This window comes from Trichoderma gamsii (assembly GCF_001481775.2).
Source record: "Trichoderma gamsii strain T6085 chromosome Unknown Scaffold_70.2, whole genome shotgun sequence".
Classification (NCBI taxonomy): Eukaryota; Fungi; Ascomycota; class Sordariomycetes; order Hypocreales; family Hypocreaceae; genus Trichoderma; species Trichoderma gamsii.
Window position 1 is genome coordinate 1 of NW_020171407.1, and position 107,249 is coordinate 107,249.

General features: G+C 49.2%; 40 protein-coding genes across 40 annotated transcripts; 20 read left to right on the forward strand and 20 right to left on the reverse strand.

The window, feature by feature from the left end:
• Window positions 1-211, reverse strand: TGAM01_v210698 (hypothetical protein; the record flags this gene model as incomplete). Its single annotated transcript, XM_024550852.1, has 1 exon — window positions 1-211. A coding segment is annotated over one exon (211 nt), but the record flags the coding sequence as incomplete, so codon positions are not given.
• A 1,085-nt stretch (window positions 212-1,296) lies between these two features.
• On the forward strand, window positions 1,297-1,974 carry TGAM01_v210699 (hypothetical protein; the record flags this gene model as incomplete). Its single annotated transcript, XM_018807318.1, has 2 exons — window positions 1,297-1,458; window positions 1,528-1,974. The coding sequence occupies 2 exons, from the start codon at window positions 1,297-1,299 to the stop codon at window positions 1,972-1,974; spliced, it is 609 nt and encodes a 202-aa protein (XP_018659484.1).
• A 582-nt stretch (window positions 1,975-2,556) lies between these two features.
• TGAM01_v210700 (hypothetical protein) lies at window positions 2,557-3,309 on the reverse strand (the record flags this gene model as incomplete). Its single annotated transcript, XM_024550853.1, has 1 exon — window positions 2,557-3,309. One exon carries the CDS (start codon window positions 3,307-3,309, stop codon window positions 2,557-2,559), a length of 753 nt encoding a protein of 250 aa, XP_024404398.1.
• Window positions 3,310-4,329: 1,020 nt separating this feature from the next.
• Window positions 4,330-5,120, reverse strand: TGAM01_v210701 (hypothetical protein; the record flags this gene model as incomplete). The annotated part of the gene is made up of 3 exons (XM_018807320.1): window positions 4,330-4,488; window positions 4,572-4,900; window positions 4,970-5,120. The coding sequence occupies 3 exons, from the start codon at window positions 5,118-5,120 to the stop codon at window positions 4,330-4,332; spliced, it is 639 nt and encodes a 212-aa protein (XP_018659486.1).
• A 3,058-nt stretch (window positions 5,121-8,178) lies between these two features.
• Window positions 8,179-8,322, forward strand: TGAM01_v210702 (hypothetical protein; the record flags this gene model as incomplete). The annotated part of the gene is made up of 1 exon (XM_024550854.1): window positions 8,179-8,322. A coding segment is annotated over one exon (144 nt), but the record flags the coding sequence as incomplete, so codon positions are not given.
• A 1,809-nt stretch (window positions 8,323-10,131) lies between these two features.
• TGAM01_v210703 (hypothetical protein) lies at window positions 10,132-10,660 on the reverse strand (the record flags this gene model as incomplete). Its single annotated transcript, XM_018807321.1, has 2 exons — window positions 10,132-10,583; window positions 10,639-10,660. The coding sequence occupies 2 exons, from the start codon at window positions 10,658-10,660 to the stop codon at window positions 10,132-10,134; spliced, it is 474 nt and encodes a 157-aa protein (XP_018659487.1).
• A 2,929-nt stretch (window positions 10,661-13,589) lies between these two features.
• Window positions 13,590-15,551, forward strand: TGAM01_v210704 (mitochondrial chaperone BCS1; the record flags this gene model as incomplete). Its single annotated transcript, XM_018807322.1, has 1 exon — window positions 13,590-15,551. One exon carries the CDS (start codon window positions 13,590-13,592, stop codon window positions 15,549-15,551), a length of 1,962 nt encoding a protein of 653 aa, XP_018659488.1.
• A 2,836-nt stretch (window positions 15,552-18,387) lies between these two features.
• TGAM01_v210705 (hydroxymethylglutaryl-CoA synthase) lies at window positions 18,388-19,923 on the forward strand (the record flags this gene model as incomplete). Its single annotated transcript, XM_018807323.2, has 3 exons — window positions 18,388-18,447; window positions 18,519-18,621; window positions 18,725-19,923. 3 exons carry the CDS (start codon window positions 18,388-18,390, stop codon window positions 19,921-19,923), a joined length of 1,362 nt encoding a protein of 453 aa, XP_018659489.2.
• Window positions 19,924-20,601: 678 nt separating this feature from the next.
• On the reverse strand, window positions 20,602-22,134 carry TGAM01_v210706 (delta24-sterol reductase; the record flags this gene model as incomplete). Its single annotated transcript, XM_024550855.1, has 1 exon — window positions 20,602-22,134. The coding sequence occupies one exon, from the start codon at window positions 22,132-22,134 to the stop codon at window positions 20,602-20,604; it is 1,533 nt and encodes a 510-aa protein (XP_024404400.1).
• Window positions 22,135-22,467: 333 nt separating this feature from the next.
• Window positions 22,468-24,057, reverse strand: TGAM01_v210707 (hypothetical protein; the record flags this gene model as incomplete). The annotated part of the gene is made up of 2 exons (XM_018807325.1): window positions 22,468-23,182; window positions 23,267-24,057. The coding sequence occupies 2 exons, from the start codon at window positions 24,055-24,057 to the stop codon at window positions 22,468-22,470; spliced, it is 1,506 nt and encodes a 501-aa protein (XP_018659491.1).
• Window positions 24,058-24,766: 709 nt separating this feature from the next.
• On the reverse strand, window positions 24,767-26,027 carry TGAM01_v210708 (hypothetical protein; the record flags this gene model as incomplete). The annotated part of the gene is made up of 3 exons (XM_024550856.1): window positions 24,767-25,471; window positions 25,528-25,761; window positions 25,995-26,027. 3 exons carry the CDS (start codon window positions 26,025-26,027, stop codon window positions 24,767-24,769), a joined length of 972 nt encoding a protein of 323 aa, XP_024404401.1.
• Window positions 26,028-26,582: 555 nt separating this feature from the next.
• TGAM01_v210709 (kinetochore protein NDC80) lies at window positions 26,583-28,918 on the forward strand (the record flags this gene model as incomplete). The annotated part of the gene is made up of 3 exons (XM_018807327.1): window positions 26,583-26,627; window positions 26,713-28,655; window positions 28,711-28,918. 3 exons carry the CDS (start codon window positions 26,583-26,585, stop codon window positions 28,916-28,918), a joined length of 2,196 nt encoding a protein of 731 aa, XP_018659493.1.
• Window positions 28,919-29,542: 624 nt separating this feature from the next.
• On the forward strand, window positions 29,543-30,833 carry TGAM01_v210710 (hypothetical protein; the record flags this gene model as incomplete). The annotated part of the gene is made up of 2 exons (XM_018807328.1): window positions 29,543-29,573; window positions 30,079-30,833. 2 exons carry the CDS (start codon window positions 29,543-29,545, stop codon window positions 30,831-30,833), a joined length of 786 nt encoding a protein of 261 aa, XP_018659494.1.
• An 829-nt stretch (window positions 30,834-31,662) lies between these two features.
• Window positions 31,663-32,207, forward strand: TGAM01_v210711 (13 kDa ribonucleoprotein-associated protein; the record flags this gene model as incomplete). Its single annotated transcript, XM_018807329.1, has 3 exons — window positions 31,663-31,684; window positions 31,793-31,888; window positions 31,945-32,207. The coding sequence occupies 3 exons, from the start codon at window positions 31,663-31,665 to the stop codon at window positions 32,205-32,207; spliced, it is 381 nt and encodes a 126-aa protein (XP_018659495.1).
• A 1,134-nt stretch (window positions 32,208-33,341) lies between these two features.
• Window positions 33,342-34,697, forward strand: TGAM01_v210713 (hypothetical protein; the record flags this gene model as incomplete). The annotated part of the gene is made up of 1 exon (XM_018807330.1): window positions 33,342-34,697. One exon carries the CDS (start codon window positions 33,342-33,344, stop codon window positions 34,695-34,697), a length of 1,356 nt encoding a protein of 451 aa, XP_018659496.1.
• A 286-nt stretch (window positions 34,698-34,983) lies between these two features.
• On the reverse strand, window positions 34,984-36,735 carry TGAM01_v210712 (glycosyl hydrolase family 47; the record flags this gene model as incomplete). The annotated part of the gene is made up of 4 exons (XM_018807331.1): window positions 34,984-35,543; window positions 35,615-36,202; window positions 36,277-36,458; window positions 36,524-36,735. The coding sequence occupies 4 exons, from the start codon at window positions 36,733-36,735 to the stop codon at window positions 34,984-34,986; spliced, it is 1,542 nt and encodes a 513-aa protein (XP_018659497.1).
• Window positions 36,736-42,475: 5,740 nt separating this feature from the next.
• Window positions 42,476-43,751, reverse strand: TGAM01_v210714 (hypothetical protein; the record flags this gene model as incomplete). The annotated part of the gene is made up of 3 exons (XM_018807333.1): window positions 42,476-42,995; window positions 43,059-43,420; window positions 43,479-43,751. 3 exons carry the CDS (start codon window positions 43,749-43,751, stop codon window positions 42,476-42,478), a joined length of 1,155 nt encoding a protein of 384 aa, XP_018659499.1.
• A 3,200-nt stretch (window positions 43,752-46,951) lies between these two features.
• On the forward strand, window positions 46,952-48,382 carry TGAM01_v210715 (hypothetical protein; the record flags this gene model as incomplete). The annotated part of the gene is made up of 2 exons (XM_018807334.1): window positions 46,952-47,107; window positions 47,186-48,382. The coding sequence occupies 2 exons, from the start codon at window positions 46,952-46,954 to the stop codon at window positions 48,380-48,382; spliced, it is 1,353 nt and encodes a 450-aa protein (XP_018659500.1).
• A 760-nt stretch (window positions 48,383-49,142) lies between these two features.
• TGAM01_v210716 (GPI mannosyltransferase 2) lies at window positions 49,143-50,521 on the forward strand (the record flags this gene model as incomplete). Its single annotated transcript, XM_018807335.1, has 2 exons — window positions 49,143-50,047; window positions 50,125-50,521. The coding sequence occupies 2 exons, from the start codon at window positions 49,143-49,145 to the stop codon at window positions 50,519-50,521; spliced, it is 1,302 nt and encodes a 433-aa protein (XP_018659501.1).
• A 940-nt stretch (window positions 50,522-51,461) lies between these two features.
• Window positions 51,462-52,958, forward strand: TGAM01_v210717 (hypothetical protein; the record flags this gene model as incomplete). The annotated part of the gene is made up of 4 exons (XM_018807336.1): window positions 51,462-52,122; window positions 52,181-52,242; window positions 52,315-52,428; window positions 52,497-52,958. 4 exons carry the CDS (start codon window positions 51,462-51,464, stop codon window positions 52,956-52,958), a joined length of 1,299 nt encoding a protein of 432 aa, XP_018659502.1.
• Window positions 52,959-53,465: 507 nt separating this feature from the next.
• On the reverse strand, window positions 53,466-57,336 carry TGAM01_v210718 (hypothetical protein; the record flags this gene model as incomplete). The annotated part of the gene is made up of 2 exons (XM_018807337.1): window positions 53,466-57,017; window positions 57,076-57,336. 2 exons carry the CDS (start codon window positions 57,334-57,336, stop codon window positions 53,466-53,468), a joined length of 3,813 nt encoding a protein of 1,270 aa, XP_018659503.1.
• Window positions 57,337-57,913: 577 nt separating this feature from the next.
• On the reverse strand, window positions 57,914-59,182 carry TGAM01_v210719 (hypothetical protein; the record flags this gene model as incomplete). Its single annotated transcript, XM_018807338.1, has 1 exon — window positions 57,914-59,182. The coding sequence occupies one exon, from the start codon at window positions 59,180-59,182 to the stop codon at window positions 57,914-57,916; it is 1,269 nt and encodes a 422-aa protein (XP_018659504.1).
• Window positions 59,183-59,835: 653 nt separating this feature from the next.
• On the forward strand, window positions 59,836-60,763 carry TGAM01_v210721 (AoPex11B; the record flags this gene model as incomplete). Its single annotated transcript, XM_018807339.1, has 2 exons — window positions 59,836-59,878; window positions 59,946-60,763. 2 exons carry the CDS (start codon window positions 59,836-59,838, stop codon window positions 60,761-60,763), a joined length of 861 nt encoding a protein of 286 aa, XP_018659505.1.
• A 48-nt stretch (window positions 60,764-60,811) lies between these two features.
• Window positions 60,812-62,118, reverse strand: TGAM01_v210720 (hypothetical protein; the record flags this gene model as incomplete). Its single annotated transcript, XM_018807340.1, has 2 exons — window positions 60,812-61,198; window positions 61,276-62,118. 2 exons carry the CDS (start codon window positions 62,116-62,118, stop codon window positions 60,812-60,814), a joined length of 1,230 nt encoding a protein of 409 aa, XP_018659506.1.
• A 1,063-nt stretch (window positions 62,119-63,181) lies between these two features.
• On the forward strand, window positions 63,182-64,864 carry TGAM01_v210722 (hypothetical protein; the record flags this gene model as incomplete). Its single annotated transcript, XM_018807341.1, has 4 exons — window positions 63,182-63,211; window positions 63,270-63,655; window positions 63,738-64,375; window positions 64,437-64,864. The coding sequence occupies 4 exons, from the start codon at window positions 63,182-63,184 to the stop codon at window positions 64,862-64,864; spliced, it is 1,482 nt and encodes a 493-aa protein (XP_018659507.1).
• Window positions 64,865-65,088: 224 nt separating this feature from the next.
• Window positions 65,089-65,523, reverse strand: TGAM01_v210723 (hypothetical protein; the record flags this gene model as incomplete). Its single annotated transcript, XM_018807342.2, has 1 exon — window positions 65,089-65,523. One exon carries the CDS (start codon window positions 65,521-65,523, stop codon window positions 65,089-65,091), a length of 435 nt encoding a protein of 144 aa, XP_018659508.2.
• A 478-nt stretch (window positions 65,524-66,001) lies between these two features.
• On the reverse strand, window positions 66,002-67,424 carry TGAM01_v210724 (2-oxoisovalerate dehydrogenase E1 component, alpha subunit; the record flags this gene model as incomplete). Its single annotated transcript, XM_018807343.1, has 2 exons — window positions 66,002-66,778; window positions 66,840-67,424. The coding sequence occupies 2 exons, from the start codon at window positions 67,422-67,424 to the stop codon at window positions 66,002-66,004; spliced, it is 1,362 nt and encodes a 453-aa protein (XP_018659509.1).
• A 1,248-nt stretch (window positions 67,425-68,672) lies between these two features.
• Window positions 68,673-69,679, forward strand: TGAM01_v210725 (ubiquinone biosynthesis methyltransferase; the record flags this gene model as incomplete). Its single annotated transcript, XM_018807344.1, has 2 exons — window positions 68,673-68,938; window positions 69,022-69,679. The coding sequence occupies 2 exons, from the start codon at window positions 68,673-68,675 to the stop codon at window positions 69,677-69,679; spliced, it is 924 nt and encodes a 307-aa protein (XP_018659510.1).
• A 502-nt stretch (window positions 69,680-70,181) lies between these two features.
• Window positions 70,182-72,531, reverse strand: TGAM01_v210726 (hypothetical protein; the record flags this gene model as incomplete). Its single annotated transcript, XM_018807345.1, has 3 exons — window positions 70,182-72,046; window positions 72,099-72,237; window positions 72,523-72,531. 3 exons carry the CDS (start codon window positions 72,529-72,531, stop codon window positions 70,182-70,184), a joined length of 2,013 nt encoding a protein of 670 aa, XP_018659511.1.
• A 1,334-nt stretch (window positions 72,532-73,865) lies between these two features.
• Window positions 73,866-74,457, forward strand: TGAM01_v210727 (ribosomal RNA methyltransferase MRM2; the record flags this gene model as incomplete). The annotated part of the gene is made up of 3 exons (XM_024550857.1): window positions 73,866-74,093; window positions 74,155-74,316; window positions 74,383-74,457. 3 exons carry the CDS (start codon window positions 73,866-73,868, stop codon window positions 74,455-74,457), a joined length of 465 nt encoding a protein of 154 aa, XP_024404402.1.
• Window positions 74,458-74,651: 194 nt separating this feature from the next.
• TGAM01_v210728 (OST3/OST6 family protein) lies at window positions 74,652-77,421 on the reverse strand (the record flags this gene model as incomplete). The annotated part of the gene is made up of 8 exons (XM_018807346.1): window positions 74,652-74,729; window positions 74,783-75,150; window positions 75,243-75,347; window positions 75,499-75,641; window positions 76,260-76,440; window positions 76,491-76,846; window positions 76,907-77,007; window positions 77,083-77,421. The coding sequence occupies 8 exons, from the start codon at window positions 77,419-77,421 to the stop codon at window positions 74,652-74,654; spliced, it is 1,671 nt and encodes a 556-aa protein (XP_018659512.1).
• A 347-nt stretch (window positions 77,422-77,768) lies between these two features.
• On the forward strand, window positions 77,769-79,600 carry TGAM01_v210729 (hypothetical protein; the record flags this gene model as incomplete). The annotated part of the gene is made up of 4 exons (XM_024550858.1): window positions 77,769-77,822; window positions 77,891-77,947; window positions 78,013-78,285; window positions 78,341-79,600. 4 exons carry the CDS (start codon window positions 77,769-77,771, stop codon window positions 79,598-79,600), a joined length of 1,644 nt encoding a protein of 547 aa, XP_024404403.1.
• A 928-nt stretch (window positions 79,601-80,528) lies between these two features.
• On the forward strand, window positions 80,529-81,904 carry TGAM01_v210730 (hypothetical protein; the record flags this gene model as incomplete). The annotated part of the gene is made up of 5 exons (XM_018807348.2): window positions 80,529-80,570; window positions 80,637-80,674; window positions 80,735-80,861; window positions 80,936-81,253; window positions 81,479-81,904. 5 exons carry the CDS (start codon window positions 80,529-80,531, stop codon window positions 81,902-81,904), a joined length of 951 nt encoding a protein of 316 aa, XP_018659514.2.
• A 479-nt stretch (window positions 81,905-82,383) lies between these two features.
• Window positions 82,384-83,404, reverse strand: TGAM01_v210731 (hypothetical protein; the record flags this gene model as incomplete). The annotated part of the gene is made up of 2 exons (XM_018807349.1): window positions 82,384-83,030; window positions 83,095-83,404. The coding sequence occupies 2 exons, from the start codon at window positions 83,402-83,404 to the stop codon at window positions 82,384-82,386; spliced, it is 957 nt and encodes a 318-aa protein (XP_018659515.1).
• A 1,093-nt stretch (window positions 83,405-84,497) lies between these two features.
• TGAM01_v210732 (hypothetical protein) lies at window positions 84,498-85,767 on the forward strand (the record flags this gene model as incomplete). Its single annotated transcript, XM_018807350.1, has 5 exons — window positions 84,498-84,506; window positions 84,570-84,902; window positions 84,976-85,251; window positions 85,322-85,458; window positions 85,527-85,767. 5 exons carry the CDS (start codon window positions 84,498-84,500, stop codon window positions 85,765-85,767), a joined length of 996 nt encoding a protein of 331 aa, XP_018659516.1.
• A 929-nt stretch (window positions 85,768-86,696) lies between these two features.
• TGAM01_v210734 (hypothetical protein) lies at window positions 86,697-88,472 on the forward strand (the record flags this gene model as incomplete). The annotated part of the gene is made up of 1 exon (XM_018807351.1): window positions 86,697-88,472. One exon carries the CDS (start codon window positions 86,697-86,699, stop codon window positions 88,470-88,472), a length of 1,776 nt encoding a protein of 591 aa, XP_018659517.1.
• Window positions 88,473-89,017: 545 nt separating this feature from the next.
• Window positions 89,018-94,949, reverse strand: TGAM01_v210733 (E3 ubiquitin-protein ligase TRIP12; the record flags this gene model as incomplete). Its single annotated transcript, XM_018807352.2, has 4 exons — window positions 89,018-89,214; window positions 89,271-89,420; window positions 89,480-94,411; window positions 94,478-94,949. The coding sequence occupies 4 exons, from the start codon at window positions 94,947-94,949 to the stop codon at window positions 89,018-89,020; spliced, it is 5,751 nt and encodes a 1,916-aa protein (XP_018659518.2).
• A 2,031-nt stretch (window positions 94,950-96,980) lies between these two features.
• On the forward strand, window positions 96,981-100,586 carry TGAM01_v210735 (hypothetical protein; the record flags this gene model as incomplete). The annotated part of the gene is made up of 4 exons (XM_024550859.1): window positions 96,981-100,145; window positions 100,204-100,314; window positions 100,404-100,474; window positions 100,547-100,586. The coding sequence occupies 4 exons, from the start codon at window positions 96,981-96,983 to the stop codon at window positions 100,584-100,586; spliced, it is 3,387 nt and encodes a 1,128-aa protein (XP_024404404.1).
• A 99-nt stretch (window positions 100,587-100,685) lies between these two features.
• TGAM01_v210736 (fimbrin) lies at window positions 100,686-104,709 on the reverse strand (the record flags this gene model as incomplete). Its single annotated transcript, XM_018807354.1, has 10 exons — window positions 100,686-100,717; window positions 100,789-101,774; window positions 101,831-102,513; window positions 102,561-102,771; window positions 102,831-102,947; window positions 103,533-103,575; window positions 103,638-103,717; window positions 103,778-103,992; window positions 104,041-104,140; window positions 104,627-104,709. 10 exons carry the CDS (start codon window positions 104,707-104,709, stop codon window positions 100,686-100,688), a joined length of 2,550 nt encoding a protein of 849 aa, XP_018659520.1.
• A 415-nt stretch (window positions 104,710-105,124) lies between these two features.
• On the reverse strand, window positions 105,125-106,920 carry TGAM01_v210737 (hypothetical protein; the record flags this gene model as incomplete). Its single annotated transcript, XM_018807355.1, has 3 exons — window positions 105,125-106,056; window positions 106,121-106,754; window positions 106,879-106,920. 3 exons carry the CDS (start codon window positions 106,918-106,920, stop codon window positions 105,125-105,127), a joined length of 1,608 nt encoding a protein of 535 aa, XP_018659521.1.
• Window positions 106,921-107,249: the final 329 nt, after the last annotated feature.

Genomic DNA, 107,249 nt, shown 5'->3' on the forward strand with positions numbered 1-107,249 from the left:
AGTAGTAGTAGTAGTAGTAGTAGTAGTAGTAGTAGTAGTAGTAGTAGTAGTAGTAGTAGTAGTAGTAGTAGTAGTAGTAGTAGTAGTAGTAGTAGTAGTAGTAGTAGTAGTAGTAGTAGTAGTAGTAGCAGTAATAGCAATACCTAGCAGCAGTAACGGCGATAGCAGCGTTCATCAAGCATTTCACCAGGAAAGCCTTAGTCCAAAGCATCTTGACCCCAACCTTGACCAAATGCAATCAACAGCACAATGGAATCCACCACCCGAGCATTGCGCTCAAGACACTCCCAAACACCTGAGATCCTCCTCGTTGACGAAGCGCCACATGTGAATACTCGCGGTCTGGTCACTGCACTCGAGGAACCTACACTGCTCAAGGATTGAAAATGCGAAAGCCTACAGACAAGCAAGCGCTTTACTGTCCGTATATCATGAGCAGCCACCAGACTTTCATCATGACTACGTCAAGCATCTTGGTCGAAACAGCGTTGCTCTAGGCCTACGGTTGAAATTAGACCCCGATGAGGATCGAGCACCGAAAGAGTGCTTTCGGTGAAATTCCTCATTCGCGAAGAAAATACGGCATTCGAGTTTGCCTTTCTCAGTATCAACATGTCAAAGGTGGAAGAAGCTGCTGATAAGCAGGTTTTCTACCACAGACTTTGACGCAGTCGATCGTCTTATCAGCACAGCCACCACCTCATTTGCAACTGCTTCAGTCATCGTGAAAGTGAAATACGTGGCCGTTGGGCACTCTGCTCCGTGCTGGGACCATCTCTCAACCTTCCCCGAGTCACTCCAAGCCGTTGCCCGCAACGTCAGACACATACAGCAGAGTTAACGAACTCATTCAGTCGTCAGCTGGTTCTTCGTCTACTCCGCGATAGAAGGATGAGAGAGGTGATGAGACTACTTCAAAATCCCCAGACATCAGAAGCAGCCCCTACCAAGAACTCACGTGAGGATGCCGCGGAGGCAAAACCGATGACAGGATACAGCAAGCAGAAGCGTTAGCTTGGGGAAAAGTTTACTGAGATTCCTACGCGGAACTACCTCTCGGCCTCTGGTTCGTCCGGACCATTGACAACTCGCCCAGTCAGCAAACAGAAATCGTAACCTGTGACCTGATACGGTTTATGAAACCAAGCTTTCTGGTAGAAGACGAACGACTAGCAGTCATGACCACGCGAGCGCAGGCCTTGACTATCTTGGTCGGCAAAGGGACAGCCCTGACGGGTCACAAGTCTCGCACACTGCCACCACTACCTTGTATCGCGAGACTCAATCGTTAAGCTCATGGGACGGGACAAGGTGTATGCCTTCTGCCACTTGCCTGGACATGAGCAAGCAAACTGCCAGACGGAGATCAGATGTGGCTTTTACAGCGGCAAACACTCCGGTAAAAGATGCCCTGAGACCGCCAACAAGCCCGCGATAAGCCTCAAATTCTTCGAGAATGTATGTAACTCCTATAGACAACATCGACCGGCACGCCTTCTCTCAGTCAAGTGCAGTAAACTGCCGTAGTCGGTCAAGAAATTTAGGGAGATCCGAGAGGGGAATTATGGAACAGCGAAGCCGGATGCCTACACCGCACATATTAGGCTCGCGAAAGACCAATACCGGCAGTACGTTGAGGAAGGGAATGACTCTAAGGTCCCTGACGACTCTGTTATCGGCCTCACAAACGCGGACGGTACCATTCCGACTTCCTTGCAAATTCATGACGCTTCTACTGTAGCACCATCCGCCACGGCTTACCAAGAACAGATCACCACCGGCAAGCCTAAGCGAAAGGCCAGACGAAGTTGTAGAAAGAAGAACAGCGCTCGCGCGGCCAGCGCAGCCCAAAACCGACCTCTGAACAGCGCTGCGATCCCCGATCACAGCAACGCCAAAATTGGCTACAAGGAAAGACAAACTGAGAATGATGCTACAAGGACTGGAAAAAAGAATGACGCTAAGAAAGGATAAGTTTTGGCTGGAAAGGGGATGAAGGAACTGGGGGAATTGAGACCATGCAAGGTCTTCGAAGAATAAAACGGATGGAACTCTTTAAAAATCAGCACACATATCCTAACTTCACACACCACAATAACGCTAGTATCTACTATGCCAATGATCAAGGGAACCTGCATATAGGCAACGCAGTTGTATTATCTTGCACTCTAGGTATAGCTTAGGCTGCTGCTACTGCTGCTACTGTTGTTGTTCTTAATTTCTGTGTGCATTTTCATTTTGCAGTCCCTATTTTACGTTACGCCCCTTCCTACTTAACCTGTTGAAAACAGATGAGTCACTATAATCACTAGGTACTTGTAGCCACAGCTAGAAACAATAAACGTGTATTGGCTATATCTTAACCCTACTTTCTCAATTAATTATCATTAGTATTCTTTTTTTCTCTTCATATAACCCCTGACTTATCAGAGATTGGTATAAAGAACATGGAGTATACTTGTGTCAAAAAGAGCTGAGAAGACGTAGGGAAGATGAGGCTTTATTCTCACATTTCCTGTGAGAGGTTGGAGCATCTTGATTCGACTGGCCTTGGCATCAGTAAAACCTGAATCTGGGCCTCTGAAAAAGGCTAAAGCTCCATGATCTTGGAACTGGAGCGCTGTCCCTCAAAGTTACTCTCAGCGCTGGTTGCTTGGGTGGATTGGCGGATATATCGAAAGTAACGAACTTTTTCGAATCCTTTCCAGGTAAGCCCTTCCCACAAAAAGCTTGCTCATGCGCGTCTTGCTCACGTACATCCTCCTCTTGTGCGTCCTCCTCGTGTATGTCTTCGTTTGTGTCTTCGTGTGTGTCCTCGTGTGTGTCAACCTCGTGAGTATCTTCCTCGTGTGTAGCTATGTCGCCAGTTCCCGCCAGTAAAACCTCAGCTTCAAGGGGATCCCTGCCCCTTCTGCGCTTCTTACGGCATTGATGCCGGACTACCCAAGAGTACTGCGTTGCTTGTTTGGAAGGTGCGCAATTGACGGTGCTTTTTCGGTGTTTCGTCGCCTTGCTCGTCACTTTTCTGACTTCCGAGGGGAGCGTGCCACCAGAGGCGTATACCATGAATCTGAAGAGTAGAGTTGTCTCTTGAAGTTCTTTGGGCTCCTGAGGGCCTTGAGGGAGTTTTAGATACTCCACCTTCTTTGAGTGATTCTCAAGGCTAATTTTGGAAGTTTTGCTTCCAGAGGAACTGTTTTCAGACGAGGTGGTCGGCTCTTCGGAGGGTGGCGAGGGCGTCTGTGGTGGACGCGAGGACCATGAAGGGGGCGAAGAAAAATAGGAAAAAAGTGAGTTGATCGTCTCCATCGCTGACATAAAGGCACAGACTATTCATTGAAATATATCTGCGATAGGAGTCGTTGTTTTCCGATAGACAATGTTTTGCACGAGGGCTTCTTCTGTATCGAAGCTGGAATATTGGTCTGGGTTGAACGGACGAAAATATCCAATTAGAATTGTTAACTATCCTTGGAGCTTTCTAAGACCAAACCTATCAGTTCAATCAATAACTTTACACTAAAAAGGTTGAGAGCGTAGCCGCTCCGTTTATCTGCCACTGGTTTGCTCATCTCATGAACCTGTTTGCCGTGTAAGGTTTGTATGAGAAAGTCAAGAGACTTCAAGCGAATGAGTGCAAACCACTTGATTTCGGCACGATGACAGAGCTTTTGAAGCTGTTTGAGTATGCTTCACGTCAAAAACAAAATATAACGGCCGACGAGATGAGTATCCTGTTTGCGCTGGAATAACAGAAGCTTCAGGGACGTGGACTATCTTATCAATAACCATTTTCGCTCTCTCACAGCCGTAATAGTAATAATGGCGGGTATCAACCCCTGCAATAGAAGAGATGAATCATTCTTCTGAAACATGCAGTATATTGTTACACAACACAGGTATGGCACACCTCACGTCAATAGCTCAAGATGTAGTGTGAGTGAAGCCATTGCAACGGGTAGCACAGACATCCGAGACAAACAGACAATATGGCATTCAAGAGCCACTTAAATGAAAGTTCAAAAACAATAGTCATTCATTTGAGAATGGAAGTATATACAGTGACTAGATAAATAAAACAAAAAAGGTAAAACCGGCAACCTTTGCGCTCTAAAGTACAGTGAATAATGTTATTCGTAATATTGGCTTCTGGGTCCGTTGTCGATGACCTCGCATCATCTGCCTTTGGGTATCATCATCCCTTTTCATCCCTAGGGTTCTCTATCATTCCTCATCGTGGTTTTTGAATCTCGAGCGTCCGGTTTACAAATCAAGTCTCCAACTTCAGTCCATTGTAGTGGCATAGACGGTCTGGATCGTCATCATCACTCACATCTTCAGCTCGCCAAGATCGCCAAGATCCACGCCCGTGGAGATGGTGGCGAGATGAATGTCTGAATATCCAATGTCGGAAGAGTTGAAGCAGTTGGTGCCGTTGACCGGCGGGATCCGTTTGTCGCCCGGCTCGACAAAGGTGATGTCGACGCACTGTTAAATCTCCGCATCAGCCTCACATTCAATGTTCCAAACGATACTACGTCAAAGCGTTTTCCACAATCATGGGCACTTACCGAGAACAGCGCGGCGCCGTGCTGTGCTGACATGACAATCTGGATCGTGGCATTGACTCCCGCCTTGACGCCGATATCAGTCGGCACCGTCACATGGTCCAAACAGATGGTGCCCGGGAAGGGGTTGTTGCTGGGGCCGAGAATGCCAAACTTGGGCACAATCTGGTGCTCCATGTGCAGCGGTCCGCCATCGGGGCCGTCACTGCCCATGCCCAGGTTGACCTGCAGCATCGCCGTCGCATGGCCCACGAACCAGCCGGGCTGGAACGATATGGGCGCTCCCGTCGTGGGCCAGAAGGTGCGGTTTGTTGTCGCAGGGTGACCACCGCCTGGATGAATTGTTAGCAACCCGCTACGAAGAGAATGATGGTAGGCATCGCATTGAGAGAAAGTCTTACAGGGATACATCCACTGCATGCCGTATGGGAACGTCGCGTTGGTGATTAGATTGTCGCCGCGCCAGCCGGGATACACGATAACGACATGTGCCCATGAGAGAAGAGGCAGAGCCAAAAGCCATACGGCCATCAGTAAACTTCTCGCAGCCATTATCGAGGCAGATGGTGATGATATCGGTCTCGGATTGATCGCTTTATTCTTTTGTGCGCTTCGCCTTTATAAAGAGAATTTGTAACGGGGAATTCCTTGTTTGGGAGAGCTGCTGTTGGTTCTGCTGTCGAAATGTCGATGAATGTAACCCAATAAGTGGGAAGATGCAATCAATCTCGGAAGATTTAAAAACAGCGGTCGCCAGGTAAGGGCCACTCTGACTCCTCAAAAGATGATGATGATGATGCTATATGGTCACAGGAAAATACAGAGATACGCACAGAAGGCCGACGAGTTGTTTTTGCAAGAAGCAAAAGAAAAAGGCGAGATGCCGCCTGGAATTATGTACAAAAGCCCGCTTCCTCCACGCGCCCACCCCGGAAAAGGTTCCCGCAGCCGCTCAGCAAGAGGCGAAAAAGCCGGCTGGGCCAATCGCTGGATTTCTTTCACTGATCCTGGAAGCGCTGCACCAATCAGTCTCACGAAGCGAGCCCTCCGCTAAGCCAATGTCCGACTAGGCGCTTAACATGCAATGCAACCCCTCTGGGAGCTATTTTTAGAGGCGGACTCGGTATCCTTGCAGAAGTTTGGCATGGCAAAATGCGACTCACCTCTTTTATTTTGCTCAGCTTCTTCTTCTTTGGTGACAGCTTGTTGAAGTTTGTGGATTTAAGGGCCAAGCTGAGCACATTTGTCTGAACAAGATGGCTTACGACGCACATGGCCATAACCTTTCGGCGTCCGGATCCCAGCAAGAGTTAATTATCCCGCCCCTCTTTTGTCTGTATACGTCTTACACTGGAGACTGCTACTGGCTGGTCTAGTATCCAGAATCTTTAGCTCCGGCGGCAACTAGCTCTCTAGCTACAGCTACTGGTGAGTTCGGCCGTTGGAGCGATCCACTCGAGTCCAATAACGCCAATTGGCGACGAACCGATCTAATGCCCCAGTTGCGTTGAAAGCGTCTTGTCTGTTTGAAGAAAGAAGAATTATACAATAGAAAACCCTCATTCAGGTAAAGGGTAAAAAATTTGAGTTCATTTTGTAGGATAATGGCTATTCACGAAGCAGGCATGATACATGCATCCATCCACACAGCTCATGATGCCGAGGTCTGGGACAAGCATATGTATATATGTACACGAACAAAGCTCCAACTACCTCTTAACTGTAGCTAGGCAACGATAACTTCCAAATTGTAAAGATATCCGCCAAGATGCATTATTAAGAGAAAAGTGGAGTGGACTGCGTCTTCCCATTGTCTTCAGCAAGATCGAGAGGCCCCAGATGAGACCTCTTAATCTCCGCCATCCATGGGCATGCATGCATTATCACCTTGCATATTGGACAAGATCAGGCTCTAAAAATAGTATGCCACTAACATGTAAAAGTAAATGATATTGAACAACTGGGCAAGTGGTGGCTGCATCATAACGCTACTCTGCTGCACTAACATGCAGTTACTTACCGGGAGCAAGCAGAATCTAGTCCTTTAACGGTACAAAATCCGAGCAGAATGGCTTCGCTCTGCGTATCAACCATGGCTTTCTCTGATCTACAAATTCCAACTACGGAAGAAATGACTCTTTACTTGCTTTACTCCACACGGTACGCCGGGTGATATCCGAGCATGTATTACAAACTCGAGTCACATGTGTACCAGCGAACAGATTCGAGGAGACATTCAATTTAAGCGGACAGAATGACTAAACTCATGAGTTTGGACAACAAAAGGGCGCATTGTGGCAAGATAAACCCCGCATTGTGGGCATCGATAAGTGGTCTCGAGACGTCGTTTATAACGAATTGTGGTGGCACACTAGGGATAGATAGAATCGTGGAACTTGTGCCAAGGACCCAGAAACTGTTCAGCACCGATGGTTAACTCGGTACAATCCAGCTATTGGGTCGCTTACTGTGATGAAAGTGATGAACATGCATCGGATGAGGACGACGCCACAAAAGGTCTTGGGCGGTGGCATGGCGGCAGTGCTCGCATTCTGTTGGGGACGTTGCAATTTTTGGACATAGACTTGGGTACATGTAGTAGACATACAGTAGCAGCAGTAGTAGTAGTAGCAGTAATAGCAGTAGTAGATATGGTAAATATAGCATATACTTATAACTTAAGGCAAAAGTAGAGGCAGCGTTGTTAACAGAGTTCTGACAATTATTAGTTTAGAATGATTAATACATTTCAACAGCTTGTATCATTCACAGCTCTCCGTTGGCCTTTAGAATGAAAATTGGTGAGGCCATTATACACGATTTTCCACTCTGGTAAAGCGTGATTAATGGCCGTTAAGATAATTTTCAATATACTAGTAGCTGTCGATTCTAGTGCTTCCTTTCTGGTAACATCAAAAGGAAGCAGAGCTCCATTCGTTGGTACTCAGTACATAACTACAGCTAGATTTCTGACAGCGGTACAGGTACTCTACATTAAGCAGATTTTCGGTATGGCAGGCACGTAGCGCTGCTTCCGACCAAACGACCGCTACTGCCTCATCCAGAGAAAGTAGCGGTCGAGCAGACATTTCCCACACCTAAAGAAAAATGTTAAACTCAATGGATTCCCTTCAATTTATGCGTACGCAATTGTCGTCTGCCAACCAGCCATTGATCGCAACCGCAGGCTGCCAAAACGATCATCTCGATGCAAAAGCAATAAAGGACATGGAACACATAGTTAGGACGCCTTTGGTATCTCAGGTGCCAAAACATCGTCGCAGCTCTCGTCTCAATCTAACAGACATTGAGCCAATTGGGGATGCAGCCGCCAAGTCTTCTGCTTCTCCGCCGCCAAAACGCTATTGCACCACTTGATTGAGCCCACTGTGCCCTGAGAGCGTTGTTGATGACACAATTGATGTGCCTTTGTCTCTCTGGTCAATGAACTTGGCCACAGCTCCAGCGACAAAGTTTCAGTTGAAACAGAGTTTTGGTCTCCTTGTCTCCAGATCATGATGGCAGTCTTCTTTTGACGCCAATTTCTGTCCCAGGTTCGCAAGACTCGGACTACGAAGAGGAACTTGAACCAACTTAGTCGTCGGATGAATCAAACCTCATTGATGGCAAGAACGGCGCTGTCGTCACTACGCCTATAGTCACTACGCCTATAGTCTTGAGCCCTCTAGTACAGGCGGGGCTGATCAGACAAGGTTTCGACCCGGAAATCTTCACCACACCGAACGTTGACTAGTTGGAGGCCATGATGAAACATTTTCGTATGGCCCTGGTACAGTCGAGGGTATACGTCGGCTCATCACGCAGTAAGCTGGTCTGTCTCTGCGGTCTTTGATAGCGTGCTAATGGCAACAGCATTCGTCAGACTACCTATGCACAATCATCGGTAGACCCCATAACGTTTGCGGCCGACAACGAACGGAGTAACTGGGACTGTGACGACCCTGGTATGACTGCCGTTTGGGAATTTCTTGTTGCCGAAGCGAAGGAAAAGATCCTGCTCGTAAGCCCGTCGTACAGTTTTGGCTCTATGACAGTACCATCAGGCGCCTTGGGACCAATTTTCCATATTATATGGTATGTTCATTTCTGTCTCTGTCCATGGCAAGTTACTACATTGAAAGCCACTTTTTCATCTGGCAAACATGAGACCAATCTGTTTAGGCACGTGGTATGTTCGTCTTTTAGTGGTTCTGAGCATATACAGTCTTGCTGATCCTCCTTGAGAATAGGATCCAAAAGAATCCAAGTCTGCGCCAGCAAATCAAGAAAATCGGAAATCCCATGAACGTGTCGACTTCCGACATGTTGCCATTCCGCAGCACCGCCACAAAGCCTCAATAGGAAAAAGATTTTGGAGCAGTTATCTGGCAGCAGTTGGTTCATCTAAGTGTAGGCTTCAACTACCTTATGATGAAAACCAGTCCTATTATCCTTCTTGTCGGAAAGTAATCCCGGCAGAAATGCATTCTAATTAGCAATCAGTATCTACTTTACCTTAATCACGCGGATATTCCTTATTGTATATAGCTCTTATAACTATTAATTAGAAAGGAATAAGTTATGTCTTAGGGGCTTAGGGGTATACAGTATATAACGTACGATTTCATTCTAATGGAACTTATTTCGTCTTCACAAAGAGAAAATGAATTCTCCTAGGACAGAGACACGAAGGCCACTTTCCTTATTTTACTGATGAGATATGAAGTTAAATGCATTAGGGCTAATCTCTTTGCTTCTAGAAGCAGGCTCGCTTCGACCCAACTACCTGAACCCAATGCATACAATTACCCGCATGGGTTATTAAGGGAATCGAGGAACATTAAAAGTTATCCTGCATCCCGGTTCTATCATCCAGCATCCTAGTTATAGCAGCGGTAATAGTAGTAAATGAAAGCAGTATAAGTAATAGAAGTGAATAACAGCAGTAGCAGTAGTAAAACTAATAGCAGCAATAAAACTAGTAGCAGTAGTAAAAGTAATAAAAGCAGTAATAGCAGTAGCAGCTTTGAGCCCTTTTTGCCTCGCGTTTCTCATTCTATGAGGCATTGCTTGAATCTTCTTCCAAATGTGCTTTTCCGGCCGTTGAAGATCGACTTTCCACAATGGCAGGGTCATCTGTATATGAGATTACCATCTGTAGCTTATCGTCCCACCTGAAATCCTTGAAGTATAGTTGCGAAACAAAAAGTATTGCGGTTTTGATGATGGCCACATTTTTCGCACAGTTTCTCGGCGGTTCAGATAATGCTTCTAGATCCTTGCTGAGATACGCCGCTATTTGAAGTGAGTCCTTTTTCTTGATATAACGTTGTAACTCAGCGGCGTTGCGATTATTAACATAAGCGCCTATGGCTCTTGCAACATCCAGCGTGTCCTGCTTTGTGAGCATAGCAACCATTTGCAGCAGCCTCACTAAGGGCACGTTTCTGCTTGCAATTGGGTCGTCCGGACATTGCTTGCCGGTGATGAATACACTTTCGTCCAATAGACGTTCATAGATTGCTGACCATGATTCGCGCAAAAAGAATTGCCATGCTTCATTCTATATGGCGTGAGGCGCAGGCTTGAGATCATCGGTGGGCTTAAGGCCATCATATGCGGGCTTGAGTTCGTCAGGACCAGAGTCGGGCTCGTTATAAGTAGACTTGGAGCTGCTGATCTCATAGTCGCTGTTCTTTTTGAGGTCTCTCGCCGTTTTTCTCATGTGGCTTGTGTATATAGCTAAATAATCGCTGTATCGAAGATGGAATTGCACCTCCAGCAGCTCTTCCAGTTTTCTAAACGCAGGTTCGTAGGCTTTGTCGGTCTTTATTCGATCATGCATCTCCGATACCTTTGTTGTCATCTCGCGAGCGAACTTGGTCTGCTTTCGGAAATCAGGATTTTCAATGTGATCATCCATACGGTGAATAAGGTCCAGTACAATCTTTTCGGACCTAGGGCTAATAACCCGATGGCCTTCTTCTTCGATTTGAAGCAGCTCGTAGTTGAGCCCTGCACTGTTTAATTGTTGCTCTCGCCGCGTGGCTTGGGCAATGTTGTCTTTTACGGACGCTCAACTTGGAAGTCATGGCGGTGTTGGGCAGTAGGAGCAGCGGCAAATATAACCCAAATAGTATTGAGAGAAGAGGTGAGTAAAAGTAGCGATTTGGTGTTAAGAAGATAGTTGAAGTAGAAATGAGGGCGAGAGTGCGGGTTATTATATAGGTCGGAGCTTCCTTATCTTTGACTCATTTGCTGCCCCAGCGGTATTAAGTTGTTGGCATTGAACTTTATTTCAGCGGGGAACTGTACCTCAAATCCTTTTGTGAAGCAGTCTAGGTAAACGACCAAGCTTTACTTAATCTTATTATGGCCAAACGAGTTGAACTTTATACTCTCTGTAGATGAGAGCTTAACCGCATGGAAACTTAAGTCTTCTATAAGCCTACCTCTGCTACCTCTGCTACCTCTGCTACTCCTGCTACTCCTGCTACTCCTGCTACTCCTGCTACTCCTGCTACTCCTGCTACTCCTGCTACTCCTGCTACTCCTGCTACTCCTGCTACTCCTGCTACTCCTGCTACTCCTGCTTAATCCTTAAGTGTATATATAATTAAATAACCCATGGGTTAATGTATACAGTCTGGCTTTGATGGGAGCTAATTTCACCAGTACTACTAGTGTAGATAATGTGACACGAACGGCCACTGTTTTAACCCAAAAAAAGCGCAGTCTTATCGAGAAACCAGCCAAGTGGAATTCAGCATTGACTACATGTTTTACCCCCTCTGCAAGCTACCGAGTGCACACGACGCACATGAATAGCCACGAAGCCGAATGCATATTGCGGATATGAAAACGGCGATGAAAAGGGGGCATGTCAGATACGTGGAAGCATTGCATTTCGAATGAGTGCAGCGAAAGCCACCGCCACCTCAGAACCAGTCACTAATATGCTGTTCGTCGATGTCAACAACAGCGAGCAGAGAATGCAAAATGCATCGTATGTGAAGAAGCGAACGCCCGCTTCCTTCCACAGCTGGTCTCGAGACTTGCAACATTTACTGACAAAGATAGTGTATGATTGCTTCCAGATTCAAATTAACAACATCTTATACTCATGCTATACTTTGCTTCTTAATTATACGAAGCTTCCTAGCGGGGCTCTGGAGTGGCTTTTTAAGCTTGCAAATGTGCCACGCAACCTACACTCGGCTCTATTCCGCATCTTTACTCAATTTTGACTCAGCCCTCTTCCATTTACACAGGAACATGATCTTGGGAAATTCTACGGCTGGATAGGCTTGAGGTCATTGCCTCTACGTGATAATGAAATGTGCGTCAGCTGGAGCAATGAGACATGTTTCACTAATCAGTTAATTGGTAATTAAATCCTCCCGGATAGGAATTAAGCGTATGTCGACTCGAGATGCTCAGACTCTGTTACCACTTACGAGTTTGGTCTTAACCATACTATCCAAATCCTTCAAGATGGAGGTAAGATCAGTGGTGTACACCAATATCCTATTTCTGTGGAGAGCGAGTTGGGTAACTCTAAGATAACCTGGGGCTCCGTGATCCATAATTCGGGTGACCATAGCAGATCGTGACCGAGTCTGGGGTCCCTAGACATGGAATTCGATTTCTTATATCTCGTTGACAGTGCGCAAGACAGTATCATACTCACTATGCACTGTATGCCAACACATTTTGTTTCCCTTGAAGAATCCAGCATCTTGAACCATATGACAGTGACTTTCCTGTCCAGCATCCGTTAGGATAGCCCGTCGCATCTCATATGCTCGGACAACATCCGTTAGGTTTCTACAGTTTCTAGTGGCACAGTTTTGGGCCATTCACGCCTGTCCTGCAGTGTCAAAGAGGCGGTGCTATTCCCCTCCACTTTTAAGAACCACTATGCTTAACACCAGCTCTACGGATACTTGCAGTGCAGATGCACAGTGAATTTGCACAGTCTAGCGTGCAGCGTTTGGCCCAACTGGGGTTCGCGCTGATGGGGCCGTTTTCTCTTGTCCAGGCAGCCTTACAAGGCACCTGCTGAACATCGAAGTGAGAGGAGGCTCTTAGGAGGCTGTGAGGCTTAGCTGCCAGCTGGAGCACTGCGGCTCATTATGATTTCTCGCCAGTGACTCAATCGGCGGTCAGATCCTTGTTTAACTCGTTTGGCGATTTTTTACTGTTTTCGTGTACGGCCCTTTCCTAGAGCGCTTATGGTCGGAATGGAGGCCATGGGGAGAGAGAGATGATTGCAGCTGGGGGAGCACTTTATTTAACATGCAGGGAGGGGGATGGGTGACACAGCATAAAATTTCGGAGCACGCGACGAAGAGCCAGTGAGAATTGCCTTGTGCCACGCTGCCGCCAGGCGTTGTGAAGCTGTCAATTGAATTACATGAATGTATAGAAAACAGACACTTGATGCTCAATCATGATTGGGAAACTACCAAGACAACACTTCAATGCTGTTTGTTGAAAAGCACTGAAAAGCGCTGAAAAGCACATGCCACAAGCAGATCAAATCCGGTGGCGGCTCCAAAGAGGGGCCTCCCATCAAGCTCCGGCGCAATCAGGCAGTCAGTTCTCCACTCGGACGGGAGTCATCCAACGAGATCTGCCGGCAATGCTGGCGCTGGCCATTCACATCGCCTGGCCTCGTCTCCACCGCCCAGGCCGCAGCTCAGCTGTCAAACACCATCCTTGGGCTGGCTTGGCTCCCGTCCAGGCTTGATCTGCCTGGAGCAAGGCCTGCATGTATATATAAGGAGAGGACGCTCGTCTTATGGCTGCATGTAAGACACGACACTCTCACTCCTCTTCTCTCTCTCAGAGCAGCGTTGGGACTCTTTCATCTGGGACTTTTCTGGGAGGCGAGGCTCGCTCACAGCTCAGTTCACCGCACATACATTGGATTGAGTGGCGCCTTCTGCTGGGACCGTCCTTTACAAAACAATATCCCAAATCTTGCGTCTCTCAAAGCCTGGGTCACAAGCAGCAGCCATGGATCCCTTCATCAACATGTCTTCTCTCCCAGGCGGCGGAATCGTCCCCAATCCGCAATTCGCCCTGCTCAACTACTTCTTCCCCGGCTTCTCCATGTTCTCATCCGCCTTGCACACCTACCTCGGCATCGACCTCAACTTCTACATCCCCCTCATCGTCGCCATCTTCGGCCTCAACTTCGTGTGGGGCTACATCAGCACTTCTCTGTGGGCATGGATCGACGAGTACCTCATGTCGTCCTTCAGGGTCCGCACCGATGACGAGATTTACAACATGCTCATGCTTTGGATCTCGCGCCAAAAGTTTTCGCAAAACTCGCGCCGCTTCCTGGTCAATACCGACCTCTACTCTCGCAGCAGCTACGTCTGGGGAGGAAACTCGGATGACGACAGCGACGATGAGGGCGACGAGGACGTGCCTGTTGTCGATTTCATGGGGCCAAAGCAGAACCTCCATTACACCCCGTCCTTTGGCTCTCATCTGTTCTGGTACAAGAGCCGCCCATTCTTTTTTGAGCGCCACCAGAACCAGCAGCAGATCAACTTCCAGAGCGCCAGCGAGCGAGAGGAGCTCTCCATCTCATGCTTTGGCCGGAACCCTCGCCTTCTAAAGGAGCTCCTTGCCGATGCTCGCCAGATGTACCTCAAGAAGGACGAACGCAAGACTCTCATCTACAGAAGCTCCAGCGGCTCTGCTTACGGCGGAGAGCCATACTGGCAGCGCAGCTTGTCTCGTCCTAACCGCCCCTTCTCGACCGTCATCCTGGATGAGAAGCTGAAGGAGGATCTGATTGCCGACACCGCTGACTACCTCAACCCTGCTACTCGTCGGTGGTATGCCAACCGTGGAATTCCCTATCGACGCGGCTACCTCTTGTATGGCCCTCCAGGTACCGGAAAGAGCTCGCTCAGCTTGGCCCTGGCTGGATACTTCCGTATGAAGATTTACATCGTCAGCCTCAGCTCCATCAACGCTACCGAAGAGGGCCTCACTTCTCTCTTCGGCAGCCTCCCCACCCGTTGTCTCGTCCTTCTCGAAGATATCGACACTGCTGGCTTGACTCACACGCGAGAAGAGCCAGACGCTGCGCCTAATCCCGCCCCAAGCACGGATCCTTCAGCTCCTCCTCCTCCTCCTTCGTCCTCTTCTTCATCCTCTGGATCCACTGGTCGCCTTTCACTCTCTGGCCTCCTCAACATCCTTGATGGCGTTGCCTCGCAAGAGGGACGTCTGCTCATCATGACCACCAACCACATCGAGAAGTTGGACAAGGCGCTTATCCGACCCGGCCGTGTGGATATGATTGTTCCCTTCTCTCTTGCCGACAAGACCATGTCCGAGTCCATCTTCCGTGCCATCTACGCTCCCTTTGAGAGCGAGTTTGCTTCAACCGAGCTTGCCATGAAGGCCAAGGACGGTTCCAGTACTCCTAAGCGTGCTGAGCCCTCCGAGGAGGCAAAGGAGAGATGGGCCCGCCAGCACGCCGAAATCTCTGAGCGTATTGAAAACCTATCCACGCACTTTTCCGCCAAGATCCCCGAGCACGAGTTCAGCCCCGCTGAGATTCAAGGACTGCTTCTTAGGCACAAGCGTTCTCCTGAGGAGGCCATTGAGGCTGCTGACGCTTGGGTGATTCAGACTCGCAAGGATAAGAAGGAAAAGGAGATTCAGGAGGCTGAGAAGCGCCGCAAGGAGCGAGAGGAGGAGGAGAAGAATAAGCTCAAGGCTGAAGAGGAGAAGAAGAAGAGTGAGGAGGCCGAGAAGAAGACCGATGAGGCTTCGGATAAGAAGGAGAGCACTGAGACTAAGAGTGCCGACGATACTCCTAAGCAGCCTCTGTCCGCTGGAGAGGCTGGGAAGGAAGAAGTGAAGTCCGAGACTGTAGAGACGGCCGAGGCGGGAACTGTGAAGGAGGAAAAGAAGAGCACGACTTCGGATTCCGAGTATGAGCGTGTATGATTGTGGCAAGAGTGTCACATAACGGATCGCATAGCGTGGCGTTTTCTTTTTTTGTTTTTGGAACTTGTACTTTGTATTTTGACCTACATCAATAGAGTACATGAAATAAGAAAATACCTAGGAGAACACTCAATTTAAATAACATGATATCTCATATTGATCGCAAGTTCTCCAATGTCCATGCTTATTGGTTTCTCGTTTTTCTTCTTAGTACAGCTACCCGGTATCATTACTACTTCATATTGTCAAGACAAGTTCTTATCGTTGCATCATGCGTTATAGCCTAATGCATCTAATTTGATTCAAAATTATTACATTTTGCTTGTCGACTGGTATACACTTTTATCACGCACCAGAGGGAACGCCGCACTGAGGCCTAGACAATCGTTATGATCGCACTACTATAACCGTGTCCTCTGTAGCATCTATCCTTTAGATACGAAGGAGTGTAATATCGGCGTGTCTTAGATTCTTGTAATGTTGTTTACTGCCTTGTGTCTTTTATTTACTCAAAATATTGCATTTCGTCATTTTCTAATCTCCTTCTGGTGGCTATTGTCGATTACGAGGTTGCCGTTATTGGATCTCTATCTACTGAGACGCTCTCTCTCGCGTATGCATGCGGAGCTCTGTATCGATAAGACGCGGCTGGGATTCTGCAAATCTCAAGATCACGACATAAGCGCTGGGAGATGCCGCTTCCCCGCAATAAACCAACGTGGTGTTGCGATTTCACGCATTGACATTGTGGTCTCTCAATCTGTTGGCGATCATGTACAGAACTGACGGTACGAGTACGCAGGTCGCTGGCCAATGAGATTAGGTTATTGCGGGTCTAATACATGTTAATTACCGCACAAGACGTATTCGCGATATGCAAGGTACTAGTGCAATGTTCGTATTCGCATCCTATCTTTGGATTGATCAGTGGTTGTTTCATGCACGGCAATCTAGAGCTGGCTGTAATTCATCGAAATGCGACACATCACCGATGGTGAATCTTATCAACCTGCCAAGATGGTGTGATGCAGCTTTTGCCGTTTGTCTTGGGCACCTTCCTTGGATTCTCGCGAAGCTGGGTCGCGACTTCTCGATCCGAGTTACGAGGCCGGTAGTGGGGCCGTCCCGGAATCCGAGCGGACGTCGTGAACGAAGCCATGCCTGCGCGGTTGCGGAGTGACGATGGCATCTACATGATGAGGGATTACCTTGGGTAGCTTCTGCTTCTGGCAACAGATTGCGGACGATTTACGCTTTGTAGCCTTGGAGTTTATACCACGCAAGCCTCAAGCCTGTCAGGAAAGGGGCTTTTGATGTTGCTGGCGTTCTAAGGCTGTAAAGTTTACTACAAAGTACCTGCTTGTACTTTAGCAAAAGACAATGGAGAGGATAAAGACACGTCTTAGGACGAGGTGGTACAAAGATTTCCAGGCAGCGTCTGTCCTTATGGATCAACTGTCGGTGAATGCAAGCCAAAAATATCGGTCTCACCGTGTTCAGTCTGACTTTGCATGTCCGCCGTTGGCCATACAGATATGGCTTTCGGAGCAAGCTCACGGAGAGAAGGGTAGAATAGGTAGTCGGCGACATTAGATTCGGCGCATTAGAGTCCGTGATGGAACTAGCCGCAATGTGCCCGGCCCGGCTGAGATTGGTCCTAGAACTGTGCAACTCTTGCCTAAGCCAGGGTCAATGATGCAACTGGCAGCGCTGGAGAGTGCCATTTACATAAATGGCTGAAAGGAGATGATGCTGGCGTTGGTCCCCATGTAAGTGAAGCCTAAGCTGAAGAGGGAATGGTGGGACGAAGAGGATTGTAGCGATGTAGGAAGCGGAAGAGAAAAAGGTGGTGGGGCGATTGACAACGCAGCATGGTAAGACTTTGGACAATGCGCTGCGATCTGGGCGATGGGAATAGAGGCAGCGAGTGAGCTGGCACTTTGCAGGAGAGAATATGGGACGACACGCGGCCCGACTGAACGGCCACACACAGAGTGCTAATAGCAAGCTGATGGCTACGAAATATGGAGCGAATTGGGCGCGAGGGGATGGAGGACACGGTAGCAATGGCACGAGAGCATTTGGGAGTGATAGAGATGCTGCTGCTACAAGAAATTTCTGGGGCGAGTAAGGAGAGCCCACTTGATGATGAAGGCTGGATTTTCCTTTCCCCCACAAACTTACTCGCTTGTGAGCAATCAGAGATAACGCTCGCATGGGGGCCTCTCAGGGAGGAACAGATCAGACAATCTGAAGGCGAAGAAGATCCGGATTCGAGTGTCCTGCTGCATGTATCTAGATCTAGATATTCATTCCCTGCTGCGTTCTCACACACACTTGCTCGTATCTCTGTGCTCAGGTACGGCACGGTATTCGCGTGCTCCGTACTCGTAGTCGCGATCCGCTAAGATAGCAAAGCTCGCACTACCGGCAATCTACTCAGCCATGCAATTTCCAAGGCCAGATTGATGCGATCAAAAAGCGCCAAAAGGAAAAAAAAAGCAACGGCCGATCCCCACCTGGCCAGCATCTGGATCCCCCCCCCCCTGTGGATGCACCTCTGCCTGCTAAACCATAGCGGGAGTGTCCACTGGTAGCGCAACCCCTGGCAGAAGCGCTGCCGCTATGCAGTCCCCTGCGACTAAGGCGCTACAGCGACCGCCTGCCACCAGGGCGGTGAAAACCTTTAAATGGACTTGCAGCCCGCCACGTCCCAGCCAGAAAGTCGACGGTATCCCCTCCTGAGCTGGCAGCTTTCCTCTCCTTCACTCTTTACTCTCTCAACTCACTTGAACAGCTCTCTCAAGCTTCATTACACCCAGCTCTACCTTTCAGAATGGCCGCCCGACCTCAGAACATTGGCATCAAGGCCATTGAGATCTACTTCCCCAGCCAGGTTCGTCAATTGCCCCTCCATCCACCGCAATTCCTCAAAATCATGCCGCTGACAGTGATTTCTCCCAACAGTATGTTGAGCAGACCGAGCTCGAGAAGTTCGATGGTGCTGCCGCTGGCAAGTACACCATTGGTCTAGGCCAGACCAAGATGGCCTTCTGTGACGACCGAGAGGGTGAGTTTGGCATTTCTCTATTCTCCCCGCGCATTTGCTACACTTTTTTTTTTCTCTGCCTATACCCCTGAATTCTTGAGCCCACGACTAACATTGACTCTAGATATCTACTCCATGTCTCTCACCGTCACCTCAAGACTCATTAAGAACTACAACATCGACGTCAACGAGATCGGCCGTCTCGAGGTTGGCACCGAGACCATCCTCGACAAGTCCAAGTCCGTCAAGTCTGTCCTGATGCAACTGTTTGGTGAAAACACCAACATTGAGGGTGTCGACACCCTCAACGCCTGCTACGGCGGCACCAACGCCTTCATCAACAGCGTCAACTGGGTCGAGTCCTCAGGCTGGGACGGCCGCGACGCCATTGTGGTCGCTGGTGACATTGCCCTCTATGCCAAGGGTGCAGCCCGACCAACCGGTGGCGCTGGCGCCGTGGCCATTCTTGTTGGCCCTAACGCCCCTCTCGTTGTTGAGCCCGGTCTGCGCGGCACCTTTATGCAGCACGCCTACGACTTCTACAAGCCTGACCTGACCAGCGAGTACCCCGTTGTCGACGGCCACTTCTCCCTCACTTGCTACACCAAGGCTCTTGATGCTGCCTACCGGGACTACTGCAAGAAGGAGGCCAAGTTTGCCAACGGCACCACCAACGGTGTCGACTCCAGCAAGACCCCTCTCGACCGCTTCGACTACCTTGCTTTCCATGCCCCCACCTGCAAGCTGGTCCAGAAGTCATACGCCAGACTGCTGTACCACGACTTCCTGAACAACGCTGATGCCGCTGCCTTCGCCGAGGTCGCCCCTGAGCTGCGTGACATGGATTATGAAAAGTCCCTGACCGACAAGGCTCTGGAGAAGACTTTCATGGGTCTCACCAAGAAGCGCTTCCAGGAGCGCGTCAACCCCGCCATCCAGGTTGCCACCCTCTGCGGCAACATGTACTGCGCCAGCGTCTGGGGTGGTCTGGCCAGTCTGCTGTCCTTCAACGACGCCAAGGCTCTCGAGAACAAGCGAATTGGTCTCTTCAGCTACGGCTCCGGCCTCGCCGCCACCTTCCTGTCTCTCCGCGTCGTCGGCAACGTCGAGACCATGCACAAGATCCTGGACATCCCCGCTCGTCTGGAGGCCCGCCGTGCCGTCCCTCCTGAGACCTACGATGAGATGTGCAATCTCCGAAAGCAGGCCCATCTCCAGAAGAACTACACCCCCAAGGGTGATGCCTCTACCATTGCTCCTGGCACCTACTACCTGGAGAACATTGACGACATGTTCAAGCGCGAATACAAGGTCAAGGCTTAAATTGGCCTAGACGGTCAATCTTCTTCTTTCACCACCTTTTTCATTGAACATAAAGAAAACTTAATTTTTTTTTCTGTTTGAATAATTTGTGCGGCATGGAGCACACGGCGTCCTATTTTTGAAAAAACCACTATTGGGCGATTGTTATGGGAATACTACCTACGCTATCTAGTGGCACGACGAAAGCACAGCGATAGACTCATCTGCTTGAGGGAAACGCAGATGATAAACTTGGAATTTGTTGCGATGATTTTTTCTTTTTTTTTTTCTGAATATAGACGGCAAAAGTTGGGCATGTTTAAGACCCGTAATGAGAAGCCGTGAAGAATAAAATACGAGGATGGAGAGAAATACATGATGCACATGAGTTGTGCCGGGTATCATGAGTGTAAAGTATTTAGAGATGAGCTTTGCTCTCAGGAGCTTGAGCCTTCAAAATATAGACATGATATGATGTGCGAATTGAAGTTGCTCTATAAGATTATGTGATGATATGTTGTGAGCTTATATGCTCAGGGTATCCATTGGTTTCTATTGTTTTACATGGCCATCCTGGCCCATCGCATTGCATGTCTAACAGTAAGCTGCAGAGCAAGCCTTCTTTTGGTCTAATCTAATCTCTGTCATGTTCACATCAAGCTCCTTTTTCTCTTCCTCATCTTATATCATACATATACATCACTCATCCCCCTTGTATTTCCACTCCGCATGCCTATGCAAATTATAGTCCCTCGTAAGAATACTCCTCCAAATTCCATACAGCCCACCCACAGGCCACTTGCTCTTGAGCGACTTCTTCCACAGCTGCCTCTCTCTCCTGCTCGCTTCAATGTCAATCTTGACCTTGTCGTACACCGAGGGCAGCGTCGTGGCGCTGTATTTCTCCCTCAGGGCTTGGTACCACGGCTTATCGTAGACCTGCCAGAACTCGTCCTCGGAGTAGTACGTGTGGGCGTAGAGCCACTTGCGGCCGCCTAGCTGGACGAGCTTGTCCTCGAGCGCGCGGTTTTTTGTGATGAAGTCGTCGTGGCTCTCGGGGCCCCAGCCCCAGACGCCAATGTTGAGCATGGGCTTGGGGATGACCTTGTTGCCGTTCTCTGAAACCTCCGTTTCGCACGTCGGGTGAAATGTCGGGTTGGGCGTCTCCTTGAGAGGGCACAGCCAGAGCGGCCAGATGCCGAACTCGTCGGTGGTGTAGTCGACAAACTCGGCGGCCTTGTCGTAGGGGACGGCCAGGTCCTGGACGACGAAGCGCGCCGACTCGCCGCTGGCGTGCAGGGCGCGGTAGAGCATGCGCGTGTGCATGAAGTCGTCAAGGAACCAGCGCCAGAAGCTGGTGAAGGGCACGTACTTGAAGTAGGTGAAGCCCTGGGCGCCGACCCAGAAGCCCGCGCGGTCGTAGCGGAAGAGATACTCGGCCAGCGGGATGTAGTCGGTGACGGCGTCGAGCGGCGTTTCGGCCGAGCTATGTCGAGTCTTGTCCTCGACGTGGAGGTAGTACCACGGGTCCTGGGCGTGGCTGAACGTCTGGACCTTGCGGTCGTCGGGCTTGTCGTCCGTCAAGCGGCCGGTGATGACAACGCCGTGGTCCTTGGAGAAGAGGATGCCGTCGACGTAGTCGTTCTTGGGGTCCTGCGTCTCGGCGCGCACACGGGCAGCGGCCTCGGCCACGCTGTGGGTGCGGTGATACGTCGTCTGGACAAATTTGCGCGCCTCAATGAGGTTCAGCTCCATGAGCGTCGTGACGCCCAGCGTTCCCACAGCGCCCGCCGCGCCGCGGAACAGATCCGAGCGCTCGGTGGGCGACGCCTGCACGACCTCGCCGTTGCCCAGCACCATCTCGACGTAGTTGATCGTCTCGTCAAAGAAGCCGTGGCGGAACGAGCTGCTCTCGCCGGCGGTGCCCGCGTAGCCGCCGCCGGCCGTGATGCCGGGGAACTCCATCACAACGGGCGGCACCAGGCCGTGGCGCAGCGTCGCCTCGACCAGACGGTCCATGGGCACATTGGGCTCGACGAGGGCCGTCCGCGCGCCGCGATCGACTGCCAGGACGTTGCTGAGGGCGCTGATGTCGACGGCGCGGTGGCCTGGACCCGGACGAGGGCGAGTGCTGTTTGTCGAGCCGTGGAAGATGCGGTACGCCTCGCCGCGCTCAAAGTAGCCCCGGACGGCGGCGGCAATCTTGGTCACGGCCTGCTTGTGGCGCTCCATTGTCGGTCAACGGCCTAGGCGCCCAATTGGCCTGTTCTGGGTGAGGGAAAGGCGAGGGTTGTTGAGAGAGATGAGAAGAAAGAGGTGGTTTGGAGTTTCTTCATGTCACCAAATGCATATGCAAATCGCATAGCTGCGCCAATTGGTTTTAGCGCTGCGGTGCCGCAGCGGAGCCGATTGGCTTTGAGCTTAAGCTTGACACGCATCGATCCGAAAGATTGTGAACCAGTAATTAAATAGGTCAAGTTAAAATGGAAGAGCCATTTTCTTAATCATATATGTGCAATTCATCATAGTGTATCTATATCCCATATAATACCTGGTATCCTATATTTACAACTTTGCTGTAATCTCCGGATGCTCTCCCTCGCCAACCTTACTTATAACCGCAGCCTGTATCTCTTCAAGAGATTCATCTAGAAGCTCATCAAATTTCAAAGGGACTTCTTCCAGCGTCCGGGCTTTGATAGTAGTTGCGCGCGACTCAATAGATACCGGACTTTCGACCGCCCTGCTAATGAAACTTGTCCAGCTCTCGAGGCAACGCTGAGAAGCAGGCAGGCGCTCCAGGAATAGCGCGAAGCAGTGCGACATGGCTTCGTATTCTTCGAATATCAACGGTACGCCGTCGGCGGCGAGCTTCATTGCCAAGGCCTTGTCTTCGTAGGCGAGCAGCTCCCAACCCGTGCACATCCACATGGGCGGCGACCCCTCCCATGAGCGGTTCATGATGAGCGTTACCAGCGGGTGCGTGGCCAGATCGTCGTCCACATAGAAACGCTTCCGCGGGGGACTTGCTGGCCAGATCGAACAAGGAGGTATCTTGGCCTCGAATTCGGGGCGTGGCTTGGGCAGATAGTCAAAGGGGTGGGGATCTTGGCCCTGCCATGGAGGCGTACTGTGCGTGATATCAATCCAAGGGGAGACACAAGCAACGCCCGCTGGTAAAAGAACCTCGCGCTGCTCGCCGTACCACTGAATTCGAGGGTTCGTGCGACGCAGCTGGAGAAGCAGCTGCAGTAGCGCAAGAGCGAGATTTCCACCGGCGCTGTTGTACGAAATCGATGCGTTAGCTAAAATGACAGTTCAAGTGGCACGGCATGTGGTGATGTATATGTCCGAGAAGTCATACCTGTCTCCCGCAAAAACAATGTGCTCTGGTTTCACAGCCTCATGAAAGGCATCCGGGGGCGGATAAAGCAGCGTAAAGTAGGACACAAGAGCATCCAGCAGCGCGCTTGGGAATGGATTCTGTGGCGCCAGTCGATATCGCACTGAATAGCATCTTCCTTTGGTCAACTCGGCCAGTTTTGTTACCGTATTACGGTGCGTAGCAGGATCGCAAAGGTAATGGGCGCCGCCATGGAAATAGAGCACTGTCGTGGGCTTTTGGCATTCTTTCATCATTTCATGAAACTTGGCCACCTCCGAGATTTTAGGCAAATGTTCCCTTTTCGAGGCTGATGCTCTATAGCCTGTCCATTCCGCCTCTACGTGAGAGAAGGGGGGGATCCTGACGTTGCCCTCTTTCACGTTTTCGTCTCTCATGCTCTCCACGACTTGTATCAGTGAGTCTCTGATGTCGGTCTCGGGCGGAGGAGGAGAGGCATATGAGCTGACCCATATTTTGCCCTTGATCTCAACGTTGCGCGTGGTGAATTTCTGGACAGAGGACACTGGCCGTGGAGTTGAAGGCGTCAACACTGCGCGTATTAGAGACACTACCAAATTAGATTTCAGGTCGAGGTATTTTGATGGCTCTGAGAGCTGCAGAACATGTAAAATGGCAACTTGGGTTAATAGGGGAATTTTCGACAGAAGCATAAACAGGAGTCTGAGGCCAGAAGTGAGCTGCGCAGTGTGAGATGGTGACGAGGGAGAGACAATGGTGGCCTCGACGGTTGGGGACGGAGGCCCGTCCATTATGTTGAGAAGAAAACAAAATAGATGTGATCTTGCTTAGGTTTGGTAGAACGGAATAATGAAAATTAGGGAATAAAAAATTAGAGGAAGAAGGGAGGGAAAATGTCTTATAAAATAAAAGGCGTCATAGAAGTCATTTCAATTTTAGGGGCGGGAAAGTTGGACGGTGTAAGGGAAAACAGCCTAGAGTTGAGTGGAGAGGTCCATCATCAGGTACAGAATCGAGGCGTTTGCACTATCATCCGCGGGGCTTGATTGAGATGCGAGGCTGTGGATACCTGTCAGTTTCCCTGGCTTCTCTATAGAAAAACAATTACTTTTGGTAAAGTTTGCGAGCATCGTAGTGGGCTGCCATTTCTAGACTGCAGTTAGGGGCGCATTAGGAATCTGATGCTCGGTGACGGACAAGAAGCCGAGCCTCGGCCCGTCTTTCAGCACCCTAATATGACGGCCACTGGAGCTTAATTCAAGATATTATAGAAGCTTGTCTTGGCTTATTGAATGCTTATTGAATGACATTCATATCCTCTAGCAACTAACAATGAAAGAAAAAAGTATGGTCCATTTGATATTAAATACATAGAAATTGCAACCAACGCTCCAGCCGTTATCCAATTGATGTCTGCATTTCTTTATCCGTAGCGCAACAGTAACCGCAATTTAGAGCAAAAACCGTACAATGCATGGCGAACTTCAACTAATGAATGATTTACGAGCTGCCTGCCGCGGCATCTGCGGTGGTCTTCTCAGCTTCTTTGCCGGAAGAACCAGCAGATCCGGCATTCTGGCCGGCCATGGCCATCTGCCATGCCGGGATGGACGCCTTACCCGCGGAGCCAGAGGTTCTGCTGAATCTGTTCTGAGACGCACTCTTAGGGGCCTCGGGCTTCGTTTCCGTAGAGGTCTCGGCAGAAGGAGAAGCTACTGCCGCCGGGGGTGATGTTGTTCCACTGGTTGCGCTGGCGCCGTTAACACCGCTGGATCCATTGGTGCCTCGGAAATAGCCACTTGAAGCAGACACATTGGAGTTGGCATTCATCCTTTGCGACACAAGGGTCTTGAGGCTGGTCAGCTCGGTGTTGATTTCGACGAGTCGGTTATCGGTTTGCTCCTTCTGGTTGTTCATGGCTCGCGGAATTGCGTCCTTGAGGCCCTGTACTTCGTCGCGAATGCGCTGCGCGTCATCTTCCCGGCGCCTATTTGCCGCCTTGAGTTCCGTCATGATGGTCTCGATGTCTGCGAGTGTGATATCCAGCTTCTCTGTCCGCTGCTTCTCGGCATCTTTCAGCGCCTCTGTATCCTTTGATAGCTGTTCAACCAGGGCAAATGCCTTGTCAAACTGCTCTTCAATCGACTTCTTATCCTGCTCCAGCTTTTCAGGGGTAGGTGGCGCTACGAGAGGGTATACATAACGCTATCGTTCTCTCGTTAGTCCAGCTGTGATAAAACGCGTGTATTTGTTGCTCCTACCTTGCCCAAGGAGAACAGCCCGTAGCTGACTCCGCCCACCACAGTAGCCATGATGAACCAATCTCTCCAATCCCTTTTCGGCGCGGCCGCAGGTGGTTGCCATGCAGCATACTGAGGATAAGGCTGATAATATTGTTGAGATGGACCCTGTGGTGGCGGCGCGCTTGGATAGGGGGCCGCCGCAGCTACCGCGCTGTTGCCCCCGGCTCTGGCGAGAGCAGCATCAATCTCCTCCTGCGTTAGGTTCTTGGTTCGAAGAAACGAAATCTTGTTATCGATGGATGACGTTGCAACGCTAGGGTCTTGTAAAACTGTGCCATTGTCAATATCGTGTCTCGTGAGAGTGTCATGCAATTAAACAGGTCGAGAATGGGGAACTAACATTGCGCCTAGAAGAGTATTTGTCAGTAAGAGTTGAACCCGCGAATGTTTACCTTGAGGGGGTTGGATTGTATAAAGCGACTTACTGCAGACGCCACGATTTCCTCGCGTATCGCCATGATGATAGACAAAGATGCTCAGACCGAGCCTCCAGCACCACCAGAGTAGACGGAAATCTTGGCTGTAAATTGAGAAGCTGATGATGAACAAGGCACGAAGCACGAGATGCCCTTGATGCGACAGGCATATGCTGGGCTCGGTAATTGTGGACCAGCTGGATGGCTGAGCGCTGTCTCCGGAAAAGCGCCCAAAAGCCTGGACCGAGGCAACGGGCTCAATTAAAATCACAGGTACGTACCTTTTCTGGGCTTGTTGCCGGCTCTTCAAAGATCACGTGCAGCATCGTCTCACGTCTCTTGTTCTCCCCATCGCGCTAGGATGCCGCTACCCAATAAGCGATTTGTTTACTTTCTCACCGAGCAACCCAGGATACCTTATCTTTTTTCCCCCCAAGTCCAACTGCCCCACGACGCCTATCACCCAACCCGCTTCGTTGAGCATAGCGAAGTTCTGATTTTTGTTTCTGATTTCTATCCGCCAACATTGCAGGCTTAACTCTCTGGTAATCTGAATCGTGTCGCAAAGCCAACAGCCCCGCGGGAAGGCTATTCATCATGTCTCAAGATACGAACCTATGGAGCGTCCGCAGGAAAAGAGAGGTAAGTCGTTTCTGTCGCAGAATCGGAAAACTGGGACAATCGTCGCTTGCGGCGCGCAATCAATAACCGCTGACCGGCACCACAGACGTTGGCGGGCATCAGTACGAATAGCGGAATACCAGCTCCGGGCAGCTTGAAGCGCCCGAATCCGAGCTCCAGCTACGGCAGCGCTCACGGACGCTCAGTATCGGGATCTAGGCACTCCTTGGCTGTAACGCGACCGAATCCGCCAATGTTCCCGCGCGCATCATCAGGCGCCAACCTGGCTGACCTCGGATTATCTTCTGTCAAGCGAACCTCCTTTCAACAGTCCAGAGCGACTTATACTCCTTCAGCATTCACTCCCGGCCTGGCGAGACCGTCGATGGAAAGCGACAGGCGCAGCAGCGTATACCGACCGCGACCATCAACAGCCGGCCCTGTAAGCCACCAGAGCTTTTTCCAAACAACGCCCCAGGCGGCGGGAGTTCCACGCGACCCGCGGCCCTTGAGAGATCGATCATTCCAAGCCCGAATCGCCCAGGAGCTGATGGATTTCATGGTCCAACACAATTTTGAGATGGAAATGAAGCATTCGCTGTCGCAAAACATTCTCAAATCTCCGACTCAAAAGGATTTCAATTTCATGTTCCAGTGGCTTTACCACCGGATTGACCCTAGCCATCGGTTCCAGAAAAATATTGATCAAGAAGTGCCACCCATTCTGAAGCAGCTTCGATATCCCTTTGAGCGTAGCATCACAAAAAGCCAGATTGCCGCGGTGGGCGGACAGAATTGGAGCACCTTTCTTGGTCTTTTGCACTGGATGATGCAGCTGTCGCAAATGCTGGATGGCTATGCCAACAACCATTATATGGAAGCTTGTCTCGACGCGGGCGTCGATGTAAGTGGCGATCAGATCATCTTTGGCTTTCTTAGTAGTGCATACAGAGACTGGCTCGCTATGGATGACGATATGGGCGACGAGGATGCAGAACGACTACTAGCTCCGCACGTTGAGGCAATGGCTAGGGCGTTTGAACAGTCCAACTCTAAATATACAGCGGAACTCGAAATGCTAGAGGCCGAAAACGAGAGACTTTTGAAGGAAATCGAAGACCTTGAAAAATCGACTCCAGATCCTGCTGTTTTGGATAATCACTTTAAAATCATGGAGGAGGATCGCATCAAATTTGAGGACTACAACGAGCTCGCGGTTCAACGCTCAGAAAAATATGAAGCCAGAATTCTAGTCTTACAAGCGGAGCTGGATAAGTTAAGGGAGGAATTGAAAGAGGTTGAAGAAGAGCGACGAGGACTTCAAAAGGCTGTTGACGACCAGGGCATCAGCATGCAGGATATCGACCGCATGACTTCGGAACGTGAACGCCTGCAAAAAGGTATTGAGTCGGCCGGACAGCGGCTCGATGAAATCAAGAAAAAGGTGATGGAGAAGGAAGCTGAAGCTAGCCGAAAGCTCGATGAGCTCGAGCGCGTGGTGGACAAGTACAACACAATAGCCTATCAGATTGCGCTCATTCCGGCTACGGCGGTCAACGCCAAAGGCAGAGAGTACGAGCTGCAGGTAACTCTTAACGAGAATAGCATGGGCTCGTCAAATTGGAAGAGCTCCAGCACAACACACACTCCTGCGACAGATCGATTGCTTGTGGACGCTGTAACGGGCTATCAACCGGGGCATGTGCTCAACCTGGACCTTCGAGGACAAATCCGAAACAGCTTTATATCTTTGCGGAAAGAAATTGCAGACCGACGCGGGGCTGTCATGGACGATATGATGAAGGATCACGATCTCTTGGACGGCATTAAGGAAGCCATCGAAGACAAACGGAACGAGGTCGAGGCTTTGAATCACCGAGTCAGGGCGGCAGAAGAGGAATATGAAAAGACCAAAGAAGTTGCTACGGCGCAGAAGATGGCATCTGATGCGCAAATTGAAAAGATGGAAAAGGAGCTGTCCAGAATGCGCGCTGGTTTGACAGAATCGGTACAATTACTGGAACAGCGCGAGATTAATACCACCATAGAGTACGTCTGACCCTCCCTTACTAAGCAAATCAGAATAGCTAACTGTGTTGATCAGGTATGAACAGCTGGTATTGCGAGCCAATTCGCTACGAGAAGAGCTTCACACGGAGATTGATCGTATGCTAAACGATGTAATCAAGTTCAAGATTCACGTTCAAAAGAGCCTGGACGACTACGAGGGCTTTGTAGCAGACGAGCTAGAAAAGGAGCTAGGGGGTGACGAGATGATGCTGGATGAAACCCGAACACTACCGGACATCTAAACAGTTGGCGGCTACTCGATTTACGTGCTTTGAACGATATTTTTATGATTGGAACAGCGTTTGATGATGGGCGGAGTTGCTGGTGTTGGTTGGTAAAAGGGCTTGTGTGCCGGTTTCGTTTTGTGCATAGATTTTTGAAGATACCACTAGCAGCTATTTTGCTGATTAAATGAATGATGACTTGGGAGAATATGAACTACACTACCTTAGGTACTTACTCATCCACTTCTTTTCTTCTCTTCTCTCTTTTTTTCTCTGGACGTGCGCTACCTGATGGCAGGTCATTGTGATAGACTTGCGCCGTATCAATGAGGCCGATGCCTATTTCTGAGTGTATTTCAACGCGATGGACTTGGTAGAAGGGGGGGATGAGTCGTTGATTCGATTCCTTGAGGCCGCGCTCTGGCCTCGTTTGCTTTCTTTCCCTTTCTCTTCAGTCGCCTATGTAACCAGATACTAGTCATCTTCATCACAAATAATAATTGTCCTAGACAAATGGTGCACAACAACACACCTCCTGACGCCGAACATAATACCTTTCTTCCTTGCTGTAGCCGATTGATACTGCTCCTTATCTCTCTTCCTAGACCACTCTTGCCAATACGTTTTATCAATTTACCGCCCATGCAAAACAATCACTCCACTGTGGCTTTGGGTATGTGAAATAACCCAGCCGTATGACATAAGAAGTTGACATGTTTTCAAGACATTATTACTATCTGTTAACTCTCACGCGTAATGCATGTTCATCGGGTAGTGTGCTGTAATAACTTTAATGTTTATATCCTGCATGTACGCATTTGACCCACTATCATACTTATATTACTATAAACTGTATCTCGACTTACTCACATTTAACGACAAGAGAACAATACACTGACTGGCATCCAAAGAATATACGAATACTCCAATTTCCCGCCAGGTTTCAAGCAGAATTACCTTTCAGCATCTACGCACCTATATTCTATTACTATTATTAAAGCCTCTCCACGCTCAACCATTCTATATTTCTGTCAATACCATTTCTGTCTAGTTACATGTCGGCCAATCAAATCCAAACCGCTGCTCAGCCTTCTCTCATTCAAAAAGCACATCTATTAACGGAGTAAACCCCGCCGCGTTTGTTAGGGTGAATGACATTGCTGAATTTCCTCTGACAGACAACAAACCTGTCGGCGGGGTGAAAGCCGGAAAGGCCTTTTTCAGTCGCAAAGGCAACAAATTGATCAAGTCAATCAAGTTTTGGTCCGCTGAGGATCACCTGGTGGCTGTTGAGATTGGCTGGCACGAAGACGACTTGACCGAGATCCATGGAGATACCTCGGAGGCGACCGCATTGAAGTCACTCAGCCTTCAAGGGGGCGAAAAAGTAAAGCATGCCTCTCTCTGGAAAACAAAAGGAGGGGACGCAGTTGCGTATATTGAACTGGAAACAGATTGTATTCAGTACTTTGCGGCGGGAACGAAACCGGCAGACGTGAATCCTGTCAAGGAAGATGTCGGCAATGGATATCTAGCCGCCCTGACTGGCACTGTCGGCAAGGAATTAAGCTCCCTGGGGCTTTTATTCCAGTCGAGTGAAGTAAAGACAGGGCAGAGGATACTGATCACGGGATTTTCGGAGCATCCATCGGTAGACGATATCCGCTCCGTCATGTCGTTTACGGAAACGTATAACAATTTGACAGACGGGCCCGTCGACTGGAACTTTACCAAGACCAAGCAATATACCTCCACCCAAGAGAGTGGAGGAAAAGCCACAGCGAACAATTTGGGGTTGTTGCCTCTGTCACTGGAGGCTTTCTTGGAATCTCGTTTGGCGGCGGTGCTTCTTGGTCTGTTTCAGACACTGAAGAGCACGGAAGGTCCTGGTCTGACTCGTCTACTTTCAACTGGGGAACTAGCAGGACCTTGAAGCCAGGTCAAAAAATCCAGGTCACTTCTTACACGGTATCGGGACAGACTACTTTGAACTTTGGCTATCGAGAGTGGTGGGAAATCTGTATCGGAGGTCTTTGTAGTGGCGGTTGGGGCCTTGGTCTAGTAGGAGGGCCCTTTAAAGGAGGGCTCTATGCAAAGGGAGAGATTACGATCGAGAACGTGTGATTAGGTGTAGTTACAGCCCAGTCGCGGGTATATAGAAGGGGGACATGCCAACGCCAAAACTTGCGCGGGTGCATCATTCTGGCATTAAGGTACCTTTCTATTGTTCGGATTGAGTTTCTTCTCACTCGCCTTGACGATGTATTTAAAAGGCCCTTTTTTTTTTCTTGAACAGGGCTGTACAGATTGGATGAGCAAGAATCGACTCTTTGTCCCTATCCCTTTTGATGTTCTTGGAGAGGTGCCTTGGCCCACATGTCGAGTGCCGCCTGTTGGCCTTTTCTGGACCAGAGCTGCCACCGCCCTAGAATCATTGAGAAAGAATTAATAGACACCAGTTCCGTCTTGCACAGGTAGATGGCTTGTTTCTTTCCATCACTACTAGTATAATCAAGGTATTGATTGTCATTGTTTCAACGCCGTCTCGATGATGGTAGCACGTGATCAGCGGAAAACTATTTTTCCGCGCCGCGATTAGCCCCAATGAGCCGATAAGCTTTTCACCATAGCTATCGCCAAACTTTTTTTTTTCCTCGAAAGACGCATTTTGTCAACCATTCACCAACTTTCCTAACCGCCTCTCAAAACACATCCGGCCGTGAGCCTCATTCGGGCGAGCCCCTTATTACCGTATTTCGAAAATGTCTACCGCCAATGAAGCTGGTAAGTCATCTCTGAAGACTCCGAAGACTCTGGACGCTCTGGAGACACTGAAGACAGTTATCCGTACAATTGCTTGATCTTGCCTGCTAACATTTTTTTTTCCCACAGCTTGGCCCTTGGCCGATGCCGCCCTGACCCAGGAGATTCTGGATCTCCTCCAGTCGGCCATGCACATCCGTCAGGCCAAGAAGGGTGCCAACGAGGGTATGTTAGCCAGCTCTTTTTAAAATTGCGATTGTGACTGACCTTGTGGTTTGCAGTCACCAAGTCCATCAACCGTGGTACTTGCGAGCTTGCCGTCCTGGCTGCCGACACCGAGCCCCTCGCCATCATCCTCCACATCCCCCTCATCTGCGAAGACAAGGGCGTCCCGTACGTCTACGTTCCCAGCAAGACCCTGCTTGGACGTGCTTGCGGTGTGAGCCGTGCCGTTATTGCCGCCAGCATCAGCTCCAACGAGCTGTCTGAGCTTTCCGGCCAGATCAAGGCTCTGCAGCAGAAGGTTGAGAGACTTGCCATTTAGATTTGGCATCTGCTGAGCCTTGCGGTTGGATTGGGAGGGAATTGTGTTGACGCATGTATCCTTTCGCACATTTGTAGTATGTGTGAAGGAGATGCGGTTGCAGCACAGTAGTTTAGTAGGATAGATTGTCCTGATGGGCCAATGACATTTTCACTTGGGTAAAACCTTGTGTTTTGAACTAAGCTTACATAACTTGCCTCTTCTGATTGTCCGTGAAATTGTGATCTTGTAACGATGCCTCTGTTCTCTATGCCAAGATTCCCAGCAGAGAGCGTAAACCTGAAGTTGGCAATAATTGACTGCTATCTTAGTACCTGAAGGATATTGTAGTCTACTGTCTCATCATTTTCATTTACAGCATCTACCGATCTTCGTCTAGCGCAGGGATAGTCTAGATGCGGCAGTCAGCACTTAGTCTACACTCTGCATTTTCCGCAAAAAAGCGGCCAAGGCACGCTTATTCGCCAGCGCAAAGTAGTAAGCGGAGTTAAAAACCACGGCCTTAGTGAAGCGGGCCGCAGGTCGGAAAATGCCTAGTAAAGCGAACAGATGGAAATTGCCTAATGCGGAAGGCAAGCTGTAACGAGCGAGGATGCAAGAGACAATATGCAGCATCAGTAATCATAAAAGCGATATACTTATAAAGTTTCTTATTGTATGCTTGAACGGCGATTATGGTGACACGTCTTAAAGTCGTACTACAAGCATCCTGCTGCATTGTCATCAGGTTTCTACCTAGTCTGGGCAAATGCCGCCAATGGCTTTTATCGGATTCCGAAGTCCGCACAGAAAAGCCCTAAATCCTTCAGCCCAAACCACTTGCATATACCAGTGCCATCTCGGACAAGGAGAATCCAGGAGGGGCGTTCGGTTCTCGCATTCGCTTGTTTTAACTCCGTCGTCTAACAGATGGCTCGATAGATAGTCAGATAGTCAGATTGTCAGATACAGGAGGATGGACAACTACGTGGACACGTACGCAGGCCCCTGCTCCATCTCAGCCTTACTGGTCCACGTTTCTTTCTCTAGAGGTGGCTTATTTTCATTGCATTTATGAGTATCATCATGGGTCTTAATTAAACACGTCTTCAGGTGAACTTATATCCCCTTCTCCCCCCTCTGTCTCCTGTCCTCATGTCGCAGTCCCGTCAACGGCTTTTCCCAAAGCTGTGGCAGTTCTACTACACCCGCGTCCAAGCCAAAAACATCACCAAACCTGCTCAAACGCAGCGAATCCCTCTCCTCCTCTTCATCACAGCCGCTGCCGCAACAGCCACCACCGCCGCAGCCATGACGCGCAAATCAACCTCCTCCACCATCTCATCTCAGCATCTCTCTTCCACGTCCGTCACTAAAATCCCCGGCCGCGACAACTTCCCGGAAGAGGCCGCCTCCAACCCGCACCACATCGTCAAGAAGAGCGGCGCCATCTCCGGCTTCCAGAATCCGTACCCGTCATGGTCCAATCCGCCCAACTTTTTGTCCATCCTCGGCAAGGTCGTCTGGCCGACCATCACGGGCGAGATCAAGATGCCGGACACGAAGCCGCCGACGGTGACTGTCGTGACGCCCGAGTGGCTGCCTGCGCGCGATGCGTCGGACAAGATCAGGGCGACGTGGCTGGGCCATGCGTGCTACTATGTCGAGTTTCCGTCGGGATTGCGCGTGCTGTTTGATCCCGTGTTTGAGGACCGGTGCTCGCCGTTTAGCTTCATGGGGCCGAAGCGGTATACGCCAAAGCCCTGTGATCTCAAGGACATTCCCGTCGTCGATGCCGTCGTCATTAGCCACAGCCACTACGACCATCTCTCCCACGGCTCGGTGCTGGAGATCCAGAAACACCACCCAGACGTGCAGTTCTTCGTCGGGCTGGGCCTGGAGTCGTGGTTCCGCTCCAGCGGCCTGAAAAACGTCACCGAGCTGGACTGGTGGGAAGACGCCGAGCTGACCGTCAAGGTGCCCGTCGGCGGCGAGAAGCAGTCCATCTCGGCCCGGATATCGTGTCTGCCGTGCCAGCACACCTCGGCCAGGACGGCCTTTGACAAGGACACCACGCTGTGGTGCTCGTGGGGCGTCCGCTCCGGCGAAAAGAGCGTTTGGTTCGGCGGCGACACGGGCTACCGCGCCGTTCCGTATCTCCCGGCCGATATTGACGACTACGCCGCCGAGTACGATTCGTTCCCCAGATGTCCGCAGTTCAAGCAGATTGGCGAGCATCGCGGGCCGTTTGACCTTGGCCTGATCCCCATTGGCGCCTATGCCCCTCGTGCGGCCTTCTCGGCCATGCACGCCAATCCGTATGACTCGGTTGAAATCTTCCAGGACACGAAATGCAAAAAGGCCATGGGCATCCACTGGGGAACGTGGGCGTTGACGATGGAGGAAGTGCTTGAGCCGCCGCGAAAGCTGAAAGAGGCGCTGAAGCGTAAAGGCATTCCCGAAGAGGGCGTGTTTGATGTTTGCGACATTGGCCAAAGCCGAGAGTTTTGATTGGATAGACGCTCTCAATAATATATTGCTGATCAAGGAAAGGAAGTGGTAGCTCGGAGTTTACTTAAGTTTGATAACGAAAGACAGCGTTCGTTAAACTGGCAGTTGCTTTGCTTACGCCAAGCTAAGTTGCTTATTTTGTATTACTAGATCTTATTCACCATGGAATGTTCCATATTTATCACTTTCAATTGCGGGTCATGTCATTGTTTATATCATGGATAGTCTATTTCTAGCGGCTCATGTTTGATATTTTTCTAAGTTTAGAATACCCCAACTCACTCAATTACTGGCGGATTCTGAAGGGGTGTGCCTCTGTGTTGAAGACAAACTTGTTGCCGCTCTTCTGCAGCTGAACATCCGACTCTTCAGCAAAGATCAGGTAAGCGTACTTGAGGACCTCGGCAAACCAGAAGCTTTCCATATCGTCAGAGGCTCCTCCGCCATTGGCCTGAGTCACATCGTTGAGAGACGAGTATGCGCTGCCGGCGCGGGTTTTGCTGAGGATGGCACTGATGGCATCCCATGCGATGTCCTGGTACTTGGAGTCGCCTGTAATTCGGTACGAGTAGTAGATGCTCTCCAAGGTCTCTGGCCTCAAGATGTAATACGGAGCCGTCACCCAGAATCCTGCCGTGGAGTAGAATCCTGCGGCGGACGAGGGAGGCTGGCTGCTGCTGCTGTTTGCGCTGTCCACCCATTGGAAGCCTTCGGGGCCGATTCCAGAAGCAGTCGAGTTGTAGGTATCAAAGTACGAATTGGTGAGCTCGATGCCAAAGTCAATGTACTTTTGCTCGCCCAGGAGGATGCCTCCCAAGATGAAGTTGCCACCAGCAAAGCTGGCCACTAAGGGTGAAAAGCAGTCATTAGCGTCATGTTCCTTACTTTTAAAGCTTCCCCATGTTTAAATAACTTACAATGTCCTGATTGCGGCGATGTAGTTTGTCCAGAGTATTGGGACAAGAAAGTTAGATCCTTGCGCGAGGTCGGGTGAGAGGCAAGGTGCGCAATAGTCGAATCGGCAGCAAGAACCCAGCGGTCTTTGTACTCTCCAAACGTGTCAGGGTCATACAGATACATCTTGATCAGATACTCGTAGAAGCTGTCTGAGAGAGCGGACCAGCTGCCATTGCTATCCTGGAACTGGCCATTGCTTGTGCTGACATATGTTCCTACAAGACCCGGCCATGCCTCTGGGCTTCCTGTTGGGTTGAGGAGATATGATTGACCCTTTTGGGCAAGCTGACCATACAGAGGATTGCCAGTGAGATCGCTGAGGTGCGTCCACTCAAGAACCAGTGTTCCAATCTCTGCAACATTGTTGTTTCCTGTGCCACTGTTCCTGTAGGTGGGGTTAAAGTAAACGGTCGGGTCCGGGACACCACTTGTGGTGTTGAATGAAACCTTGAGGCCGTTTGCGAGTGATTCAGCCTGAGTCAACAGGTTGTCTACTAACGTGTGGTTCTTCACAACAGATTTGAATGGCCCTTTCAACAGATCGTAACCTACAACATTCCCAATCAGTACGGCTACTTCGAACAAAACAATACATACACCACAGGGATGAATCAAGACTTACTGGCTAGCATGCCACCAATATATCGGATGTTGGTCTCAAATACAGAGATGCCCTCATTGGCATTCGCAGTAGTAGTAAAGTCAATTTGAGGCACACGCTTGAGAATCGTGTTGACTATGTCAGAGTCTCTCATGAGAATGGCCGTGTCTAGGCCATCAATGGCTGATGAGCCCCAGCCATTTCTAAGATAAAGTTAGCCACCACAGCGGGCATCCAATCTAGCGGGCGCTCAGAACCAGTAGCTTACCTCTCATCATCATAGGTATTGCTGATCGGGTGAAGATCGTCGTGGGGAAAAGCATATTGGTGGTACGCGTTCCATGACGTTTGGAATGCGGCTTTGACCGCTGCCGCCCTCGTAGGATTGGGTGAACCGCGCTTCACACCGGCCGGGCGTGGGAATGCCAACGCAGGGGCAACGAGCCCAAGGGCAACAACAGAGCCACTGATGAATCTCATACTGTCTAGAGTATTCGTGCCTTTCGGAGAAGATGGCCGGCAAGATGGGAAGAGAAGAGGCCCAAACTCAGCAGAAAACAGGGTTGCGGATCTCAGCCCGGGAGGCGGGAAAGCTCTGCAATTTAATCATTTCTGATTCCTTGATCCTCCCTTTTCTGCAAAGCCAGAGAATGCGGGGCCCTGGTCAACAGGTACCATGATTGTTTATGCGAGCGTGAGGCCGAGATTACGCTTTTGCCCTATTTCAAGACATGGCGCCGCCTAGGGATGCGGGCACGGCATCCCGGCATGCTGTTTTTTCGAACAAAACGGCCGGCATCGTGCATTTTGGCGCGTCTCGTTGCCTCAGAGCGGACGAAGCTTGCCGGTGGAAAAGGCCACAGCAGGCAGGTGACACCAGGAACTAACAGCAGCTTGCATATAGCCTCTGTCCATGACGGAATCTTTGGTTACCCCAACAAGCTGGACAAGATGAAGTTCCCGTATGGGTCTCGAGGATCTTATGACATATTGCTTCGTGAACCATGATTGGCCCTGTTATAGGTATGCTGGGCACGCTTGCAAGGGGTCGTGAGGGGAAGTTGAAGATCACACCCTATTCTGAGGTATCATTGTGATCCAAATCTAGCATAAGAAGCATGTGTGGTAGTGTGTGTGGTGAGGCCAAAAGTCCGGACAGCCCCGAAAAGTCAGATCCCGGGAATTGCCAGAGCTTACTACATGTTCGTTAACGCCAATATAATAAGATGAAAACTGTCTGATCCAAAAGACCATTGAAGGCTGTAAAAGCACGACACCGCATCTTGTAAGATTTTTTGAGTCTCTCGTATGCATAATTACTTAGTATACAACGTAGTATGCCAGGATGCGAAGCTAGCTTGCCTGGGTAACACGGCCAACAAGATAGTATAATCGATGCCTAGCAAGCCTAGCAAAAGTCGACATGCTTGTGAATCCGGGCATCCTCAACCTGCTGTTTACCGCTTAGCGCTTCGAGCACCTCCGAGTATTTAAGCGGCGGTATGATATCAGAAGAGCTGGCTTCTCCACAGATTGGCGACGGCACTTCAGGAACCGGGGCTTTGGCTGGGCCCCGCTCTTCAACCCCAGGCACAAGCTTGCTTAAGATGCCCAACGATGGTTGGACGGAGCTCCGAGGTGCGGAGGTGAACCGTCCTGATGCGGCCGCCAGAGCCAAGACTCGATCGTTGGAGCGCGCGATCTCTTGCCGTTAGTCACCACCATTTCATGCCATAGTGCTGCTCCAATACAGACTCGATAATGCAATGCATGTTTCCATACGTCCGACGGGTGTCTTGGTTGTACGCAAGGGCAAGGCCAGTCTCGTAATGTACTTGGCAGCCTTTCTTTGCCCAAAGGTCGTCCTTTGTAATCCATCCGCGGCTGTGAACGGTATAAAAGAGATAGTCTCATTGTGCGGAGTACGAGGTGTTACCGTTACGCATTTTCATGCGTTAATGAGCCGCGCATCGACTACTAATGCTAGCCCCCCTCTTTTCGGCAGTTCTGCGGCGCTTGGCCGCGAACCGACATGTCGTGGATGCAGGATTCTGTGGGGGAACATGTGATATCATGCGAGAGAGAGTTAACGTCTTCACCCATTTTGTCGTAGCCTTGCCAGTGCTGCTGCCACGCCCTCACTTAGCTGGCCACTTTCCTTACTGGGCTGTGGTGCTGTAGGCTGAGGAACCTGCTTTTCTTCTCGATTAATCATCTCAAATGCATCTTCGTCATCATCGCTATCTTCGTCGAGGAAGCGAAACTGCGCGGGAGGTTGGGTGCTCCCAGACTGACGGTCTGAGGCGTTCCCAGCCGGTGAATTAAAGTTGGAGGAACTGTGCGATGTTGCCTTTGTTGGAGGAGCCCGAGACTTGGGGTTTTCTGTCTCTGACGGACCGCTGGCATCATTTGCGCTCGCTGTTCTTGAACTACGCACGGCAGTAGCTGTCGACGATGATTGAAAGCCTCTTTTGGCCGCCTTCTTTGCTCGGAATGGCTCCTCGACCGCGGCAGTCCATCTCTTCACTTTCACTCCGCCCCACCCGCCCATCATACTCAATTGCTCGGGCTCTGCATTGATCGCATTCTTCAGGCTGCCAAAATTAGCAACCAGGGCCACCGCATCTGACTTATTCAAACTCCTCGGCACCGTAACGAATTCCACCAGCTTGTCCGCATAATTGGTGGATTGTTGTCCGCGAATGGCCGAGAAATTGGCGTTCTCGTACGACTTGTAGAGCTCGAGGTATCGGGCGGCTTCAGCTGCGGACCAGCAAAGTATAACAGTAACGTTGTTTACCACCGAAGTTTTTGATAGTTCACGTATTGAGTCCTCGTGATTCGGAATATCGACAAGGGTGAGAAGAATACGCAGATTGTATTTGCCTTGCAGATTGCGAATGCGCGTGTAGATGTACTCGGGATGTAGACGGTGATACTTGAGACTGTATAAGGGCACTCGAGGTTGGAATCAATGGACTGGGATCTAGTAACCGTAAATGATATTTCCTCACCTCAAGAACAGCACACAAGTGGTCAACCCAACGACATAGTCGGCTGGTATGTCACTGTATTCCCATGGAATCGACCGGATAGATGTCAGCACCGGGTTGCCTCGTTGGCGCGGGGATACAAGAATCGTCGACCCGAGGTTCTTTTGTTGAATTATCTGCGGTTTTGGCTGCACTATGGGATTTGATGGGCCGCTGCTTTGACTGCCACTGCTGGCTGCTGGCTTGTTGAGCATCTGGGGCGTGGGCTGCTTGATAGCAGATGCCGAGGGAACCGAGTCCACGGCGGCCATGGCCTCTAGCAAGGCATCATCTGCGCCGTAGTCATCGTCGTCCATGATTGTCTAGAATACACAACAATTGAGCGTGAACTAGGCGGTTGAAGCCAGCGATGGCGGTGGTGAATTCTGTGGATGGTGGGAAGCTGAGCTTGAGAATTAACGGTATCTAAAGTGGGGCATATTACCACATGCCTGCTGTAGATCCAGCGCCTACAGCAGCCGTTCAACAGTCAAGCCATTGCACGAATACTTGTACTCTCCAATTCTGTATTTGATTAAGAGGCTCTGGAACATTCTCAAGGATTATGATATCATGATACTTTCGTAAGTCATTGGGTCTACCCACTATTCTTCTAACAGTGAGACTTTGACGTGCTTTCTCTGAGTAACGAACAAAACATCTGCGCTAAAGCCAGCTTGGACATCGACAGTTGACATATGAGTTCGTGCTTCAGGCTCTAGGGTCGGCTTTATAAGTTGTTATATGTACATCTCCCGTCTCACAATACTTCAAAGCAATAAATATGGAATTGTCAATCTTGAACTAGCCAAAAAAAATTTAATACCGAGCAGTGAACATACTAGCAGGTTAATTCTTAGAACTGAAATCGCGACACAGAGTTACCATTGCAAAACGACAGCATACATAGGTACTTTATTATGCGGAAACTTCAAGTTGTTTAATGCATCGAGTTACCTTGATCCAAAATTTGATTTTCTTGACGGGTATTTTTTTTCTTGCCTGTCGCCGTGGGCACATTTTCCTAGGTACACTGTATCCAAACCCCCTTTCCCCCAAGAACTTTTATCGCTTCTGGTTTTCTTCTCCTCGTATACAGGGTTCTCGTGCTGATGGGCGTCAAGTAAACGCCTGTTGTCATTACGTGTCTTATGCGCCTTGATCCAGACAATGAGGTTTTGGAGACGAGGAAATGCGCGATGACAACGGCACATTGGTTGGAGTCTGTTTTATAGAGAGACACCCGATGTCCCTCTCGGACAGATTACTACACCTAGTAGCTATTGAGTGAGTGGCTGTCAGCGAACACGGGCTGTTGTGATTTTTTTTTCGCTCCTGTATATGGTTCTTTGGTGATTGTCTATGTAAAAAGGCTCAGCAATTGAACCAGCACATACGGTCATTAGGTATGTAATCGAAAATTCGGGGTCCCGTTTAGCGCTTCTCTTAAGTGTAATGTGTAGGTTCCATTTTTGGCATCCCACAACTCTAAATCTGGAGTTACAGGGTCCCGTTTCTAGTGATTTAACTACTAATCCTGCGCTAAATGGCAGTAGCCATGAAACCCCTGCCTACAATCACATCGGAGCTAACGCCACCGTTTTATATCATGCACACGCTGTATGGTGCCAGTGTTCTATCACAGTGATGTTCTGGTTGACTACCTCATGTATAGGGACGCGCGTCTAGATTTACTTTTCTTTCTTTTTCCAAAGCGAGACGATGGTGACGAAATACATACGAAGATTGCCCCCACCGAAAATTAACATGTGACCGGCCAGCCACGCTGAGCATTTATTCCCTTTCTTCTATTTAACTCTCGCCTTCCCTCACCAACGTCTAAAAATGTACAGTCAGCCACCGCGGTTAGTAGGTACGGTTTTGTAGCAGACAGAAGGCATGGTAGCATATTACGATGCAAGCCAGTGTCAAGCTAGACGATTGCTGGGATTCGGGCGATGATGATTCACGTCTAAGCCCACAGGCGCATTGTGGGATACTGGGGGGAACATCACTTGAGGAATTCAAGCTCAAAAATGTACAGTCAGTGATTGGCGTTAGTTATTTCCAAAATTTGCTAGCAGACAGAAGGCATGGTAGCATATGACGATGCAAGCCAGTGTCAAGCTAGACGGACTGCTGGGATTTGATCTGGCCCTTGGTGAAAGTACAAGAACTGACCAGCTTGACTGTAGACCTTGGGCCAAACTGGAGACAGTGATGACCATCATTTATCGGGCGGTGGACCTCCCGAAGGACCCAAGGAGGTCCCCAATGACTGCTGAGTCTCCAGAGAATGGCATCCCCCGGAGCGAACCAGGAAGCAGAAAAAGAGGCAGAGTGGCTAGTGGCCAAAGAACAACAAGATGACTGCCATTAATGCGGTAGTGTTGTGTTGTGGTGGGAATGAAAAGACAGAGAGAGAAATGGTGGGCGATGTTCATTTTAAATACTGCGGTTGGACGTCGTTCCTTCCATCAATACAAGTTCCTTCTATCTCTACACACTCCTTCCGTCTTTACAAGTTCCTTCCATCTCTCTAAATACTCGGACTTTCTCTATCTGATGATCGACAATCTACTGACTATGGAGTCTCTTTCTCTGGGCGGAATCAGAAAGGAAGAAGATCCGCGCTTTACCATAACTTCGGCTAAAGATCAGCAGGCTGATAGCAGTTTTGGTATTACTGCAATCGTTTCTACTATAATCTCCGGTGTTATCACTCCAGATGCTACTTCAGGCCCCAGCACGATATATAGCCAGTATTAGACAGTTTTCAGCGCGTACGTCTGCCTTGATGCTCCTGGAGAAAGAGTGTGTTCTCTGCTCTACAGCCAAATTAAATGTGGGTGGCTATTAAGTTAACAAACCGACAACCTGGAGTTGCCCCTGTAAGTGCTTGATGGTGGATGAAAGGGATTCTGTAGCCATGCAAGTGTACGATGAATGATAGCTCCGTATTACAATTCCTGTATTGTGCGAAAATGATATATATATATATATACACATATAATCTATGTGTGCTATGTAGAGTCGCTTCCTCCTTAGGTATATATAAATACAATTAAATATGTGGTATACAAATGTTATATGCAGATGTTATATGCAAAAATGTTGTGTTCATCAACGCTCTATTTTGAGCATCATTAAGCTTCTCATACAGCCGTCATTAGTCTCTCTATAACGCTCTAAGCGCCATTCTGAACGAGCAAGTTGACAGTGCTCTCAGGTACGCCTTTGATAGCACCCTTGAGAGCGGAAGAAGAAATAGTACCACAAAGGCCGCCAATCTTCTGGCCCAGGCCGAGAAGATAGGCACCCAGACCAGCTACGTGCGGAGAGGCCATTGAGGTACCAGACATGACCTTGGTGAGGTTTCCAGGCCATGCTGAAGTGATGTTTGTGCCGGGAGCAAGGATATCGACAGCTGAGCCTCGGTTGGAGTAGAGAGCAAAGGTATCGTTCCTGTCGGTGGCGCCAACCGTGCAAACCGCAGGCACGCAGGCAGGCGAAAAATCAGCTGCGTCAAGAGCATCGTTGCCGGCAGCCGCGGCAAGGAAGAGCCCGGCATTTGTGATAGCAAGAGCGGCCTGGTTGACGGCATCGGTCTTGATGCCGCCCAGAGACATGTTGACAACAGTTCCTTTGGGGCAATGCTGGCTAGATGCGTTCTTGGCGACGTAGTCCATGCCGGCAATGATAACGGAGCTATTGTGAGATGTCTTGTTAGCACATATAACATAAAAGTCTAGAGAAATCCAAGATACTTACTTGTTACCCTGGCCATTGGCATCAAGGACCTTGACGGCGAAGAGACTGGCCTTCTTGGCGACTCCGAATGTCTTGCCCGCAATGATTCCGGAGACGTGAGTTCCATGGCCAAACAAGTCTGTGTCTGAGCCATCACCAACAAAGTTCTCTAGAAACTTTGCTCGGCCTTCGAATTCAGGGTGGTGAACGTCGATTCCAGTGTCGATCACAAACGCACAGGTGCCTTGTCCGGCACTAGAGTCATAAGAATACCTGGTGGTATCCGGCTTTTTGTTGGAAATACGAGACAGGCCCCAGTCGGCACTGCTCTCAGTAACGATGGCCTTGGTGCTGACAGTAGCATCTTGTTCAATGAAATCGACCTGAGAAACTCATTAATATTCACTCTCATATTACGTCATGTTAAAAGGGAGAGCTCACATTAGGATCGTTCGTCAGAATCTCAAGCTCCCCAGGCGTCAAAGAAGCAGCAAAGCCAGAGAAGCTGTGGGAATATCGGTGGGAAGCGCCAGCGCTGATCCCAGAAATAGCAGATTCAACTGCTGAAGTCTGAGCTTCTGTCTTCATCTTGACGATGTATCTGCCCTCCAGGACCTGAGCACCGCGGGGAACCATTACTGGCGCCGGGCTGGCTCGCCTTGAGGGAGCGGCCATTGCCAGGGGCAGGAAGGCTAGAAGAGAAGAGACTCGCATATTTTGTGAGTGATTCTGCTATTGTAGACAAAGACTAAACATAAATGAAGCATGAAATAGCAGGTTTTGCATGAGGGGATGATGTCCGTCCTTTATTCCCAAAGATTCTCTAGCAAAAGTGGTGAGGAAGATTGAATCGGAAACAGGTCCACTGCGCTACACCTCGGAATAGTCAGTTCTATCGCCTTCCAAGCCATTGTACCCATGTATCCATATATGGTCCACTGCCCATCAGCTTTTGAAACTGCGTTGCCCAGTTTCGACCCATCGACAGTATCAAACAGGCCAATTAGCAAACCCAGGAACTGAACTGAAGCCAGCCGATCTTTCAGGTGGTGGCAAAGGCCGGATGTTCGCCAACAGGTACAGATCTCAGGTCCGCTACCTAGTGGTACGATAATATTGGCGCCTCAGAAGCAGCCATAAAGTCAAATCGTCCTATCCAGCGAGTTATTGGACTGTGAGGTGCGCACAGTGGGGGGGGGTGGCCTTTGTCGAGATGCTAAGATTTTAGAGAGGCGTACAGAGTTTTAACTGAGTCAATGGTGGCGTTAGCAATCCGAGGCGCAAACCACTTTTTGGCTTCTCCATCTGCTCCATATAAGCAGGCGAGTGCTCGGTTGATCCGCAATTGAGAGGTTTTAACAGCTCGTAAGACCCGTTATGATGAAACAGAGCGAATTTTGGCATCTTGTTTGTTATTTTGACGTTGACGTTGGCGTTGACGTTTGACATGTTTGTGGGCTTGTTTCAGTGTAAGCGCAGCGAAATCGCAATGTGCAGAGATCAAGACGATCTTTTACTGCTTATAGTATTAGTCCAACCACTTTTCAGCACCTGCAGTAGCAAGGAACAGGTGGACTAGCTTCAACTCAATTCTCTGCGAATCCTTGCAACGGCCATGTGATGTGGCTTCGCAGCTGGTCCCGCCACCTCATCGACTTGCCAAGACGGGATGATTGATGAATCGTTTCGAGTGATCATCTCAGAGCTACACTAGCTCATCTACGGATGTTCACCGGGATGTCGCAGCTTGTCAAAGCGGATGCTGTGCAGCGAATGTGAAGAGAAACGCTCCTCAAAAAGGCATGTGACTGCAACGCTTGGGAGAAGCTTAACCCCTAAGGCGGGGTTATGTGCGGAGATGAATGGTTAGTCCTTGGGAGCAAGATAGTGGTCTCCTCATTAGAGAGATGGAATATATTCTCCGGGCAGTAGCGGGGAATTTTTACACGATGACGACGAGGTAAGAAGGTATTCCAAATGAGTCGGGCATTGTGGACCAATGCCCATAGTATCCGCAACTGAATATAGGTGTACGTAGGAAAAAAGTTGAAAATACAGATTTAATGTACATCTAATAGACATCGTTCTTCGCTAACACTCATCCACGTAAAGACTGCTTGTCTTAGGAGTCTTGTTCCGAAATAGAGATCAAGAAACGTATAAGTAGAAGCATTGTACATATTCTTCTACTTCTTGGGATGACAGTTTATCCAGCGCTGTTTCAAGAACCTCATTATATTGTAAACTTTTGGTCTCGACCAGCAATTACATTCGTAAGCATGGCACGACACAAGGCTAGCTAGTCAAACAAAGCAATATGAGACAGAATAGCAGATAGGTGTCTAAGTGGAAAGCAATGAACAACAAAGGATGTTTATAGTGTCAATCGGCTTTCAGATTACGCACATCATACTGAGACTTTAAACCGTACTAGTAATTCACAGCTTTCTAGAGTTGCTATTACATATGTCGTTCTGCTATTACTATCACATCTCTTTCTTCTACTGCCCACAACTAGCACTTCAGATACTTTTCTGTAGCCAATAATTCATTGCATCTAGCATTTTGCCGCATTTATTCCTTTACAACTGCTTGTATTGCTTTAAATACTTATCGATCTGCTGCGCAGGAGTACCTTGACATATAATAGATTTTTTACTCCATTTACCATATTTGATATAACAGAACAGAACTCTTTGATAGTTTCTGTGCTCTTATTACAACTTGTGTGTTTGAGGTTTCGACTTGTAGTCCCTATTTTTGTTGCTCTCGCCTTGCCGTCCTATTGTTCCCAACTCTTCACAGTTCGCGGCCAGAAAAGCCGTCGGAAAAATACAAATACACTTTCCCCGTTTTCAGTTACGGTGGAGTGAGCCTTTGCTAAGTTTGAACGCCATAAGCCACCCAAGCCCGACGGTTTAATAACACCAGAAGCAAAAGAAAAATTCTGTGAGCAGTTGCAGAGAAAATAATGAGGCTCAAAAATCTTTTCATCACTAACATAGTAGTGTGCATCTGCTCCCCTGGCTATGAAAAGCCACTCATCAATCAGGCACGAACAGTATGCATGGCTCCTCTTCCATACACATGAGCAATCATCATGTTAAGCAAAAGCTCTCGGGCTTCTATGCCGAGCCAACCACGAAAAGCTCCATCGCTCGCGATGCGGGGGCGGGGATGAGGGGCTTCTCCGATAGAATGCCGAACCCCTCCATATCGGATATTGAGGCTGTATACCTACCATGAGAGCAAGTGCAGTATACATGTACCTATATTTCGTAGCAGTATTTCGCAAACGAGTGAATGAAGATGATTACTTCTATTGCCCAAATTGAGTGATCAATCGATTGCTGAAATAAATAACTCAACCATGGCAAGCATAAAGTGAATCCATATCAAGGTCAGTTGCTTGTCGAGGACTCCCATTCAACAAGACGCGCGCGAATCAAATCTCCCCAAAACTCAGCCCCTCAGGAACTATGTCATGAGGTTCCAGTCTTTTTTTCACGATTTGCTTCAGCGGTTCCACACCTCAGCCAATTGTCGCTCGGTCTATAATACAGCGAGGTGCATGGCCCGTTGAAAACCGCTGAAGAAGACGTCGGTTGTTTGAATTCCACCAATTACCGATCAAAAAGAGCCGGCGAGGCGTACGGTAAACCAGTTTCGGCCACGTATTCTCCGTCGCGTATATCCACGATGATGCTGCTCGTGGGGGGGACTCATTAATAGAGGCACCATTTGAGTCCTTAAGACGTCCGCGACAGCGAAGTCGGCTTTGTAGTAGAGCAGCAGATAGAGCAATAAATACCGTTGGCGATCACGACGTGGGCGAGGTTATTCATCATACCTTTGACAAAATCTATAGTCTCTTTTCCAGCTATTACTTTTAACCACACATCATATTCCGCAAGATGTCGGAAGTTACCATCACCGGCTTCAAGAGTCGCGATGTGCGATTCCCAACATCGCTCGACAAGACAGGCTCAGATGCAATGAATGCTGCTGGAGACTATTCAGCCGCGTACTGCATTCTCGAGACTGATTCAAAACACAGCGGCCATGGCATGGTTAGTACTGCTTTGAGCTGTTCTTAGATCACGTCAGCCATGCGCTCTGTGATAGCTAACAGCTCGCCTTTTAAATAGACATTCACCATTGGGCGCGGAAACGACATCGTCTGCGCCGCCATCCTCCACGTTGCCGATCGCCTCAAGGGCAAGACACTCTCATCACTCGTAGCCGACTGGGGAAAGACATGGCGTTATCTCGTCAACGACAGCCAGCTGCGGTGGATTGGCCCCGAAAAGGGCGTCATCCACCTTGCGCTCGGCGCCGTCGTCAACGCAGTATGGGATCTGTGGGCAAAGACGCTCAACAAGCCCGTCTGGCGCATCGTCGCCGACATGACGCCAGAGGAATACGTCCGATGCATTGATTTCCGCTACATCACCGACGCCATCACCCCGGAGGAGGCCATTGAGATGCTGCGCGAGCAGGAGCCCGGCAAGGCCAAGCGCATTGAAGAGGCGCTTCAGAACCGAGCTGTGCCTGCTTATACAACGAGTGCGGGTTGGCTGGGATATGGAGAAGAGAAGATGAAGCAGCTTCTGAGAGACACCCTTGCCGAGGGATACAGGCACTTCAAGGTCAAGGTTGGTGGAAACGTCGAGGAGGACAAGAGACGCCTGAGAATCGCACGAGAAATCCTCGGCTTCGACAAGGGCAACGTCCTCATGGTCGATGCCAACCAGGTCTGGTCCGTCCCTGAGGCAATCGACTATATGAAGGAGCTCAGCGAGTTCAAGCCCTGGTTCATCGAAGAGCCAACCTCTCCAGACGACGTCATGGGCCACAAGGCCGTTCGAGAAGCTCTCAAGCCGTACGGAATTGGCGTCGCCACGGGCGAAATGTGCCAGAACCGTGTCATGTTCAAGCAGCTGCTCATGACCGGTGCCATTGACATCTGCCAGATCGATGCCTGCCGCCTGGGTGGTGTGAATGAGGCTCTGGCTGTTATGCTCATGGCCAAGAAGTTCAAGGTGCCCATTGTACCTCACTCTGGCGGTGTCGGCCTTCCCGAATACACTCAACACTTGAGCACAATCGACTACGTAGTCGTCAGCGGCAAGCTTTCTGTCTTGGAGTTTGTTGACCACCTCCACGAGCACTTCCTGCATCCCTCCGTTATCAAGGACGGATACTACCAGACGCCGACTGAAGCTGGATACAGTGTTGAGATGAAGCCAGAAAGCATGGACCGATACTCGTATCCTGGTGAGAAGGGAGTGAGTTGGTGGACGACTGATGAGGCCCTACCTATCTTGACGGGCGAGAAATATTAATATGAGGGAAGAAATGACGAAGACATGAGACGAAATATTTTGTACTAATACCTTTTTTATCTGCTCCCCTGAAAGATGCAAGCTCGCATTTATACCTACCTAGAGCAGATAGGCCACGCAGGGCAGGAATTCACCATAGATGATTAAACAGCCAGCGGGTGATGTGCCAAAAAAAAAAAATCAAATAATATGCACCCCTTATATACAAGATCAAATCTCAAGAGTCTACATGTACTTTTTCCAGTGCCAATGTGATTTCATGTGATGCTGCGCGCGCTTCTAGCAGCTCATCTAGAATGTTGGTACTGGTGTGAATTGAAAGAGCTACCAGAATGATGTATCCGTCTAACAGTTTCACTAGGGGCTAAAGTACCTTGAAAGCGCAGCGCCGCAGAATCTCCATATAATACCACTAGAGGTACCAAAATGGAGCACTCAGACATGCAACAGGTACATAATCTTCGCTAAGCCAGCCCATTAACTGGTGAACTTCAACTGCAGTCGCGTATTCAGAAACAACGTGTAGCTCACCTTCAATGCTTGCCATCCACTTCAAGCTAGGCTTTCAAGTTCTCTACCATCTCTCCGCTTTGTTTTTAACTTGTTCTAATATGCTCGTCTAAGGCCATTTCTGGGACCACCCAAAGCTAACTGAAATACACGCACTCAGTTGATGCGAATCCACTCAAGCAAATGATCTAAAGCATCAAGTCCAAAAAGCCACCCATCATCCAGCGCTCATCCCTCCACGACAGCGAACATGGGCCTGGTATCTCATGAAACCTCGCCCACTTATTCTTTATTTGCCGTCTTTGCCACTTGGAAGGCTTTCTTGCTCTCCATTGCCCTCGGAACCTCCATCAGCCGTGACTATGACACGTCAACGTCGCTCTTCTTCGAGCACTTGTACGGCGCTGGCGTCAACGCATCAACCCTCGCAACCAAACTGACGCGATGGGATGCGCTGTACTTCATGCAGGCTGCGCATGAAGGTTACACTTACGAGCAGCAATGGGCGTTTGGGGCGGCGCTGCCCGTTGCCGTCGATGGCATCCTCCGGCCGCTCAGGGGGCTGCATCTGGTTGGCGATGGCGCCCTCGAGCCCATTGTGGCCATTATTTTCACCAACTTGGCGCATCTAGCCGCCGTGCTGGCTCTACACAGGCTCACCCTCGTCCTCTTCAACAGCAACAGACTGGCCTACGTGGCGGCCGTCTTGCACATCCTCTCGCCCGCCGGCCTCTTCCTCTCTGCCCCGTACGCGGAGAGCCCCTTTGCCTGCTTGTCCTTCACCGGCAACTTGCTTTTTGCAATGGGTCTGCGGTCCAGCACTGCTACTTGGAAACGGATGCTGGCTTTTCTTAGCGCCGGAGTCTCCTTTGGACTGTCCACTGCCTTTAGGAGCAACGGCCTGGTCAGCGGTCTCCTATTCGCGGTGCAAGCAGTCCAAAGTCTGCTCGATTTTTTCCGCCACCCGAGCGTTTCCAGACTGACGCTTCTCGCGTCTTTGGTCATTGGTGGCCTCTTCATCGCGGCGGGGAGTGCGGTTCCGCAGACGGTGGCGTGGTACAGATACTGCAAGGTTGGCTCCATTGACGCCGAGCCAAGGCCGTGGTGCCAGCGTCTGGTACCGAGTATCTTTACCTTTGTGCAAGCACACTACTGGTAAGATGATGATGTTTATTGTACTTGTACAACCACAGACGCGTCCGGAGTTTTCATGGCTTACACTAGTTCGTTAGGAATAATGGGTTTTTGAAGTATTGGACCCCAAACCAGCTGCCACTCTTCTTGCTAGCCAGCCCCATGCTCGCAATTCTGCTCAAGTCGGGGCTCGATTTTAGTTTGAACTTGGCCCACGGCCTTGGGAGAACTCTGCCGGTGCCATCGGAGACGCATCGCACGTTTGTGATTACATTGGCCGCGATCCAAACGCTGATTGCGACTTTGGCCATTACCAACTTCCACGTGCAGATTATTAGTCGGCTGTCATCTGGCTATCCTATATGGTATTGGTGGATAGCGAGCAGCCTGAGCAGCGACAAGTCTCAAAAGCTCGCGTCACGGATTGTTGTATTCATGATTATGTATGCCAGTATCCAGGGCGGCTTGTTTGCATCCTTTCTTCCGCCCGCATAGAGACCTGGATTGGTCTACCTTTTCCTATACAGCTTTTTCTCTCCACATCCGTGCAACAATCTCCCGACCAACAGCCTAGATACATAGTAGTCATGCAAGCGACCATAATTCAGCGTCTGGCTGTTTCTCCTTGTCTTTTCCGCTCTTTTCTTTATTCTTCGAAATCGAGCTCATATACTAGCTACCAGCCTACCTATTGAGCACATGTACAGAAGTGCCTTTTCTTAAAAATGAACACCTACTGAACACTCACAACGTGGACCGTGAATAACAGTTACTGGGTTATCATCAATCACTTACGCTTACAAACAGCTGCCTCGCGCGTTGACACCGGATGCCTGCATTTACTGTTGTGATTCGGGGCCAATTATCAGCAGCCTATTCCGCACCCATCACTCCTTGGCCACAAAACGGACAGTCCATCTTTCCATTGTTATTTTTCATCATGCTAGTAAACTCATACACCGCCAAGTTTATTACCGCTTATACATTTAATCTCCAACGAAGTCGTTCAACTCTTAGCCAGTGCACGTATATAAGAGGCCACGGTGCTCTCAGGCTTCTTTGTTTCATGTTCCAAGCTCATGTAATACTTCTTTAAGAATAAAAGACTAAGTAATCCCCCGGCCGTAAGTTGCCGCCAGTCTTTGTAACAAAAGCACGGGTAAGCTTTGTTCATTGTCAACCCAAGCTTGCAACGTGCACCCCAGAACTTTGGCCATTTCTGGGCTTGAACAAAGCATAATGTCATTTGGTTCTCTGCGTATATTCTAACAATGAAAAAATGAAAAAATTTCGAGTACTAATACCTGGTCCTTATATGTGTTCATCAGCCCACGCGAACATCTTATTACAGCCATCATCAACCTTCCCATAGAGAGAAGGTATCTTCCAAAATCTTGCAGAATCGCATCTCAAAACAAAAAAAAAATACCCCCCCATGACAGCCAACAGCAATCTTGAAGCTTCACTTGCAGAGGCCATGGAAAACATACTGCGGGAGAAGACAGTCCTGGACACGCCCGATGCCCCCAGCGTCGATCTTGCGACTGAAAGCGATGTGAAGCTCTGGCTCCAGCATACCGGATTCTTCGATGTCGACCATCGCCAAAAGGTGCTGGGTGCTCTGCGACAGCTGAAAGCCCTGGATGAACAGCGTCAGAAGATCATCTCGGAGATTCACCACGCCACGCCTTATGCTGTGCCTCCATCGACTCCCGTCTTCTCCCAGAGCCAGAGCGTCTACTCGCCATCTCCATACTCGGCTCTCGCGAGATATCATGCTACGGGCGTCCAAAGCGCTGGAGAGCTCTGTGGCTCTGAGCCCTCTGTGGTTGATAAAGGAGCCGACTCAGAGTCTGCGTATTCGACGTTTGAGAAAGAATCGTTGTCTAGTCAACAACACGATATACCTGCTCCCGACTCCTCTGTCAAACACGCGCAAGAAAATGATGAGGTTGTCACTTCGCCTGACAATGTTGATGATGCTGGTTTGGAGAACCAAAAAGAGCAGTCACTGGCAAAGAAGCTCAAGGCCGTCAAAGCCAGCGACACCAACGCATGGCCGGACGAGGGTGTTCGGCCCTCGACACCTACACAAGGTATTTCAACATTCATGCCAAAACATGCTAAAGCAGCCCTCGTTGACAAAATCAATAGAAGCACGGTTCTTCTTGGTCAAGTCTTTCAACTCGATGAACGTTGAAATGGCCCAGCGAGACGTAAGCAACTACATATCACGCTCGCTCCCACAAGTCCGTCTATGAGTGTTCACATAACTAAGATTTCATCAGGGACTATGGATCACAAAAGCTGAAAACGGCCCCATGCTAAGCTTCGCCTTCAAACAATGCAAAACCGTCTATCTCATCTTCTCCATCAACAAGTCAAAGGCATTCCAAGGCTATGTAAGTCCAGTCCTCCACAAAAGCTTATTCATCAAAGCCCAATCATGAATATTAAACGCAGTCCGCAGGCTCGCATGACCACAGCCCCTGATCTCAACATCGCCCCAGCCAAGTGGATGAGCAACATCAGCTGGAAAGCCAGCTACCCCTTCCGCATTGAGTGGCTCAACACCCGCCGCACCGCCTTCTGGACGCTGGGAGACCTCAAAAACGCCTTCAATGACGACGCCCCTGTCTTTGTCGGTAGAGACGGCCAGGAATATCCCGAGGACTGTGGGCACAAGATTCTTGAGGTATTGGATCAAAGTCCGGAAGAGAGCAGTAAGAGTGGCGGTGATTCTCCCAAGGCAGCTCCGGTTTCACCTTGGGCAACTCTAGCTAGCCCCCGTTCACATGCAAAGTCTGGCAAAACGGATGCTCTGAGTTGGCGACGCCAAGAATCGTCCGGCTGGAGCTGGGATGAAGCGGCCCCTCCTCATACGGGTTCTGAGGCGGCGGATGACTTGCCCTTGATAGAGCTAGAGTACTAACATTCCATACGTATTGTGAGATACTTGATACAGATAGGCATACAGATAGACGTATGGATTCGGTTTGCAGCTGGTCAAAATTATGATCTGTACGTGAACTCCTACATAGACAAGTAAATAACCAGGGTTGCAGAACAGTTTGCACGAATAGTATTTCTATAAAACCCCATTTATAACGCACAATACCTAGTGCCATTTATTTAAAGCCAAACATGAAATCCAATCATCAAGACGGGCAAAAAGAAAAGAAAAACCAGGATTTAAAAACAATCTCAATTATGCAAACTGCGAATACATTCCAATTCATCCTGTTATGCTCCGTGTATGCTCCCATTATTACATCCTAGCAAATTATCGCAAGACTTCCAGCGCACCATACTCCAGTTAATTTGATAAAATGTTTCTTCTTTCAGGCGAAAATCAGGTTTTTCTTCACCATAGATAGGACGGAGAAGCACCGTCATCTGAGATTTGTTCAACATCGACGATATCGGCACAACGTTTGGACTAATAGTCATCTTCGGAGTCGCTGTTATCGTGGATCCTGATTGCCCGCCAGCGTCTATCAGTCAAATCCTGAGCAGCAGTGCCCTCGCTCTCGGGATCGACATAGCCTTCACCTCCACCAATGCTCAACGCGACAGGCAGGAACACAAGAGCGTGAAGAGCAGCAAAGACGACAAGCGCCAACCAAACTCGGAAGTAGTAGATTTCGAAAATCTTTGACCTTGTGAACGCAAGAACCCCAACGCCCAAGAACTTTGTAACCGTGATACCCGAGAATACCGATCCACCAACGTTTACCAATGCTGTCCAAGCACGGGCATCTCGTCCATTAACATTAAAGCTGTTCTCCATGACCGTCCGTGAGGGGAACATGAAGGCTCGGGCAATGTGCGCACAAAACTCCACCGAAATTCCAACGCAGATAATGAGATTCACTAGGGAAACGGCATTCAAGGAGACGTTGAACACCACCATTGCGCCCATGATATCCACAACACTCATTATGACTGTTAAGGTCACAATAGCTGATGTCCGTACGGAACCCAGCAGGAACGACGCAATGACGAAGATAACGCCAACGGCAGCACCCAGAAGGCCTCCTGTCAGCGGGATGATGCTGAGGTATTGATCAAAGAAGATATAGAAAACGCTGTAGGGGAAAACGTCTGCTCCAGTTGCTTTTGTAATGTCTGAGGCGATGCGGCGTGCTGAAGAGTAGGCCTTGATAAAGTCTTCCTGGCTGCGAAGGCGAGTATGAGCGGTTCTGAAATGACTGGCTTTAACATGTGCCGCTTCGCTGTCCAAGACTACTGCGTCTCCATAGGAAGCTTGACCACCCAATGGGCACACGTCATCTGTCTTCGCTGCGAGGAATTTTTGAAGATAATGAATAAACTCGCCGTCCTCAGGCATTCCGTAGAGTGAAGTATTCCACGCCGGCTGGCGGTCTGCAAAGCAAGTCGAACCGTGTTCAATGCAGCATTGATCATAGATAGGGTTCAGCCAGAGGAAGTAGTCATCAATCCAACTTGCTGCCGGCGACATGATGTACGAAATGTCAGATCGCTGCCTTTCGAGCTCCAAAGTATTTGTCAACGAGAATGGCTGGCAAGTGGTGAACCTTGAGCACATCGCTTGCTGTTCTTGGCGTTGGGACGCGTCGACTCCACGGGTAACAAAATAAACCGGAGGCCCAATTTCAAGGTAGTCATAGAGGTCGTTGAAATATGGAATCAGATAAGATCCATCAGGAATAGCCACACGCTGATCCAGTCCGAGCTGGATACCTGGCAGCAAAGCAATGGCAGCCGCTAGAAGACCGAGGAAGACAGCAACAACGGCGACCTTGGTCTGCTTGCGTAAGAGGCTGGGAGCATAAGTGTTTCGAATGAATATTTGCAGGTAGCTTTCTTCATCGGCATCAGACGCTCTACCGGTTGATGGATAGCCGTTGGTGCCATTGAGATTGATCCTAGCTTTCTTGACCTGCCACCACGGCCAAAGTTCGCATCGGTGATCTTCTACCCTCATCTGGTTCAAGGCCAAGAAAGATACAAACATGGTCATTTGAAGAACAGCATTGATAAGAACCGCGCCGGCGGCATAAGCGGCAAAGTTTCGGACAGCAGGCATGCCAACCGCAGAGCCGAGAGCAAACGCAAACGTTTCGGTCAAGGCGGAGAAAAGGATAGAAGGTCCCATACGGCCCAGGGCTCGAGACACTCTCTCTTCCACCATCTGGTCAGGGAAATTAATGTTGACTCTTTCCAGCTCGTGAACAATGAGAAAGATGTTGTCAACGCCGACAGCCAAGACGATAAACGGAATTACTTCGACAATAATGAGTGTGGCCTTCAAGCCAACCCACGAAAAGAAGCCAATGGAAGCAGAAATAGACATAAGGACAATCACAATGCCAGCAAGGCCCAAAGTGACCTTTGATTCAACCAACAACAGGGCCGGATTTCCAAACAGGTGCTTCAAAGGCGTGCCGAGCGCCAAGCATGCATAAATGAACATGACAATGTAGCTCACGACGACAATCTTGGCATCCGTATTTGTAGACTTGTTGAGCTCCTGTTCCAAGCTGATTTCCGTTGTGAATGATAATCGGAGCCCTCGGCTTTTAGCCTCCTCCTGGGCTTGGAGGAGTCGATCGCGGAGTGCATTCTCCCAGTCAATAGCGCGAAGAAGCGTATCAGAGTTCTCAGCAGCATTGTTGACGACCCATGTGACTGTCATTGCCTGAGAGTCAACGACATCGTCATCGTAGCCACCAAGGATCATAGTGGGCTCAATAGGCTGTCCAAATGCAGGTCGGCAGTCTACAGGCGATTTTGCGCAGCTGCGAAGGTCGTCCTTCCAATACTTGGAGTCAATGCCACCTTTTGAGTACCAATACTGCGTAACGGATTGTATAACGCAAGCATCGCCGGTAGGCTTGAAACAAACATCGTCAAGTGTACTGCTATACACGGAGCCCTGAAGGGCTTCAACGCTCTTTTCGACATCCGCCCACCACTTCAACGTCTCATAGCTAAGAACGGGGCTAGGACCAGATGACTTGGTGTCGTTGACCAAGAAAATCTTTTCAGCTCGGAAAAAGGGGCCAAAATTGGAGTCGAAGTATGCCTTCTCTTGAGCAGCTTCCGAGGTCGGGCTGACCCAGAGTCGAGCAGGATCTTGCTCTATATCGAAGCGGAACCAGCCAGCACTCAAGATAGCAACAACCACCAAGCTAACACCTATGGTGAGGCTGGGGAACCTTGCAGACATGTTTCCTAGCTGGCGGAAAGCCTTGTCGCATTTATCGTTGAGCCAATAGCGTTTAGTTGGCTGGTCGCGCATAGCATCGGTAAGGATAGGTCCGCCCTCGTCTTCGTCATCGCTGTGCGACGACTCGTGGAGTAGCCGAGTTCTTTCGACACGACGTTTCTGATATTTAGCCCAGAAGATGTGGCCAAAGACGGCAACGAAAAGTGCCAGTAGCAAGACACCATATGTAAAGATGGATGCAAAAGAGAGACAGGGCAGCTTTCCCACTCGGCAAGACCCAGCTTCCTTTACGTCAGGCAATGTAGGACATACTTCCGGGCAGTCGACACAAACACATCTATAAGCCGGGTCCTCATCATTGCATTTCTTGGGCTTCGTTTGCAATGGCGCCATCCCAGGCTGGTCGTACTTTTCCGGATAATTGATCTGGATGGGCGAACCAACAAGCGGCTTCTTGTCGCCAAGAAACTTGAGCATATCGTGATAGTTCTTGGCTCCGCCACCGATCAAGTCCATTGCTCTGCTGTTTGCGCCTCCGAATTTGACCTCTTTACAGCTATCATAGAGCCCCGAGCCGTATTCCTCCGAAATCAATTGGTCAAGCTCAGTGACGAGCAGCTTGTTGCCCTTTTTCGCGACATCTGTGACATTTATAAAGGTCGATTGATCAGGAGAACACGTAAATTTACAAAACATATTGAAGAAGTTCTCTTTGCAGGCAGGGCAGGAGCCAATGAGAGTCCTCGGAGTGCCCATTTCGGATTTCAAAGCTTTAACCTTTAGATGGATATCAGTATCAAATCAACGGCTTCCTACACGACAATTCAAGGCTTACTTGATCCAGGTTGCAGCAAACAGGCCCCTCGCTCCACTGGGAGCCGCAGAGCTCAACAAGCTCCTTTCGAAGATCATCGTCCGGGTCTTCTGCGAGGCCGTTGTCGACACATGGGAGCTCCTTGCCGAAAAAGCTCTGCTTTCCGCACTGCCCTCGAAACGCGCATCGGCCCAGCTCGTGCTTTGGTGTGTGTGATTCTGCAGAGACGCTCGCCCCGAAGAGCAGGGCGGCAAGGCCAGACTGCAGCAGAGCCGAACGCATGGCGCCGACCTAGCCGATCGGCTATCAAGAAGCTTGCTGAGACGAGCTTTCCAGCGCGTCGGTGGTGTGAAGCTGAGCGACAGTAATCAGTCGTCTGGACGGAAAAGTGGCGAGCTGGTTGCGATGCTTCAGAGGTGTATGATTGCGTCACGATCTGGAGAGCAACGGGCGTAGCGGTAAGTGGGTAGATATAGTGCTTGGCACAGGTGCCAGTTCGGGTGCCTGAAACGGTACGTATTCGCCTGGTTTAGGCAAGGTTCCGGGCACTTTGGGGGCATGCTTAGCGCCGGGGTAATATGGGTAATATCCATTAGGTCATGGGCAGAAAAGCAAAGGGAGCTCTCGCGGAGCTGGCTGCATGTGCTTTGTGCCATCTTAAGAGATAAGGTAGAAGCATGTTATGTACTTATGCCAAGCACCAATTGCATTCCGCAATATCGCTGTTATAAAAGTCAATAAAGATCATTAGCTTGAAACTGCATTTTCGCGAAGCTTGGTACACCGGCATTGCGCGCTCACTGACGTTAGCAGCCCGAGTAATTTATGCCAAATACTTGGCTTATGCTACGTAGTATTGTTATTTCAAGTGTATAGTTCTAAGATTCTCATCCAACCAATTCAAAACAGCTTTCTGGCCGATCTCATTCAGCTCCAGGTCCTCCCTTTCTGGTCCTACCTCGACAACCCGAATTCTACGTTTCGGCTCTTCTGCCAAATAATGCGCGTCCTCTTCCCATCTCGCTTTCTCCTTAAGCTCAATCCTGGCCAAACTGCGCCTCATTAAACTAGCAATTTCTTCTGTTTGATTCTTAAATGTGTTCCTCTGGTCTCCGTCGCTACTGCCTTTGAGTCCCTTTTTTGTTCTTGGTTGTCGTGTTGGTGGTCCAGACGGCGCGTCATGTAAGAGGATGGTTTCAGGTATCTTCATCGTTGAGTCTCTAGGAGGGAACTTAAGATACGAGTTGCGGGGCAAGACATTTCCCTTGGACTCGTCGCTCACCTGCCCTTTCATATTGCGAATAATGCTGGCGAGCTGTGTAGATGTGTAAAATGATTCGGGTATGGATAGCCCTGGGTTGTGGAAGAAGAGGCTTGGGCTTGCGAAGGGGTCAAAGAGACTGGCTGGCGTTTGAAACAGGGATACCAACTTTTGTTGCAGGGTATCAAGTCGAAGGTTGCCGTTTGTACGCCGCGAAAGACTTGCAACGTCCATCATGGACCTAATCATGTTGATTCTGTGGCCTGGCAGAAACATGGTCCAGTTGTAGATGCCATTGTAGGCCGCGATGCCACGCACGCAAAACTTTTCATTTGGACGTGACTCGGTCAATGAGAGAGACATGGCTATGCCAGCCCCGAGATGAGATCCATAGACGTAAATGCCTCCTCGGCCATTGTTTGGAGGCATCAGAGCTCTAGTTATCCACTGGTAAGCAAAAGCGACATCATGTATCGGCGTAGGCCAATCTAAAGAGCCAGCAAAGTCGTGCTCTTCGCTGGCGGCATCTTGAATTGCGAGATCGCGACGTTCTGTCTCCCATCGGTAGTTGATGCTTGCCACAGGCCAATCATACAAGAATTCCGGCAGCTGCTTTGCGCTGTAGGCGTTCCCCGGTGATGGAGACAAATGAAGAACCAGGAACTTTGTAGGTGAAAATTCGTCAACGTTATACAAACTGCTGTAGGCGTTAGCGCTGAAGTCGCATTCATAGTAGGATTTTGTAATCACGGACTCGATATCTACAAAGCCTCCAGAGCCACACGCTACAGACACGCTCTTTCGAATATGAGGCCATCGTAGCACGCTGTAGTACTGGCGGCGAATAGTGGCCAGCGGTGAAAACATGGCAAAAGTCTAAGGACTTGCCATACGTTGATGATGCGCCAGCAGCTGTGGATGTCCATCAGGCCTCGCTTCTGCCATGCTTTAGCTGGTCGCTACCCTGCACCGTGCAGAAGAATCGAAGGTACTTGGCAGCATTTACAGCACCACTTTAGGTTTACAATACAGCGCTCCTAGCTGTTCCAGATATTACTTGGAACTATCTTTGTCTCCGGAGCATTTGATAGGTAGACCAATGAGAATGGAGGAATAGACTTCGAGGTGGTGGTATTGGGAAAAGATTAGGTTTGCACGCAGGCCTCTAAGCCGGCACACCAAACCAACTGTGTGGATATTATTCACTTGGTGCCTGACAAGATGGAGAACAAAAACGGGTTGAAGTCTCATTTTTAGCTTGCAGAAGCCCCTAAATAGTGAACTGTAGTTGTATTCCATACTACTAAGATATATTAACCCGTCATCACATCATTATACCGGTACTCCTCCTCAATTACCACCCAAACACTGAGTAGCCGCCTACCCTGCCTGTATCTTCATCAGAGTCTATCGCCTTTTTTTTTATTAGTTTTTTCTTCATTTTATTTTTGATACGGCATCTTCGCTTTCGCCTTAGTCGCAGCGCACGTAATTGCTGCGTCAATATTAGTGCCGTGAACATGGCACTCCTGCGCCAATTTATTGCCTTCGGGACAGATAATGGTGTGTTGCATCCCCAGGCCACTTAGCGTGGAAAATCAGCACATTGGGAAGGAAATCGTATAAACAGGTCTCCAAACAAATGCTGACGCCTGCCAAGCCGGAATCGAGCGATCATTACGCTTTGTCCAGGCTTTAGCCTCTCTCTTCGCCACATATCGCTTCTCTGCAGCAGCCGCATTGCTGCCTCTAACGTCAACCAAGTTCCCACCGTCAACGTCATTTCTGAAACTGCGGGCCAAGATCAACGTAACCAGGCGTCTCCTGCGACTTTTTCGCTTCCTTGAGCAATTTCAACTGGGATGGGACTTGTACTCGTCCCGGGTATTGGACTTCGACACATTACTCGATGTGCTCGGCAAAACATGCCTGGGGCTGTATGGCATGCTCGAATCCGTGACCCTGCTCGACCTGCTAGAAGTTGACCATCTGGAGATATTCGGTGCAGAGCAGACTAATAATCTGAATTATCAAGCTCAGGTCTTTTGGCTCATCGCTTTATGCATCTCGCTGTTCCGCTCTAGTATCGCACTGCTGCGCTGTCTTGGCAAACAGCCGACCCCGCATGCATCATCCAACCACAGCTCCAAAGAGAACATCTCAAGTGAGAAGAGTGAACGTCAGAAGGGAGATGGGTCATTGAGCGAGAATGGCGACGGATCTGGGAATCAAATGGCGGCGCAGAGCGGAGCGGCAGAATCCAAGGAGACTGTCACTTCGCTGATACTGAAGCTTGTAGCAACCACCATGGATATTCTCCTTCCAGCCACTGCTGTTGGCTTGATTGAAACTCATCCTGCAGTGATCCCGCTGGCCATGATTATTAGCACGGCAATCACGGCCAATGATGTATGGGTTAGGTGCGGCAAAGAGATGCAAAGTCGCTAAAGGAAAACAAACTTCATGTGTAAAGATAAACAAGCTTGGTAAATACAGTTAAACCGCCGCTAAAGGGATATTGTTTGTTGCAGTCTCATGTTTCTCAGTAGGGTATTTCTGTTCCCACTCCACTCTCTCGCGGACCATATCTCGCTTGCACCAGATGACTGTAATCCAGCCCCAGACCGCACACCATATGAATGGCACGGCCCAGCATACTCCGTACGCAACAGTTGCTGGAACTTCATGTACGACGGCAATAACGGTGAGGGCGCCAGCCAACAGAAGCGCAGGCACGGACCAGAATACAGATTGCTTGAACAGCATTTGCCGGAAGCGGGGGCTGGCATTATAACGGGCCGCAAAAGCTTCTCTGTATGGTCTACCGGCTCCGGCGTTGACGGCAACGACATCTTCAATGAAATAGTACACTCCCGGCAGGACCTATTTGAAGAAAAAAAGATAGTTAGCATAAGACGCCGAGTACTAAAAAGGCAAAGGAAAGAGCCATTGCATCGTACCTTTTCGCCTTTCCCAGTGGAACTGAGGCGGAACGGGGCACGCCAGTTCATATAGTTGAATAGCGTGATGAGGCCGAGGACGCCGCCAAGGCAGTACAGAATGGCTGGTGCTGGCATGCAGAGAACTCTCAGCCAAACTATATGCGGCGCGCTGCCCACGATGAAGAGCGCCGTAACGGCGGTGATGGTAAGCACCGATGCCCAGTTCAGTGTATCGAAGCACCAGCGGCTATTCGTGCCCAGTGGACGGAAGAACCTCTCCTTCTTCATGAGCCGCCAGGTTCTGATGCCAAATTCGACGTATGTTGGGCCGCCCCAAATACTCGTGACCACAGCGAAGATGATCCAGCCCTGAACATGGCCAGCATATCTCAATGCATAGTACAGCACGATGGGTACTAGAGAACCATCGATGAATACTAGAATCGCAAAAATAAAGAGTCTCCAGCGCTTCCATCCATGATGCCACGTAAAAGGCAGCTGCGGCAAGAGCTGAGGATTGTTTCCATAGTAGTCTTGTAGCGTTCGGTCCCGTCGTTTCCATTCATCGCGTGTTGCCGCTCGCGAGTCGTAGTAAACATTTGCTTCCGGTCGCAGGGCGTATGAAAGGCTTCGCCGGCCCCCATCTGCTGTTCGAGGGGACTCTGGGCCAAGTGCACGCTGGCTTGTTCTGCTTCCAAAGCTATCCGCATGCGTAAAGGTTACAATATTCGGTAGCGAGGCGGTTCCCTGTGCAGACCCCAAAGGGCTGTTCGGAAGGGCTCTGGCGGTTCTCCCAGAGGCATCATTTGGTGTATCGGACAAAGACCGGCTAACGGTGTTGTCTTGACCTATGCCCGGCATCGTTCAACCTATCGCGATGCGTAAAAGAAATACAGATCAAGTCTAAAGAGCAAAAGGGAAGAAAAAGTTAATTGTTGATAAACATTGTCTCACTTGGGTGCCGTGGGAGCCATTTTTTAATATATCACGGAAGCAGGGTGGTCAAGCAAGGTCGGGCAACCTGCTTAACGGGCGATGACGTTGTTCCCTCAGATGTCAACAGCACCTGCTGAGATCATCCGGCTGAGCCGATGGCATAACAAATCCTCCGTACGGGGCAACCAAGAGTCTTCAAACCAGTAGTATTTAAAGCAGCAATTTTTGGGCGCTAAACCCCTTTCTGCAGCCAAAATTGATTAAAACTGAAAATTCTAATTTTTAATGCTAAAATTAGACGAACCCATCATTGTTGAAAGAAGATCTCTAAAACGTCGCTGTGGAAGTTCTAGGGCTCCGTCGAACACTTAAGGACCTCGGTGCCCCCAAAGCCCCGTGTACCGCGATTGTTAAAAAATGGGACTCCTAACTTTAAACGGCACAGAGCAAGAACTTCGCCAAAACAAGCCTAAAGTGCTTAAACTGTGCGCTTTGCAAGCGTCTACCCGCGTTCGGGGTAGGATCCGCTACCCCATATGCGCATCTCCATTATCACCACCTCGTTATTGCATTACTTGATGCACAGCAAAGCTGTCAGCTTTTGCACGAGGAAGAACATTGTTCCTCTGAATCCTTCGTAAGCACGAAATCGGGGGTTCGGGATAGTCAGATTGATCCCAGTCAATTCAATTGGGTCCTCATTGGGCACCTAGGGAACTTTGTAGAAATATGTATATTAAGACCAGATTGCTCGTTAGCTGCTCCGTGTGGCATCTCCCGCTACTTTCGTGACTCGAGTCAAGCAAGTGCCTCCTCCAACTCTTGGTAGCCGACGTTGATGAATATCGGCGCCTAGCTCTTGGCTACTAGGCAATAGCCGCGGTTATTGCTATTTAACCTGTCCCTTCACATCGGCACTCAACTTCAACCCCGCAAACTCTCAAGTTATCATCATCACTGCCGAGAATACGAAAGAGAACGAAGAATCATGTCTGCTACTGTTAGAGTTGTGCCAAATGTATGCTTGTTTCGCCAATTGATGCTTGACTTTATATATATACTAAGCGCAACTACAGGCCGCCAAGCGGGCTTCGAGTCTCCTCCGGACAATTCAGTATACTCATCCTCCATCATGTCCGTGCCACTCAAACCCGGGCTATCACCAGCGTACCCCGCCCAAGCTCTCACAGAGCCTGGGAGGTCGACGCTACGCCACGCCTTCGAATGCCAATTTGAAGGAGTATGCCTTTGAAATGGCAGCGTCATCTATTCGCTTTGGCGCCGGTGTGACCCAGGAAGTTGGCATGGACCTGAAGAACCTTGGGTCGCAAAGAGTATGCGTTGTTACTGACAAGACCGTGGACCAATTGGAAGCAATGAAACAAGTGCGAGAGGCCCTTACTCGCGAAGGCGTCAACTTCAAAGTCTTCTCCGACGTGAGGATAGAACCAAAAGATAGCTCGTAAGTGCCCTGCTATTTAGCCTTTATTGATCTCTATTGGCCGCATTGTTTACTTTACTAACATGTCTTGGGGGTGAAATAGTATCAAGGAGGCAATTGCATGGGCAAGGCCTTATGCGCCAGACGCATTTCTTGCAGTGGGTGGAGGGTCTGTCATAGACACGGCCAAGCTGATGAACCTGTACACCTCCTACCCGGATGCTGATTTCCTCGACTTTGTAAATGCGCCATTGGGAAGGGGGCTTCCAATTGACAAGCCTCTTAAGCCGCTCATCGCAGTCCCAACTACAGCGGGTACCGGCAGCGAAACTACGGGAACAGCCATCTTCGACCTCGTCTCAAAAAAGGCAAAGACTGGTGTCGCTCACCGAAATCTCAAGCCAACGCTGGGAATATGTGACCCACTCAACACACGCACCATGCCTTCTGCTGTCAAGGCTGCCTCTGGTCTGGACGTCTTGTGCCATTCCCTTGAGTCCTGGACAGCCATCCCCTACACCGAGCGAACACCGCGACCAACGAACCCAATTTTGCGGCCAGCGTACCAGGGAGCCAATCCGATTTCGGATGTCTTCTCCTTCCACGCACTCAAGGCCACTGTGAAGTATCTCCCTCGTTCTGTAAAAGACCCCGAGGATTTTGAAGCTCAGAGCGAGATGCTTTTGGCAGCGACCCTGGCGGGGGTTGGCTTTGGAAACGCTGGAGTTCATTTGTGCCATGGTATGTAACCCCGTGTATCATTTATATGCGTGTGATTTGCTAAGAAATGATTGTTTTATAGGCATGTCGTATCCCATCTCTGGCCAGAATCCAGGCTACACGCACGCTGGTTATGAGATTCCAAACCCTCTCATTCCCCACGGTGTTTCAGTAGCAGTCTCTGCCCCTGCTGTCTTTAGATTCACTGGTGCTTCCAACCCGGAAAGGCATCTCCTCGCCGCCGAGGCGTTTGGCGTTGACATCTCCAACGTAAAGAAGGAGAGTGCTGGAGAAGTCTTGGCCGAGGCACTGACCAAGTTCCTTGAGGACTTGGGCGATCAGCCAAAGGGCCTCAAGGCGCTGGGCTTCGGAAGCGAGCATATCGATGGACTCGTTGAAGGCACTATTCCTCAAGCTCGTGTGCTGATGCTTGCCCCCGGCCTTGCCTCGGAACTGCAAGCTGAAAAAGACCAGCTACGCGCGCTGTTTGAAGACGCCATGACTCATTAATCTAGCGTGGAATTGGATGGTCTATCGGAATTTGTCTGGGTTACTTGGGATCATCTTTCTGAGCATAGCAATCTGTTTGACGATGCTAAGCTTTCGAAGCTCTGGGGTTCCGCGTTTATCGGTTCGCCATGTACCATTTGAATAGACGACCGTGTTGTCAGGTAGCACATCGCCATTAGCAATAATAGATAAGTGTGATATCGTGCAGTTCTATTTCTCCTGTATTAGCTTCTCCGTGTAAGAAACAAGTAACTCTCAGCCCTTACTTTGCCAATCTTCGCACCGCTTCCGATTTTGCTTCCCACTTGAATGATGCTGCCCTCGCCGATTTCCGTGCCTCCAGCCTCGATAACTGAGCCCGCTTCGATGAGCACGTAGTCCCCAAGGCTGACACCACCTGTGCCCTTATCTATATTTCCCGAAGCAGCTCCGAGGTGCACGCGTTCCTGGATGATACATCGTCGCCCAACAAGAACGCTGCCAACGCTTGACTCGATGCGCGATCGGGGGTGCACTACCGTCTCTGCCTGCATCGTGATCGAGTGTGTGCCCTGGAGAACGGCATTATCGGAAATGGTAAGCGACGTAGAGAAGTTGACAGGCGGTTTCGGACCGCTGCGGTCAACGGCCGGGAGGACGGAGTGCCTCTTGGACGACATGATGGTAGAGCTGGGAGGAAGAGATACAGAAATGTCAACAAGTGACAATTGGTGGAGAGCTTAGGACGCTCGGAACTCCAGAGGCGGATCTAGTGCCGTTTCGTACTAGCTTACAGGTACCAGGCACTGGAGCTGGTGGCGCTATGCCGAATCAAGAGGTCTGGCGGCTGAGTAATTTATTTAGAGTCAGTTCTCGTCATCTCACATCTGGGCATAGAAATGGCCAAATTTCATGCGAGTGCGGTTGTACTTCGCCTATAAAGATATTGCCATCTATTCGTTAACACGGTATTTACACAAAAACAAGTGTAAGTCTTTATTGAAATGTACTTTGTTTTACATCTAATTAGACGGTACTGCCTCCGTTGGTTAGGTAGCTAACAACACAATCTCATTACAGCCAGCGAATGAGATAGCGCAACGGATGGAATAATTCGAGGTATACTTGAGAATTGATGTCTATTACCAATTTGTTGCCTTATTTAGCCTTCAGGCTGTCTATACCTCCATCGAAAGATCCAACCTCATACTCTTCTGGATACTTTTCTAGCATTGTCCTTAGTTGCTCCTTTTGCTCCTTGAGGTCCTCCGTCAGCTCCTCATAAATGTCCTCGAACATAGTGGCAATCGGTGGCTTCTTTTCCCTCTCTGCTTCGCCAAAAGCCTTCAAGATCTCCTTTCTCAGGTCGGTTCTGGCATCCTTCTCCTTCGTCTCATCCCAGCATCCCTTAGCCTCCATCCATTTCCTCAGCCGAGTTAGGGGGTTATCTCGTCGCTTCCAATCCTCAACTTCAACGCGAGCTCGGTATGCAAAGGAGTCGTCGGAAGTGCTGTGATGAGAGACACGATAGGTCATGGCTTCGATGAGAACTGGCTTGCCACCGCCCTCAAGAGCCATTGCTCGCGCCTTCTTTGTGGCCTCTCTGACGGCCCAGATGTCATTTCCATCCACTCGGATTGTGTCAATACCGTATCCAATTCCTCTGCTTGCAATGCCATCTCCTCGGTATTGGTCAAGAGTGGGTGTGGAGATGGCAAACCCGTTGTTACGGCAGATGAAAACGATGGGACATGAGCGCGTGGCGGCAATATTCAGCGCTGCATGGAAATCGCCCTCACTGGCAGCTCCCTCACCGAAAAATACTACCGCTACTCGCGGCTTTGAGCTGGGATCTTGAAGCTTCTGTAACTTTAACGCATATGCTGCTCCCGAGGCCTGCGGAAGCTGTGTTGCTAATGGTGAAGACACGGTGTGCTTTTGCCGCGAGCGTTAGCCAATAGGTTTCGACATTGCGCGCTCAAGGTTGGTTACTCACGATATTCAATTCCTTAGATCCGTAGTGAACCGGCATGTTTCTCCCCCGACCAGAGTCTTTCTTATTGGCGAACAGTTGTGACATGAATTGCTCAGTGGTAAAACCCCTCTCCTTGAAAAAGCCCTGCTCTCGATACTGGCAGAAAACGACATCTTCTTTGTCTAGTACGCTAGAGCTTCCCACGCTCACGGCTTCCTCGCCTGCGCTGACCATATAAAAGCTCAAACGACCTTGTCTCTGGGCATCGAACATGATGAGATCCATGATGGAGATGAACAACATGTCCTTGTAGAGCTTAATGACTGTCTCATCGGAAATGTCAGGGCTGAAGGAGGGGTCGACTATCTGGCCATCCTGATCCACGACTCGATAGGTCTGAAGGGCTGTGTATGAATCGGGAGTCTCAAATTTGAGAGAACTGGTGAAAGAGCTCTTCAAGGCTCCTGGAAATGAGACGAAATTAGAATTGGGCCGCTGAGAAAGGCTCCCAGCACTCCGAATGGACTTGGAGATGACAGAGACGCATGGCTTCGTGCTGGCTGCCAGCCTCCGTATGGAGGCCCTTGGAATGACGCGAGAGCTCATCTGAGTCACAGTTGAAAGTAGACAATGGGGTTGAGGCTTTTGCAGAAATGCTGATTGTTTGGCTCACGTCGAGATGCAGCAGGCACTATCACTTTTAAGATGGGAAATCCGGGGAAGGCAGCTTGATCTCGGGACAAGGAGCCAGGATGCCGATAGAGAGCGGTCGCAATTGAGCCGACAGAATCCGCCAGCGCTAACACCACTAAGCCGCAGCACGCCCTGGCCCTGGGGAAGATGCTGCTGCTAGTAGTACCGATTTGCAGAGTGCTGATGAAATCAAATCGCATCAAATAAAATCAATTGTAATTGACGCCTTTGAACAATTGGGAGGTAATGCTGATAATAAACGTTGGAAAGGCGGTTCATGGTGTAAGGGGTAATGCGACTGCCCAATTGCCTGGTCACACAGTACGTACCACATTACCGAAAGCTGCCTCAACAAGGATAGTCTCAGCCAATGATCTTGAATCATTCTTCAGTCCTTATTCTTTCATCTCTCATCATCATCTCTTTATAGTATTTGTTCAATTGCATTGTGCATGTTATATATTCTGCCTCCTGTACTAAAGGAAGCCCTATAATCGCACGATACGATGGCTGAGTGGCGGCCAGGTGGCAGCAGGCCTGACAGATTCGGTTGACGGCGAAGAACAAACTCGACAGGCATGAATTAACGAACCTTCCAATTCAACCTTGTTCTTCCTATAAATCCAATCAATTTTCTACAAACACTTATTCCACATCGTCTGAAATGGCCCCTCCGGCAGCTAATCTGGTGATACTCATTCTCAGCATCTTTGGTGTCATCGCGCTGATTGGCTGGTTCTTCCAGCAAAGTATCCACAAATTTATCCAGGCACTTCTCGCGTATCGCCGTCCAGAAGCGCAGCCTCAATCTAGCCTTCAGGACGTTGAAGGAGCAGAAAGTCTATAGAGCCGAGTCTTGTTGCCCTGCAGCTGACTTCAATTTCTCAAATTATTTTCAGCTTCCTTCGTTTACGATCTTTCCATTGGCAATTGGCGGAGAATTACTTTGTTCCAGTGGCAAGATAAGCCGCCGTATCTGCCGCTTGCCGAAAGAGAAATTTAACCCATCAACCGGATATTCATATAAATTCTTGTTTCAGAGAGACAAGCAAGAAAACACACTCTGGATCCGTCTCTACACTTTAACCGCATTGTCATTAAGGCAGTCAGTTAATTACTGCCAACGTTCTTTTCCAAAAGGCCAACAGAAAAAAATTACACATGTCTGCTTCGTCAGTGGTGAGAAGCCGTGCCAGGCTATTCCGGCCTGCTTCATGCATTTCTCGCACAGCTCACTTCTTCTCTACCAGCCGCCAGCTTCGTGAATCAAAATCAACCCCTACCGCAGACCGCTCCACTCACTTTGGATATGAGACGGTTACCGAGTCTGTGAAGCAGGAGCGAGTTGCCGAAGTCTTCACCAGCGTGGCAGAATCATACGATAAGATGAACGACTTGATGTCGATGGGTGTTCACCGTCTGTGGAAGTGAGTTTTTTTTTTTTAAAAAAAAAATCCTTCAATACGTTCCTGGAACACATCACCAGATCAGTAGCTAACGACGCTTTTAGAGATCATTTCGTTTCCTCGCTGAACCCAGGGGCCACAAACCCTACAGGCATGCCACAGCGCATCCTTGATGTCGCCGGAGGAACTGGCGATATCGCCTTTCGCATGCTGCAGCACGCCCATGCCAACAACGGCAACCCAAATGTGCACGTTACGATATCAGACATCAACCCAGCAATGCTCAGCGTTGGCAAACAGCGCTCCCTATCTCTTCCAGCCTCTCACCAGTCTTCCCTTTCCTTCTTAGAGGCAAACGCTGAAGTTCTGCCATCATCACTCAAGGACAATTCTCTTGACCTATACACAGTTGCCTTTGGCATACGCAACTTCTCTAATATGCCCGCAGCCCTGAGAGAGGCATATCGAGTCCTCAAACCTGGCGGCATCTTTGCTTGTATGGAGTTTTCCAAAGTGGACAAGTATCCCATCTTCAACGCAATTTACAAGCAGTGGTCCTTCAGCGCGATCCCATTGATTGGCCAGCTGGTTGCAGGAGACCGTGACAGCTATCAATATCTCGTTGAGAGCATTGAACGGTTCCCATCCCAAGAGGAATTCCGAGACATGATTGCTGGCGCAGGGTTTGCCATTGTGGGAAAAGGCTATGAGGATCTGACTGGTGGCGTCGCGGCTATCCATAAAGGCATCAAACCCCTGTGAAGACTCTTAGACTTATATGTCTAGTTTGTATAGTATTTAGTACAGACGCCTACAAGGGTTACTTTAATTAGAAATCAAATGATATTACAATCAATGACTCGCTTTCATCAATACAATTCACTCTTTGTTTCACATGGCGTGACACCAGTATGGCCACCATCTACCTATATATAAATAGCTGGCACTTTAATCAAAAGCTGTTGCATTTTTTTTTCTGTAACCGAACTAATCGAGGAACCAATGAAAGACGAAGGCTAATAATACTCTCAAGCCGACACCGAAACCTCCTGGAAGCTCATGAAATACGTATGTACACATGAAATTTTCTGGACCTTGCTCTCAAACCTTCCAGAGCCTAACGCCAGTTTGCCCCAAAAGGAAAACCACGCGGAATGAGATAGAGTTCTCAAGGCTGTGCGCGCCCGAAATAAAACAAGAAGAATGCCATTACAGTGGCTTAAGATAATCAGAGAACATGATGTTTGATGTTTGATGGCTGAGTTTAATCAGCACTAGGGGTAGAAGGTGCTGCTGCGGGAGATACACCAGCATCTCCCTTTATGCCTCCTCGTCCGCGGGAACCACGTCCTCGCTCACCACCTCGAGCTCCTCGACCCCCACGGCCACCTCGTCGGTTGCTTTCCGAGTCGCTCGTCCCGCCAGCGCTGCGATAACCGCTGGTGGTAGATCCGCCTCGTCCGCTGCCTCCCCAAGTTCCAGCATTGCCGCGGGTGTTGAATGGCTTGCTTTCTCGATGATGAAAGATCTTGACAAGCGGCTTTGATCGGTCTTCCTGAGTTCGTGTCTTGACCGCTTCTGGCAGCCTTCCCATAGCCCCATCGCGGTCTTCAAGTGTTTTGAATTGAACAACCTTGTTTGAGCCACCCCATTTCTCAATCTTGAGAATTTTAGACTTGTCAACCTCATCAAAGAGATCGCGGCACTGATCTTCCGTGTTGACATTCATGATAAACAGACCAATGATATCAGATGCCGAGGTCTTTGGGGCTGGCGAGGAGGCCGGTTCAGGGACATTTGCCGATCCATTTGTCGGAGCGGCTGTCTTCTCCGCCTCTCTGTTAGCGGCGGCGTTGCCTGCGGTGGGCTGTGGGGTTGATCGGCTCGGTATCGTGGGAATAGGGGCAGCTGGGGTAGCCTTTGGCTGTTGAGTTGGTGGAGATTGTTTGGCAGCCGGGGGTGCAGTAGGAGTAGCTGAAGAGGCTGCGCTTGGAGGAGGAATGGCGGCAGCCGCGGCAGTTCCCGACGGGGGAGCCGCAGACGACTGCTGTTTAGCTCCTCGGTGGGAGAAATTAAATCCCTGGGCGCGCATCTCAGTTCCAATTCTTCCATCTTGGATTTCCAGTACCAAATAGCCAAAAGCAGCGTCAGCAAGGTTAAAATTCCACATATTCTTAAAAGCACTTTCGTCAACTGCACCAAGACCACCCGAGCCCGCCACTGGGCCCCCAAAAGGATTTCCGCCAGCAGCCGTCGAGGGCATCTTTTCCACAATTTGCAGAGCGTTCTTCAGAAGATTTTGTTGCGCCTCATTCTGCTGGATGGCAGGTTCAACTTCTCCCCTGACAGTTTCCCAGACGTCATTGAAGGAAGCCTTTGAGGCAGCAAGCTTGCCACGGTAATGATCTAGCGTAGGGTTGACACTGAATTCGTTGTAGGAACTTCCATATCTGAAGTGGAGTCCGGCTGAGATGGAAAAGTCGGCTTTCAAGGTAACAGAGAGCTGGTTCAATATACCCTCGCGAGCCGGAGAGGCGTGCGTGATAAAGACTCGAGTCTCAGTGGGATCATAGACACGATGAGCAGTGTCAACTAGCTCTCCCATTTGTAATAGAGTTGTCCACATCGTACCCTGTCCTCCCGCTATGGTGGTACGGCCCTCTCCGTTATCAAACAGTTTGTGCATTACCACAGCGCCACCTAGACCCAGGAGTCTCAGTTTTACACCACCAACTTCGAGTAACATGGAACGAGCTTCGTCGATGATGTGAAGGTTGTGGACTTTGTACTCGGATGATCTGAACTTTTCAAGAACGCGGACATCTTCACAGGCGCCCCAGACGGTGTATACTGGCACATCCAGTTTCAGCTCTCCATTAAGGAGCAGAGGAAGTTCGGAGAGGGGGAGCTCGCTCGGAGAGAATCTGGATTTCACGGGGCCAGGTCCGCCCTGCTGAATAGCCTTCTTGACCGGTTCAGAAATCAGGGGCGAATACTGTGCCACATGCTTCAGCGTCTTCTCCACAATTCGTTCCAGGGACGTATGGTCGTAGAATCCAAAGTCGCCAGTGTGGATGATGTGGTCAGCCCGGGCCTGTTTTGCAAGTTCGTTGAGCGATCGCAGGTTTCCTGTGTGGGTTGTTAGCACGTGCCGCGGACAGCTGAGATGCTCGCAGCATACCTCGAACGTCAGCAACGCAAAGAATCCGTATGGGTCCCGTCTGGATGATACGGCCTTGGTTGGGCAGGAGGGGCGCTGCGCCAGGCGATGGGAGGCTCGTTGCACCATTTTGTATGTAGCCAGGGGCATATGCTCGGGGCTGCACTCGTTAGCTAAACCGCACGTCACAGATGGAATCCGGCTGCGGAACCCAGCAGGCATCAGAGGAGGGGTCAAGCGGTGGTCAAGACCAGAATACGCCTCGAACCCCCAATGCCAAGATTGCAGGGCCTGCGAGCAGATAAAACAAATGGCAATGAAGAAGAAGGCAAGGCCGGATGCTTCTGTAGTGTACAAACAAGGAGACATCGCGAACGGGCAGCTCCCCAAACTGCCACGAGAGCCAGGGTTGACGAAGGGCCAGCAAGAGGACATGTGCACTTACGACAGCCATCCTATCAGCCAGTAGAGTATATTAAATTCGTAATCGGAAACAGGTCGCTCGGTGTGATGGGTTCGTCCGACAGAGAATTCGCTCGGAGAAAAGGATGGCGGCTATCAAATGAGATGGTAGACGGACGGCGAGCCGCAAGTGAAGGTGAATTTGGCTGCTCAACGAGCAAGAGCACGGTTGTTCCACAAAGTTGGGTAGTAGTGGCCACCCGCTGCGCTGATTGGTAGCCTTGCTTGAGAGGTTGTTTTAAGCTAGGCCATTATGAGGTGGGGACCTCTAGGCAAAATTTTACAATGAATTCATAAGGTAACTGACTTTATTATACTTAATATATTGGAGAATATATTTATAGCTTTTGAACAGAATATTATGTAAAGATCAATAATCATTAATTGATTTCACAGTCAAATGTCCATTATAAGTGATTGCAATTCCTCTTTGTATTGAGGGTGTCCCAGTAGAGCTCCACCAACTTTCCTCTACTACTAGATGGCCTCCACTCAAAGCTCTTTGATAGCTACCTTTTCACACTTCCACAAATGGAATCATGTCACATCAATGGACAGGCTGGACACGAAGCCTTCTACAATCAGCGCCGCACTCGGCCTTTGTGCCGCGTCCTAATTGTCTCTTCAACGTTCCCAGACTGACGAGGCTTGCTTCCTCTGGAACTCAATGGAAGCAACGCCAAGGCCGCGACCATTTTGTCCGTCATGCCAAAGTCCAAGGACTAAAAAGCAGGGCAGCATTTAAGTTGTTGGAGGCAAGATTCGCCCATCGTTAGCTACTTAAGACCTTTTCGTGATAATAACTCCTCCAAAGATAGACGCAAAATACAAGCTCTTCAAAAAGAACCAAACTGTAGTTGATCTGGTAAGTTAGCCCAAGCATACCTAAATCAAATCCTGGTATAGACGGCACATCTCTAAGGGTCTAACCTTTTCACCAGGGATATGCGCCGGGCAGCTGGTCTCAAGTACGTTGTATCCATACTGGCATTCAGCAAAGCTTCTTAGACTTTGGATATTCATATGCCTGAGTAGGTTGCTGTTGAGCGCACTAAGCCTCACGGTCAAGTCATCGGTATCGACCTCATACCGGCTCAACCTCCCAAAGGCGTCGCAACATTCCAGGGAGATTTTCTGTCTCCCGTAGTCCAACAACTTTTGAAAGAGTTTATAGCTCAAGCACACCATGATCGACTGTCCAGGGCAGCAAAATTTGATAATAATGGCGAGGATGACTTGAATTCAGACCGCACTCTTATAGAACAGCCAAGCTACATTGACTTGGAGAGACACTCAACAGAGGGCTCTAAATCACCTTCCGGTAGCATGCCAACAAAGTCGACGTCGAAAAATCTTGTGGATGTTCGTCAGATAGCACCCGCTACAATCAACACTGAGATTCTGGTCATGCTAACATCGATACAGATTGTGTTAAGTGATATGTCAGCACCATGGGAACAAACTTCTGGATTTAGTTCCAAGACTTTGAGTAACCCTTATGACAGGCTCATGAATACGAGTGGAATTGCGTCTCGAGATCATGCTGGCAGCATGGTAAGGATAAAACCCTAGCTTTAGTCTGGCAAGGATAAAAGGTGACCATAATGGCTACTAGGACCTTTGCGAAGCTGCGCTGCAGTTCGCCAGCGACACACTCAAACCTGGCGGTCATCTTGTATGCAAATTCTATATGGGAGCAAGGGATAAAGAACTGGAGAAACAACTCAGGCTACTTTTCGCAGAGGTGCACAGAGAGAAGCCAGAATCTTCAAGATCAGTAAGTTTCGACAATATATGTCATGAGGTCACTATTACCAACCACCTACTGATCTACCTGTAACAGGAAAGCAGAGAGGCGTTCTTCGTCGCACTACGAAGGAAATCTAATGCAACTGTTAGCATAGATGATCACAATTAACAAGGGCGCATTTAATCATCACGTTTAGTGCTACGAAAGATTGGTCAAGCTGGTCGTCAATTGGCCATTTGTAGGCACGAAATTTTTTAACTTTGAATGATATCAAGTCACGCCATCCCTTTAGGTCCCATAAATAAAACGAAATTGGAGATAAAAACTCCATCCCGATGCTCGCCCAATTTTCCCAGCATAATTTAGACCTTGAAACCACGTGAGCGTCTGCGACCACGAGCGCGTTCGAACTTGCGTCCCTTGGACTGGACGAAGGGTTTCTGTAACATGGATTAGCATCACTGGGCCACCGTGGGATCTTTTCGTAACTAACCTTGTGCTTGTGTGGGCCCATGCCGAAGTGCTTGACGGCCTCACGGCTGTTCTTGGGTCCACGGAGGATCAGGGTGTTGCTTCCGGTAGGAGCACGGAGAGCGAGCTGATCCAGGGTGATGGCCTCACCACCGGCAGCGGCAATTCGGGCACGAGCGGTGGCGGTGAATCGCAGAGCGGCGATGGTGGCCTTGGGGAAAGACAGAAGTCTGTTGTCATCGGTGACGGTGCCGACAATGACGACGGTGCGCTTCTCGCCCTCCTTGTTGATGTTTGAAACAATTCGGGACAGAGAAACGGGAGGGCGGTTGATCTTGGACATGAAGAGTCGTCGAAGGATAACCTTGTTAAAGGCGGCATCGGTTCGGCCTAGGGCACATTTGTTAGTCGTTCAACCCAAACACCGCGAAATCGCCAATTTCATTTTTTTTTTCTTTTTTCGAAGAAAGATATGAACTTACGGGCCAGGAAGCGGTAAAGCTTGACCAAGAGCTTCAAGTAGACATTGTCGCTCTTGGGGGCCTTGCGGTGAGTGCCCTTGACGTGGTGGCGGTCGAGATCGATACCTGGAAAATGGAAACCGTATCAGCCAGATGGTTCATGCTCAAATGTGGCTGCTCATCTTCACGGAAGAGAGCATCCAGATCGCAGAGACGATACACAAGGTATCATCACCACTCGCATACGCAGGCTATGCATATCAGTTCTTTCACGTACCCATGGCGACGACTGGTGCTGAAAAGCTTGATGATGGGCTTGAAAGTCGAAGTCGAAAATGTCTGGGAATACAGCCGAACTTTCCAACCAGAAATTTCAGGGCTTTCGATCTCGATTGGTGCTCTGATTGGCCAGCAGTTGGACTAGTGGCAGAGCGGTCAGTCGAGGCAATTAGGGTATGCTCCGCTGACTCAGCCACCCCACTATGGAACTGCCGCTAAATTCCCGCTAGTATCAGTTAGGTCAAGCTTAGTTGGCAGTTTGCAACATTGAAGTACGACAGAGCGCTTCGCTGAGAGCTGCATGCGATGATATGGCGCTAAACTGTTTACGTGACAATGCGCCAACTGGACAGCGATCAAGTTGCATGTGAAGCAGATGCGACATGCATTTGGACCCACGGGTCGATCGCACTCGCATATTGGTTGGTATTGCTGGACAAAGTTTTTTGTTTCTCTTTACGATTGCGGCGTCTCGACGAGAAAGACCTCATCTCAACTTGTTTATATTTACAACGACACCGGCCATAGACTACTTCCACTACATCAGTAGAGCTAGATTGCGATTGTCCATCGTAGCTTATACTGCCAGTAGCTATACCCAATGCATCGCCCTCATCTACTAACTAGTAGTTGCCATGATATCGACGATCCATCCTCTCAGACATTGGCATCTGCACAGCAAGCGCAGCAATTTATCAATTAGGCCCTAGCTAATCGTATAAATTTTCGCCTTGCTATGTCTTGTTACACCCCACTTACATGAAAGGAGGCAAGGAGAATGGGTAGCCAGAGTTCTTGACGCGGAAGACGCTTAGGAGAAAGCTGTATACCAGGAATAGTATAACGCTCCAAACGACAACCGCGACCTGCTGAGTTTTGGCATCGGCCATGCGAGGAACCTTGACAGCCAAGGTAATGGCACAGAATGAGAGGACACCGTCTGTCAAATGCGTTAGTTTCATTTATTGGCGTGAAAGAACTTTGTCTTACATATAGCAGCCACGATCTGGGTTTCCAATCCAAGCTGGTTCTGGAAGCCTCCTGCGATATAGCTGACGCCGCCATGGCCATCTCCAACAATGTATGGAACTTTCCGAATGTGGTTGAACATATGACCACTAATAAAGAGGAGAATGGCAATCAGGCTGATGGAAGCCCAAATGTTGCGGTTTTGAATGACAGGCAGCACATAAGCAGACGCACTGGCCAACGCAGTGCCGACGCCGAGGACAATGGTCACGGTGGAGGCCCATCGAAGCCAGTTGAAGGGTCGTTGCACAGGTGGGTGTGGTCTATTGGGAAGCTGCCGAGAGATCCAGGAATGAACTTGCTCAGCTGCGGAAGGCCTGGAATTGGTCAATATCGAATGCACTACTAATAACGGAGAGATTCGCATCATGACTTACCCTGCCGTGAAATCGTATCGAACAGGCTCCGGAGAGGCAGCAGCATGGGGTCCAATAGTCGGGTTGAAGAGGAGGAGCACCGGGGCGGTTTGGAGGCCAAGCTGTTAGATGGATTGATGCATTAGCTTTCCCATGGAACAATTACTCTTGTCTGGATCGAGATACTCTCCACGTACCGAGATAAAGGTCTCTCGACCATCAGCGAAATCCAGCGTACCAAAGATGAGTCGCGACTCGCCGGCTTTGTCGCCTCGAGTCCAACTTCGTCCGAGAACCTCCCATTCAGGCGCAAATTCTTGGCAAAGCTGGCAGCCGAACCTGGTTTCCAAAGCCGTGAGGAGGACAGCCACACTATGATTTCTTGGAGCAGCTGTTAAAGAAGAATAGGTGGCATCATTCAGCTTCAAAGGCGAAGAGCGCTGGGATAGCTGACGAAATTCATCGTATGAGTCTTTCTTCGCGAAGCCCCCAGCGAACAGCAGGCACAGAGGAAGAATTGATTGGAAAATACGCATCTTCGCGGTAGTTTGTAGCTGTCCGTATAGACGCAGCTGATGTTGCTACAACTAGCCCAAGCCGCCAACTAAGCTGCCAGGTGTTCCTGTGCTGTCATCAAGGTGTTCTCGTTTTCGCGATTACCTAATTCGAGCTACGAGGCATGGCGCGGGGCTTGACTACAAAGGGCTAGCGCAGCATTTCCAAGTTGATTCAACTGCCTGTCAAGCTACTCCGAAGTTGGCGCATCGATCGTAGAATCTAGCTGCCTTTTAAGTACTCAATACCTCCCAGATCTCGCTCGAGCGCATGTTAGCACGCTAGGCGCTAAAAGTTCTAGTCCAACATCGACTTATCAACACTTTCTATGTCAGACGCCTTGGGCAAATACCTAGAACATCGAGCACCATACCATCTAGAAGTACGCAATAATCGACAGATTTACTCCGTAGCTTTTTTCTCTATTAACATCGTTTTTTCCCCGTATAGCCTCAGTTCCATAAGCGCTTGGATGATACGACAGCCATGAGTGACCTCTCAATTGAGGTAGCCATCCCCTTCTAAGCCAGCGCTATCTTGTCTTTGACATTGTGCTTATGTTATGCATCTAGCGGACGACGCGTCTCCATGAGCTTGATCTCCAATATCAAAAAAGCCGTCACGAAACCGACCTCATTACCCGAGACGAAGAATCTCGCCGGTTACAGCTTCGAATATTCCTGCTTCAAGATGAAAACACCCAGCTGCAGGATAGATGCGCCGCCAAGGATGACGAAATAAAAATTCTGTCAAGGAGGAACGATAGACTACGCGTCAAGCTTGACGAGGTCAAATCGCAGAATACATCCGAAGATGAGCAGATGAAGGAGAATCCAATTGAGGCCGTAGGTTATTTCCAACTCCAAGAAATACCACAATACATCTACTAAGAGGTCAAAGACGAGGACAGAACCGAGTGCAGTGACTACAGAAAGCTCCAGCACGACTGCAGAAGAGAATGATGCACTTACAACAGAGCTTCGAGAATTGCGATCAGAAGTAAAGCTTCTGCGGCTAGGGGTGGCGGATGACGAGAAATCGGAATCGAAACCGCATCAGCAAGAACAGTTGACACAAGAGCCTGCGAGTAAAGCACAGTCAAACTCGAACAACTCAGACGACACAAAGGAAGAAGTGGTTAGGCTGCAATCGATGCTAGATAAATCAACCGAACGACTAACGGAGGAAGAACGGCATCGCGAAAGGATGAAATTGAACCATCAGAAGCAACTTTACGAATCCGAGCGCCAAAACAATAAGCTGGAGGGAAAAATATCGACACTAGAGAAGAAATTGAAAGACGCACAAACAGAGCTACGAGAGCTACGGCTGGCTTCACATTCTGGCTTGAAAGATAGATCAGGCGATGGTCTTGATTCTACCCAAGATGTCACAACAAAATCTCATGATAAAGACCAATCTCCACCTGTTGAAAAAGAGAAGATGCCCCGCAAGAGAGTGACCAGGAAGCGTACAACAGAGCAAGCGAAGATTGGAGAAAAATCAACATTTTCAATCACACCACTACTCAATAAGATAAAGGGTACTGGTGGAACTACTGGGCGCCCCAGTTTAACATTTGACGACATACTTTTACAAGAGGGTGACGACCCATCACCACTCCGGGCAACAAAGAAAACTGAGGCTCGATCCAAGGCAGCACCGGCTACAGGACTGGTAGCTTCTACGCCTTTAAGACCTCGGGAAAAATTGGGATCCAAGCCTTCTGAAACGCAATCCCAGCCAAAGGCAACAGAAGCAACATCAGTCGAAGTACCCACAGCCAAGCCCGCAGCTCCCAGTCAGGACACGGGAGACGAAAAACCCGAAGAAACAAAGGGCGAAGGAACATCGAAAGCAGCCGACTCTAAAGAAACATCTCTCCACAAACGAATCAAGCTTCATGAGTCTACTACCACTACTGACCGTGGCGTAGACCTTGAGCAAAAGAAGAGGAGGAGAAAGCTGATAAACAAGGCTAATACCATAATAGAAGAAGATGAAACCGGTGAGGTAGCCCAGCCCACAGAGGCACAACCTGGCCGGGCCAGGAAACTAAAGTCAGCCGCGGGAAGTGCCTTCAACTCGGGAAGCGGCTCCAAACCATTTTCGCCTCTTAAGCGACATAAGCGAGGGATGAACGCAAGCTTTTTGGTTTAAGTACCCTGTTATGTATCCAGAAGGCAAGTGATTCGTACCACCTATGAAGAAATTCACATCAGGAACTGCGTGAGTGAGATAGTCACCAAAAAGTCCAATGACGGCCGACAGCATTCTTTCTTCTTTCTCATTATATCATATATTAAACCATGTTCAGATAGATCACAAAGTCAACCGGCGTCGGAGAGTTTCTTATACTAGATAAACGCCAGTAGAGTTATGCATTTGGTAGCTAGATGCCAGCGTCTAGTATCCAACAAGGCTACGTTCTGTATCAATAAATACCTTGTGTAGCATCAAGCAATCTTGAAGAGGTTCTGAGGCCTCTCCTGAGCTCTGATATTATGATGAAGTCTAAGGCAGCGGGCGGTCCTTGCTGTCATAGTCAATCTTTGATCGTCGATGCTCTTATATGGGAAAGCGAAATCTGAGAAAGAGTTGGCTGTACTCAGTAGAGATTAGATTTCACGAAATCGATTGCCTCCATGTGTCAACTACAGACAGAAAGCAAGAGCCAAGGGAGAAGACAGAAGAGCTTAAACTCAAAACAAAGTCAGTGGCTGTCTACATATGTCCAAACAGGGCATCTGCACTCAGGCACTCTCCTTAGGATGTCCATCTTTTCACTCTTACTCACCCCACTATGCCGATGCTCGTAACTTTTTTGGAGCCCGCCCATGCTAGCCCAAAGTGCTAGTTTGATAACGAACTGATTGCCAAATTCTGATCTTAGTCATCGGTATTGGCCAATCGCATCGCTCGGCCCTAATTTTTCGCCCACACAAAAAATTCACAATTTCGTTCAGCCCCAACTTGGAGAGCTTAACATCCGGTGCTGACCTTTTGCAGAAGCGAAGTGGTCTTCTCAGCTAAATTTCTCTCCTCTCACCCATCTCTCTGATATCTTTGCGGGCGAGGCTGTACCAAAATGGCTGAACAACTGATCCTGAAGGGTACCCTCGAGGGCCACGTACGATTACTCCTCCCCATCGCTGCCCTCTCTCATGGTTCGGAGTGAGACTGACATTTGATACAGAATGGCTGGGTTACCAGCTTGGCCACTTCAATGGAGAAGTATGCTGGGATTTTACCTATCGCGAACGCAATCGACCTTGAAAACTAACAAGGAAACAGCCCCAACATGCTCCTGTCTTCCAGCCGAGACAAGACCCTGATCATCTGGAACCTCACCCGCGACGAGACCCAGTACGGCTACCCCAAGCGATCTCTCCACGGTCACTCCCACATTGTGTCCGACTGTGTACGTCCACTCGAATTCCGTTGATTATACCACGAAGAAAGAGTTCTCGGGGCTGATTGCAGTTGATTGGTTAGGTTATCTCCTCTGACGGTGCTTACGCCCTGTCTGCTTCTTGGGACAAGACCCTCCGTCTGTGGGAGCTCGCCACCGGCACCACCACCCGAAGATTCGTCGGCCACACCAACGACGTTCTCTCCGTCTCCTTCTCCGCCGACAACCGACAGATCGTCTCTGGCTCTCGTGACCGCACTATCAAGCTGTGGAACACCCTCGGTGACTGCAAGTACACCATCACCGACAAGGGCCACACTGAGTGGGCTTCTTGCGTCCGATTCAGCCCCAACCCTCAGAACCCCGTCATTGTCTCCTCTGGTTGGGACAAGCTGGTCAAGGTACGAATTCCTCTCAATTTTGCCCTATATCTCTTCTTTTTACGATGCGCACCACTTTATGATGTATTGCAACTTTCAAGTATTTGCTACTTCAGAGCCAGAAATGGCAATGAGACAAACATAACCTATTGCCCTGAATTTGGTTTTCCTTTTTTTTGTTATTCAACATGCCCCCTGATGCTGTTTGCAACTTTACATGGAGTTTGGGTTTTAACAAAATTCCAGGTTTGGGAGCTCTCTACCTGCAAGCTGCAGACCGACCACATCGGCCACACCGGTTACATCAACACCGTCACCATCTCTCCTGATGGCTCTCTTTGCGCCTCTGGTGGCAAGGACGGTACCACCATGCTCTGGGACCTGAACGAATCCAAGCACCTGTACTCCCTCAACGCCAACGACGAGATCCACGCCCTCGTCTTCTCTCCTAACCGATACTGGCTGTGCGCCGCCACCGCCAGCAGCATCATCATCTTCGACCTTGAGAAGAAGAGCAAGGTTGATGAGCTGAAGCCTGAGTTCACCTCCGTTGGCAAGAAGAGCCGGGAGCCCGAGTGTATCAGCTTGGCCTGGTCCGCTGACGGCCAGACCCTGTTCGCTGGTTACACTGACAACATCATCCGTGCTTGGGGCGTCATGTCCCGAGCATAAATGTTGCCGGGATAGGTAGGGAGAGATGGGGAAGCTTGGCTGGGACGTGGTGGAATATAGGGCATCACATAGTTAGCTTCTTCCTCAAACTGTAACTGAGATTAGGGCAACAGTGTGTGTGACAGAAATACTAAAAAAAGGTACTGGACACAAAATTCGCTTCTAATATAGAAGATGGTTCTTAACTGCTGTTTCTACTAAGTACTAAGGGAAAAAGGAATACTACAATTTCATACTGTTCAAGCCACGTTGTTGATTAATGAATGTATCGTGAAACAACTTTCCCCCTTGTATTTGTATCCATTCTCTATCCATATCTTTTTGATTTTTGCCATGTGAAGCTAAGCTGGAATGACGCTTCGGGTATAAGTATAATGATGGGTGCTAAAACTAGCGATGCGCAAACATGAAAAGTCATCCATTGGTTGATCAGTGGATAGAGAGAGATAGTGGCTTAGCCGCTGACATTGGAATATGTGTTATAATGCATTGGACTTCTTGCCTAGGCGAGATAGCTCTCTTCGCGAGAATTTGGCATCAGCATTGACAAGCATGCTGTGGTCTGCAATTTCCACCTTATCAGCGTGCTCTCTGAACCGGTCGCCCCCCATGAATCGTTTCATTGTTGACTCCCATAATCGGAAGCGCTCCTTGCCCTGGCTATCGCGCTCGACCAACGACTTGACTTCTTTTTGTTTGCGCATTTTCGAAGCCCGAACCAACCTGCGCAATGCATCTTCGCCGAGCTGCGCGCTCTTGGCCGCGTCTTCTCTGATCTGCTTAGAATCGCGCGTCCTTCTATCTTCTTGCGGGGTAAATCTGTAGGTGTGTGTGCTCGGAAATCCAGGAAAGGAGGGCGGTATAAAGGCTTTGCTCTCTTTGTCTGGTTGGCCGCTGAGCTCTTCGCCGAGAAGAGGGAGTGAGTTGAATGTGTCATCGATGGTTATAAGGTTCTCACTGCGATTAATCGTATCTTGGTTGCTGAGCCGGCCCTTGATGTGCGGTTTGAGAGAGGAAAGGGTCAAGTTATGGTGTCTGAGCATGAGTTCAAAATCCGACGGGATGGGAGCCTCGCGACGTGATGATATTGCGAATCGCTTGACTTCTTCGATGATGGATCTTAAATCTATTGAATTAGAGACGTTAGCTTCAAAGATAGAAACGACGATAGAGATACATTGAATGCCTACACGTCTCAACTACTCCTGTGAAGCTCTCAAGCGCCTCGGGACTGGCCGACTGAAATCCATCATGCGCCAGGACCATGGCGATAGAACGCTGGATACCGCAGCGGGCAATATGATGTAGGGTTGGTGATAGAGAAGGCACTGCTGAAAAAGACTCTTCATCTACCAATTCTGAGGAGGAATCCCACTCTGTTTGGTTTTGGGTCGTTTCAAGTTGCTGTGCGCCGGAAGGCTCGTCTTCTGGGGTCGCATGCTTAGGCCGTTTTGTGTCCGAATCAACGGAAATGACGGATGCGCTGCGCTTGCGCGACATTGGGAACAGATAAGATGATCGCGGCGAGTAAATGATGGAGGCAGATTCGGGATATTAGCTGTGATGTGTGGCTGCCAATGCGGTCGGTCGTGGTGTGATGAAAATAAAGAGCTGGCCAACGCGCCTGGCGCACACGCTGTGGTGGTGTATAATCCGCAGCTGGTACAAGGCTAGCAGCTCAAGCTACAAGCCACTGTGAGATTTTTCAGGATCTACCCTGAGCCACAATACAATGCACTCGACGGCGACGTTTATTCGCGGAATACTCTATAAGGCTCTATCATATTCATAGCATTTTAATTCATCCTATCTTTCTTCTTTCTAGACCTACTTTCTGCTGGACCTACATGTAGATGAAGAAATGACTAAGTTTTTAGGTAAGCCAATCGATTGGTGGGGTCTTTTATTGGCACTTCTACTCGTCATCTTCTGAGCATCTGGTCTGGCCTCCTTGCCGCTAATACCCAGTAATATTACGATTGGGTTCCATACGGAGTACTCCAGATGGAGTACTCCTATTCCAAAGCCACTAAAAACCATCAGAACAGGCGCCGATGATAACCCGAAGCAAAGCACACAGGCACACAAGCGCCAACGCATAATCATAGTTGACGAACCTTTGCAGTTACACTTTTGTTTGCTTCAATTCGGAATTTCCTCTAGCTAGGGCTTGGACAGGGGTCGTTGCTGTCGCCTAGAGATACCATTTCTAAAACTTGCTTATATATATTATATTAATACTACCTGTTGGTGCTACCCAATCCGTCGAGGTCGAAGAAAAGGCGACAGCTAGCCAAGCGTTTCTGCGGCCAAATGCCCTCGCGAATGCATCGTCAATAGATACCGTACCCGTTTCGAGACGCTTTGTTTCACGAGCATGCTACATGCACTTTCGATTCTCGAGTCGCTCCTTAATGCAACTTTCTCTGCAACAATTACGATTTTTTAAACCATATACATTGACGGATAGCGCCGAGTGGTCGTGGACCAATGCTGCCGCCATAGAGCGAAATCGCATGCTTCTGGATCCTCAACTTGAGACTTAATCGAAGATTTTGAATCAAACGTTGGCTCAATTACCTCTGTCGCCATCATGTCAGCCGTACGCAACACTTTACAGAATGCCGCCATGCGTAAATGTTCAGCAACTAATTCATTCAAATAGTCAGTCCCCGACGCGATGAAACCATCGGCTCGCAGCGATTGGTCGATGCAGTTTCGAGACACGATATCTCAACCAATAGTTGCCGCCTTTTGCGGTGGAGGTGTAGCCGGCGCCGTCTCCCGAACGGTAGTATCGCCACTGGAGAGACTCAAAATCCTGATGCAGATACAGAGTGCTGGACGAGATGCATACAAGTTGTCAGTTGGTCAAGCATTGGGGAAAATGTGGAGAGAAGAGGGTTGGAGGGGCTTCATGCGAGGCAATGGAACAAACTGTATACGCATTGTTCCTTATTCTGCTGTGCAATTCAGCAGTTACAACTTTTACAAGAAGGTATTTCGACCATTTGGCATGGACAGCACCAGCCGTCCAAATGGAACATCAGCCGGGCTAACATTTTGCTCAGAACTTCTTCGAACCATATTTAGGAACTGACCTCACTCCCGTTGCCCGCCTAATTTGCGGTGGACTGGCGGGAATAACGTCTGTCTTCCTAACTTATCCTCTCGACATCGTCCGAACACGGCTATCCATTCAGTCAGCGAGCTTTGCAGAATTAGGAGCGCGGCCGGATAAACTCCCAGGAATGTGGGCAACCTTGGGTTCCATGTACAAGACGGAAGGAGGTGTATCTGCTTTATACCGTGGCATTGTCCCAACTGTTGCTGGTGTGGCTCCTTATGTAGGTTTCATTGACTGTTACTCAAGACCCCCGGTTATGTGATAAAATGCTGACTTTGAAATCATTATAGGTCGGTCTCAACTTTATGGTGTATGAGTCAATCCGCCAGGCATTTACGCCCGAAGGCGATAAGAACCCCAGTGCCGTGCGCAAGCTTTTGGCGGGTGCCATTTCAGGCGCAGTTGCTCAAACCTGCACATATCCATTGTAAGTAGCCTCAGCTGTCTTTTCTGCCTCTTGCTGCACGCCTGATTTCATGCTAAACAATCGCATAGTGACGTACTACGGCGACGCTTCCAGATCAATACCATGTCAGGTATGGGATACCAGTACAAATCCATCACTGATGCAGTCCGTGTCATTATCCTTCAAGAGGGTGTCAAAGGGTTGTACAAGGGCATCGTGCCCAATCTCCTCAAAGTAGCTCCCAGCATGGCGTCGAGCTGGCTGAGCTTTGAAGTCACACGGGATTTCCTCACAGATTTGAAAAGAACTGATGATACTGAACGGTTATAAAGAAAGCAACAGGTTAATTTGGTGCGTTGCTACTTACTTTCCTTGACTTGAGTTGTTTACGGCATGTGGTGTGTAAGTAAATAGGGACGAAGCAAATGGGTCTACATAGATGGCGTAAGAAAACAAGTGGTTATAGATGGCATGAATATAAAGAGCTCGCGCTGCATCAAGGGACATGAGGCACCAAAAAAAGTAGTGGCTTGCTTCGTGGGATAGGATAGGGCTCGATATAATTTTTAATTAATACTGAAAAGGATTGCATATGTTAACTTTTTAGTATAATAACAACTGCTGAAACAAAGATCAAGAATCGAGCACATACAGTAGCACTCTGTACCTTGCATGAGACATCTAACCCATTTTGATGGTGGGTCTGAGTGCCTGAGCTCTTTGAAATTTTGCGGGGAATCAACGCGAAAACGCCCGCTGCTCATTCAAAATCAATCTGATGCGTCTAAGCGTGCCGTGCACCGACATAATCGCGAAAATACAATTTACCAAGATTCGAGGGACAAACCAAGTAACAAAAGCTTACCTTGACGGCTTTATGATAGTCGCTTTCTCTCTTGCACTTTCTTTCCACTTCACTTCCATCAACGCCATACTTTTGGAATCCATGGCATTATAGCATACACAACCGGCGGATGAGACTTGGGTGAGGGCCACGCTGCATCCAGTTCACACACGCCCGTCATTTCAATGATATCTAATGACGCTGCTCATGTCTTGGAAGTATCAGAGGGCCGATTTTGGGAGTTGCTTTGGTTACAGTTTCTCCGCAAAAAATCTGGTCACAAAGCGTCTGTGTTTGGCGGATGCATGCATGAGTTACGACTGAATGCTCTCACTGATCTCTCCATCTCAATTCATACATTGCTTAGCAATATTCTATGCTTCTTCCTCTTCTTCTTCTTTTTCTGACGATAACGATGCCCCCCGAGCCTTGCTCTAGCGGAACTGCCCGAAAAAGTCGGGAATATCGCTCGACGGGCTCTACCAAGCAGATCCGTTTCCCTACGCGGCGCAGGAAAGTTCGGGGCCCGAGCAATGGGGTCCAGAAGCGAGAGAGCTCGTCGTTGAAACGAGAAAATTCGTCGTCGGAGCGAAAAGGCCCATCGTTGAAGCAGCAGACATTGACGCAGATGAGTTTCGTCTCGTCGTTTGGTGAAGACGTCATCTTGTTGGATGACGATGCCTCAGATGAAGACGGGACAATTTGCAACAAGACTGGCTCGACCGTTCTGCAACGGGAATCCGAAGCTCTGTTGACAAAGGAGCCACCAGAGCTGGCGTCAGGAGAAGATGCCATCATTATTCAAGATTCTTGTGGCTCAACTTACGACGGCTCTGACGATGACGATGACGATGACGATGCACCAGCCGGAACTAACATCTCTCCTCCACGTTGGCCTGAACATGTACGGGAAGTTGTTGCGATGCCTCCCCGATCTGTGACATGGGCCGATTCTATGGATGTAGTGAGAGATTCTCCACGGCGCCGTGCGCACCTGAACAGAAATCTGGAGGAAATGAAAAGCACTCAGAGCTCTCAAGAATACGGCGCATCGTTATCAGCACATGTCCGTTTTGCAGCTGTGGAAGCGGATGACCGGGAAATTCCAGACTCGGACGAAGAAGACAATGAAGAGCTGCAGCCGAGAGATTTCAACGGGCTAATACACCAAGAAATGCTCTGCGTCGGCCACGAGACTCAACTTATCATGGAGGAAATGGCTTCTTTGGAGGACCCAGTACTAACTCCTGAGAGTTCACCAAACAAATGCCAGCTGACGGCGTCTCAGAACTCGCTCGCCTTGGCGCCATCTGATGGAATTGCGAATGACAAACATGACTTTCCGATGGGAAACACTCAAAGCCAGCCTATTGCAATACCACAGACTCCTTCCTTTTCATTGCCATCATCACAAACGACTCAAGTTGGCCCCGGTGATCAAACTGATCTCAGCCAAGGGCATAATAACCACCACGGTCCAGCACATACACAATTACCCAGTCAGGGTCAGATCTTTGAGTCTCAGCGTGTACCACTTCAAATTCTCCAGTCTCTCGCTCCAGTATCCGCGCGTACGGATATCCTCCTTCCCACGCCATCTGAAGCACTTCGTCCCATCATTAGCGGCTCTGAGACATTTGTCCATCTTGCTTATCGAGTGCCTGAAGAAGTCCAGCGGTTCTGGCTTTTCAGCCACGGTATATTACGCTACATGGCCTGTATACAGCCTGGCAGGCATCGCGGTCATGGTTGGGATTACCCGATTGACCAAGTTTATCAGCTCAACAACGCCTTAGAAGAGCGCGATATGCAAGAAGAAGGATGGGTTCATAGCGAGGTCCGACGATACATTTATCTCCCTCCAGCGATAGCGGGCCAGCTCCTGTGGAATCTGCGATGCGCCACTTTTGGCCAAGATGAATCGCAAAAAGACGATAAATTTGAAGTATCATCAAATTCCTCGACATCCAGCCATGAGGACCCGACTGGTTCAGCTACCACTCTGCAGTCAGCCAAAGCTGATATTACTTACATCCGTGACCGTGATGCTACTGGCCGGCCAAGCAGCTTAAACTTACAGGACCATGGGAGCTCTACAGCCACACTCCCGGCCAATGCTGTCTTTGGCTCATCTCCGCTTTTGACAAAGAGTCAAATGCTCTCCGACAGTTTGATTAGCGATAAATTCTAATACCATGGGAGCGCTGAAAGAAGAAGATAATGACCAAGAAGCTAGACTTGGACTATTTATTATCTCTGCTTGAATCATTCTAAATTACCCTTAGCATCTTGAAAGCCTTTCCGTAGAAGCAACTATGATTGATATATACAGTCTAGCATGGAGCCTTATCATGGAGACTTAGTAGCGGCAAAGCCAGCTCTACGTTCTCATGAGGCCGTGAAGAATTCTCGAACGTAATTAACAACAGCTCCAGCATTCATCCATCGGTGAGCTCAATTGTCCTCAATGCTTCCATGTCTTGCCATAAAGGAGGATAGCACGCTGAGGATACTGATTGGACAATTTACTTGGCTTATACGTTCAATGATAACCGTGCCGCAACGTAAATTCGTCTTCCGTGTTAGAATATATTCACCCAAGTGGTGTGCTAAATTTATCATTCTCCATCGAATATATACTATTTTAAGATTAAAAGAATCTTTTGTCTAGCTACGTTTTTTTTTTTGGCCCGCATGCCATACTACCATTGATGTAATGGTCCTGATTTCAGCAACTCATGACAAATGGAAAGCTCCTTGTCCTTCCCTGATTGCAGTATACAGCTGTTTCTTCAGGATGTCCATCGTCGTATAGTCTGGAAGTTTCAGATAGTTCACGCACGTCATGACGCTTGGTAGATAGGCGTCAGAGGTGTACGGAGGCTCGCTTGGTTTACAAACAACGGTAAACATCGGAGTTAAACTTTTAAACCCTGGTATACTGTCAGCCTCCTGGTCAATGATCTAACCTGGAATGTAAAACACTTACCGCCAATAGGAAGCTTTGGACTACCAGTGGTGAATTGTAGGAAATCTCGTCGCTGTTTGAGATCCAGCTCGCTCATCGCCTGCAGTAGGTTCTTCACGCTTCGACTGTCCATGTTGAAGCCATGGTCCGCCTTGATAGAATCCATAAGAGCTAAATATCTCGTGTCAGTGATTCTCCTCTTAGTAATGCCTAATAATGCAGGTACTCACTCTCAAGGCTCCAGTCTTCTTCTACTTGTCCAAACAGCGAAACTAATTCGTCTGGGGTGAAAGCTCTCAGTGCAGTATATGGGAACACCTGCGAGAAGCCAGTACGGAAAGCATCAATTTGGCGTTTGACACCAGTCCCCAGAGTCATATCAATGACTTTTTCCAAGTAGGTATCAACGTTCTCTATAGTAACTCGCTTGGAAGAACCATGCTCGTCGAGTTCAATTTCGGGGTAGCCAGGCAACGTAAAATCGAGACAGAAATCCTCTAACCTCACATTGTCGATCATGATTGCCTCTGTATCAGCCACTTTTTGTGCTGGTGTGAGATTTGGGTTTTCATCAATCTCTTTCTTAGCCAACACAAACTTCTTGATTGTTTTCAAAGAGCGAGCAAGACCTGGGTCAACAATCTTTACCGCTCCCAAAGAGGGCTTGACACCAGTCAAGGAGGCATCTCCGATTCTGAAAAATATCGGATTGAAGTGGAGATCAATGATGCGAGAATCAATCATTGATCGGGCCACAAATTTGCCGAGAGCCTTGAATAAATGAAGAATGCGCTCTCCATTTGGCGTTGTCGCCTCTTCGGGGCTGAGCGGCCGGGGAAATAGCCCCGTCTGGCCCATTACAAACTCATCTGACCCGGCAGAGTCGACTTCTCGCCAAAGTTTGAGCTTCTTTTTGGAAAACTCTTTTGATACGGTAGAGTAGAATTCGAGCGTCGGCCCTAAGCCAGTGCCAACTTCTTCAAAATATTCGACTTCCAATATACTCTGGGAGGCGCCATATAGCTCCATCACTTTCAACGCTGACTCGAGGATCTTGAGTCGGGAGATGCGGACTTTCTGCCTCTGAAGTCGGCCTAAGAAGGGCCGTTCATTGGAGCGATCTCGTCGATTATCATCCGTCGACTGTGCATTCTGCCAACGAGCCATTGACCGGGCATATCCGAATGATGTTGACTGGAGAAAGAGATGCCGAGTCTCGAAGGGGAACAGGAAAGGGTAGAGGCGTGCTAAATCTTCAGACCAACTCGGCAAGCAGCTGCTCGCAACGATTAATGGCTCCTCTAATTGGCGATTGAGCTTAGCCGTAAGCTTTGTATTCACGAACTGAGACAATTGCTCAACCCGGAGGCCAACCATACTATTCCTGTTCTCAATCAAAACATCTTCTATGTTGGCATTGAGGTCGTGAAGGATGTTGAGAAGCTGCAGGATAGAGGCAGTTATTGGGTGCTTCGCTAGTGATGCCGAAATTCCATTCTCTACTTCTCCATCAGTCTCAATATTGAAGTTGGTCGGTCTAGACTCTGCTGGAGGCTGTCCAGAGACTCTTCGAAACTTGATGGGGTGTGTGGACGACCAAATGTTTTTATTGTTGTGGTCACCTGACGAGGACGTCGACATATGAACAGCACGATATATGGTTGTCTCATTTGGAATAACTTTATCATCCAGCGTGAACTCAATATACCAATCTTGAGGGGCAGACTGGAGTATAGAGGAGTATGAGGGCTGTCGAGATGAAGAATGAGATGCTGCCGGGCTGCTGTGCTTATACGAGCCATAGTCCTTGAATCTTGATCCAGTCGGTGTCGGGACTCTCGTGCCGTCCTCTTTTCGAGTGATGATACTTCCAGAGGCAACTTCGAGATTTACGGCTGATGGATCCGGATCTCCCCTTCCTTCCATATCTTCATCAAGCTCGCCAACAATCGCGTCAAGAGCAGTACTGTCGCCAGCTTCGTCGTCATCATCGTCAGTGAGCTGTTTCTCATCTGCACACTCCAGAGTAGGCTGTGGAGCCTTGTCTTCATCAGGAGGACGAGTTGAGGGATTTGGTATTTCTGCGGATGACCTAAAAAGCCGTGAAGAGCGACGTAGTGACCCTTTATCGGTAGATGGCCCGGCAGGCTGCGAGTTGGCTGTCTCTCCCTGATGAGATGATAGCTTGCTGTTGGCTCCGCCGGAAAACCGGGAGGCCGAGGATCCTGACATTAGAGGCAAAGGAGGCTGCGTGGTAGATCCAGTTAAACTAGGAGGTTGCCCAGTTAAACTGGCGCCTGCAGCGAAGTTTTGCGATATGCTAGAGTTAGCTATAGCCGCAAGGGCTCTGGAGAGTCCATCTCTTCGGGAGATCCTTGGCCGCTCCGCCAGACTAATTCGTGGACGAAGATAATCATCAAGGGACTTGAAGGTGGCAATTGCATGAATGGAAACCATTATATTTCGGTAAGATCGGGGAATCGATAGCTCATCATCTGCAACCAGTCTGAGCTTGATCTGCTTACCCAGCATAGACGCGGGGCTGCTGCGATTACCATCAAAGCTGTTTTGGTGAACAGTAATGACTTCAAAATGCTCTGACCTACTGAGCAAATCTTGTAATTTATGAATTAATACGCCGAATGGTGTTGCTTGTGATTCCGTAACGCCAGTTCTGGGCTTGGGCTTCACCGCGGGATTCATGAATACTTCCAAAAAGCTTGCTTGGGCAGCGTGCGCCAGTGTTTCGTCAGGATTGCTAAAAATTGCAAGAAGGACTCTCACTATACCAGACGCTAGAAGTTCTGCACTGGTAATGCTTTCCAGGATGTCGGTATCAAAGTAGCTTGAGAGCTTGGAGAAAAGTGTCCGTCCAGTTTCCGGAGATGAATGTTTTGACGTACGGGCCAAGTAAAAGGCCTCGAGTTCCTCTGCTAGCTGGGATAAAGTTTGCAGTATCTGCGTAGTTTGCGTTCGCATGACCTGACCGTGGCCGTCTTTTTCGTGGACTTCTAGAAATTTCTTTGCAATGGTGACAATACGGGACTTCATTAGTTGGATATTGGAAACATAGGGAAGAGACGTGGCATCCAGCGACATCGAAGATCCGCGAGAACTAGCAGGTGATACGTCACTCGCATTAAGCTCATTATCAACATCTTCTTCGTCGCCGCCAGAAGAGTGGTGGTCGTGAGCAGCACCTTCGCCCTCATCTTCTGCTTCTTCGTCTTCGTTATCGTTGTCTTCTGACTCATGGTCTGATGAAGGCGTGCTACTATCGCCAGCATCGGGCAGACTGGGTCGTCGGGACGTGTTCCTCAACTTGGAATCTTCCTTAGTGCCAGGCTGGCTGTCGTCGACTGCTAGTTTCTGAATCTCAAGGATCACGCCTTCGCGATAAAGTTGGTATCGGTAAACGCTACCAAGGCGTGTGAGGAGCAATTCTGTTGCTTGGAGGCCTAGAATAACCAGGGAAGGGTGATCTTGCTGTGATAAAATAGAAGCCAGAAAGGAGGCATAAGGCACTGGTGCTAGTGCCTCGGCCAGAAGATTCTGGTCCAAATTGGAGAGCATCTTTATCTGAGCAGTCAATACTTTCTGGCGTACACTCAGATTGATTGTGCTGGAGAAAGCATCTGTTAAGGTTGGGAAAATGATGAGCACGAAACGGCGAACTTGGTCTTTGCAGTCTTCCAAAAGTTCAAGTCGGCGGTCGTTGGGGCCCGGCTCGCATCTACTGCCCAAAGATGACGGTGCAATCGGCTCAATCGCATCATGCAGTTCCATAAAGTCTCCCACGGCAATTCCTGCATTACGAGGCAAGTCTGGAAGCAGCTCACATATGACATTGAGGGCTTCCACAATTTGCTCGCGAGGCCGGTGGATAAGCGCCTGCATAATGATGACACTGTCCAGCTTAGATGCTACATCTTCAGTGCCCGTAGGAGGAGAAACTCCCGTCAAAATTTGATAGAGTGTCTCGACAACATTTAACTTGAAGAGCTCAGAGGAGAGCCTGGCGCTTGCCCTAGCAGTGAATGCTAATACGCGGAGAAACTGAGTATGGATGTTGGGGCCAATGAGATTCGTAGTCCCTGGGACAAGGAGACGTAATATCGCGCGCAGCAGATCAACACTGATTAACTCTTCGAGCTTCGACGGGTGATACTTGAAGCTTTCGACGATCCCTGAGACACACAAGGAAGCCTGCTCCACAACTCGTTGGTCATTGCTGTTGAGGACATTGAGCAGGGTTGGCATGACATCCTTGACGACAGGAAATGAGTCATCGGGGATATTCCGACAGCAATTGGCTGCTGTAGTCACCGCTGTTCGCTGAGTGCTGGTTGCAAAGAAGTCGAGATATGATAAGCATGCTGTGAGCCCCCCTTCTCGGACAATGCTAGACGGGTACTCGGTGGATATTCTCTCAAGCGTACTAAGAGCCTGTTCTGCCAGGTCGATGAACGAAATCTCAAGCAGCTTCTGACAGAGAACGGGGACGGCATTTCCATACACAACATTGGCAATGCTAGCGGGTAGGGCCTCCATAAGGTTCGCAAGACAACGGCAGGCTAGGAGCATGATCTCGGGGCTCTCTTCCTTGCCCATTAGTTGAACAAGCTCCTTAACGAACGCATCAGGTGAAAAATGGCCCGACAAGTTGTCTTCGTTAGACACCAGGAATATTTCGGACAGCTCCTGTAAGGCAATCACCTGGACAGACGAATCGTCACTCCGCAGGCCGCCGAGAAGTTCTCGTAACCGACTTGACAGCCCAGTCATAATGCCAGTGAGTGCTCGCAAAGTACTGGAAAGTCCGGAATCATGATCTCCTGGGCCGCCATATGCTCCGAAGGGATCATCGTCGTTCTCGTCGTCTTCGTCGTCTTCGTCTTCGTCGTCCTCGTCCTCGTCCTCGTCCTCGTTCCCGTCATTGTACGGGGGGTGTTCAGTGCGATTTGCGCCGCCACCTCTGCTCAAATCGTCATCTATCGGGCTATCACCTGTGCTGTTTCTAGCGAGTGTATCTCCCTTCTGGGGTGAAGACGAAGAGGCTTGAACTCTGGGTTCGCCCATACCACCCATGGTAGTATCTTGGTCAGAGCTGTTACCTGTGAAATGCTGGGGGTCTTGATTAAGCGACACTGAGGAGGTAGTGGCTGCATATAACAGTCAGTAATTGCATCCCATGGATAAGACGTCTATCAGATGGATCAAGGACTGACCTTGGGACTGTGTAGAGCTCCTTTTGGTCCGAGCCGATCTTCGACTGGCAACATTAGAACTAGGTGATGTGTCCATGGTGACGGGGATGTCAGGTATCCTGTTGTGAATATTAACACCATTTCCAACGGACACAGTCTTTCCAACTAACTCGGTGCCGTCCATATCCACTAAGACTTTCCCTTTCCGCGGCGAGGTTGGGTGAGGTAGAGTATTTGCAGTATCCAATGGTGGAACAGCAGCTTCAGGAATCTTTTGTCTCTTGGACCGTCGAACCGAAGAGCTAGGTTGTGATCCAGTCGCGGGGCTTCTCTCAGCGCTCGAAACTTTTCGCTTCCGGGATAACGACAACGATGGAGCAGTAGAAGGCGAAATATCTGGCAGCGTGTTGGTGGAAGCAGATGATGCAGCAGAAGCTCGAGCCGCCTGGCTCGCTGCTTGGCGGGCAGAGGACCTGGTTATTCTGGGAGACATGAGAATTTGGCCAAGAGACTGCTTGCTTGCTCGTGCCTGGGGTAGAAAGGAAGTGTGGGAGAGGAAAGTGGGAGAAGAGTAGAAATCCCTGCTGCAGCAGTTCGTGATGGGCTGTGGATGAAGTAGCTGGGTTGGTGTTGTCAGGCGTTCGACAGCGGCAGTGCTAGGGCAGGTGCGTGCGTGTATACGCTATGCAGAGAGGGTGATTGTCACGAAATGAAGTAAACAGCAGTGCCAGACCTCGGATTCGGGTGAATGAGGCACACGGGATGATGTCTATGCTAAGAGGGCTGGCAGTGGGTTGGGATGTATGACCCGGCCTAGCATGTATGGGAAGTGCCTCATCAACCGCAGCACTACTGATGTGCGGAGGATGGAGGCGTAGAAGGGCGCCGGAGGGCAGGGTGGGAATTCAACTGGCAAGGCTGTCGCAGATGGAGTGTGTGGGAGGAAGGCCGGGGCAAGGTGTTGAGGCGTTGAGGTTATCGGTGCGCCGTAGACGAAAGCTTATGGCAGCCTTCAGAGCTTCATACCTTTGGCTTTGGACGGTGGCCGGTACAGGCCTTGCAGTGGCGGACGCTGTAGTCGGGGCAGTGGGCGTTGGCGAGAACGCGGGAAGTCGCACTTCGTGGTCGGTTGCCGGTGTTTGTTCTGCCATGCCAGAACTACGCCATCAGGAGGGCAAGCACAAGCTAGGCAGGAGCGATGGAGACGGTTGAGCGTAGGTCGTTGAGGCAGTTGAGGCAGTTGAGGTTCTTGGATCCAGCAGAGCAAGCAGGCGCACGTCGCTTCTTGCGCCGCTTGTTGGCGATGCACGGTGTCACTCCGGCATCTGGGTATGGAAACGGGGGCAGGCCGGGCAGCCTTGGAGCCGGCGAGAAGAGCCAGAGAATCAGCGACGTTCGATCAGTCCGTCCACTCAGGATGTCGCCGTGGGAGTTGAGCCAAGACTAAGCGCCGTGGATAGGTTGGTAGGAGGTGTGTATTGGATCCGAGTTTGCTTGCAGCGTCACTCATGCCTATTGCCTGCTACGCTTAGTTCGGCGGTGGAGCTATGACTAATATGGAGGCGCTTACGATAAGCACATGGGTACAATATGCATTCCGCTGGAAACGTCTTGTAATAGTACCTCAGCCGCTAGATAGCTCAGCAACTTGGGTGACCTAGCAGTATCAGGATGGCTAAGAACAAGCCATGGCTTGCTTGAATTAAACGCAGGTACCTAAGGTAGGTGTATGAAATAGCAGCACCCGGTAGTACTAGTAGTATTTACTTGGTACCTAGGCATCAATAGGATGGCCCCGCGTGAGCGTTAAAATACACATGCGAGGCGGCTGTTTTATTCGGCGCATATTTGGCAGCACAGCTACTCACACTATCGGATCAGCTGCTTTTATCGCGGTATACATGTGCACTGGCTCTCACCCGCGTATTGAATCTAGAAGAAGTAAGCAATAGAATCAGGCACGCGCAGCTGATAGCCATCTTTCCTCTCCCTTTTCGTGAGTGCTAGTATATATATTTTAAACCTCCTGTGCAACACTATAAAACCTCACGGTAGGTACTACCCCGACGCTTAAAGACTCCATGCCACACACTGCTCGTCAGCTGCCTGCAGCATAAAATCGGTGTAAGTGCAGTTTACCCTGGAGGGGTCGGCGGGGGAGACGGTGGGGCTACTCCGTAGTTCATGCCCCTTTTACTGCTCTGCTCCCAAGCTGATATCTTATAGACCGCCGGCAGAACATTCTTTTCTTCTTTCATTTTTCTTCTCCTCCCAGACTCAAGACTTCAAGTTCGCTAAGCTCTTGTAGTCATTACAGACCAGGGACGACTTTTTTGCTTTTTTTGAACCACGCTTTACGCGACCCACGACTACATATCATGACCATATAGAGAACATATTGATTAACGAGAATCGCGTTTTCCACGAGGTATGCCTGCTCCAGCTCGCCGTCTCTCGACAGAGTGGTATTAACAAGGCCTACAGTACCGCCAGCACGTCGTAACACATATCAAACTGTCTCACAATGCCAGAGAGCGAGGTGTCAACTGCTGTTGCTCAGCCTAGCGACAATAACAGTGCTCCCACTAAAGACCGAGCTGCTGAGGGGGCTGAACCGCCCGCTAGCGATAAAGCTGGCTCTACCTCTGCGCCAGCAGCAAGAGCCACTCCCCGCTATGCCAGCGCAACCGCTACTTCGACTGTGGCTCGGACAACTGCCTCGGCGCGATCTGCGGCTACTCTGAACAAACAGCCGACTCGCTCGTCCACTTCGGCGCACCGATCTACCGCCTCCACGTCGACGATAGGTCATCGAAGTGCCCCCAGTGTCGGTGCAAGTGAAGATGACCAGAAACCCAAGTCTGCGTCGCGAAGAGAGAGCACAGTAGTCTCAAACTCAGCGGGAGCCGCAGGAGAGAAGAAAACCGGGGTCACTGGCAGCACTATAGCGAGCCGTCGATCTACTGTGGGTGTTGGTGCTGCAAGCCCCAAACCAGCTGCTTCGCGCACTAGAACGGGAGCATCCGAATCAGTAGCAGCGATTCGGGCAGGATTGACCCGGGGTACTGTTTCGTCGAATGCCGCTGCGGATGCGAGGAAAAGAACACCTGCACCTGGTATAGTGACTGGAGCTTCACGTCCATCAACAAGAACATCTGTTCGATCTGAGGCGCATCCAGACAGCCCCAAAGTCCTCGACGAGCTCACGTTCAAGCTAGCCGAGAGAGATAAAGAAATCGAATCTCTCAAGGTGGAATTGGGCACCTTCGAAAGCACTGTAACTGAACTTCGCCAGCAGCTAGAGAGCAGCGGCCAGCAATCAGACGAGGGCGAATCTCCAAGTGAGCCCAAGGTCGCGCCAGATGGCCCGAAACCGGATTACGATGCCGTCATACGTGACCTGGAAGCTCAACTACAAGAGAAAGCCGAGAAACTTCGTACTGTAGATGACGAGCTTATTGAGGCTGCTCGCATCAAAGACGAAGGAGGAGAAGCTCTAGAGGCACTGAAAAAAGAGCTTGAAAATCTCAAGGTTGAGAATGAGGAGAAACTCAAAGCAACCGAGGCTCAACTTGAGCAGACCAAACAAGACTATACTGCCCAAGTTGAGAAGCTGCAAGCCTCCATTTCAGATAAAGCAGACTCAGACAAAACAGACGCAGACTTGCGATTAGCATTCGAAGCAGACATTCGAAATCTTCAGAACCAGGTGAATGAGCTGACTGCTTCAAAAGCCGACTTGGAAGCGACTATCAACGCCATCACATCCGAGCGCGATGCGTTGACCAGCAGACTATCCGATCTCGAAAATGAGATTGCAGATGTTAAATCTAAGCTCGCTACATCCGAGACGGCCGCGAAGAGTGCTGAAGCCAGTAAAGACGATGGAAAGTCTCTGGTAGCGGAGATCCAGAGCGAACTCATCAACCGAGAGACGGAGCTAGAATCTGCCCGCAAAGTTGAGACTGAGCTACAAGCCACAATTAGCGACATGAAAGCCACGCTGACTGGCAGGGATGAGGAGATTTCCAGTTTAAAAACAATGCACGATGAGCGTTTGAAGCAAATTTCTCAAGATTATGAGAATGAAATCGAAAGCCTTCGCGGCGATGCTTTCTTTAAACGCAAGTTTGAAGAACTGGAAAAGCTGCACAACGATCTGCAGGCTTCCTTGACCGAAGAATCAGAGAAGCATACAACTGCTCTGGCAGAGTCGGAAGAGCGCCGGCTATCAGCGCTTAACTCACTTGAGTCTAAAGGACGAGAATATGAAGAGCAGCTGGCCAATTTGAGACATCGTCATGACGAAGAGCTGGCAGCTGCCAAAACCCAAGCTTTGGAAACATTGGACGTTCACGCTAAAGAACTAGAGTCTATCAAAGCTCGATACGACGAACAACTGCGGCTCGCACTTGCAGATGGAGAAGCTACATCGGTAGAGCAAAGTGGGCTCCACGAGAAGGTGCTGGATGACCTTAAGAAGCTTCACGAGGAAGAAACACAAGGGCTGCTTGCTGCACACCAATCTACTCTAACGACGACGTCTAGTCAACATGCAGAGGAATTGGCTGCGCTGCATACGAAGCTTGAAGAGGTGGCAGCACAGCTTGAAAATGCGAAATCCACGAGTGCGGAGGAGTATGAAGTCTCAAAGCAGGAATTGCTTAGCCTACACGCTGCTGAAATTGAGAAACTCACCACTGCTCACGCAGATGCTATGGCTGCACTGAAAGAAGAGGGACTCCAAGTAACCCAAAAACTAGAAGAGCTAACAGTCGCTTATGCGCAAATGGAGACCAGCTTAAGCGAAGCCAAGGCTCAGAAGGCGAGCTTCGAGGCTACTCTAGAAGAAGCTAAGTCTCAAAACGCGAGCTCCAGGGCTACTCTAGATGAAGTCAAAGCTCAGAGTGCGAGCCTGGAGGAGCAATTGTCACATCAGACTTCCACAAATGCAACTCTCCAGGCCTCATTGAAAACCGCGGAAGAACAACTTTCACTTCAGGCTTCCACCACTGCAACCCTCCAAGCCTCACTGAAAACCGCGGAAGAGCAACTTTCACTCCAGGCTTCCGCTAATGCCACTCTCCAAGCCTCGTTGAAAGCAGCAGAGGAACAACTATCACTTCAGGCTTCCACCAATGCCACTCTTCATGCTTCACTGAAAGCGGCACAGGAGCAGCTAGTCCTTGTCCAAGCAGAAGCAGATGACGTCGGCCAGCAGCTTGCTCTAGAAAAAGTAGAGCGAATGACCGCACTTGCTGAGCTAGACGCCATTCAGACCGCCAAACCTGATATGACAGCTATCAACACCCTGAAGGCTGAACTTGTTGCAACAACCAAGACGTTCCAGGAGGCCTTGGCTGTTACTAAGGCTGAGTTGAAGTCTACCAAAGATAACCTTGCCGATATGGAAGAGAAATATACCGCTACCCGAGAAAGCTTGATTCTGACGTCCAAGGACTTGGAAGAGCTGCGGATAACGTCAGAATTGAAACAGAAGACGGCTCACGCAGATTATAGCGACTTGAATGATAGCATGACCACACTAGTGGAAGAAGCCAACAAGAAAGTGAAGGAAGCGGAGATGAATGTTGAGCAGCTCATGAAAAAGCTCGGCGAAGCAGACCTTCAGAATGACCAGCTGCAAGGTCAGCTACAAATCAAGGATGCTGAGTTAGCGGAGGCAGAGGTAAGTTCTCGTACCTTTTCTTATACCTAAAGACGTTCCCTGGCTAACAACGCATCAGGCTCAGGCCGCTCTATTCAAGTCCACCAGCGGCGGGACTGGTAGTCTAGATGCAGCAGACAATGCAGCCGACGGTGAAGAAATCGATCACTCTTCAACGGCACTAGCTTTGGTAAGAGAGCCCCTGTAAACTGTCGCCAATCGTGCAATGATTGTTCGTGCGCAGGTTGATGTTTCGATTTGACTAACCGTTTGAAGTAGCTCAGCAAAGTTAGATTGACTGCCAAACAAGTTGACTCTCTCGACCGAGAGATGAGGGACCGAAACTTACAGTAAGCAGGCCCATTGTATTAAAATTACGGCCAACAGAGAAACAAAATACTAATCTTTCTTTGACAATATAGGCTCCTCAACTCAATTACAGATGTGAAGCTGTCATCTTAGAATTCTTTTTTATTAACATATTTATATGATTTAATTAATATTTAGTGGTAATTAGTGCCATTTAAAATTGTTGGATTTGAATGGAACCCGAAAGATAATTTACGCTTTACCGTGAGTTGCCATCAGAGATCCTATCACCTTATGTTAGCAATTGAACATGGATAAATAAAGGCTGCACAGCCTTTGATGTTATTGAACTTACCAATGAACGTCGTCACCAGGCGACTACGGACTTGGCAAATATCTTCGGGGACAAGCCATATGGTCGCGCCGAGCTTACGAGCAATACTAATGCTCAACTTCGCATTCATGTATGCATCTTCTTCCGTTTGGCCGGGAGTCACAAGGTCATAGTCCACGTAGCTGCTCTTCATGCCGTTGAGAACATCCAGAAGGAAAACACCAGAGCCAATCGCAGGATCCTTGAATGACCGAATAGATGAGTTCCGACCGCCCTTCTTTGACATATCGTTGGCCCATCTGACCATTTCGGCGTCAGTTATCTCTCTCTTGCCGAGATTTTGTGCCAGAGAAGATAGCGTCAGCGTAATATCTTTTCGCATGAGTTGCCACACAAGTCCAAGTGTCAACGTTCTTTGGCCGTCCGTAATATCTGCTCCTTGAATGCCTACGAGCGAAAATCCATTCTGCTTGCCCAACTCTATAGCATAGTTTGTGTTTTCGACAGCTTTGAATCTGAGCATTTCGCCTCCATGAGCGGGAGCTTTGTTAACGTGGCGCCAGTTAACAGACCCTTTAATGACCTTGTCGTATGCCTGTAGAAGAACCGAGCCGTCCCTCAAATCATCGAAAAACGAGACTACAGCTGGCTGCACATCCAAGCTGTTTAGCCACAGAGTGAAGACTCTCGCCTCGCGTTCTCCCTCTGCGTCGAAATCTTCGACCTGCAACTTCTCCTCTTCGGTAATAGGGTCAAGGCAAGGATGGGTATTGAAGAGATTAGCGACGAATGCCAAGTTCAGTTTCGGGTTGCCCGCTACCAATGATGACGGAGTCAAAAACTTGCGGCATCCAAGCTTATCGGCTTCTTGCAACACCTCTTCGGCTCTCTGCGTTAAATCTCTGGTTTGCAAAGCAGCTCGTGTGCAGCCATACTCTCCTCCAATTTGCGCGAGGAGGACGGTGTAGTTCTCACTGTCCTTCACATCGCTCGAGAAGTTTGTCACTCTAGACGAGGCCAAAGAGTTAGTGATAGTCCCTTAGGAAAACAATTGTGCACATACCTTCTGGGCCAATTGGCGGCTTTTAGGTGGTAGTTGAACCAACGAAGCAGAATCTGCTCAGGAGGCAGTCTCAAGAACTGCTCTAGAGTCTCATCCTCTTCCAGGAGTCGGTAGAGTTCAGGGTGCAGCTTGATATCGATTTTTCCCAGCAAGCCTCGTCGAATGATTTGCCAAATGAGACCGAGAATAAGATGCTCGCGAACTTCAATGATATCTCCTGCTCCGATATTGACAACAGAGCACCCAATACCCTTGCATGATTCAATGACGATGTTATTGTTCTCACTCATTTGGAAAGCATTTAGAGTTTTGGTTTTCCGGCCGGGCATATTCATAACTCGCTCATCAATAGTATCCGGAACGCTGTCGTTGATGAGTTTCGCAAGAACCAAACCATCTTTACATTCGTCGAACATCTCGAACGTGTCGGTAGGGAACGGAAGTCGGCTACCAATGTCCGGATCACCAGCTAAGACCGCGTTAATGTGGCGGGTAAACTCTGTTCTCTCGTCTTCGTTGATTGTATGCGTAGTGTTCGCATTTGATCCCTGGACTTGGATTTTGCCGCTTACGCTGCCCTTTGAGGCATGGCCTTGGGTGGCGCCAGCTCCAGAAGATGCTGGCCCAGGACCAGTAGAGAGACGTTTTTGCGCGGTCGATCCAGCGCGCAATTTAGAAATAAGCTGGCAAGTGTTAGAGGAGTTGCGAAGCAAGACATGGATTAACTGACTCCGACATAGTCTTCGAGCTCTACTCGCCGTGAAGAGTCGAGATCTACTTCCTTCAAAGCTTGTCTGACAACATCATACGGCTGATTTTCGCTTTGCTGGGTGGCTTTAATGGCCGTTGCTTCGTCGAGGTATCCCCGGTCTTCTACGTCCAGCCGCTGGAAGGCGTCGGAAAGCTGGAAGATCTCATTCTGAGGAAATTGAGGAAACTTCCTATCAAACGCATTAGATCAAGGCCGAGTGAGGCCATGGCCGATTAACATTCAACGTACCTCTGAAGCTTAAGGACATTCATACTGGAAACCTTGGTGATCTTTCTTCGAGTCAATGTCGAGTCAATGTTCAGAACAAAGGAGCTGCGTAATCTGCTCGCAGTAATGACTAGCCAGCTAGTAGTGAGGGGGGTCAGACAATTGACGCCAGCAACCCCACACAGCCACATTCCCCTCTAACCAAGGCAGCCTAGCTATCCATAGCTAAATTACGTAGTTGCCTGCTAGGCATACACGTAATGTTAGTGGAAAAGATGGCCCCCCTGTATTCAAGCTATATACTAGTATATCCTAACTTTTTTGCTGAATGAGGTGTTCTATCGATAAAGGTAATTGTTCGACTAAGACAACGCTTACATGCTATTGAGCATAAGTAAGTGCAGTTATTCTAGTGGCATACTTGGAAAAAAAAATAACTGTTTTATTACTAGATAGGTATTAGTTACAATACTTCAGTATCGCAAACCGTTGAAGGCGCGTTTTCGAACACCATTATAACCAGCACAAATTTTGGTCTTGTACCAGGTATCTCGCATCTCACGAAAGATATCTTTCATGTGCTTGAATGTAGAAAATATCTGGAGATCCGAGCATTGTACAGATGAGAGGAAAATGTGGACAGAAAAGAGAGCAGTACTGTTAAGATTCCAGGCAACCGGTCTACTACCGTGATTACATTTCGACATTGGTGGCTTCTACTACTCAGCAACATCAAGATCGTCATGAGCGGGAAGAGGACTCTCAGCTGGGAGATGTCAGTATTGAGTTCTTAATTGGAAAGGTCAGATCCGGGAAATGCCGCGCTACCTTTTCTTTCGTCGCCGTTAGTTCCGTTTTCCTTTCGGTCGCGATCATCGCGCTCATCTTTTGTATCGCGGTCTCGGTCGCTATGCAAAAAAAAAAAAATGTCAACTTCCAAAATACCATTGATTGTTCGAAAAACCTACCGGTGTTCAGGGCTTCTAGAGCGATCTCGGTCCCTTCGACTGTCGCGATCATAGTCTCTGTCGCGATCCCGACGTTCGTCTTTGCGCGGAGAATAGTCACGGGTACTGCGACGGGGGGAGGGCGACCGGCCACGGCGAGGAGATCGAGGTCCACGACGATCACGATCACGCCCAGATTCGAAGCGCCATGAGGCTGAAGGAGGTGTTCTAGCCCACTATAAGCACGTTAGCAATGGCAAAAAATTATATCATTGCACACGCACCTCGATCTTCAATAAATCATCTCGGCCAATACGTTTGTTGTGCATTTCATGGTATGCGTCATCGGCATCGCGCCTGTCTTCATATTCCACGAAGGCAAATCTTATTGGAAGCCGTTAGCAAAGCGATTGCTTCTCAAGAGTATCAAGCTACCCACAGTCTGCTGGAAGTAGATCGAGGCGCGGGAATGTCACAGCGGACTAGGCGCCCATATCTATTCGACACTCATCATTAGCCATGCCATCACAATGCAGACACGGAGGGCGCAGTCGACGGGGCAGCCGTTTATCGGGCATTTTCATTGACTGTATGCACACGAAAGGAGGTGCAATCTAACTATCGGTTCGCACAGAACAACTTCGGGCGATAAATGAAGCGCATCGACCAACACGGCAGGAAAAGGGAGAGGTAGGTTCAGGCGTCAACGGGGGGGGGAGGGTTGCGAGGGCATCGACATCGACATCGACGGTGTATCAAATCTGTCGATCGAAAGGAGTTCCTCGGGGCGGTACAAGACAGGACGAGGGCGAGGACGAGGGCGAGGACGAGAGCGAAAGCGTGCGCGTGAGCGTGGCGTGGTTGACGTACCGTTCGAATTCGTAGGCGAGATCGCGGGCGCGGGTGCCGTGGCTAAAGCCTGTGACATATAAGGTAGTGCCGCCGCGAGACATTTCGAAATGTGAAGGAAAAGAAAGGCAGTATTGGAGTGTATTGAAGCAATTGAATGATCCGGGTGCGCAATCGTCAGCGGATGTAAACGTTAGGATGGTTCTGAGGCAAGCAAAAATGTGCTAATGGCAATAAGTTTAGTAGCGTACTAAAAGGAAACCTACTAACGCAATAATACCAAGATTTTCATAACGTCATTATCCGTGTATTTATACATTTATACATTGTATAAACTTAGAAATAACTGCCTTTATTACCATTATGAATCTTAACTATTAAGCACAGTAATAATTTTTGTTAATTAAACTAATACTTTCATAATATTCAGCATACCTGATATTCTTGAATTATGTTATTTCCTTTTGTAATATTTTCTTTTACTTTAATCGTAATTCCTAGCTAGATCTACTCTCAATTTCAGTACTTCCCTCGCCCTGAAACAACAAACCTCCCTGTTTCTACTGTATACTTCCACCCGTCCCGCGCAAGTGCAGCAGCCACAGCCTGTCGGAGTGGTGAAATTCCACTTGCATTATGACGGCCTAAGCCAGTAACAATAGTGAGACTTTTGTCTAACACTGGCTTTTCCCGAGCACGTAAATCTTTCCACCAACTCAAAACTCGTTGACGAGCAATTCGCACTCCATCTTGGACGGACACGCCGTGCAAATCAACTGTCCTATCGGTGCTTTGTTGGTCAACTAGAATGTCTGCCGCAGTGGACGTAGCTTCTTGGGCATGCTTTGCGTGTTCGCGAGCCTGTTGCGCATAATAGCCTGCTGCCTGTCGATACAGCGGGTTTGAAGCCCCGCGCCGATGGAGACTTGCAGCAGATGCAATCGCATCTTGTTTCTGCCTATGTAGATTGTTTGATATTTGCAGAGCCTTGTCGAGATCTTTTCCGGCACCAGAAGTTGATATCGAATTAGCTCGACGAGGACTCCTTCCTTCAGCCTGGGTATTAGTGACTGTCTCTATTGATCCTTCGAGATCTTCGTGTGGCAGCGGTGTTAGTCTATAATTCAGTTTGAGTTTCTGGTTCATCGATCTTTTGCTGAAGTACGCGTTCACTTGTGCCGCGAGTTCCGCAGCATATGCAGAACCCGGCCCAGTTATCCGGACGATAACCCGCAGGTACTCGTCTGGGGTATTGCGGTGCTTTTGTTTGAGATCATCTATGGCTTTTTTCTCTACAATTGATGGGGACTCGGTCTCTTTCTGTATGAGGAACTGATCCAGGATTCCGAGGATGGTAGCCACTTTAGAGTTGCCGTTTTCGGCATATATTATAGACACTTCTTCAGGAGACATATTCAAACGCTTGGATATGTAGACGATAGCAGCGGGAGCTGTGATAACACCACTCTATTTAGTAACTCACGGAGTGTGTGGCAGACACCAGGATCAACTCACTTTTCAGCGTCTTTGCATTACTCATGCTGGCCTCGCCATCGGTCATTCTTGCTGCGTCATATCCGTATACACTACGGTTGCCACCAAGATTCTCGATCTTGGTGTCACCAGCGCTGGAAAGTGCATCTGACGCAGTCCTTTGAGAAGTGGCGGATTGTAGATATTGTACACTGAGGAGGGTATCCAAAGCAGTCGCAACGACGCCATTTGATTCAAGTAGTGCATGCCTAATAGCCCAACCTTGTAAATCAGGGAATAAATCCTGCAACTGTAGAATATCTGTTTCCAGCAGTCCAGAATTTGAGAATTCACGATCTGGAAGCACGAACTCCGCAGAGAAAGGAAGTGAAGATGTCGTATTTTCCGGGTCGATCGATCCTTGGCCACTCAACTGTTTCCTATTGAGACTGCTTGTGCTGGCTGAGCGCTCAATATCTACTACCTGTCTATTTTCATCTTCTTGAAGTCGGTGTACGGCACTTGGGTCGAAACCACTGGATTCTTCAATGTTGGCATCTTGCGCGAGATTCTGCAGGATCGTGCAGGCAGTACTATAGCCGGCGGCGGTAGACACATCGTAGTCATTTGCAATAGCAATGACCAGGGACTCGTCAAGGACAGAGTCAAATAGATCCTAAGGGAAGAAGCATTTTAGATTTTGCTAGTGAAGGAAAACGCAAGAAGTGCTTAAGTTGTTAGGAAGAGATGCAAGTACTATAGGAAAATGTATAAATGAAAGAAATAAATATAATACATACCACCAGCTGCTGGATAGGTGAAGTCTGAATAGTAGCAGCCATTTAGAAAGGAAAATAATAAGGCTGTACTGTTAGTAGTATTGTAATATACTTAGTAAGTAATATAATAATAGAATATATATTATTATACGCATATAAATAAATAAATACAGTATTAAAATTTATTATTATTATTATTACTATTATTATTATTACTATTATTATTATTATTACTATTAATATTATTATTATTATTATTATTATTATTATTATTATTATTATTATTATTATTATTATTATTATTATTATTATTATTATTATTATTATTATTATTATTATTATTATTATTATTATTATTATTATTATTATTATTATTATTATTATTATTATTA